The 144179-nt window shown below is 45.9% G+C and overlaps 2 protein-coding genes across 3 annotated transcripts; one reads left to right on the top strand and one right to left on the bottom strand.

Annotated features, from left to right (window-relative positions):
• Positions 1 to 877: 877 nt before the first annotated feature.
• On the bottom strand, positions 878 to 20318 carry Pfdn2 (prefoldin 2). 2 transcript variants are annotated; one of them, XM_055071461.1, is made up of 4 exons: positions 20129 to 20318; positions 16911 to 17018; positions 13592 to 13715; positions 878 to 1295 (listed from the first exon to the last, which is right to left on the bottom strand). In XM_055071461.1, exons 1-4 carry the CDS (start codon positions 20287 to 20289, stop codon positions 1104 to 1106), a joined length of 585 nt encoding a protein of 194 aa, XP_054927436.1. In that variant the 5' UTR covers positions 20290 to 20318; the 3' UTR covers positions 878 to 1103. The 2 variants fall into 2 exon arrangements, with proteins under 2 accessions (XP_054927436.1, XP_050035428.1); XM_050179471.3 differs by lacking the exon at positions 16911 to 17018 and having other exon boundaries at positions 20129 to 20316.
• Positions 20319 to 51004: 30686 nt separating this feature from the next.
• On the top strand, positions 51005 to 131925 carry LOC126531761 (uncharacterized). Its single transcript, XM_050179468.2, has 3 exons — positions 51005 to 51862; positions 89343 to 89722; positions 129921 to 131925. Exons 1-3 carry the CDS (start codon positions 51466 to 51468, stop codon positions 130104 to 130106), a joined length of 963 nt encoding a protein of 320 aa, XP_050035425.1. The 5' UTR covers positions 51005 to 51465; the 3' UTR covers positions 130107 to 131925.
• The last annotated feature ends 12254 nt before the right edge of the window (positions 131926 to 144179 follow it).

The raw sequence follows: 144179 nt of genomic DNA, 5'->3' as shown, positions 1-144179 counted from the left end.
CCATCATCAATACAAAATAAGAGGAATAATGCATTTCGTCACACTTTTAAGAATGCATATCTCAAAACTGAAGTCTTCAGATTTCGTTCCAAGTGGATATGCCTTGCAATCTCACCAGCTGCAATTCATGAATTGCAATATGTGGCATAAAGTGATTAGTTTAATAGTTAAATTTTGATTAGTTGATCATGCATTTCATTCATATAGTATGTCCACCTTCGAGTAATCCAGCTAAAAAAAAATTGTGCTACACGCAATTTCAAAAATTCTCCTAATCAAAAAACATTGCATAAGAAAACAAAAACCGAGTTGAAAATTATGGCAGATCTAAGCCACATGATGATAGGCAAGAATGGATAGCCGGTGCAGGTTATGACACAAGGCAAAATCTTTCCTCACATGTAAGTGATGAACATGTCCTGCAACCACCCTCAGACACAGAAGAAAACAGCGAAACAAAAACATGTGGAACTTCCTTTGTCAACATAAAGCAACTCGCATCTGGTGAGATCGAGTGATCATGAGTGTCAAAAGCCTCTGCATAATCGCGCAAGTGCATGCAACCTCTACAGTCATATGGATTAACTACCAACGTGTTGTAGCCCTGCTACATTAAATGTGTTCTGTTACTATGCTGATTTCTGCAAGACAATTAAGTCGCTCTTTCATCAGAACCCACACAATTCATGCCATCAAAAAAAAAAAGACACATTAACATATACCATAAGTCACGCTAGCTTTCATATCTTTAATGCAGCAACAGAAGAAAACATCTGTAATTGACTTAGTACAAAGATGTGCTTGTGTGCCTGGACTTACTATGAAAGCTTCGGCTATGAAAGATCTTTGTTGCACCAATTCAAGACAAACAACTGCATTCATATAAATATTTTATTTACCAGAAAAAGGAACATCAAGAAAAAAAAAGAAAGCTCAAATATCTTGGTGTGCAACATCTTATTGAGGCTTAAGGCTCATCCATAAAATTACACCCCACATTCCACTCATGTGAAGCAGCTGTGGTGGTAAAAGTTGAACCATCAAGCTGCAGTAAAATGACAACTAAAAAAGGTAAAAGAAAAACAAACAAACAGCTGACTCTGTCAGACTAACACTCCTGTTGCAGGTTGTGATGCTGGCTTCTCACCCCCACCACTGCTCCCTGCAGGAGGCTGGGACTTGGAGGCTGCATTGGAAGAGACCCTAATTTGGATGTTGTGCTTTTCACGGTACTCATTCACCTCTTGGCCTTTCTGTACAATCTTCTCATTTAACAGCTCCACTGATTTCGAAATCTGAAAAACAAGAGGACAGCTTTCAGGTGCATTCTCTATTCTACCTCACCAAAGAATACAGAAAGGACTAACCTAGTACAAAGGTGCACAAAATAATAGGGCTGCAGTATTGTCAGGTGGCAGCATTATAATACCATGTGTCTCTTTTTTCTTCTTTTTTTAGATTATACTGTTTCTAAAGATCACCTGTGACAGACAGCACAATTCGAACGGGTGAACTGGATTAATTGAAGAGGCAGACATTGCTTTTATAAGAAACTGAAATCATACTCAACTAATTAACAAAATTTCACTAGCTATGTTTTAAGTTATGCAAATATTGCAATTTACTAAGTGTAGCCTCTGATATTGCAAAGGCATATCTACTCTGAAAGAATTCTCAAGATGATACCAGTTTCGACACATATATTACCAAAGTGTGCAATAAAATATCAGTACATTGGCATTAGTTATTTTTGTACTTCAATGTATAAAACGGTGTTTTTGTTAACACAGTAGCTGGAACAACAGTGCATTGTTACCACAAGTTTGACAGCTCATATTCCAAGATCGCTGCCATCCTCAATAATGATTCCAAGTTGATTTGCCTCTAAAACTTACCAGCTGCAATTCCTAAATCGCAATAAGTGTCATAAATTAGTTAAAACAAACCTACTGAAATTTTGTTCTTAGTCAATCATTCATTTATATTTAATGTGCATGTAATGCCCGCCTCTATGATCAATCCAGTTTAAGGACAACATTTTGATATCTGCCACAGGATCTTTTTTTAAATGATGCATATGAAGAAAAAAAAAAATATTTGGTATAGTATGTACCTAAATATACACATTAGATAAAGTTGTTTTATTCCCAGATAGAAGACAACATTCTTGGGTTACTCAAGAGCTAAAAACCGTTGAACGTGGCTTGAACATGGCACGGTTATAGCTCTTGTGCCACACATGTGGGCATGAAAAATGAAATTGATTGGTTAATGCCTTAAAGGGCCCCTCACCAGGGCCCCTCCTTAAGGGGGAGGAGGGGATCAGAATTAACTTTCTTGTTTCTTGACAGAAAGGGCTGAAATTTGGCACACACACTGCACATTGCAATAAAGAGACAAATCTAAAATTTCATTAGGTTATCTTAATTAGTTTTTGCTTTATAAGAATTTATAAGTTCCTCGCTCGTGGAAAGCCTGGCACAGTAACGAAACATGATAGGGAGCTGGGAATACTTTGCATGTTTGCCCAGATGTCTAATCTACATCAAGACAGTGTTCGATTTTTTTTTAGTGCGCTAATAATTTTTCGCTCAACATAACATGCACATGACTGTGCTTCACTGCATGGAGCCATGTAGTAATTGAGAAATAATTAAATAATGGAAAGATAAAGAAACATTTCAAGACTGTCTTTAAGTACAGCACAGCTTGTGGATCACAGCAAAACAACTGGACCAAAATCGGTCCAGCCATTGTTGTGCTACGCTTTATACGAGTGAGTTGATTGACAAAAAAAATGCAATTGAGAAAACTGGCTGCAAAGTTTTAAAAGCAGTGCAAACTTATTAAAAAGAATCAGGGCTGTAATATTTTGAATCATTGCTGTCAGGCATCTTCTTACACCTTTGCCTCTTTGTTTGGTGGGCTTTGGATGCCTTCTTCAGGCGTTCTTCATCCTTTTCTTGCGCCGTCTGGAGTAGTGCATGACCACCATTTTCACTGCCAGACCGAGCCTGGTATCGCAGTGTACACCCACAGAACGCTGTTGGCATCTTGGGCACAGAGTTTTAGCGATCAAAGAGTTCATCGCAGAAACAGGCACAATAATGAATCCACAGTCACAAGGGACCGACATTTGTTCTTGGCATTGCTGCTTCTGCTCAGTCGCAGACACTGCGCTCAGACGTAGTTGTACGTTCGCAGTCCGAGATTTAGCTTGTCTATTTGTCGTAATCGAAGGTTATCGAAGGCCTTCTTCAGGTCCAGCCTGAGGATGGCTCTCGTCAAGCACCCCGGATTGTCTATAATTTGATGTTTTAGTTGCAGAAGGGCGTCTTGCGTGGAGAGATGTCGTCTGAATCCAATCATGGTGTGTGGAACTAATTCGTTGTCCTCTAGGTAATCCGTGAGTCTATTGAGAAACGTGTGGCTCCATCAACTTGCCCACGCAAGGCGTGAGGGAGATGGGGGACAGGTTCTCCAGCTGCAGTTTCTTGCCGGGTTTTGGTATTTTTATTTTATTTGTATATGCAATACTGAAGGCCCAAATGGGGGCCCGAGCAGGAGGGGCAAATACATAAATATTTACATATGCATGTATAATATATACATACACATATGAAAAAGAAACACAAAAGCAATGCAACGTATGTAAATATCAGAAAAAAAAATGAAAGCGACGACTAAGTAAGATTAAGAGAAGGTACACTGAAGGAAGACAACTTGACAAACATTACAACAGTATCACACGCATGTATGAGCACTTGCAACCAATATTGTGAGAGGGGGGAAAAAAGTACCAGAAGTTGAACGAGCGACCATCACAAAATACTGAAAATAATAGAATAAGGAAGATGTGGAAAGTATCAAACAAAATTCATGTGTAAAAAAAAAGAAGAAGAGAACAGTACCAAGGCTTGCCGACATGGCAATGCCCTTAACATTACAAACACATGCGTTCAATAGAATTGGTGTTTATCAATTGTGATAATGGCAGGCCGTTCCGATCTGTTACAGTACACGGGAAGAAGGACAACTTGAGGTTAGTTCAGGTGTTATAAGGTGTTAAAGAACCAGCGTGACAATGCCGTGTTCAACGTGCTGTAAGTGGTTTAACATAAGCCTGTGAGTGGAGGGACAAAAAGTTATTTTTAAGCAAGAAAAGAAATTTTAGTTGTATTTTCCTGCGTAGCTGTAGCGTTTGAATATTATGTTGATTCATTAGGCTAGCAGGAGAGTCACTCGGTCTATATTTAGAAAAAATAAACCTGACAGCTTTATGTTGGACCATTTCTAAAGCGCTAATGTTAATTTTCTTTAGGGATCCCACACAATGCATGCATATTCTAGTTTCGGTCGGATGAGTGAAGTGTAAGCCAGTAATCTAGTACCAGAGGGAGCGTGCTTTAGTTTGTGCCTGAGGAGACAAAGCTTCCTGAAAGACGAGTAATACCTGTGTCACACGGGCACATTTGGAAGGCCTTCCAGTCAACGGCCTTTGAAACGTCACAACTCTATCGACTCAAAAGAGTTGTCGCGCTGCTACACGGAACTTTTGAAAGGCCGTTGAGTGGTTCAAGCGTGTCTCGCAAAACTGTGTGGCGCTGCGGATCTTTATTTTCGTCCTCATGTCACGAAAAGTTAAACAACATTAAAACCATTTAAAAGCACTATAATTTCTTTTATGTTTGTTTATACATTAGAAAAATTGTTTATACATTGCCATACATATATCTTTTGTTTTCAAGTTGTTGAGTAGCGAAACTGCGGCAACGTTTGCGCCGCTCGATGCGGCTGCCATTTTGGTGTGTGTTCGCACATGTCAAGTAGCAAAAACACTTTATTGAATAATGAATAACACTCATATATAGTATATTTAGAGCATTTGGTTTGATTTGTTCTTTCTAACCGTGAGTACGAGCACACTGTGAACGACAGGGCATGTTCGCGCTGTTTCCGCTTCCGTTGCTCAAAGGCCATCGAGATTTCATAGAGTTGTAGGGTGCTCAGTTGACTCGATAGACTATTGACTCGGCGGCCTTCGAAACCGCCCGTGAAGCAGCTCGAACTTGACCTTTGAGTCAACTGACTATCGGTTGGAAGGCCTTCCAAACGCCCGTGTGACATGGGTATTACATACGTTAGAAATGTGGCTATTCCAGCTGAGGTCACTGGTTATTGTGATTCTGAGATATTTATATTGGCTGACTTTGGTTAGCGGTTCAGAGTCGAGGTTATAGAGAAACGACATATTATTTTCTCTGTTTTTTTGTTATGGACATATAAACAGTTTTTTCTCTGTTCAATTCCATACCCCATCGACTGCACCAGGAAAGAATGTTTTGAAGGGCAGAGTTAAGCATTAATTGATCTCTGTAGCAAGTAACCTCGTTAAACAACACACAATTGTCAGCAAATAGTCTATACTTGAACAGGATGAGAAATTTCGTTAGTGATGTCGTTTATGCATATTAGAAATAGTAAAGGTCCTAGCACGCTACCTTGAGGTACTCCAGAGGTTACTGAAAGTTAGTTAGAAGAGTAATTATTAATTGAAACAAATTGTTTGCAATTAGACAGATAAGTCGCCACCCAGTTAATAATATAGGCTGGAAGGTCTATCGACTGTAGTTTTCCTATAAGTTTATTAGGAGAAACAAGATCAAACGCTTTCTTAATGTCTAAAAATATTACGTCAATTTGGCTTGACTTGTCAAAAGCACTTGCAAAGTTGTGAATAATTGAGGTTAATTGTGTTACAGTAGAGAAAGCGCTCCGGAAACCATGCTGATGAGGAGACAGTATGTTGTTGTCACTTAGGAATTTGGTTATTTCATTAGTTATATGTTCGATTAACTTGCAACATGATGAAGTTAATGATATCGGATGATAACTAGTTACTAGGGCTTTGTCACCTTTTTTCGGTATGGGAACGACACGTGCAGTTAGCCAGTCTGTGGGAAGATTAGCCAAAGATAACGAGGAACGGAAGATAACAAGAAAAGGGGCTAACACTTCAGCATACCTGCGCAAAAAAGCGTTCGGTATGTTGTTTGGTCGTGGAGATGATTTAACTTTGAGGTTCAGCAACACTGACACTACACCCGGTTGCGAAACAATATCAGAGGTCGAGTTACATGACGTGCGGTTAAGGATTATACCATCATCAAAATTTGAAAAACACTCTGAAAATCATTGTTGCAGTGCTCCACGATACATTGTTTTTCGACTATGACATGGCCCTCGTGAACAATTTGATCAATTGACTTTGTTTTTGTGCTTAGAAAAGCCCAAAATTTTTGGGGTGCCGCTTGAATGAAATTCGGCAATGTATGGTGAAAATACCAGCGCTTAGCTTGCCGCACTTTTTGGTTTAGTTTATTTTGGATTTCGTGAATTGAAACATGTGAGGCACATCGTCATCTTAAGCGCTTAACTTTTGTTTTAAGGTGCAAGATCTCTCTTGTTATTTAGGGAGCAAAGATCAGTATATCTTTCCATTGCTGGGGTAGCTTGCCGTGCGCCCAACACCCGTTAATGTATTTTGTGAGTTTCTCGATCGATTCGTAATCGAGATTGCGTAGTGCCTTATTGAATATTCGATTGGGGCCAGAGGCCGACTTGGTGTTGAGTTTCACGAGGGCCGCCTGAATTTCGGCAACGGAGAATTTGGCGTCTAAGGTGGCGTTGCTTTCTCCCGAGTAATCCGGATTTATTTGCGGTGGCTTTTGGGATATGTAAAAGCGTTCCGCATCCCGTAGGAATTGTTGTTCCGTTCCCCCGTAAGCGTGTATGATTTTGTATATGCCTTGCATGTGTGTGGTCTTGGTGTTGGTGGGATCAATCAGGTACCGCAGTATCTGCCACATGCAATGCGTGGTGAGTTGACCGTCCATCTCCACGCATTTCTCTTCCCATTGTTGTTGTTGCAGGTTAAGCGCGTGCTTTTCTATTTCTTTGTTGAGCTGCGCTATCCGTTTACGTAGTCTCCTATTGTGTCTCTGTTGTTTCCATCGGTGCTGCTGGTGGGTTTTGGCTTCCCACATGTGCAGCAACCGGGAGTCTATTGTCTCGAGCCCAGCTGTCGACAGGATCGTTTGCTTCACGCGCTCAATATCCCACCGCAGTTGGTCGGTCCATTGGTCTATATCTTTGATGTCTTCCACCTGTTGCTTGTCACGATGTTTGCGTAGCTGATTCCAGTTGGTGATCTTCATTTGACGACCAGCATTGTGTTCCTGCGAGCCATCTTCTGTTTCTATGGAAATAACGTAGTGATCACTTCCCAAGTCTTGCATGGTGTTAGTCCAAGTGACTTTGCGTGTGTGGCACCTAAAAGTAAGGTCCGGCGTCGTGTCAGTGCTGTTGCCCTGCCTTGTTGGTGACCAGCTCGAGTGCGGTGTATTGCGCCGTTGCCCATAGATGCATGCCTTTGGGGTGATCGTGCTTGTAACCCGACACCATGTGCACTGCGTTGAAGTCTCCCCCAATGAACAGCTGTTGCTCCTAGGCGATGTCGATTGCCTGTTTGAAGAGGACGTCATGCGTGGCGGAATTAGTTCTACGAGGACATTTTCAATGTCTCTGATTTTGGTGTCGTGTTCAATAGTTGCGTGCGCTCGCTTGACCAGCGTAGTGACGTTTGGTTTCTCCGTCTTGCCTGTTAGACTGGTACCCTGCGAGTTTGGCAGGACTGTGTTTCTTGCAGTATCATAACGTCTGGCCGTTCGGGGGATCGTTTTCAGGTATTGTTGTAAGTGCGCTTGTTTGTTTTGGTAACTTCTGCAGTTCCACTGCCATATCGTGTTTTTTTTTTTTCAGTGGGTGTTGGGCCATGTTTATATTTTGTTACATGTGTTATGCCGCTTCCCTATGCTGCGGTACAATCGTGCTGTTCGCGGCTTCTAATCTGAACAGTCTGAGGTGAACGCTGTCCAAGCTGCGCTGGATGGTACGCGTGATGGATGCGATGATAGTTTCCTCGAGATTGCTGAAGCGAGCCTCGAGTGCATCTATTCGCGCATCGTGTATTGCTGCGCACGTGCACTTGGGTCGTATTGCCTCTGTAAGGGTGGAAGTAGAGTTACTGTATATGCTACCAAAGGTAGCAGAGTTGCGCGTCTGTTTTATCTCGCCGCTAGCGCCTCTATTGGCAGAACGTCATCACATGGTAGTCAAGCAACCGTACATTGCGGAGAAGCAGATGCTCGGGCCAATTTTTGTATTTCCCGACGCTGCCGCTGCAGCAAATTGGATTGACACAAGTTATCGCCAGTCAAATTCAAAGCGGTCAATCTTGGCGTTCGCTGTTCGCGTGCGGGCTAGCCGCGGAGCAACAACACAACGTGCGCAGCTCATCTCACAGTCGGTTCATTGCAGTGTCCTCGCAGTCCCATCGGAATGATATAATGACCGGGTGCTCTGCTCCCAACTGCATGAAACGCTCTGAAAGCGGAAAAGCTTTTTATTCGATCCCCTGCACCACACTGCTTTCATAGAACTGTCATAAAAAAGCCAGCTCACATTTTCATGATAATGCACTGCTTGGGTTGTTGTATCTGAACATAAAAGAGGTTATACTACTAAGTAAAAATAATTCATCTACTACTGCTGATGTGAAGCAAGAGGCAAGAGGAATGAATGTCGTCATTTAACATACGGTAAGGGCCTAACTGTGTTTTGCATTATTACCCATAATGTAGCTGTGTCAATCCTGTGAGAGAAAAACTTTCACTACACTCCCACAGAAGGTTACTTTTGAAATCCCTGCAGCGAGAAGGCACATAATGAAGTGGCACTTGCAGGTGTGGCCGATATCCAGTGCCTGCTAGTAGGTGGGTACGTTTCTACAGCAAATCTAATGGGGTACCAGTGTCAAAATACTAATGGTTGGTCATTGATTCACCAGTACTATTTTAGACTGCCTACACGTTGAGAGCTTAGGCACATAAGCAGGTATGCCTATTGCAAAACCCAGTGTCCAGTGCAGCGCCAGATTATGGGCCCAGAGCCGCGCGCTGGATGCTGGGGCGCTCGGCAGGCGCGGCGTACTGGTGCGAAAAACAGCTGTAACGCGTTAAATACGCGGTGGCTGGACACCGTGTGTATATATATATATATATATATATATATATATATATATATATATATATATTTTTTTTTTTTTGAGAACAGAAAGCAACAGAGAGTGTTTTGGTGCAATAAAAAAAAATTTTAAAAAGACAACTTGCGACCAGGATTCGACCCTCGGACCTACAGATCACAAGCCCGGTACTTTACCACTGCACCACGCCAGGAGGCGAACACGGGGCAGATAATTTGCGATGTCAAGGATGGAGAAGCAGTTTGTTTCACAGAGATACGTCTCGCTCAGTCATGGTAGATGCGCTATCGCCCAGCAACTAAAACTCCCGCCTGTACCACGAAGAAAATTTTGCTGTCCGTATTCAGTAGCATTCTCGGAAGTGCAACAACATCGATTTTCACTTGCGATTGGCATTTTAACTTCGAGAAAACTCCTAAATGAACCGCCGACCCAGGACGCTGTATGGGCTGTTACTGCCGAATTGAATAGCCGTTTCTTGTTCACGCGAAGGATATGACACGTTTTCTTAGTTCAGTGATGCCTTTCAGTCAACACGTCTGTCTAGTCATATATCTTCGTCAGAGAAGCGCAGGCTAGGGCTGGGAGCCTTCGGCGACAGCACACATATACCTGCGTTTATGACGCGTCACATCGGCGCTCATCGCTACTTGTGCTGGCACTGTAAACATGAAAAAATGGGTTATTTAAGAACACCGATGTGAAAGCTGAAATAGAGTGATTTATCCTTGTTAGACTTTTTGATTCATGAGCCTAGATGCGCCGAGAGCTTGCAGATGGACTTGGCGGATACGCTAGGACTAAGCTTCGGTGGGGACCGATCACGGCACCTTTTTCTTCACTATCTTATCCAGCCAGCTGTTTCGATGCGCTTTGTTTGTGATTAGGCGGAAAAGCAGTCCACAAGCGATGCAAAAGTGTCCACGGTCGAACGACGATACGATAGCGTACCTGCCAACCTGGCGAGAAAAAATCTGGAGACTTTTTATTCGCGCCAAAGGGGGGGGTCTGCAGCCGGGGGTCTGGGGTACGGCTCCGGGACCAGGAGCGGCCTCGGCTGCGGGTCCTGGATCTTGAGCGGGACTTCCTGGGTGGGCTTTGGCGGCCGCCTCCTCGGTGGCCCTGTGTTGTTCCCATTACCTTTTTGTCACGACAGGGGGTCTTGGATCTTGCGCAGCATTTGCGATCCGCCGTCATGTGTGTTCCCCTGCACAGCTTGCAATGGGGGGGGGGGGCACTGGTGTTCGGGGCCTGGGTTAAGGACGTCACAACCATGGCACACTTTGTCCTGAGGATTGGGGCACACGTCCATGCGGTGACGGAGTCCTCCACAGCAGTGACATGTCGATTTGCTTGCGATACAGGGCGCAGCGAAGGAGGGTGCCACCATACCTGACGTAGGAGGACACTCGCGGTCCTTCAAAGGCCCCTATGACCGTCTTGGTATTATGGAGTAGTTTGGCTGCCAGGGCGTGGGGGTTGCGTGCATGAACGATGTTGGTCTGAATGGACTTGGCGTCCTTCTCCAATGGGATTCCCCTGATGATTCCCTTCACCGTGTAGTCGGGGGCCGTCTCGTACGCACTGACCGACTGAGTCGTGGCGGCGATCACCGATGGTGATGGCTTCGAACTGTCTGCACTTAGCGGCATGAGTAGTGTGGGGTGCACTCACGACTATGATGTTTTGGCGGTTGTTGGAGCACACCGTGTCCTCCTCTGCTTCTTGCGCCGGTACGTTGGCCACCCGGTAAATGGCCGATGTGAGGCGCATGGTTCCAGTGGTGGCAACGTCGAGGCCTCCTCTTGGTCGTATCACGATTTTGAAATCACTTCGGGGGAGTAGTGGCATTTTGCTGTTCCTGATGACTTGCTGCATGACGTTACACTGTCTTTGACGCGAACGCTGTCGGTCGCCGTTCGCTCCCTCGCTGGTGTGGGAGTGGGCTCCGTTCTGGGTGTTGCTTTGCACGGCCTCGCGGTTGAAATGGGTCTTGTACCTGATGGTGCACCAACCAATGCCCTTGAGAAACTCTTCGGGGGACATATCCTCCCCATTAACTTGCATCATTGCTTGGGCGAAGCGAGCACCCGCGTGAGCGAAGGGGCTCGGTGTGTCCCCTTGGGTGGCTGGTGAGGCCCAGCATGCAAACTACTCCAGTGAGGGCTAGCGTGGAGCCGGTCAAAAGCCTCTGTAATTGGGAAGGAAGTCGTTTCCCACCTTCAATATGGTGCCAGCAGAATCTTGGTGACTTCCTGAATACGCTGGTGTTAAATTCATAGGGTGAATGACCGATAATCACAGCGAAATTCTTGGAAAACGGAGCCGACGTGAGATGCATCCGCTCCCTTCGGCGACTTCTTCCTCCGAACCTCACTGAAGAATAGAAAATTTGCAATCCACTAACCAAATTTTCAATGGACAGAATTAATTGGCACCTGAAAGCGTAATGTTAATTGCCACTGTGATGATAATGACAGTTGTCCTCTGAAACAGGCAACCTTTAGTGCTAATTTCCAAGTAGGCAAATGCTTGCAGCTTAAAGGTGTTATCAATATTTTGATATACGAGCGTAAATCAAAAAAGTGAGCAGAATTTAGTGCTTTCAGGGGAATAAAGGAAGGCTTGGTGTGTCTGATGTAATGCTACTTGTGGAGTTGGAGTGACGTGGAAGTAGGAGCATTCATCACTGCCTCACTCAGTTGAATGTTGTGGTGCGAGAAGGTCTCATATATGGGCACACCAGTCCACGATTTCACAATCAGGGGAATAGCGTGCCTTAGCGCACCTTCTGTGCTCGAAGCGAGTCAAACCAGCAGATATCCGCCATCATCTATTAGCACTTCCCCATTATTCGTACAGCCCTGATCTGGTGCCATTGGATTACAACATCTTAGGCCCCCTGATGGAGGCTCTTTATGTTCATTGATTCAGGTCAGATGATGAGGTCTAGCTTGCAGTGGAAATGTGGCTTCGCGAGCAAACAATTCCTTAGCAGATGTGATACAGCAGTTGATTGTGCAATAACAAAAGTGCAGGGGGCTTAAATTAAAAAGTGATATGCATGACTCTCGCTCCTTTGAGGAAATAAAGGTGATATGTGAAAATTGCCTTTACTGTTTGATTTACCTAAGTAATATGTGATCAACAGCTGGAGACGTCACCTTGGGTTTGCTGCTGTACTTCACCACTAGCCAATACAAAATCTGAAGCCAAGGAGAATGTTTGAATTGAGCTTGACACAGCTAGTACATTCTAACACAGCATCTACTGAGAGAAGTTTGCCGAGCACTGAAGTTGACAGCAGCGCTAATAAGCTCCTGTGTTAAGCATTGCGATGAACAGCAAACTCCAGTAGTAACAGCAGTAATATTTAATGTACACTGCACTTTGCAAGTTACGTCATACAGAGTATTCAATTTTTGGTTGAATTACAGTTGTGGGAAACGCATAAAATAATTAATTACTTTAAATTTCAGGCATTGACCACTTAATGTCACTTTCTGTGTCCATGTGGCATGGTTATTACACATGGAGTGAAGGAGTGTTACTTGGCATACATCCAACATGTAGCCAAATAAACAAAGAAATGTTCACACTTGTAGTGGGCAATCACACAGCTGAAGACACAAAAACTCAATGTTGAGAAGGTAGACTGAAGCGAAAGGCATCACCAGTTAGGCTTTTTACAGCAAATATGTTAGTGCAACCACAAGTGTTTGAAAACATCCATTTTCATAGTGCTTTGAAAAAGCTACCGTAGTTAAACACGTTTGGCTCACACACCCCCATTGCAGAGGAAAAATTTAGAAGACAAAAAAAATTTCACTAAGCATCACATGTGAACCTCACTTATTAAGTGCTTGAAACCATTATACAACAGAGTTTTGCTATGTGTCCAGGTGTTAATATTGAACTCTATGGTATGCAGAGTTAAATTTGGTGAATATGAGGAAGTGGGGGGATGCATATTAAGTATGTGTAATGAATGCAACATTTCTACAAGATTTATAGTAGGTTTCCCCAGCAAATTAAGCAATGCACTTTGTTATTGTTAGGTGCAGATAAGCGGTATGGTATGGGTTATGTGTAGTGTAGACAAAGTTCAAAGTGTATATGTTATTTACAGCTTTTCATAAATTGCTTAAGCAAGCACTCCAGAGTGCATAAATGTATTTTAAGAATGCTACAGAATTTAACTAGCTGTACTGAAAGGAATACAACAGGTACAGAGATAAAATTTTGCAAAAATGGGAGGTGGGGGATTATGGTTGATATGCAAGTAAATTTATAAGAGTGGAGAGAGACTAACAGGTGTGACAATTCAGGTTTGTACACATGGAATCTTGGTTGAACTTAGCAGTAATTTTTGTTTCCCAGTGCAACATTTGCAAGACAAAAGTCCCAGCACACATGGGAACCATAGGCGGCCCTTTATGTAGGCAAGAAAATCAGTATATTTGTTCAAGATCACTGATGAAAACTCACATTTTCCTTGTTTCGCTCCACAGCAGGAAGAATATCCTTGACCGTCCTTTCAACAAGCACACCTCCAACCATTCGGTAACAGCGTCGGTCGCCATCAACTTTCTGAAGTGCTTCAGCAACCAAGCTGCAAGACAAGTCAATGTTATTCAACTTCAATTTTGTTGCTATTTTGCAAGTTATAAATTAGGCCTATGAAAGGCTAGTGGACATAACTCACCACTAAGGCAATGAATTCATTGATGCCAACACACCTACCGCATCTAAGCCCTTGCGCAGCATTTGCTCCAATATGGTAAGTTGCAAGCTAAGGACTCAGAAGCTCCTCCTACAAAAGCGTGCTGCAGCAACTGTGTGGCGAAGAATCCCTACTGACTAGCATAATCCCAAAAGGAAGGCTCCACCATGACTCAGCAGTAAGCAATAACTCTAAGATGTTACAGTGGACACGGAGCGAAGATGAGCTGTAAACACACTTTCCGAGTATTACTAAGAAAAGTAACACTGTGGTGCTGTGGTACTCATGGCAATGCCAGAAAGTGGGGGCTTCACAGTGGCATGTTTTTTGGAGAGCAAAGATGCCTGAAACATACAACTGGTGACCAGCACTTCATCTGTCACAAAGGTTTATCCTATACCTTAATAACAGGGTTTAATGTCTCACAGCAACTCATAAGTTATTATAAATGCCATAGTGAAGGGCATTGCATTAATTCAGACCCGGTTCTTGGAACATTCACTCAAATGTGATATGCAAGTGTTTTTACATATCAACCCTATCCCAAAACTGCTGTCACAACTGAGATTCAAAGCCACAATCTTATGTTCACCAGCTGAACGCGATAGCTACTAAACAACTCTGTAGACTTATCTGTGCTATAACAATAGGGAAAAGCTGTTCTCTCTACTATTATGTAAGAACATCTTAAATTAAAAAAGAAAAACACATGCTAGGGCGTAGAATAACATATAACTTGACCAGTACAAGCGAGCTGCTAAATTTGGAGAAAAGGAGTAAATGTCCACGCTCACATTGTCAGCTTCAATCAAGATTCTATTTTCTTAATATACTTATTACACTATACATAAGTAAACATTAGCATAGACACATTATCGCAGAGACCAGGCTCCTAATGAAGATGCACTGTCAGAAAACACTTAACAGCCGATATGAGGGTAGCAAATACATGCCAAAACTGGAGTGACGCAAGCTTTATTAAATTAACTTGATATGTTTTACTGTAACGTACAGCATAAAATATTACTGGAGGTCTTGCAGTAGGTTCTTATCCTTGCACATATCAAAATTTAGTTTTGCTCGTTTCGTGTAACAATCGGTAGTACTTTACTGATGTATATCCAATTCTGGTTTCACGCTGTCGGCTAGTTGCTCATAGCACTTCCAGACAATGAATTCCAGATTTCCAGAACCGAGCGACTTAGCGACTAGAATGGGCGATCTGCTTGTGTGACAGGTCATTTCGTCGCTCAAAGCCGTAGCTTGTTGCTGCTACGCACAAAATTACTATCACTGGTTTGGGCTTAACTTGTGTATGTATGTTTGTATTCATTTGGAACGGTGCTCACTCACCACCTGTGCCAGTCTACATATGCCTGCTGCGGGTTGCAGCTATTAACGTTAGTTTATGTTGCTGAAGCACACTGGATTCTGAGCATATGCACTAACCGTCTTACTGTTAGTGTACACTGGTATATTTAATGTGACAACGTACAATATAGATTCCCACTAATGTGCACCTGCAAGTTAACATTGTAGCAGATCATTGGCCTATCACTAGAGTTCTGGTAATGCATGTGGAATTACTTTCAGAATAAGAATAATTCATTTACACCTTTTATTTGTTTCAGACAACTTTAGGAAAACCACAACTCATAAAAGTGCCCTTCGAACAGCTTGCATTTATCGGAGAAGCATTTTCTATTCCGTTTAAACCCCAACTGACCACACAGTTTGAAAAGCCCTTTTACTGATTTAATGGCAAAAACTTGGGCAACATTGCTGCTTTGTTGCTGATAATTTAATGAGTTCAGTAATTATATCAGTATTCATATGCAGAATGAACTAATGGCTTGAGTTTTGTGTTTCGAAGCATGAGATAACTGTCTTGCAGCACCAAAAGCCCCAGTACGGATTCAGTTTTGAATACTATCATGGGGACGCTTTGCAATACTGACAGTGCGTTGCATTTTCAGCACGAATAGTAGATGTGTGCTCCTGCGGCAGGGGCGTAGCCGGGGGGGGAGGAGCTTATGGAGCTTCAGCCCCCTCCACCCCCCCCCCCCCAAATTTTTTTGTGCTGTCATGCGCCGCCAACCAAAACAACCCCGGGCACAAGAAATCATTCTGGATTTTGTCTAGAATGTTCTTTTCATGCTCGAAAACACATTTCGGCGCGGACATAGCGAAATCGGGCTGGATTTCGCGGCAACGCCCATGCACCGGGAGTCACATAACGCACGGAGCCCTATCCGAGCCCGACGTTTCAAGGGCATTTTGATGGCAAGTGGGCTCGTCGCAACATTTTGCGGAGGCCGCGGAATCTACGGAGCGCATGGATGTCAATTCTGAAACTTTATGGGTATAAAGTTCTCATAAACTTTCGATGCGAAGGTGCATTGACATTTCCAAAGTCGTGCTTTAGATTTTCAATTGCGGAACCTTGTGGGTTTAAAGTTGTTATAAACATTTGACGCCAAAGGTGCATTGACTTTTCTAAAGTCATACATCCATACAACGAGACAAGCCAAATCAACACACTATCAGACAAGTTGACAAAGCACGCAGCGAGGTCCGATGAGACGAAGCGTTGTGGTGGTTCATTTTTGCTGCCATGGTCACAGAAAATATTAGAATTTTATTTTCACCAGCGCCAAAGCATCCATTTCAAGACACTAAAGCCAGCAAAAGGTAACTGCGCTCTTATTTATTTTTCAACTGTGACTTTTATTTGCGAGGACACATTGAGCCTCTTTTTCTTTTTCTTTTTTTTGTTCTCACTGCCCGTGGCTGCCAGAGCCAGCCAGAGCGCATGCGTTTTTCTCGTGCTGCTCAGACCACCATGCACGCGCACTTCGATGCGTGATTGTTTTTCTCTGGCAGAGTGGATTTTTGCCTGGCAGAGTTTTGGACGCCTTCCGGCTAGCAGACGAGAAAAAGAAACAATGGTCGCTTGCCGACATCACTGCGGGGACTCGAAGGATTGCAACGCGTTCACTTGAGCGCAACCTGTCCGGAAAATGTCTTGCTGGTGTAGCATACCGAGCAGTATGCATATGGTTCTCTGTGGACCAAGCGTCTCACTTTTTCCTCGATATTCCTTCAGTGGTCACATTAGGTGCCCAAAGTAGGCATTCGATTGTGGTGGCCAACATGCTTTCCTTTGCGTTTTTTCCTTTCCGTGCCCCCGCCCTACAAAAGAAAAAAAGACATTGTTGCGGCGCAGCAAATTGTCGCATAGTGAAAGTTCGATTTTGTTACTTCTTTTGCTGAAAGTAATGGACCACGGGACGCTTCAGTTCCTGGATACTCAGATTACATTATAGCGATAGCAATTACACGGACACTCCAGGCGCATTCCTGCCGTTCCCTCATGTTCCGTATAGAGTCCAAGGGCGATAACACCGTGACCGGGTGCCGCATGCTGTGTGTGCAAGTGAAAGCACGGGGGGGGGGGGGCATGGGTGAGTCGACGATGGTGGCTGTCTCGTGTGCTCGAGGGAGAAAAGCGGGGAGGAAGCGCGCCGCCTCCCGTCGCGCGCGATACATCAGGGGAAGTGGATAGAGGGAGGTCTGTGGTCTGTGAATCTGTGGTTGCGCAACATGTTTATTTGCCTTGTTTGACACATTATATACAGTGACTTTCTCTTAGATATGTGGATTTATTGGAGACTTATATTTAAATATCTTGTTGCAAGGTTTTGTGTATACGTGCAGTGAACTTTGTTTCCAGTAACACTTTCTTGCTCTTTTTAAGCTGTATCTTCTTCTTTGTATATTCCATTGTAGCTTCGCCATTCTGATGTTCGAGCGCGAGTCCAATGAAAGTGAGCCAACCTACCCCGCACAATAATGGTTCTGTTCATTATCAGCGAAGTATGCGTGTAGCACACAGGCAACTCTCATTTACAAAAGTGACACGCAGGTGTGAGGCTAAATGTTCTTTTACACTCTCATACACTGACTGGGTTGAACATGGTTGCGTGACATAATGGACATCCCCGAAGTTGAACAGCGTGGAGTCGTAAGGTTTCTGACAGTTGAAGTTGTTTGCCAAAAGGTGTTTCCCAAAGGCGTTTCCCGTATCGCTGCCGTGCACGTTGAACATCGCATTTCATTGGCCACTGAAGCGTTGGAGCAAACGGTTCAAAGAAGGACGTGAAAGTTGCAAACACGATCGAAGACCGGGCCAAAGCCACCATGCAATCATCCCCAACACAATTGCAAAGACCGATGAGCTGATTAGACAGGAACGAAGGATAAGCATCGATGAACTGTCAGAGCATGCGAACATCAGCGATGGTTCGGGTCACACCATAATTCATGAACATCTCGGTTATCGGCTCTTGTGTGCGCAGTGGATGCCCAAGATTTTGAACCACCGTCAGAAGACGGAGAGGATTGGCGCTGTCTTGACTCATCTAATCCGGTATCACAATGAGGGTGACTTCATGTCTGCAACTGCCACTGGGTACGAATCACAGTGCCACTATTACAAACCTGAAACATGACGGCAATGCTTACAGTGAAAACATTCGAATTCACCACCGCGGGAAAGGTGTTGTTGACTTTTCTTTTTCGATCGTCAGGGGCTACTACTGATAGAATTTGCTAAACCTGGAGAGGCTATCAATCGTTTCCGATATTGTGAAACGCCGGATCGGCTGCGTGTTGCAATCAAGAACAAAGAACTTGGAAAATTAACGAATGGGATCATCTTGCTCTACGACAGTGCCAGTGCCCACGTCACTGATGTGGCTAATACAAAACTAGCAAAGTTCAAGTGGTAAAAGCTGCAACATCCGCAATACAGCCAAGACCGGTCACCCTGCGACTTCAACATTTTCAAGTTTTTGAAGAAACAGCTCAAGGCAACCAGATTCGTGCCGGACGATGACATGAAGCAGTCAGTTAGTCTTCTTGAAACAGCAACCCAAGGAGTTTTATGAGACGGGAATCACGTGACTCGTTAATCAGTGGGGACAAATGTCTAAATGCTCATGGAGACTACATTTAAATAAGGCAGCCCGTTTGTCATATATTTGCATTGGTTCACTTTTATTTGACTCGCCCACGTATATATTGCAGAACCCCTGCTTTTTATATGTGCTCTCTGATGCAGCTATAATTTCGGAGCAATTACTCACAATACACGACCGATGAGAGCTGATACTGCGCAATACATTGTAACAAAGGACAGCACATTGAGATTTTTCCTTCGTCGTTGCATATATATGTACAAAAATATAAACTAGGTTCTCCAATGACAAAGATTCATGAAAATATTTGTCCTCAACTTGTTCATTTCACGGCCTTTACATTTTTTATATCAGCGGCATGCACTGATTTGCTGGCTTCAAAATTATATAGTTCTAAATTTCGATTTCTTTACTTATTAAATAGACAGAAAACATGGAAGCATTGATATCAGTCATTTCGGGCAGAATTTTTGAGACATGTGAGTATATTATTTGATGAAAAAATACGTTTTACTAGTCTTGACAGTGTGTAGCGATGAACAATTCGTTTACAGCATCTTTGGCAATGGCAATGCAGTTATTATTAGTGTACTTGATCCCTCAACAAATTCTATAAGGAGGAGGCCGAGCTGCAACGTGAGCCCCCCCCCCCCCCCAAACGAAATTTCTGGCTACGCCACTGTTCTGCGGATACAATTAGGTAGACGCCTAGCTGGAATGCAGGCTGTCATCGTGCCTTTCCATATGAACGCTTATGAACTTGCCACACTGCCCCTGTGGCTTGCTTTTCAATAAGGAAACGATCAACACATGTCACTTTCTTTTTAATTATTGCTTCATCATAGGAGTGCGTTGTGTCAGGTTCTGATGTTCTGCAATACATTCGACATTCAATCAACAAAGAAATCACAATAAGGCACTATTGAAGAAAGAAATCGGTAGGAGGTTGGATTATCCAAAAGAGAACCGTTCTATTAAAGCCATATGGAAACGAATACGATAAATAAGGCGAATAATTACCTTCCACTTTTCAGAGCGTGACGTACGAACAAAAAGAGTGGCCATGTGATTTTCAAGAACGGTTCAACCGATTGTGCCCACCCCGTCGCACCAAACACCCACGCGCATCAAGTTACATTTTCCTCGCAGAAACCGTACGTCCTCACAAGGGTTAAGCCAGAGTATAGCAAACACAGGTTACCAAGCATTGTTCGACTTGTGAAAGTTCAGAGTTGGCCAGAGACCGCTACAGTGCCGGTACGTCAAATCTAAAGGCAAACATAAGAAAAATGTGCGCAATGCGGCATGAGGAAAATCACTTACTTGTGCTCGTTAAGTTCCATTTCCAGTTCGATAAGTTTTCCTGTCAGGGCACGTTGCTCTTGCCTCAGTTGGTTAAAGCCGTCTACAACGCCCTGTTCTTGGGCTTGACGTTTAATTTCGTCTTTTTTCAACGATAACTTCTTTTCACCCTCGGCCGCCATGATTGTAATGGTAATGCTGACAGTGAGAGTGCGGTATAAGCCATCTATAGTATAAGCCGTAGTGGCCGTAGCAGCCGCAGTTTGTAATAAATAATATGCTATAATTTAGCGTGCTTTACTACAGCATGACATTGCTGATACGGTCGCGCAGCTGATGCCTTAGACAGCTGAAATACGGCTGCCTCCATGGGTGCCTCAAACTTGAGCCTCTCAGAGGCGTTGTGATGTGGATCTCGGAGGCTAGAAAATTATTTGAAAGACTACGGTGAGAGGGCACAACAAGCACAAGCGTGGTAGAATCACTGGCTTTGAAGCGTGGTAAGATACTTGAGTTGGTTTATTTTATGCCTGAATTTTTTCTGAACGGAGGCGAAAGAGAGAAGACAAACAAGCTTTAGTGGTGTGCTGGAGATGTTAGCATGGCTGTTCGCCGGCGAGGCAGAGACTATTCAGGCACCCTCATAACATTGGCGTGGCGCATGTGCGCGCATTCGTACGATAGCGCGCACAAGTGGAAGAAGTCATAGAGTTTCCTACAAGAAATTTTGTAGGAAACTCTATGGAAGAAGTATTTGCAGAAAGTACCAGGGGGCGCCGAGCGGCCGAGCGCGGCTGAGGGCGGCGTTGAGGTTAGGTGAAGAATAGATACATACTTCTGCAGCCCTACTAGAAGCACGGCCCATTGTCTGTGGGGAGAGGGAAGTGGAAGAAAGAGGATAGAAAACAAATTATAGTAGGACTTTACGTGCCAAAAACACGACCTAGCTGATTATAAAGCACGCCGTAGTGGGGAACTCCGGAATAATTTGGACCACTTGGGCTTCTTTAACACCTAAATCTAAGCACACGGGCGTTTTCGCATTTCGCCCGCATTGATATGCGGCCGCCGTGGCCGGGATTCGATGCCGCGACCTCGTGCTTAGCAGCCACGTTAGCAGCCCAACACCAGTAAGAGGATAAAAGAATGACGGAAGGGTTAGAGGGAGAAGGTGTCGCCCCATGGCAGGTCTGGCTATAGTGTTCCTGTATATGCTCCCGCGGGGAGTATATGCTCCCTGCGGGAGCATATACAGGAACACTAGTAACGATGAGATGTAAAAACGATATATGCGGCTCTGCAAGCCCCTTCCTGTCCAAATCATTCCTGACTGTGCAGGGCAAAGCATGCGCCAAGCATCGACCAGTCCCAGCCCATCGATGAGCTCTCGCAGTACAACATTTCCATGCATGTGGTTAAGCTTTGGAGTACCTCTACGGGAGACGCGATCAACCTGTTCTAACACACAGTTGAAATCGCCTACAAGAATTAGCCGAGATGGACCTACCAAGGAAGGTTCTAATGCAACGAAAAACTCTCTCTGATCTCTGGACTGGTTTGGAGCATAAAAAATAACAATTCGAATGCCACAATCGAGATCCACCGACAAGATATGGCCCTCAGCATCCCTGGCATGACGAAGAACCAGGCCGTCGAAATTCTGGATCAAGATGATGGCCGCACCTCCCCAAGCAACCCTAGCCGACTGCCAATGATTGGCCGATTGTTGGGAAATAGTCGGCAGCCGGCTTCACTGGCCACCCGACTTCCGAAAACAGTCGGCCCGACGTCTCCTTCCAGCTATATCGGCACGCGGCCGGCCGCCCGGGCTGGGCCTCCGTCAGAGCACGACTGAACGCCGAGCGCGCCAAACGCTCGTCGGTGCGACAAGCCGCCAATAATGCATCGGGCCGGCTTTAGTTGCCGACTGAACTTTGGCTCCACGCGTATTTCTTTTTTTTTTTCTGTTATACAGCATAAAATGTATTGCACTAAGTTCATAACTACAATAATAAGCATTTTGCATGCTGCCACAGCTGATGCACACTGCCGAAGCACCAGACTGCAACTCTGGACCTTTTTTTTTTATTCTCTTTTAATGAGTTTGCTCGTGTTGCTGCTTGGTTTCAACTCACGTTTCGCTAAAAGGCGGCATGTTTTGTTTCTCCGCATTGGTGAAACGCTTTGCATTGCTTTTAAACTGTGGTTCGTTCGCAGCTGGTTCGGTTCGACTGGGTGTCTTTTTCGCATGAACCGTGGCAAGCAGATATACTAATTAAACACTCTGTGAAAATTGCAAGAAGAAAGAATGCGACCTCATTGCGAAATTTGAGCGCGAACGAACAAGCAATGTAAACGCGCATGCCTACTTCCAACGACAAGCTGATATAGCCTCTGGCGACTCGGTCTAAGGGAAAAAAAGTAAAGGAAAATATTCCAGAGGCGGGGAAGAATGCGGGCAAGAAGGGAGGACCTAAAGCCCCTCCATCCACGCGCCACCGCCGCTTTCTGGGAAACGGGTATGGAGGGGCTTTAGGAGGACCGAGCCCAAGGCCGGGTAGCGTGGCCGGGTAACCGCAGTATGGAGCTAGGAGGGGAAAGAAAAATACAAAACCGAGAAGCCAGCGGTGTCTGTCGTCAGTAAATTTTGAATAAACGGTGCGATCTATCTGAGCCCAAAATGAGAAATTCAGAAACGCACCCAAGGCAGCACCACAAAAGCACTTGCATGCGGAAGAATTAACATGGATGCATACGCTATAGTTTTCAGGTATAGCGCTTTCACATATCGCTCTTGCGCAAGAGGAAGGGCCTTCTCGACAATGGCACCACTTCCCAAATGGCAGACTGCGCGCTGCATGCAGGCGGCCACATAACCTATAGAGCTCTCATCTAAAATAAAGCTTCGTCATTACAATATATGATTCATGCATGTACTGCCTCAGTATACGAAATCGCATCCGTCGGAAGTTTCATTGTGGATATCTTATATATGAACGCCCGGTAGATATCCCGCACTTCTTCTAGCTGGCACATATATGAAAAAAAAAAAAAAAAACAGTCGTTTGAAGTGATCGAACTTTCGGTTTCTGCGTTCGAATATACATGTTTTCTGGTTTTTATATGGGGCTATGATGCACTTACGTGACAAATCGAGACCACCGAACGTCCGAGATGACGTCTAATTGATAAAGACATATACCATAATGCATAAACGAGGTTTACGCCTAAATGAGTATTTGTAATTAATGACATAATGTAGCGAATGGGTACAATCACACACAGAGACACACGTAGCTAGAGTGCCTGAATGCTGGTGTAAGTTGACCATTTAAATAATGCAATAACATTACTATAAAAGGAGGTGTTCTTCACTTGCTGCTACCAGCGTCAGCCAGAGAAGAGGCGACACACGAGAGATACGCTCTTAATATTTGCACGAATATAGCGCGAGTTTCTTCCCCGAAATTTCGAGCCTTGGAACGCGCCTCGCATTATATTCGGGTTCGTGACATTAACATAACGTGTGCTATTTTTCTTTTACTTTATCTAACGCTGACATTTCACCGTGCGCAAGAGCGCGCGAGCTGGGAGTTCTCACTTTTCATTTCGCGCCGCCTTTATCCTCCCGGATTAAAACGCTCTTAGTGCCACATCAACATGGTTACGGCGTATTAATGGAAACCTTGTGCAAGACGATCGGCGGTGATGTGCAGGCGCGCCAAGCGAGCGGCCTTCGAAGTCACCCGGAGAATCGTCGCACAGTGCCTTCGCCGTATTCGATTCTATTACGGGTATTTATGAAGCGCTGCCTGCCGAATAACTTTGGTCGCATGGGGGGCAGAAACCGGCATCGCCGACGGTGACAATGAAGTCAGCAGTAACAACGAGTAATTGTGCAGGCACTCGTCCTTTCACGGCATTTTGCGACGGCAGTTCGCAGTAACGAGGAATAAATTGCGCCTTGCGAGCACCCGCTTTTATACGTCATTTCCTGTTTCCTTGCGGCATCACTTCGTGTAATATATATATAGTTTTTTTGTGAGACCGATAAGTCCCCTCTCACGTTATACTAGTGGTCGCGTCATTTTGTGAATATATATACGCTTAAGCGTTTCATTGTTTTTTAGTGACGTGCCACAAGGGACCATGCACACTGTCCGACAGCCGCTGAGCCAATCCGTATATTTAAGAAGCTGTGTTGATGACGTGTTGATGCAGCTTTGTCTTGCAGAGGCCGCCAAATTTAATGTATTGTCATCGGTAACAAGAAAAGCGAGCATAATAAGGTAACGTGGCGCGAAAGGTCTTCACGAGTGGTTCAGGCTGCAATTGAGCAACACTTTAAAATTGAGCCTTCGGGCCATGCGTTCACACGCGCCAGTGCGTTCCGACAGGCTGCGCAGTGCTTTGAAGAAGTGAGAGGCCGCAATTTTTTGTTGTTGTTGCTTTTCCGTAACAAATGTTGACGGACAAATATATATAATGACGGAATATATACCAGCTATACAAAAGCGATGACGGCGGTTCATCACACGGGGAAAAACAGCAACCATCACATACAGACGTTAGTGACAGTTCATCTGGCAGTTAGATCAGCTTCCGGCTAAAGGATAGTTCTGTTTTTTATTCTGGACTGATCGAGCTCTAGTAACTGGAGTGAATAATGAAATCAGAATCAAATTTATTTTCGCCATATATGCGGGTGCGCATGCAACGACCACTATTATGAGAGCAAGGGTACGTGGAGACCAGTGTGCAAGTCGCAAGAAGACATATCGCGTAAGTATTACATTTGCTTTACCAAAAAGCACAAGATTTCAATACTTCAAAAACGGATATGCTTGCAACACTATTGTATCGTTCATTATTGCTTTCTTCTTTTGTAGTTAAACTATCGAGAAAATAACTATTTAACGGGGAACAAAATTTAATCAAGTGGATATTGCATTAGACAGTTCTCGTTATAGTCATCTCAACTGCGGGAAGAGTCAAGCAAAATTGTTCGCGAACGGCGGGTTAATTGTAAACGGCCCAGTGAGAATTCGATGCCACGATCGATCGATTGATTCGTTGAAATTCACCCCCGCCGTCGGCGTCCGAGACGCACCGTCAGAGACGGTCTGCACAGGTGGCTCAATGGGTGACTTAGGTTCGAAGTACAAAGACGCTGCAGTAACGAACGAACAAAAACTTGTATTTACAAATAAAATTACAAAGTTCGGTTACAAGATTGCATAGTTTCAACAGTACGTCGGTTACAAATAGTTACACTGGTTTGGACCACATAGGGCGACCCTATTTCGGCAGAGCCGATGGTGCTTAGCACCGAAGCCAGGTCCAGAACTCCCGATCAGAGCGTTGCGGCCGCGTTTTCTAGACGCAGCGCTCCGCCAGAAATTGTTGCTGGCGAATTACCGCCGGGTTTCGTTCCAACTGGACAATCCGTTCACCAATCACTGCGTTCAGCAGAACTTGCGTGCGTGATTGGCCAGTCGAACAACCATCAATCAAAGAACATGCGCGACACGAACACGTGCGCGACACGACCAGATTCCCAGAAACCGAAGGCCATGCGGCGCCATAAACAAGCACTTGCTTGCTAGCCAAATTGTCACAGAGGAGCACGGGATAATTGTCCACACGCCAAGGTCGGCCCCGCGTCCGGGGCCGAAGAAGACGTTCCCTCGGCGCCTCGGAACCGAGACAAGACCGTCTCTTGGCATTGTGCGGTTCTTAAGAATCCATACGCCGGTCAGCGCGCGGTGCAAACCCATAAAAAGTAATGAGGCTGGCGCGCCCGCTTGGTGCCGCGCGATCCCCGTTGCCCGCGTCCAGACCGGCCGAACCACGCATATATTCCAACGTCACAAATCGGCTGCCCGACTCGCCATAACTCCAGAAAGACCTGGTGCGAAAAATTCTGTTAAAGTGGCTGATCTGGCCTAACCTATGGACATAAGTTTCTCGGAGTACGAGAATGCCAAGAACGCACCAGACCGACGGGGTGGCTGGTGGCGACACTCTCCCTAACAATGAGCCGGCTCTGCCTTAAATCCCTTTGGGCGTCCAATCGTCGGCAGGCACGAGGCAGGACCGGTGCTGACGTCAACCGCGTCGCTTTCCTCTTTCGTCGAAGCAGAAGTCCAAGCTACATAAACCGGTCTCCACGGCAGGGGTCCGCAGTTCTGTGGAATTCTGAAGGCTGTCCGTGGATTCATCGCGGTGCTCTGTGCCCCCGGACTCCTCAGTTCGACCCACGGAAAGGGCTCGGCAGTGTCCTGGAACTTTGCAGGTTGTCACCAAGGGCAGCCACTTCAGAAGAACTAGGGGAGGCGAGGGGACGCTCTCGTTGCCTCGATGAACGCACGCAGTGCGGCACAACAGCGCGAACACGGAACGAAACACGAGCAGCGAAACAGATCCCGCTTTGTATATGCGGACATGTTTATCGTCCTCGTTTTGGAGAAAGCAGGAATAACCACGCAGGCTTGTAAGATTGTAAGAATAAGTCACAGCAATCGTGCAGCACCATCTGAAAGGCTGCTAAAGTCAAACTCAAGCAGTGAGCAACCGACAAACCCAAGTATACTCGTATGTCAGCATGGGAGCTGATACGTGAGATTTGATAAGGAGATAAGGAAAGAGACAGAGCACCAAATGAACTCAGAAAGGACAAACCGTCATGACATTTATTTATTTCTATTTATTTGTGAATACTGCGAGCCTTAAAGAAATCATATCATGGTGACTACAGAAGACGACAAACGATACAGGCATGAATAAACAACAAAATTACAATATACCAATACCTACAACACGGATAATTGCAGTCAGTAATAGTTCTAGTAAAGAGAATTACTTATAACGATTAATCCGTGAAGTTAAAGGTGTTAGCATCTTATTTACTAGTGTCGTTTGCGACGGCGCAACCGAATACGCAAGAATACCCGAGGTGTTGACAGTGAAATGTCCATTCAATAAGTGGAAGAACTTTAGGCGAGAAATACGGTTTCTCGCCACAATAGATTGCAGGCCACTTCTTTCAGGGAATGACGTCTGACCGTAAGGGTTACAAATAAATCCCAAGGCAATTTTTTTTTTCACGTTTTACAGCCGTCCCCCCCCCCCCCCCCCCCCCTATATACACATGTCGTGTCCGTGGGCAAAAACTCAGCCAATCACAGCGAGAGGCGCGCGCCACATGCTCTACTGTGTTCCTTGCAGCACCATGACATGGCGCTCGCCTCCACGCATCCGTGCAACCTCTCTATTCTGGAAAGTACATGGAGGAAGTAAACTGAGGAGAGGCCCTACCCCCTCCGCGCGCTAGGAGAAAAGTGTGGAGGAAATGACGTAGTAGGTTCTCCATCGCAATGTCAAAAACAGGAGTCGTAGAGCACTATTCAGGAGGCACAGCGGCAGGTCGCCTTTTTAATATTGAGCGCAATCGCGACTTCTTCACTGCGCCTTGATAAAGATGCTCATGCATACTCGCATTGTCCTCTTCATCATGGGAGTACAGGCGCGGCATTTGCGTCCCTCCGAAGGAAGCATCGTCCCGATGCGCAATTTAAGCGTATGTTGGCGGTGTAAAACGGCGCGAAGCAATACACGAAAAAAAAAAAGAGTTAGTTGGACAGGTAGGGCTTCATCCGTACCAGATGCACCACTTCGGGTAAGTGCTTGCGGCAACTGGAGCTGTTGTCACTGTCAGGAACGACCTTGTAATTCACGTTGCTCAGGCGGCGGATCACTCTGTATGGCCCAAAGCACCGTCCTAGCAGTTTTTCGGAAAGTCCACGACGGCGTATGGGAATCCAGACCAATACTTTGTCGACGAGAGTGTAGAAAATGGACCTGTGTCGAAGATCGTATCGTTTTGCATCTCGGTTTTGGTGAAGGCAGATACGTACGCGCGCAAGCTGTATAACTTCTTCGGCCCGCTGAGTAAATTCTTCAACGTCGCTATGTCGTCAGATTCGTGCGGCAGCATGGCATCCAACGTTGTCGTGGCTTAGCTAACGCGGACTAAACTAAACGGTGTCATTCAAGTAGCTTTTTATCGAGTGGTATTGTAAGTCGTCTCAGAGACTCTCGTTGCCACCACTGTTCGGGAACGGGCCGTGGCTGAAATGGCGCTGCCAGTAATGAAGGGGGAGGACGTCGGACCATGTCGGCATAGGTCAGCGGACGTGTCTCTGGACATGGGGCTGGTGAGATATGGGGCTGGTGAGTCTTGCGCCGCAACTCCTGGCGCACGACTTCGGCTACAGAAACGACTGGCAACGCCGTAGGAGGAACGCCGAGGGCTCGCAGCTTCTCACACAGGATGTCTCGAATCATCTCCCGTAAAGAAGTCTGATCGGCAATCTGAGCTGCGGAGCTTATTTGTATGTTGTTGGGATAATGGTTAAAGTGGGGCCACGTTGCTGAAGTGCCCGCTCGATGACAGTCGCTTCCTTGATGAATTCATCGACCGTTGTTGGCGGGCTTCGTACAAGGCCGGTAATATTATGTTCAGAGTGGCCGAGCCAAACTCACTTGCTCCAAACTTACCTCAGCGTGTAGCTGCACAGTGTGTTTCAACCGTACGTCGCCTCCGCTCAGGTGAAGAAGCGTCTACACCTAGCTGATCAAGCCACGCTGAATTCGGCACTGTTAATTTTCTTTCGAAGTAGGTGTCTCCCTTGATGTCTTTCTTAGAATTACTTAGTCTTTACCTACCCTTCGACATTTATTAAAAGGAACAACATTTGGCTTTTACAAAAGAAAGGTGTGTGTATAGGCTCCTGTCTGGCTACAAATTTAAGCAATTTGCTTTTAGCCAACATTGATCGACATATGTCTCAGCGCCTAAAGGAACATAATAAGTGAACAACAAATTTTTATGTATGCAGATGATATTGTTGTGTTCATGGATGTTAAATTTCATTATTTTTAATATGAACGTGATGACATCGTATCGATCATACGTAATTGTATTTGTCCCCTCATACTGACAGTTGAAATGCCAGTAGATGGAGTCATTAGATTCCTAACCTTTGAAAGGCAGATATTGAATCTGTGAGAATGACAACAGGTTGAGGCGTACAAAACCGTAGTTTCTTTAGAGCTGCCTCAATTGCAACGCTTTCAGCCGTTGTGGAGGACACGACTGCAGTGAAGCGAACAGACCAATCATACTTCAAAGAGGGAATGTGAAAAGCAGCTGCACTAGATCCTTTGACCTTGTCCACAGAGCCATCAGTAAAGATTTGAAGATGACGTGCATATTCAGTCTCAAGATGTTCCAGTACCAGCGAATGCGTTGCCGCCAGAGGAGAACTCCGCTTAGCGCGTACGTGAGGAATTGTCAACGAACAATCGAGGCTCGCGAATGACCAAGGTGGTTTAAACCTCTTAGTTCGACCTCTAGCGTCAAGACCCAGGAAACCAAGAGTATTTAGTGCCAAGTACGCTCGGGACTCAGATCTCTTTCGAAGGCGCTGTAGAAGGGCTCGGCCGGCTGCCGTCTGTTTGAGGCGGCCAATTTGCATCAATAACCTTTGTGAAGCGACTAGGCTAAGAGGTCTCGATAGAGATTCATCAAGTACTGCATTGTTAGGAGCAGTCTGCAGAACGCCAAGAGCCCTTCTTAGGCCCTTTCTGTGCAGAACCTCAAGTCGTTCCAGCTGTGATATAGAGGGGGAAATTAAAGGGAGCTGATACATTATTCGACTCGTCACTAGTGCATCGTGTAACCTGATCATTGAAGAAGGGCGATTTCCCCATTGCTCACTTGCAACTCTACGGATCACATTGAGACGCGAAGATATCGATGTCACAACCGAGTCCACAGCTCGTCGCCACTGTAGGCGGTAGTCAATAATGACGCCCAAAAAGCGCTTGTGTTTCAATTGTCGAAGGCAAGATTGATCAAGGTCTATCTTCAGCTGCGCATTTCTAGAAGTTGAATTTGTGTTCACTGGTCACCTTACTGGTTGGTGTTATGAACCTAGGACAAATCAGGCACTTCTCACCTTCCATTCTGACCATTCAATGTTACTCAAAGGGACATTACTAAGATGTGGTTCAACAATGTGCTCAATAAGTCCTGCCAACATTTAATGGAGTTAAGATTCAAGCAACAAGCTTCACAGATCCTAAAAGTTGGCTATCCATCCGACTTTATGATTCCTGTAGCAGAAAAGTTACTCCGGCGAGTAAATGTGAGCCATGGTGTGTATAACACAGAAGCTTGCCCTACTTTTGTGAAGAGGAATGTAGAAATAATTCCCTACATCCTCCAGGTGATTCACAACTAAAAGAAACTTACAGAAACGTACAAGTTGTTTTTTCATCGCCAAGTAAACTGTGCAGGTTGTGTAAAAACAGAGCCTGGGAAAAACGTGAAGGGCGGATGCCATAGAAAAGCAGAGAAGTAAATTCGTTGAGTGCAAAATGTGTCGTATTCCGTTGCACTGTAACGGCTGTAACCGATGTTACGTAGGGCGAACAGGAACGTTGCATAAATGAACGGCTCTGCATAGCCGCATATAACGATGATGAGGATGATGATTGTGGCGGCAAGGCTAAGTAAACGCCACTTGGTGGCTTTCTTGCGCCACACTGCCAGAGACGTGGGCCAGGCGTGAGTGCGAGCCCCTTTTCGATAAAAGAGTTATCATAGAGGCCCAAATAAATGCGAAGGCACTCGCCTAATAATTGAAGCTGAGCATATTCACTACTGCGGCGACGCATGCGTCAGTAAAGCTTATTTAACGTTGACCGACAAAGAACTTAATTTATTGCGTATACCTTGATGGTTTCTCTTTTCTGAGTTAATTTAGTGCTCTGCTTCATTTTTGGGTTCTTGGTTATGAGGTGGTCTACGTGATCTCTGACGTCGTTTACCGAAGGTACTCAGTGCGGGTAACGGTGGGAATAAACACCATTGCTCTTAGTAGTGCCTGCGTGTCCAATGTGACTCCTTTAGTGCTCGTGTTTTCTTGATCTCAACTACCTATAGTCAAGGTGTACCAACAAGCTCACATCACCACCCTTATCGTTTTCAGCAATGTATCTAGAATACGTAGTGATTACACAATCAAAATCGGGAGTCGGATCTGTAAGAGGTTTTATTAGATTTTTGAAGGTGATGAGAGACTGATACTGCAACGCAATGTGGAATATCTCTAGACAAAGATTCAATAGTTCTGGTATCTTTAATATAACAATTGCGTGCCTTACGGCACGCAACAGTTGGGCGTGGCTGATTATAATATTTCAGTCGCTTCGACCTTAGCTTAAATAAAGCAGCGCTGATGTTATGCTTGCAAATATATTTTGTGTTCCACGAAAGAACTCAGGATGATGCAAGCGGCGCAAGCTGAAACTTGTTATGGCGGGAACTGCCTAGAGCCAACCTACTCCGCAAACCACAGGCATGCATGACGCGTCCAGTGTGTCGACAGCCACAGCGCGTTGCGGCGAGGCACGAAATACAATCCTCGCTGCCAACGCACAGGATACATAATAAAGCAAAGCATTGCGCTCACGTGTCCACTATATTCAGAAAGAAACTTTGGCCTCAGCTGTTGTTTTGTTGGATTTTCCAGTGGGCAGCCGACAGTGCCCGCTTTCATAAGTGAGGCGAGGGGGTAAATATGCCTATGCGCCAATGGAGTCTATATCAATTTTTCGCTTAAAAAAAGGTAAAAATTGTGTCGAGAAGAAACGTGGACACGCATATACAAGCTGCCATAGATTTTTCCGCTCAACGGGCACGTCAGCATCATAAAATAGGGACAAATGAATTGTAAATGATGACCAAAATAAGCAAGGATTAAGAAAACTGCAGTTTCGCCCTTAACGCGATGTGGTAGTGCGATAGCTGGTGCTATGTTAAATGCCGTAATAAGGTCCCTCGATAAAACAAGCGGACCTTAGGCCATAAATATTGTGCTCTTTCGTCTCGCGTTTGTTCAAGTAAACATTTCTAGCACGCGTGCGAGCCATCTGCTTCCGTGAAGATGATTGTTGTTTTTATGTCGATTAAGCGGGCTCTCGAGGAGAACGCGTTCCCGCGGTTGCTGTTTCCGCTCAACGGCGCATGCGCGGCGCGCACCGTCGCCCCGCGATACGTGAGACGCGATAGCATCTTCCGGCATGGCGAGCTTTCTCGCAGGCCAACACGATCAATGTCTTGCCAGATTTGATGTCTTCAAATTTATTTTCTCGACATTGTTTATGGAGATCCGTGCTTGACGTTTACTTTTCAGTTGCTTTTCTCACAGTGCGTTTTTCCAAAGACTGATTGTGCTTCGTTCCGCAAAAAATTATTTAAAAAAATTTAACATCGACGCTGTTCACGCCGCCGTTTATTGCTCAATATGGTACATCGGAATACCACGACATGATATACTTGCAAGAGTTCGTGAAATGCCGGTTTTTTCTTCTTCAACAAATTATTTTTTCAACTTATACACTGGAACTTACTGCCATATGAAGCCAGCAGGCAATCAAGTCGAGGAAGGCATAGGGGTAATTAGCTGTGATTGAAATTGAAATGTAGAAAATAATCAAGAAAAGGGGAAATGAAAGTGGACGAAAAGATAACTAGATGCCAGTAGCGATCGAGCCGACAACCTTCGCATTTAGCCTTTAGTAGTTAGAACATTACTTCGTAAAAAGGGTATTTTAGTTTATTAACTGCCACCTTTGATGTATGCCTGAAATTATCGAACACTGCTTTGTTAACTGTAAAGATATTATTTTATTTTCTGCTCTTTATAGAAGTTTCCAGAAAGAGCTCGATTGAAACATTCACAGTATTGGTTCGATATGCACCCTGTGATGACCTACCAATAGTCATGTTTTTATTCATAGGGCTACATTGCTTGTAAGACCGAAATGCATGAACAGCAGTTTACTCAAAGGTAGATTTCACTAAAATGATTATGCACCTAAAAAAATAAAAAAATTAATATTGGGACTTGAAGTTACAAAATCAAGCCCTGTTTACGAGACGCACCATTGTGGGGGACTTCAGATTAATTTTTAACACGCAGCACTTGAAGGACATTTACGGTCAAGATGGCTGTCAGCTGGGTTGGTAACCCCTCTTGATTAGGTGTTTAGCTTCTCCTGTCTGCAGTTCTCGGGGTGACCAAGCGTTGCTTTGTGTGACGTTAACCTTCTTTTCACCATGTTCTCAGCATGTGTCGTTCAAGTTCATTGTGCACAGATATACAGCTGCATCTACTGCGTGGGTTACCACCACGAAGCGAACAGACCATGTTGTACTGTTTATGCCTTGGTGTGGCATTTGCTAACTCTTATGCCTTCCTCATTGGAATGGCTGACAGCCCCACGTGCGACACATGCAGCTCTGACAAGACACTCGCACACATTATCTGTGTCTGCCTGCGCTATAATGCCGAGAGGCAAGTGATCTACACAATGCTAGATAGACTGCACAATCACTCACCATCAGAACAAAAAGCGCTAGGCCAATGCTTCCGAAGGAACTCCGCGCCGAAGGCTTTGCTCGCGCTACACGCAAGTTCCCGAGGTCTATATACGGGCCTTAATGATATAGTTTAAGAGCGCTGCCCGCTACCGCTATATAGCGTACGCGGTTACCTTGTTTGTGTTTCTCTTCCTCTCCCTTCTGCTCTCTTTCCTGTTATTGGTTATGACCATCTGTTGCTCGCAATATCGTACGTAGTTTCTGTACATACACCATTTTACTAATTGTTATAAATACTAAGAAAGAAAGAAAGAAAGAAAGAAAGAAAGGAAGAAAGAAAGAAAGAAAAGGTGGTGTGACTGTGAAGTAAAAGCTCCAACTGCTACTGTGGGACTGGGGTTCGAGTCCACTCCAGGCAATGCACATTTATTTCTTAATTTCTTCATAAACTCATAAAGCAATTTCGAATCACCGCGACGGACACTGGCAGACACCGGCGTCAGTGGCGAACCTCAAAATGGCGAACCTCAGTGGCTATGGTGTTGGGCTGCTGAGCACGAGGTCGCGGGATCGAATCCCGGCCACCGCGGCTGCATTTCAATGGGGGCGAAATGCGAAAACACCCGTGTACTTAGATTTAGGTGCACGTTAAAGATCCCCAGGTGGTCGAAATTTCCGGAGTCCTCCAATACGGCGTGCCTCATAATCAGAAAGTGGTTTTGGCACGTTAAACCCCATAATTTAATTTTAATCAAAATGAGGTGAATGAGCCCATAAAAGCTATAGCTGTAAAATATTATGTGGCTCCCCACGCACTGTGGGAATCGACGGCTTCCGTTACATTATCAATAATCAAAAGATGCAGGTAGAATTACAAGTACACGTGCATGTACTGAGAAGTACGAAATATACCTGTTGATATTTAACGCGTTTACACCCCCTCGCAAAGACAGGATCAATTATATATCCCGATGGAGATGCTGGTACATCTCCTTTATTTTCGCACTGGACTACACCAACACTCTTGGGACGCATAAACCAGGGGAACTATACAGGGTGTCTTATTTTTTAGCTGCACCAATTTTCTTAAAGATTGCCTATATGGCAGACAGCACAATTCTAACCCTTCATCTAAATTACTCGACGAGTCGGTCATTACTTCTACGAGAAATCAAAATATTCAATTGATTAATTATCCTAATTACGCTATCTAACTTTTAATTAATTAGTTTACGCCACATATATTAATCTACGAATTATAGCTGCTGATTTCGCACGGCATAACCACTTGGAACGAATTCTTTGGACAGCACCAGTTCCAAGATATTAATTTTCAAAGTATCCGACGAAATGCACTGGCGTTCCAGTTACTTTTTTGGGAAACCGCTGTTTTATGCATTGACGCACAAGAGTAACTGGAACACCGATGCATTTCAACGGACACTTTTAAGATTATTATCTCGGAACTGGTGATATCCAGAGAATTCGTTCCAAGTGGATACGCCGCGCGAACTCAGCGACTATAATTCGTAGATTAATATATGTGGCGTAAACTAATAAATCTTAAAAGATAATTATCGTAATTACGTTAATTATCCTACGGAACATTTTGATTTCTCTTAGTAGTAATGGCCGCCTCATCGAGTAATTTAGATTATAGTGCACTATATTTAGATCAAGGGTTAGAATTGTGCTGTTTACCATAGGCAATCTTTAAAAAATTTGAAGCAGCTAAAGGAAGACGCCCTGTATATGTACGCTAATGTTTCCTCTCGAAACTCCCCTACGACGATGCCACTGCTGTTCTTCGTGCTGTCCGGCCTCGCAGTTCAACTGCACGGGAGACACCCGCTGTATGTCAACTCTGCGAGGCACCGACGCCAAACCTGGATGGACGACATCGATAGCATTATCAGGATCGGCCCAACTATGACTTTGATTGCAGTGCTTCCATGACCAGCCCCCTTTACAAACCACATTAAAGCCCTTGCGAGCACACTTATCGTGGTTCGTGTCGGGATCGACCCGCCAAATCAGCACCTGATAATTCGATTACACAAGTCCCCACGATCGATCCAGTTTTGATTACACCACTTCCAGGATCTGCCCACTTGGAAACACACGACACGCCAAACTCTTGGAAGAGAAGACAAAGCAGACTTCGCTCTATAAATTACAGCGGATTATATTTAAGGGGAAAAGCTCTAAGTGCAATACAAACGTCGGTAGCTGCACGGTATATGACGGCGATGACGGTGGCGAGACGGCGACTGAACTGCGGCCCTCTAAGGTTGAGGAAATTCAGACCGCTCCACAGAAGCCGCTGTGGGGATCATGCACCGATGACGATAATGATTTTCTCGAAAGCGAAAAGCCACTGTGGAGGATAGAGCAATAATCGAGTGCTATTACGAAAGCAAAAACATTCAATGCACTTTGGAATCTACGTTGAGCGAAACTTTCTTGAATCTTTCCTGTTAAATGTCACGACAAAAGACAGATTACGTGGTCCATTTTATTTTATTTCCGTAATTGATCACGTTTTCTTCTTAAGTGCAAGCACAATCTCACATGGCTTCATGGCATTCAACGTGGATGCAGCGATGATTTGCCGGTTAATGCGTGATACTGCATAGTATATGTCTTGCAAAAAACAAAAAAAAAAAAACAAGGAAAAAGAAAATGCATAAAGAAGGAATAATAACTTGGGAAGGGCGGTTTTATTTTATGAGGCCTTCTTCGGGACTTCTGCTAAGGAATGTAGGGATCATAAATGTACAGTGGTGGTGCCTGCAACAGACGCCTGAACACTGGGGGACATGTACCCTCAACAGCCATAGAAAATGCCTTTGCTTACACAGAGAATAGCAAACTGTCTGCGTGTTATTCTTGCCTGCGTGCGTTATGCTTTCTTTTCGTTACTGCATGATTCTCCACGTGTTATTTTATTCGTTTGTTGATTTCTCCTTTTTTTTAACGGTTGCGCTATCATATTCAGAGTAATATTCGTTCATTTTGTGCCATGCGCACTCCACACAATATGAAATACGATGGCACGTCTCTCGACGCGGGACCGAGTCGCGGGCTTTTACAGCCGACGTCAATCCGAGCACGCAAGACGAGGGCCACCCCCTGCGTGTGCACGCATCCTGCGCTCTTTTCCTGGGTGTGAGAGCACATGGGCGCTGTGCGCGGATACTCTCAGTTTGCGTACACTTATACCGGAAATTGAAGCAATAGCGCGCAGCAACTTCATTGCCGAGTCACTCCTGACATCTGACCGCGTTTTGTTTGGCTGTGGCGTACGCGCCTAACTAAACCGCTCTTATTTGTCGATAGACGTAGCGTAACGGAATAGATGATATAAAATATTTTGCAATCATGCGTGGTGACAATGCCGGTAAATTTTGTTTCATGCACACTTTCTTTACGACAACTCTTCCAAGGCATGAAATGCGCATGTTGACGATTTTTGTTTATATCATCACAAAGCAATTTGCATCAAACAATCAGGGTATATTCATGTATATAGTTATTATAATGACGAAAAATAAGTAATATGATCCTGGGTAAGTATCGTGGGTAGACCATGTGAATAGAGAGTAATCTCTGGGCGAGTTACTGAAGCATACAAGAGCCTTGAAGAATTGCTTATATTTCATAAACGCGAAACGTCACAAAAAAGGGAAAACAAAACGATATTGCGGTTGTGTTTGTTGTAAACGGCTTCCTTCTTCGGTAGCCTAGTTTGGCAGCGGGTGGATGCATCAGCGAAGACTGCTTGCTCTCTGTTTGCCTGTCTTGCGTTCTGCCGCATTTCTCAGACCGCTGATTACACTTCGTTTTATCCGCAGAATTTTTTGCTGCTGCCACGATGACTTCTATTCTCCATACTTACAGATACGGAAAGCAAACCAACACCGCAAAACGCCAGTGATAGCAGACCGCGTGACGGCCAAAGTCTCTCACTGATATCTTTACCTTACCGAGCTGTACTGGGGAAATTGTACATGCTTGTCTCTACGGCGCCATGGAGCGCTATCGCCCATACATTACGGAGGCGAAATGCAGGCAAGCTTTCGTCGCACGGGGTTTTTACATAAGATATATCTCACCAGCATGGGATCGCACGCTTGGAATCTGCCATTCGCACGATGCGACTTCAGAGAGATAGCGCAGCTGGACATAGAGGGTCGATAAGAAAAATAATAGACTAGTTTTAAGCCGTCGATGTCCTCAGTCGTGTTCAAAAACGCCTGTTTCCCGTGCATAGGGGCTCATTGAAGATCCCCTGGCTGTGAAAATTAATCCGGAGTCCCCCACTGCAGCGTTCCTCATAATCAATCTTGCTTTCGGCACGTAAAACTCAGAATTCAATTAAATTCAATTAAATTCACTTCAATTCAATTCACTCTTGTTCAACTTAAAGTGCCTAAACATATTGATTACGTCATGTTCATCTGTTGGCACAGGGAATAAAGAATTTTGTATGGGAGAAGGTAGTTGGTTTAGAGCGTCGTCATCATATATACTTTCAACTAGCATAGTAAAATGCTTATTGAATTTGTTAGCTACTTCTTTGGCCTTTGTACACTTCATTGCCTATTAAAACTTCATCAGTGTTGTTATCCGGCTACCTTGCATATATTACAGCATAACGCTTGTTCCACAGTGGAGCCCTGTCAGAGGGAACCACCCAGGAATAAACCGCGCAACGGTTTCTGCAATAATAAAGTTCCTCCTCCTGCGAATTCCCTACAACGTCAAACGCGGTAACATGGCTGTGCCTTTGCCTCAGTGGAATGAAAAACTTAAATGCGTGATTTTTTCAGCTAGTAACCCGTCATTTATACTCACGTCCCATTTCACTGGCTACACGTTGGAGGTCAGATAGGAGTTAGTGCGGCTGTTGCGGTTAAAGCTGACGCCGTTGTCAAGGCACACAGAGAGATTTGACTGAGATTTGACCGGGCACTTGGGCCAGGACATCGGTGAGGGTGCAGGATAAGCCGCCAGCCCCACTGGGGTTCTTCAACGGGCCCCCAAGATATGGCTTTATTTATTTATTTATTTATTTATTTATTTCGGCACTGTTTGCTTCAGCAACAGTGTCCGGTAATCGACCCCGTGGCCCCCTAGATTACGCAATACCTTATTATAAGATGCGAGATACATGATCATGATCGTCGTTAATATGAAGTTTTCTTTTTATTGTGATGACAATTATATGGACACTCCAGGCGAATTTCTTTATTCGCCGGCGATCGCGTTTTATGTAGTTCGCTATCAAAACTTGCCGGCTACCGGATTTACAAGACTTTCTTGTGTATAGTACATTCATGTGTATCTAAGAAACCCTTAGCGGAGGCTTTTAGTTATATGTGTGAGAACAAATGAAAATGGTTATACGATTCTCCTAATGAGCATGCGCGATGCCGAGTATAAGATGCGAACTTTTGGCGACGGCATCGCGACGTCGGCGCTATACGCAAGAACAAAGCGTCTACTGCGATTTCAGTCCTGGCTATACGATGTTACCCAAAACGCGGTCAAATGCAATTCGAAGACGCTCAGTAATATCTAATAACCCAATTGCTACTTTTAGGCGTAGCCCGCCGCGTTAGCTCAGTGGCCATCGCGAGGTCGCGAGGTTACTGTTGTGATGCCGGCCGCGATGGCGGCATTCAAGCGGGCGAAATGCAAAAACGATCGTGTGCCGCGCATTTGGTGCACGTTAAAGAACTCAGTGGTGATAAAAGTTATTTCGGAGTTCCCCGCAATGCAGCGTGCCTTTCTATCGTATCATTGTTTTGGCACGTAAACACCTTGAACTTAATTTTTAGACGTAAAACTCACTCACTCACTCACTCACTCACTCACTCACTCACTCACTCACTCACTCACTCACTCACTGAATAAATAAATAAATAAATAAATAAATAAATAAATAAATAAATAAATAAATCAAATTGCTGCGATGCTGATTGTGTCGTCGAAAAGGGGCGTCCGACCTGATCATTCACACCAGGGGTCAGGTGACCCACCGCTTGAGACCGGAAGGAGCACGCTGCAGGCGGGGTCGACACAGTGCTCGATGTGGGTCATTCCGTCGGCGCGTGGGAAGCACGCTCGCCCTCGCGGCGCGACGTGTGCGTAGCCGCGTGTTGGACGACGCTGCAGCTAGCATGGCTTGCCAGGAATTCGTCACACCTGTGCACACACACACACGCGCGCGTGGGGCTCTCCTATACAGCAATCCGCTGGAAAAACCTTCGGCGCCAGAAACAAAAGCGAAGCGATTTTGGGACTCAACCTACATATGCGCTCCCGAATATGAGCATATAGACAAAAACACAACGCCGAGTTGTACTATAGCCTCGATTGCACTTGCTTAAAGCGGTCGAACCGTGAGCTGTGCCATGCGGCGGCGTCTGCCGAGTCATCTCGGCTCATAGCTTTCTGCCGAAGCGGAAAGCAAAACTCCATCCGCGTGGAAAACAATGCATCGACAGCACTCGCGCAAGTTGGAACTACAATTGCTGTGCACTTGACGCATGCTCTATGCAAGTCGGACATGGGTTGCATCAGACGTGTGACTATTATGTCATGGCGTTATTTTGCAGAACGATCGTGTCGCGAAGGCGATCGAGGAAGTTCATATTGCTGAACGACCTGCGCGTAAAGGTGGAGCGATCACTCTGCGATATTTCTCCTCAGCTATTAATAAAACGTTGCATGGAATCACAAAGGGGAACAAAAAATATCATGGACCATTCCACCCGGTAAAGGTGGACGATGACCAGCGAAGTTGTTTAGCATACGACAAAGAGGTGACACGCAATCTTGTAGAAACGCAGGAACTCTTTTACCGTGATTATTATATACACTCCCGTGCACGACGGGACCGCCGCCCCGAGGAGCCGGAGGAAACTAGACACGCGTGACGTTTCGACGGGACCGCTAACACGGGAGAGCGGAACAAAAGTAGATGCGCAAGCGCTTGGAACGCCGACAAAGAGAAGGGGGCGCGAACGCAGACATTTCCGACACGCGTCAATAGTATCTGTTCTTATCAGCTTAATATCTGATATGGATTGTATTTGGACCCAAGATATTAAACTGGAACCTGTCCCAGATGTGACAAAGATATATAGTTCAAGGGCCTGTTACAGGTCCCGGAGCTCACCACCCGGAGTCCACAGGGGTAAGTGTCATTGCGCTTGGACCCTTTCTGCACTATCACCAGGATCGGCTCACATTTTTGCTCGCGCAGAACAAGAATGCACGGAACCCTATAGCCATAAACGGCTTCGCGCTAAAAAGCCACACACACACACATTAGCTTTCCTGCTGAACAACTGTGCGCCAACTACATCGTGGTGAAATCTATCTGATCCTTCTCTTGGGCGCCAACGAATGCCCATCGGTCTCATCTCGTCCACCACCATCGAGACGGCAACGCCTGCAAAGCATAGTTGATGGTGGTCCTCACCCCGCCAGCTTTCGAAACGTCTTCAGCGCAACGCTAGACCTTACTACCTTCGGGCGATACTTATCTATTCTTATCTTCCTTCTTATTTAGGGAATGTTTTCCATCATCATCATAGACAAACAACCAAGAGGTGTCGGTATAGGCACCCTGCCATGAAGTTTGGCCTAGAGTTACTGCATGTATACAGTAACTCTAGTTTGGCTGCACATGTCGCGCCCCAGAAGCGCCTGCGAGTAGGCCCTCACCACCATTTCACCATTGCCCGTACTGTACTCAGGCCCGCCTGAAAGCCTCCTTTTCCAATTTTGCAATGGATTCACCGCGGCCTGCCGGCAGCTCCTCCCTTAGAAGTGTGAACAAAAAGAAGAGGCGCAGATACTGCTGCGTTAAGGATTGTCACAACCGCGAAGGGGATGTCGTCATCAAATTGTACTGCTTCCCTTCAAAACCGTGAGAAGCGACCCGGCGGCGGAAGTGGATTGTCGCGGTTCGTGTCGCTCTTGCGAATGTTTGTTACAATACATAAGAGGTAAATGCAAAAAAAAAAAAGAACCAGTAGCGGCATCCGCAATAATGCACAATAAAGCGACAACTGCATAACATCCTGTGAACTGATTCCCACTGTTGTAAATTGGTTTAGATAGTTGTTTAGCTCGTCTCGCTTCAAAACAAACGCGCAGTGGTTGTTACGTGTCAAACCTAGCTTTGTAAGCGCTCCCTGCTAGAGCTTTGTACGCACTGTGCGTTTTGTTGTGCGCTTATGAGCCAACGTGCAGCTTCTTCCTGTGCCAAGACCAAGACGCGCTTGCTGGAACCGAGCTCCATTCATGCCGATATTTTCTCGCGCTCAGGACAACAGAACTAAGGTCGGAGTGCACCGCAGCAGACGTCGAGTATTCGCAAATTAGCATATCTCTCGCGCACGCTAGCGCACATTTGTTCAGTCTTAACGTTGTTTAGTCTCAGCTGATTTCTCACTGTTTCAGCGGTGATGGCCTCTCACATACGAGCCCGAACGACAATACCAGAATATGGTCGAGGCACTTTGTCAACGGAGAAAAAAGCACTTATTTGCCAATTCGCCAAAACCTCTACAGTTGTGAGGGGCAAGGCACGCTCCAAGTAATGAAGCTACAAATGACAGTTTAAAAACGTCTACAGCCGTATTTGCTCACTTAAGTGGCATAAAATAAGGATTTTTAACTTACTTTGAGTTCGACATCGTAAGCATTCTTGCTTTGTTGTGACAAACACTTGGCGACCTGCGGTAGTTGCTTAGTGGCTATGGTGTTTGGTTGCTAAGCACGATGTTGCGTGATCAAATTCCTGCCACGGCGGCCGCATATCGATGGGGGCGAAATGCAAAAACACCCGTGTACCTAGATTTAGGTGCACGTTAAATAACCCCTAGCAGTGCAAATTATTTCGGAGCTCCCCCCCCCCCTCTACGACGAGCCTCAACATTCAATTCATCAATTCAATTCAATTCAATTTAATTCAGTTTATTTTGACATACATAGATGGTACAGGATGTCGATGAGGCGCGGCAAAAGGAGGCAACAATGCCTCCTGACGGGGCCTTTACCTCGGGATCACACATTATGACAGCAGGTCGGCATGACAAAATACTGCACTACATTGAGAAATCAAAGCAATCAGTGGAAATTCAGCAATACAATGCTCTGTCACATATGACAAATTATCCTATGATTTGACATTATATATTCATTACATAATTCTAACTCACGGAAACAATGATGTAGAGAATCATTCAAATTGCACTTGCTCAAGACAAAAGAAAGGTACAATTCTAAGCAAAAGAGGCAGGAGAAGAAAGCATCATTTTCATTCTTTTCTTAAATTGAGAAAGGGTTTTGCAATCATTTAAGCAGTTCATCATTAAGGATAAGTGTTACACAGTGTAACTATTTGGTTGTCTATGATCTGAGTACCACAATTTGTGCGTGACTTCGACCAAACCATAGTACAGTGCGCAAGTTATGGGTAAGGTTCCTGTTTAAGTACATAGCGCAGAAGGATGTAAAATCATGCTTAATGTTATGAAAAATAAGTACAGCCAATGAGAAACTGTAAAGTTGATAGTACGGCAGTACCTTAACTGCGTCGTACAGGGATTCTTTGGTAACAGGTGCGGAACGGAATACCGTCTTCAAAGCCCTGAGCTGAAGCGAGAAAAGGCGGTCTGAATCTGATTTGTTACATGTACCCCAAACTAGCTGACAGTACACAAAATAGGAGTGAACCACGGAAAAATAAATCTGCTTTCTCAAACGCAGAGGTAAAAGACATTTTACTCGTTGCAACAAACCGATAGACCTAGATGCTTTCAAACGAACCTGATTCACGTGATCTGTCCATGTTAAGTCATATTTGAAACAGACGCCCAGGAAGCGGCAAGAATTTGTTGGCAATAGATTGGTATTATAGACCTGTAGTTGGACGTGATGATTCAAGGACTTGTTTTTGGGGCGGAAAATATTATATTGTGTTTTCTTTATATTTAAGTCAAGTTCGTAGCAATTTAACCAGATCTGTAGCTGACTCAGCCACTGATTTGCATGTTGCTCAAGTGAGGCTAGATTTGGACCAGAAAAGAAGACATTAGTGTCATCCGCGTAAAGGATAATATCAGGTGTCAGGGGGATGTTAACGAGGTCATTGACATATAAAATAAATAACAAAGGCCCAAGAATAGATCCTTGCGGCACATCGTACTTAATTATTCCTATATCTGACAGAAATTGATTCATACTAGTGTGTTGTTTTCTTCCTTTGAGATAACTGTCTATCAGCTCATGTGCTATTCCTCTGATACCATACTTTCCCAGTTTTTCCATCAGAATTTCATGTTTAATAGAATCAAAGGTTTTTCGGAAGTCAAGAAAAATGCCCAGTGTATATAGTTTCTGTTCAAAGTTTTCCAAAATACGGTCCTTTATGAATAGCAGTGCTGTCTCCGTTGATTTTCCAGCCTGAAATCCATATTGTTGATTACATATTATATTATGGGCATTTAAAATTTTTTTAACCTCGTGTGTATTATGCGTTCGGGGATCTCATAAAAGAGCGGCAAAACAGAAATAGGTCTGTAATTATTCAGATCATCTTTTCCTCCTCCTTTGAATATTAAGGTTACGCGTGCAACATTCATTTTATCAGGGAATATATCGGTGTCTAATATGAGATTACAAATCTATACTAGAGGACCCACAAGTAATGGAAGTACGGCCTTGATGGGGCGTGCACTAATATCGTCATTTCCTGGCGAGCACCCATCCTTCATTGCCTTTACAACACTTACAACATCTTCCTCCGATGTAGGTATCAGAAACAGTGAATTGCTATTAGTGGAAGGAACATATGAAGTGATAGGCGCTAACGCTTGGGTCATGCGTGAGCAATTTGGCGAGCCTGCATTGAGAAAATGTTCGTTAAACTTGTTTGCAAGTGGTACACCTGAAAATCTTTTACCGTCGATGTAAACATCCAGCGGAATGCCTGCTTTGCCACCTTTTGTGATGGTGTTAGCTGTTTGCCACAATAATTTAGGACTGTTCATGACTGTGCAAAATTTGTTGTCGTAGTAAGCTGATTTTGCTTTCTTGAGATCTGAAGTTAAGTTGTTACGGAATTTTTAAACTCCGTGAAATGAACCGGATCTTTCGTTTTTATGAAACAAGCAAACAGCCATTTCTTTCTGTTTATACGTCTGTATAATACCGGAGTGATCCACTCGTTTCTTATCCTCCTGTGCTTTTTTATAGGCACGAGTAGAAAAGCACTGTTATATTGGTGAAGCACTTTCTCTAAAATGATGTTATATGCCTTACTCGGGTTGCTTTCACTATATATATCATCCCAGACTACGTCAGCCATCAGTGAATGGAACTGTGCAATGTTATTTTCATTGATTATTCGTCGGAGGAATTTAGTTCTATCCATTTTTCTCACCAAGAAAAAGAAGGCAAAAAAAAGGAAGGTGATCACTTAAGCTCGTCAAAATTACACCGGATGTTATTTTATTTAAGGTAAATTAGTAAAGCACAAGTATATGAGCGTTTTGGAGTGTTGACTGATTCGTGTCGGCTTATCTACAATATTTTCACACCCATATGATAACATCAACTCGAGCGGGTGCACTTGGCTAGCATTGTTTCTTAATAAATCAATATTCATGTCACCAAATATAATAACATGTTCTTTAGTGAACGTAGCATATTCAAGAAAGGACTCAACGAAAGTAAGAAAGGTGCTAACTAATCCGTGAGGGGGTCGGTACGTGAGAAGTACAATCGTATTATGATTGGTCACACCAACTGTCTCAAAATCATCACAAACTACAGTGAATTCCGGAAGAACCCCATAATCAATGTCTTGTTTTATATACAAAGATACGCCGCCGCCACGTCTTTCTTTCCTAAATACAGAGACGTTGTCGTAACCTGTTAACTGTGTAACATCGCTATTCGATATATGCCATGTTTCTGTAAATCCAATTATGTCAAAGTGATATTTTATGAGCTCGAGATCAGCCTCAATTTCATCAATCTTATTTCTGAGGCTTTGTGCATTTAAATGATACAAGGAAAAATATTTACGATAGCTATTTTCATTTATGAACGTGTTAAGGGAGTCGATAGTATAATACATCGTGAAGGTTAACAACAACAGCAGCAATAAAAAAGAAACCAACTTAAGCAATTAGCTCAAGGTCTTGTTCAGAGGCAATCCTTATTGCCCCTGCGCCAGGTTCTTTCCTTACAAAGATCTTTCCATCGGAACACCACGAAAATTGGTAGCCTTGTTCGTGCTCTTGATTTGGCAAGCCATAAAATCTTTCTGTTCAGTGCCGTCATGATTATCGAAAAAGGAAATGTCTTTAGCACACTTCTTCTCAACTTCACGCTTTGTAAGCCAATTTACTTTCACAGATTGGCGGGAAAACGTTATCAGAATGATCGGCACTTTGTTCATAGGTACTGGCAGGCGATGCAAACCGTCCACATCACGCTCATTCAGCAGGGGCAGTTCAAATCATGGTTCAAATCAAATCATGGTTCTGGGACCCAAGACCCCACAACTTAATTTCATTGAAGCACTTCGCTCTGATGTCCGTGCTGTTTACTTCTTGGACGCGATATACATGGTTGTAGTCGTAAATCTGACGTCCTTTCTCAAGCGTCGGTGGTCCAAAATGGGCCCTCGATGTCTTCGATTGCCTTAAAACCACAATTTAGAACGACTGACACGTTTAAAAAGAGCGCCGCAAAAACATGCCTCCGTAGCAGTGGCCGCCCCGGTGTTTCGCGGAACTGACACGGTGGCGCTGACGGTTGAGCCGATCGTGAACAGACAGTGTCGATTCGGAGCCATGAAATACCTCGAGGAGGAGGAGGAGGAGGAGGAGGAGGAGGAAGAACATTTATTTAAAAAAGGAAAGGACAAGCAGGTGTCTTTCTGCTTGTGCGGGAGGCGCCCTTAGTCCAGTGCTCCTGCGGCTCTTGCTGTCTCCCGGGCCCGCCGCACCAGTTGCTGCTGGTTACGAGGGTCCGAAGTAGTCAGCATGGCCTCCCATTGCTCGGGTGTGGGGTTGGGTATTTGCGTGGCTGCCTTGACGTTGGGGCACGCCCATGTGGTGTGATATAGGGAGGCGTAGTCGTTACAAAGGGGACATTTGTATGAGTATAGTGTAGGCTGTATTGCGTGTATGTAAATATGTAATACGTAAATATAAATATAATGGGTGTATGCATTGGTTTGTAATTGTCGCCATGTTACGGCGTCTTCACGTGAGAGGGTCTTGTGTGGAGGTGGGTATTGTCTCTTTTTTTTTTTTTGTCGTCTGTTCAATCTGTGGTGTTGTAGTATGGCGTTGTATTGTAGAGGTATGGGCTCCATAGATGAGGCTGTATCCCTCTCTTGTGGCGCCCGGGAGGCATGAGCTCAGGCTACAGCGTGCACACGCTGATTTCCACGGAGGGACTCGTGTCCTGAAGTCCATACTAATTCAACATCCGGGAATTGGGAGGCTTGTTTGAGGAGTCGGTGGGCGATCGAAGATATCATAAAAGAATATAAATACCTTGGTTTATGGATAAAATACATTAGATATATGGACACACAGGAAAAAATTGGAGGACGCTTAAGCTGCGCCTTCAAGAGTGGAACGCGATAGCGTTCCCGTCGACCCGCCAAGGGTTGTAAGACAGTGCGCTACGGCGCGCAACGCCGAGCAACGCAGCGTTCGATGGCTCTGCGTGTGGCCAAGCGCAGAAGAAATATAGCGGAAACGTACTTCGGTACTCGTTTAACTGCGACTTCTGTAATTTACATGCTCATAATTACCGATATACACCGCAGTATAGCTTTCTACGCCACGTTTCCAAGGCAACACCGCATTCACTAGAGGCGCTTTTCTCCCGCTTTGAACCATCGAACTCATGACTGAGTGGTAGCGTCTCCGTCTCACACTCCGGAGACCCTGGTTCGATTCCCACCCAGCCCATCTTGCAAGTTGTTTTTATTTATGAATTGCCTTCAGGGATTTTTCGCTCACGGCCAACGCTACCGACGCCGACGACACCGGCTTTTCTGCGACACGAGCTCCTCAACGCTGTCGCGGTAAAACAATAACAGCAAATGGGAAGACAAATACGGTCATATTAAAACACGGAGCGCTATAGGGATAGAATAGTAGGTACGAGGTGCTCCGGGCTTGTGGAAATGTGTAATGGTTCCAGCATTTACATTTGGAAATGCGGTTGTTTGCTTGAAATCAGGGGTACAGTCAGGACTCGATGGCAACCAAAGGTCAATTGGACGCCTCGCTTTGGGCACTCACGGGAAAACTACAAATGAAGATGTGCAGGGTGATATGGGCTGGACATGTTTTGAAGTGAGGGAAGCTCACAGTAAAATTGATTATAACGAACGACTGATTATAACGAAAAAGGGGGCGCCATGTGTATTTTGTGTACGGTGTGATGATTACGCGTTAACGGCACGGGTGATTGCTTGCGGTTGCCGTTGTAACTGGAAAGTGCTTAAGGTGCGAATATGTTCAGATTAATAGTGCTTTCGTTTATATCATTGCTTTGTTTCCATACACCTGTTTCTTTGGTTACATGCAATGCTTCTGTCTCCGTAATGACTGCTATAATTCTTTGAAAAATAATGACAGGCCTACCTTCTACTCTTATATACCGTGGTGCTCCTCGCGTCCGCAGTCGCTGCTTGAAGGTGACATCGATGCCCCGGCTTTGCGATCCAGAAGCTTAACACTCCTGAAGCCAGTCACTAATAGCTTAGGCTCGCTAACAAGCACGTGAATGAAAAAGGTGGCGGGGGGCACAAGTGAATGAAAAGAAACAATGGATGAAGGGAAAAAAAAACAGCATTGAATTTCACTGGACTAAATGCCGGCCATTAGACGAACCACGGACACGAATCGGTGCAAATCTCGCAGTCACAGCTTTCCAAACGAAAGAAGACAGATTACGCAGTGCGATGCAACGTTAAGCTTTACGACACTTTGCACAAGCACATCAGCGAACCCCCTCAAATTTAAGGCTGTTACCGACCCGGAACGACAGCAATATTTAGATGCGGAATATACACTTCACGCGACATTTACGTGAGTTTGTGTTTATCAGATGCGACCGAACGACAATGCAGGACGTTGGCAGAGAAATAATTCTCCGAATTGAACGGCTGCAGGATGACACATTCGCGAGAAACAAATCGAGAGACATCAAACAAAAAATTTGACTCGGTGTTCGCGTTTGCGGTACCATGAAATGAGCTCAGAGAGCGCTGCGGAGTCATCCGAATGACCTGAAAATGTACGCTGCATTACGCGTAGATACGGCGACGACGCGCAGCCGTCCTTCATCTGCATGCACTCCGCATTTCTCTCTCCACCCACAATAACCCAACTCACTATGCCTAAATACTAAGCACTGCAGCGCGATGTGTTTTTATTATTGTTAGCGTTCAAGGATTTCTTTTTTTTTGCTTTCATGATAACGACCTTCTAGCCTAAACAGGGACTCGGGTAAACAAAAGCGAAAACTTACAATGATATTATTGCTCAGTTTAGACGGTTATCCTATTGTTGGTTCTTCCGGTTGGCTCCTTTCATTGCAACCCGCTATCAGAGTCGGGGGTCAGAGTCGGTGCACGCTCAGTGATGCAAACGTTTTAGAAACTCGTGTTTTTCGGCCGGGCCAACGGCAAACAAACAAATAACATGCGAAATGAAACCACTCCCCGAAGCGACAACTTCTTTTCACCCCAAAGCGGCCACAAAAAAATTTAAAAGAACAGACAAAAATATGTCAGCGCAGGCAACTTTCCTGAAGCATGCGATAGCGCGCACGACTTTCAGCGCCATCTACTCCGTCGCGCTTTTTATTCTTTTTGGAGGAAAGTGCTTTAAAATATCCCCGCCGAAGAATTTATATAACGTGCGCACAACAAGAACGCGCATCGTTTGGAGGTGGCATTTAGGCGGGAATCGGAGCAGCCAACCAGAACGGCTCGCGGTCGCCGGTGGGTGGGTGGCTGCCGAGAGCGGCGTCGCTCGCGGTGGAAACTGGCCCGGGAGGTGGTAAATGAGCTCCGTGCACCGCACTGCTCTTTGTGCCAGGTTCCAATACTATCGGGCCGACGGTGCGGGCAGGGCACCGCCTCCTTTCAGCGGGTGCTCATTGATGACGAATTGATACTTAATCAATAATGCATTCGCAGCGCGCCAAGCGGTGCAGTTCACGCGACGCGCGGTGGACGTTGTTGATAAAACCTCGCGCATCCCTTCATCTCTAAGCTCCCACCCAAAAGCGCTGTATGCACCACGGGACCTCGATTTCCGTCCCTTTCTGAACATTCAAGAACGCTACATAAAAGAAAATTGTTAAAACGAAAAGGAAATGCGCAAACCTATTGTGTGAACCGTATTTTTCTATCGTTCGTTTGGACGTTAATGTTTGCCCCTACACGCAATATATAGGCGCCGGTGTGTGTACCGAAGCGGCGGAGAGACACTCCCGAGCTGTCCTCGGTGCCTTCAGCTACATTTGCGAGAGGAGTAAGGGGTAGTGTATGTTGTGAGGAGAAGGAGAAAGGGGCGTTCACAACACCCAAAGTTGTCTAAGTCCTATCGCATGTCCTGGCCGTCTCCTTGTTCGTCTTGGTAACAGGCTCCGTAATGTCATCGTCTAGGTCGCATAACGCGTGCTTAAGGCGCCACGGTATATGCGTCTACTATCTGGGAAACCTTGCATGCGCGCGCCCCACACGAATACCCACGGGCACCCCACCGTCATCATCTCGTGACACTTACGACTATTGATCTTGCACTTCAACGGAATCTCGACATTTTCGTCGCTTTTAAAAAAAATATATACCCCGCCTATTTTTATATTTCGACCGCATTTGGAACGATGAAAGCCTCTTTGAAAACGCGATAAATGTGGGCGGAGGGCTGTCTATAGTCCGCATACATTGATCGCTGAGGAGCTTATTTTCCTTTTTTATACGCAAGAAGTTTGTGTTTGTTTGTTGCGTCCTTGAAATGAAGACTTCGACTCCGGAAGAATAAAATGTCGCTGAGCGCCGCCTTTGACGACTTGGAAAACCCTCCTTTACACCATGGTTCCAAAGCTGAGGGAAACGGAAATATTTGTGCAAAAAGGAACTGATTTCTCTGGTGTAGTGGCATGGACTATTGAATAAAACGGTCTACCGAAAAGGAGATATGGACCACTGGTACTCATTTCGCCCTGCTGAATGGAAAAATGACTCTCTAGTCAACGCCCTCTTTAGAGGAGGGAGTGACGAGAAGTATTCGCGAACGGGATTGGTCGGTTCTCCGAGTTCCCTACGAGTAGCAGGCTTACATTCGATGTGAGGCCTACTCCCCGAGAGTGCCAGTTAAGAAAATATTAGTAAAGCGTTCCGCAGTAGCAGTACTTAAAGCGAGCGCGAATAGAATCGGAAGAACCAAATGTCTTCAATGTTCCTAGATATGATGTCAAGCAGTGTGTTAGCTTGAACATAGCAGACATCAGTCGAGGACTGTATGATGACTCCGCACGTCGAGCAGCGCTTTCAGTGGCGATCATGCGCGAGAAGTTACGCGAGCTTGAATAAGGATTGGTGCTGAGCAGGAACAAGAACATGCCCGTGCTTGACGCTCTTGTTCGGGTCGGTTTCGATCTGATTTTACCAAGAAGCTTTCGAGGCTCGACCGCAAGTGGATGCGCTCGAAGTACACTCGCTGCCCGCGCGTCTTTCGAGGCCCGTGGTACATCCCGTCAAACTGAACTAGTCGGACACTCATAGCCAGCTCTCGCGCGGCGCACATAATGGTCCACGTCCGATCCATCTCGAAGAATGACGAATAACACGGGAAACGTAGACATCATGTTCTCGAAGGAAGACCTCATGTACGCCTCTCCGCGGATGAACTTGATGGCTCCCAGCAAAACGTCCTTCCTCATACGCGACATTCTGGGAGCCGGCTCAAATTCCACGACGACGACGCACAACTCGCTTTTTGACTGCACGACGTCCACGGCAGCGGGCGGTACAGACGCGGCCAGTGCTGCGACTGCGGCGGGAATCGCAGCCCTGGTGGCTCTCCGCGGCGCGGCAGCTGGACCGAGCTGGACCTCTATCACTAGAACCGCTGAGCCACAGGTCGAACAACCGCCATCTTGCTGCGGAGGCTTCCTTCTGGGTTGTGTCACGGTTCCCTGCCTGAGCTGCGCAACGTCTTCGTGGAATGCAGGTGAGGAAATGACAAAGCGTCGGACGCGCTGAAATTATCTAGGGACCTTAACATCACCAGCCCCATAGCCCGGCAGCGACAGCCGCTGGGATGGGGGACCGAGGCCGTAAGAGATGGAATGCGCTGATTCCGACAGCGTTTAAATATACTGTCACATATAGCCAAAGACCCGATACTCCGGTGCTTGTTCCGGCACTAATTCGGCACGTAAATGATGGTATAAGTGCAAGGACTTGAAGGGAACCACTCCTTGATAGTCAGACAGCGTCAAAATGAGCAAAGTCGCATAGCCCAGCGTTCGAATAAGCGTCTCAAGCAAGGCAAGATGTGCGCGCGTGCACATGACTGGCCCCCAGCGGCACCGAGAAAGCCAAGCTTCTCAGCTCATCCGCGACGGTGAAGAATAAAGCCACGTTCGCGGAGAGCTAGTGAATACTCGTGGGACTGACAGTCCACAATACGTGTCAGATGGCAGTGGTTATACGAGTAACAGTCGGTATACCTGTTCGCTTCGAGGTTCTGTAACGTGTCCTTTGTTCATAGAGCGAGCGCGCACTATATGAGCGTTACAGACGTACATAGAGGAACCATCAGTTGTTCGTTTGCGTCAGATTTTCGCACGCACGCGAAACAGAGAAACACTCACATCAAGCAAGTGCCGAAACGCTTTTAATCAAATGCCTGGGTGGGTAACTTGGGCTACTAATTGTGCAAGCTCTTTCTGAGCGGCCATCGCAGCTTGCTAATGGATTCCACTCTAGGCAGCGCGGATCAGAGACATGACTGAGCATTGTGAAAATTTACTGCGACCACAGTCAAAAGTTTGAAAGTGAGTTTGCTACGTGTCCGTCCGTCCCGCCGTCGTCATCGACGTCACCGTGTAGTCACTCGTCCTCTGCTTCGCGCATGGCATCTGGCGAAGAAAAACAAAATAGTTATCACCACCAACGGGCATCGAACTCGTGCCTCTCCTCCAATGGGAAGTATGGAGCCGCCAGGCACTAACCGTGCTAACATACAGCTTTCGGTGTTTGCGGGGCCAGGTGGACTATAGTGAGTGGCGACGTAGGTGCGCGTATTTCGGAGGTCACAGTGGAGCAAGGCAACGTAGTACACACCGAAAAGTTGAAGATGGCAGTGTACGCTGTCAGAATCTGCTGCTGTCGCAGTGATTGAGTTCTGCGCCAGAGGAATTGCACTGAAGTCTGCTGATATTTTCCCTCGCTGTTTCGACCAAAATATCTCATGTGTGAAAATTAATGAAAATCAATAGTCAAACAGAGCATGTCCCACTTTGCTAGTGCACTTACTGACGTGCCAATTTACGCTTTTCTGCGCTCTGAATGTTTCAGTAAATGTTTTTATGCTTCTCTCTCCCACAACTCCGGGCTGTCCAGGGAGCCCACGATGTGGCGGTGAGGCTAGGCCTTCCCGTCCCCACGTGGAGCGGCCCACGGTGCTGCTATAAGTGCGGCGCTTCTCAGGACGTCATTAAAGTTCTTTGTCTGTCTGTCAGTTCTCTCAATCTCAGAAATACGGAGCCAATTGTGGCGGCGGGAGTCTATTTAATGCTTAGTGTTTAAGTCACATGTATGCTTCGAAAGCCTTTTTAGAATTGCGGCAAAACACGCTGACCACCGCGTGAATTTCTCCTATCCATGTGTCGTATTTGAAGGGCTTCCATACGACGGGGCGCACAATGCCTGACAAGCTTTACGTATCCTTTTCTGTTTCCTGTCTCGCGACGCCCCTGATATAGAAAGACTTGTAGATAATAACACGCATTTGAAAAACAACCAAGCGCTGTTTGCGATAGGGTCGTCGCTGCGATCCCGTTTTTTGAGTGTGAATGTTTCAATCCCCCCTTTCCTTATCTAGTTTACCTAATATTTCAAGACTGCAGAGAAAAATTCTTGTACTTGCGATGCCACTAGCTCGCTCTATACCCGAAGCTTCCACAGATTGCCGAGTTAAAGGTAACAGAGCCCGCCAAGCCGTGGACGAACGCGGCCTCTGTAGGCTAGGAGATTCCTGGGCACTGCGTAATCTCCCCTTTGTGTGTGTTAACATTGTTACGTCTTTTCATTTTGGTTTTGAGAGTTTCTTTTTATCCCTTACAAACGCGAATCGAAGAAAGAGCGCGCCTGACAAAGCAGTCGTGCATTGGTCTCCGGAGAAAACTTCTCACAAGCATCCGATCGCGACGACAGATTGCGCCAAGGCTTCAGCTTAGCCGTTCGCATTTATCTTTCACAATACTTTCGCAATTGACGAAATCGTAACTGTAAGTGTCTCGTAGAAATTAAATCATGAGAAGCCAACAACCAAAGACACCAAGGACAACATAGGGGAAATTGCTTGTACTTAGTAATTGAATAAGAGAAATGATAAATTAATGGAAATGAAAACGGATGAAAAAAGCAACTGGCCGCAGGTGAGATTTAAAAAAAAACTGGCTAGTTGTCTTTTCATCCACTTTCATTTCCATTAATTTATCATTTGTTTAATTCAAGGAATAAACAAGTAACTTCCCCTATGTTGTCGTTGGCGTCTTCCCTTTCTGCTCGTTCGTAGAAATGAAATAAATTGTCCTGCTGTGCACAATGAAAATTCTCTCCAAATAAATGCGCGTAGAAGTACGATAACGGAATCTACAACGACGTGCTTTATCAGCGACAGCGTATAAAAAAATTAAGAAAAGAAATATAGCAAAGCAAACCGACGATTTCGACATAATACCTGCTGCATCGAATTGTGAAACTTTATCGCCTTGCAGAGCTTCTTCTAGTCAAACTGATCCTATTATCACAGCAGCAGCAATAAAAAAAAAGAAAGAAAAAAAAGAAAACAAGATCAGCGACGTGTTCGAGTGAGCGCCAGAGCCTGAGGCATGAGCCTCGCGTCCAGCGAAGCGTGACGCCAGGCACGAACACGTGTGCGGAGCTTTCTTTCCTTTTTCCTCGGCGCGTGTCCTTGATTGGCAAGACTCGTTTTCCCGTCGCACGCCAAAATCCATTGCACCCCAGCAACACTCACGACAAACGACGCGGAAAACACAAATTGATAAGAGGAAGTTACTGTGTTTTTCGTTTAAAAAAAAAGCGAAAATACAAATAGAAACGAACCAGAAAACTCGCGTCCGGAAACCTGTGGCCGGGTGGTTTCAGGCGCGATATCTCTTGCGCTCAGGCAAATGTAATGGAGAGAGGGAGAGATAAAACCTCAAAAACAACAACAACAACAATGAAATAAACTGGCAGCTAAGAGAGCCCCGCACAATGACAGGAAAATGCAGGTGACGTAACAAGGCCGAAAGTAGGGTAGAAAGAAACAGCCGCACGAGGAACGGGCACAATGGGAGAAGTCCTCGGGACTATTCGACTCGCACCGCAAGTGCGACAGGTGCGGCGGGACGGGTTATTACGCACTAACTTTGCGTCTGACGACCTTCCGGGTGGACCACGCGAGGTCCTTCCATTTCGAGAGTCACGCAGACCTCCCATCACGAGTGGCTCTTTTTCATTTGAGTCTTCAAAACTTTGCGGCCCGCACGAGCTCGTGCCATACAAACGATGTCCTCAGCAAAGTGATGGCGCAATTTACGCGTCATTGCACACTTCGGCTACACGGCCTGCTTCTCTGCATGTTCAGGCATCATCATCATCATCATCATCAGCCTAGTTACGCCCACTGCAGGGCAAATGCCTCTCCCATACTTCTCCAACTACCCCGGTCATGTACTAATCGTGGCCATGTTTTCCCTGCAAACGTCTTAATGTCATCCGCCCACCTAGCTTTCTGCCGCCCCCTACTACGCTTTCCTTCCCTTGGAATCCAGTCCGTAACCCTTAATGACCATCGGTTATCTTCCCTCCTCATTACATGTCCGGCCCATGCCCATTTCTTTTTCTTGATTTCAACTAAGATGTCATTTACCCGCGTTTGTTCCCTCACCCAATCTGCTCTTTTCTTATCCCTTAACGTTACACCTATCATTCTTCTTTCCATGGCTCGTTGCGTCGTCCTCAATTTCAGCAGAACCCTTTTCGTAAGCCTCCAGGTTTCTGCCCCGTAGGTGAGTACTGGTAAGACACAGCTGTTATACACTTTCCTCTTGAGGGATAGTGGCAACCTGCTGTTCATGATTTGAGAATGCCTGCCAAACGCACCCCAGCCCATTCTTATTCTTCTGGTTATTTCAGTCTCATGATCCGGATCCGTGGTCACTACCTGCCCTAAGTAGATGTATTCCCTTACCACTTCCAGTGCCTCGCTACCTATCGTAAACTGCTGTTCTCTTCCGAGACTGTTAAACATTACTTTAGTTTTCTGTAGATTAATTTTCAGACCCACCCTTCTGCTTTGTCTCTCCAGGTCAGTGAGCATGCATTGCAATTGGTCTCCTGAGTTATTAAGCAAGGCAATATCATCAGCGAATCGCAAGTTGCTAAGGTATTCTCCATCAACTTTTATCCCCAATTCTTCCCACTCCAGGTCTCTGAATACCTCCTGTAGACACGCTATGAATAGCATTGGAGATATCGTATCTCCCTGTCTGACGCCTTTCTTTATTGGGATTTTGTTGCTTTCTTTGTGGAGGATTACGGTGGCTGTGGAACCGCTATAGATAGCTTCCAATATCTTTACATATGGCTCATCTACACCCTGATTCCGTAGTGCCTCCATGACTGCTGAGGTTTCGACTGAATCAAATGCTTTTTCGTAATCAATGAAGGCTATATATAAGGGTTGGTTATATTCCGCACATCTCTCTATCACCTGATTGATAGTGTGAATATGGTCTATTGTTGAGTAGCCTTTACGGAATCCTGCCTGGTCCTTTGGTTGACAGAAGTCTAAGGTATTCCTGATTCTATTCGCGATTACCTTAGTAAATACTTTGTAGGCAACGGACAGTAAGCTGATCGGTCTATAATTTTTCAAGTCTTTGGCGTCCCCTTTCTTATGGATTAGGATTATGTTAGCGTTCTTCCAAGATTCCGGTACGTTCGAGGTCATGAGGCATTGTGTATATAGGGCAGCCAACCTTTCTAGGACAGTGTTCCCACCATCCTTCAACAAATCTGCTGTTACCTGATCCTCCCCAGCTGCCTTCCCCCTTTGCATAGCTCCCAAGGCGTTCTTTACCTCTTCCGGTGTTACTTGTGGGATTTCAAGTTCCTCTAGACTATTCTCTCTCACCTTATCGTCGTGGGTGTTACTGGTACTGTATAAATCTCTATAAAACTCTTCAGCCACTTGAACTATCTCATCCATATTAGTAACGATATTGCCGGCTTTGTCTCTTAACGCACACATCTGATTCTTGCCTATTCCTAGTTTCTTCTTTACTGCTTTTAGGCTTCCTCCGTTCCTGAGAGCCTGTTCAATTCTATCCATATTATAGTTCCTTATGTCCGCTGTCTTACGCTTGTTGATTAACTTAGAAAGTTCTGCCAGTTCTATTCTAGCTGTAGGGTTAGAGGCTTTCATACATGGGCGTTTCTTGATCGGATCTTTCGTCTCCTGCAATAGCTTACTGGTTTCCTGTTTAACGGCGTTACCACCGACTTCTATTGCGCACTCCTTAATGATGCCCATAAGATTGTCGTTCATTGCTTCAACACTATGGTCCTCTTCCTGGGTTAAAGCCGAATACCTGTTCTGTAGCTTGATCCGGAATTCCTCTACTTTCCCTCTTACCGCTAACTCATTGATTGGTTTCTTATGTACCAGTTTCTTCCGTTCCCTCCTCAAGTCAAGGCTAATTCGAGTTCTTACCATCCTATGGTCACTGCAGCGCACCTTGCCGAGCACGTCTACATCTTGTATGATGCCAGGGTTCGCGCAGAGTATAAAGTCGATTTCATTTTTAGTCTCACCATTCGGGCTCCTCCACGTCCACTTTCGGCTAACCCGCTTGCGGAAAAAGGTATTCATTATCCGCATATTATTCTGTTCTGCAAACTCTACTAATAACTCTCCTCTGCTATTCCTAGAGCCTATGCCATATTCCCCCACTGACTTGTCTCCGGCCTGCTTCTTGCCTACCCTGGCATTGAAATCGCCCATCAGTATACTGTATTTTGTTTTGACTTTACCCATCGCCGATTCCACGTCTTCATAGAAGCTTTCGACTTTCTGGTCATCATGACTAGATGTAGGGGCGTAGACCTGTACAACCTTCATTTTGTACCTCTTATTAAGTTTCACAACAAGACATGCCACCCTCTCGTTAATGCTATAGAATTCCTGTATGTTACCAGCTATGTTCTTATTAATCAGGAATCCGACTCCTAGTTCTCGTCTCTCTGCTAAGCCCCGGTAGCACAAGACGTGCCCGCGTTTTAGCACTGTATATGCTTCTTTTGGCCTCCTAACTTCACTGAGCCCTATTATATCCCATTTACTGCCCTCTAGTTCCTCCAATAGCACTGCTAGACTCGCCTCACTAGATAACGTTCTAGCGTTAAACGTTGCCAGGTTCATATTCCAATGGCGGCCTGTCCGGAGCCAGGCATTCTTAGCACCCTCTGCAGCGTCGCAGGTCTGACCGCCGCCGTGGTCAGTTGCTTCGCAGCTACTGGGGACTGAGGGCCGGGGTTTGATTGTTGTGTTCATATAGGAGGTTGTGGCCAAGTACTGCACCAGGGTGGCCAATCCTGCTCTGGTGAGAGAGTGCGTTACCGGTTCTGGTCACCGGGATCAGGCCGCACTCCAGGTCTGTTTGTGCAATTTTCTCAACACACGGTTGTTGTTTTTTTTCTGGTATTTTCCGGTGGAGAATTGTGCGGCCCGGGATTTGAATCACGGTCCACTTGCACGGGAGGCGGATACTGTACCGTCCCCGCAGGAGTTAAATTTAAAAATAAATTGTGGGATTTTACGTGACAAAACCACTTTCTGATTATGAGGCACGCCGTAGTGGAGGTCTCCGGAAATTTCGACCACCTGGGGTTCTTTAACGTGCACCTAAATCTAAGTACACGGGTGTTTTCGCATTTCGCCCCCATCGAAATGCGGCCGCCGTGGCCGGGATCCGATCCCGTGACCTCGTGCTCAGCAGTCTAACACCACAGCCACTGAGTAACCACGGCGGGTCCCGCAGGAGTTGTACGCCTCATTTAATATACAGTGGTGCCCTATTTGATCAGTCAAGGTGGACCAATCTGAGCTCGGTTATACCGCACGGATGGCACTCGGCTAGAGAACCTGGTATTTATGACCTGCACATGTGAGGCCATACATATTTGAAGATATATATCTTTCTTTTTTTTTATTTTAGGAGGGTTCCCGTACAGCGATAAAATAAAGGAAAAGACATTAAAAGAAAGAAAAAAAAGAAAGAAAAAGGGGCGAAAAAAAGGAACATAACAGGTGATTTGAACTCGTGACCCTCCGATGTTGCCCGGAAAGATAGCTCAGTCGGTTGGTTCGTCAGGCCCCAGGCTACTTTCAAGCGCCACAGCTCCTGCTCCGAGCCTCACACTTACGTGGAAAGGGACTCATGTTGTCCGCGATAGTCGGTTTTTGGTTGGAAGGCATCCCTTGGAAAAATGGCTGCCCGAGGAGAAGAGCGAACTCGAGCGGCTTTAGAGAATAGGAAAACTGCCTTAAAATATTTAGACTTGAGGGAAACCTTCGTTAACAAACTATAACACGGCGATCAGCACTCGAATCAGCATTAATCCTTGTGAAACGCCAACCCTGTTTCGAAAAGCCCTTGGCGTAAGTAATATATAAATGAACATAATCCAGAAACGGTCAGCGTCATGCATACGATGATATTTATTATTATTTTAGTTATGAAATGTCATTGCGCAAGCAGGCGTTCAAGTTAATTTTGGCAAGTTATATACAAAAAACAATGAGCACGCGCCTCCTACCGCAGCTCATCCGTGGTATCATATTGTTTACAGTGTTGTCCAATGGAAGAGTCACAGTATACGCGCGGGGAATTCAAACCGCGTGCGTAATGTGCTTAGTTGACACCAAGCTATCACAAAGCTGAAGCAATCGAATCCACTTATACGTGAGGAGGCTTCATGAAGCACGATTCCGCTTGAAGCGGTTCATTCTCGCGCGCACGGCGGACTGTTCTAACATTCAATGTTGCGCCACAAGGGTCAGCGATTGTCGCCAAGAAAAATTAGCGCCTTTTCTTTCATGTGCTCTTGTACTCCACAATTATTATTTCGTCTGGAAGCTATGATACTACTGCATTCCAGCGGTTTCAACGCGATAGCGTTTAGGGCCCCGTGTCGCACAAAATCCGGCGTCGGCTCCGGCGCGGGCGGAGTTGTCCGTGCGCGGGAAGTGCCCTATATATTTACGTATATGTATGTGCGACTCTGCTATATGATACGCGATATGACTTGCTATATATGACATTGCCAGACCATTCTATCACTATAGTTGTTCATACCTTGCCCTACATTATTGACAAAACGGTGAGCAAAACAATAACACGGTAAAAGTGGGAGCCAACGGTTCGTCAAGTGGACTTGTCGTTTTCAAGGCCTTGAAAAAGACAAGTCCACTTGCCCAAATGTTGGCTCCCGCCAACATTTGTTGTAGTTTGCTTGTTGTAGTGTTGCTCATCGTCTTGAATTTCCATCTCCCGACTTCCCCGTGTTGTCCCTGGATTTTAGACAAACTTATTGAGAAGAATTTTGAAAATTACAGCCCACAAACGAATGTCACGTAACAAAACATCGACAGCGCATGCCGTTTACGTTAAATCTTCGCAGACTTAAATATTAAAAGTGCGAAGCAATAACAGAAACCTCAAAACGATGTAATTCTTTTTTTGTGCGCCTATGCACTACCTCCGGGATCGGTCCACGCAAGAGGCTGAGTTTCTACTCGGGCGGTGCAGCATTCGCGTTAGTGACCGGAAGGGGTACAGATGGTAAATGCCGCGTTTCTGTTTGAGCATTTGCGACAACAATTGAGCACGCAGAGAAAACGCGCACGCAATAATAGTCATAAATCAAATGGCCTGCGCTATGAGTGTCACGTGACGACCACGCATTGTAGAAGCCAGATGTTTAAGGTTTGATGGTCTTGCTTCAAGAGAATGGCACATGAATGCGGAGAAAAAACGTGGGACCGCGCTGTATCACGCTGCCCGTTCTGCCTTGCTGCTGCATTTCAAAGAGCGCAAATTTATATGTCCAGTGATTTACATCTACCTAGTGCGTGCGTGTACCTACGCATATGCCAGTGTATATGTGTATGGGCGCGGGAGTGTGCGGCGTGCGCACAAGCGTGCCTGGGCTTGGCGCCCGCAGTGCAGAAAAAATGTCTTAGCAATGAAGTGAGTGCACACTCAGCTAACGAAACGCGGAGCTGAGTAGCGCAGTGTTAAGTAGGCACGGTGTGCTGCAACTTTCTGTTTTGGCATAACATTCATAATAACAACACCATGATTTCGTGCCGGCACGTTAGGGTCGCTGTTTGGCCATCAAGCTATATACACAAAATGTGGAAATAATGCGTTCAGAACAGCTGGTAGCTCAAGGAGCTATCAAACGACATAATTGCGTTACACCTACACGTCGCACGCGCTGGACTTTAATAACACCCTTTTAGGCATCCCGAAGGTGAATATGCGAACGTATTCATGTGCACGTCGCTCTGGGCGGCTGCGCACAGACGAGGGTGACGCAAGAGCCGGGCCCATGCGTTGCGACGGTCGAGAATAGCCGACTACTGGGATTCCCAAATGTGCTGGAGGCCACCGCTATACGCCCGCACCTCAAGCGAGCCCGCACAAAACGACGCGTCCGCGGCCAGCTGGGATCACACTCTTGTTGGTTTCATTTTCTCATTATTATTGTTCTGCTTAATGTCCGTAGGAGGCAATCATAGGTCGCGAGGGTGTACGTGGGGGAGCAGAGAGGCGTCCACGTCCAGGGCTCTCCGCTGCATTTCACAACAAAGAAACAAGCGAAGAGTGGCTTCGCCACGTTCTCGTTGCGGTGTTCAGGGGTGCGCGCACAGAAAAAGGATAAGCGCGTCCTCGGCCTCCGTGTTTCCCGAAGCACTGACAGGACAGACACTCTCGTCGCCTTCCGCTTGACGAAAAGAGATGGGACGGGCCGACCTATACGCCGAGACCACGGGTGCTAGCGAGGTTATACATCATGCAGAAGGTGTGAGCGTCGGAGCGTTCGAACAACGCTCAAGACGTGTGACGAATGTTTCGTGCTGCTTTTATAGACGTGCGTTTATGTTCATTCGACACATTTAGCACGAACACTCCGCGGAAAAGAATAAATCCTATGAGCTTTACATTATAGGAGTTGCTCTAAGCTGGAGTGAATGCGTTAAAATGCAAACCTATAGGCATTGAGATCAAACGAAACAACGGAGAATTGGTTATAGCGTATATGTGGCTGCAGTGCTGTCGCGTATAGTGCTTGGCGTGAGTGAAATCTAAGCAGATTTGTACGTCTGGAGACGCCGCTTCTTTTCGTTGCTTCTTCAGAAATCTAAGTCCACAAGGGAAACACAAGGTATAGAATTGCACCTTGGCGTTTCGCCAATGGAATGAAACAGGTGGTGCACACAAGCCTATTTTGTGCTTTAGCTGCAAGCTGTGCCGGCAGCGGTCTAACGTTTTACATTTGAGATCCGTGCCTCAGGGTTTCCTATGACCAATGCTGACGCAACGCCACGAGTGCCAGTTCAACCGCAGCAAGCGGCGGCGCAGAAAGAACAGACGGCTGAGACCTGGCACCTGTGGTGGAGCAGGCATAGTAAGCCGCTGGAGAGCCGAAGTTAATTTGTTCTTGCGTACTTTACAACTTTTGTTCCAGAAAGAAAAAGAATGGTAATAAGAGCTCGAGAGCCTCCTTGCGATACAGGCAAAGCAGGGCCACACCATTCTCGGATTTTCACATACCGTACGCTATTACGCCCTCGCACGAGGAACGCGGTGCCTAGGCGAAATAACCGATCAAAATTTACACACCCTCTATGCTAAAGGGAAGGACACCGAAACTGACTTCAGTTTATATGCGCCAGTATTTTCAATCTTCGCTGCGTGCTGTTTCTACAGCCACGGTACAGATTTCCTCGTCAGTGGTGTATCTCGTCTCAGCTATACGCGCTGGTGTCACGCGCAGCAATTTGTTTTCTTCCTCTCTCCTCTTTCCTCGGAGCCCCCCCCCCCCCCCTCTCTCTCTCTTTCTCTCTCTCTCTCTCTCTCTCTCTCATCTTTCTGTTTTCCTGTTCCTTTCCCCAGCGCATAGGGAAGCAAACCACACGCTTTTCTGGTTAAAATATCTGCATTTTCTATTTCTTTTCTCCTGCTCCTTCTCAGCGATCGGAAGACGTCACACAGTTGCAAGCAAAATTTAGAGTGCATAGCATGTTATGACAGAAGAGTATTTAGTTCGCAGTCAATTGAACCAAGTTTTCAAGTTACAGGCAGAAAATCTTTAGGGAAAAGTTAAAATGAACAAATTCGGCAATTTCATTGCAGTGCCGTGCGGCAGTATGGCCTAGAGATTTACCAGCTCTCGAAGTCTTTCTTCCGAACCGGAATGAACAACCCTCACATGCAAAAACGTACCCAGAGGAACGTACGTAAGGTGACAAAGGCTATTGTAAAGCTGTCTAATGCTAGTTGCGTTTAACTTTAACATTATTTCTTCGAGTGGCGACTCGCCGCGACGGTGGCATATCCTCGGAACCATATACCCGTGATATAGGTTAGATAAGGTGGAACATAAAATCATGTGAAACAGGGTTCACGATCAAAGCCTGCAATAACTGTTAAACCCATAAGCAATATGAATGTCACCCGTTACCTCGTCTGGTTTTTCCCTAATTGTACAGCATTTTTCATGAAAAATTGTCAACTGGAAACAAGAGTCACAAAGAGTTGAGAAACTAAGCGAACTACTAAAGAGACAGCCGAGGCAACACCCAAACAGGAAGGAAAAAGCAAAAATTAACAAATTTACCTGTTGCTTGTGAAACTATTTTGGATCAATACCTTTTTATTTAAAAAGAAGTAGCGGAAACGCCGCCGGAAATGGCGAAGGATTCCGTGTGTTTTGAATGACGCTTCTACCGTTATCAGTCTAACCGCCAGACGGAGCCACTTCTCTGCTATGCTTATGTGTGTGTTTTTCTAACATTCTGTGGCGGGCTGAGTACGTCTAGAACGGCAGCGCCCTGCACTCTACGCGGTTGTACAGGATTGGCAGGACCCATGATCACTAGGAAAGATTCGGTGGTCGTGGTGCGGGAAATACAGAAGACGGTATGGCTGAAGAGACATAATCTTATCAAGGAGGTCCACACTTACCTCCTTTCTTCGCACTCCCATCCTTGGCCGTGCAATTGAGCTCCCGTGGCCAAGTGATTTCGAGAGTTGCGGGCCTGGGAATGCATTCGCTTGTACAGTGATGACTGCTATGAGCTGACTCTCCTCGTAATCTTGATGTCCGCCACCTATGCTGCAACATGTGCAGATCGAACGCACATGTTGGAAACTATATGAAGCGAAGCCACCCTCCCCACCCTGACGGTCCGCCAGAGCTGTACCTACAGGGTCGGTTTGGACAGCAAGACCTACCAGGGTGGTAAAGCTGATATGGTAGTGGGCAAGACACTTGTCTGGGCGCGTGAGAAGCGTTCAGTACCACGAGCCAAAATGTATTCGGCTGATCTAGACAATATAGACAATGCCGCTTGGTAGACTCCAGGATATATTGCAAGTAGTAGAGGGCCATGCTGGTACATGTTGGTCTGTAAGCGGCGCCAGGTGGTAGCCTGTTCGCGGTCGAGCTTGCCGTGTGGTGCCGGGCATTGCTAGCCTTCCTCCAGGTGGCATTCCAGGAGATCTCGATATGCGTTGGGTATTGCCTTTCTGTCTTAAGTTGCCAAGAACCCGGCCCAGCCGAAACCATGAGATGGTAGGCGAAGAAAGCTTCGCAATAAAACTCGCACCGCGCCCTGTGATGACCGGAACTCTGGACCCACAGAGCGCCCCTCAGTCAGAACTTTTACCTCTCAGACAACCTGCCGATGGTGCAGTAAAGAACAGCGCTCCTTGAGCATACTTTGCCTGGCCTCTTGAGAGCTCATTACGATGACGGTCTGACTCCATGCATGCTCTGCGACTTATCCAAAAATCAGTGCCGAGGTGAAATAATATAAACGCAGTGGGTGGGCAAAAAGCGAAAGGCAGGACAGGGAAACAGGGGATGGGAAGAGTGGTGCGTCTCCGGTTCTGCACCGGAGAGGGCCACCCACAGAAATGAAGACGATTTGGACCATCGCTAGCATCAGTGACCAGCTTTCCTCTTTTTCTTGAAAAGAGATTGCTCGTGCACATTTGCAAACGGTTACTCTCACTGCTACCGCAATAAACAGTGCAAAACGTAATGCATACACAAAATATTGCGCCAGCTATCACGTCCTTGCTTCGCATATCGACAAAACAAACAACTTTCTTGTTATGAAACAAATGTGCTTTCCAGCTTGTATATGCATCGTTTCTTGCTTTTTTAAGCATTGCTAATAAGTGACTCCGAAAACTGAGGTCAAGTTCACAACATTTATTTTCCTCCGTATGGTTGGAATGTTGCTGGCTGATTACTTCGCGGCCAATAAGTTCGCAAGAACGATGGGTCGGGGCATGTTGAGCGGCTCAAGCGGATGAACTTCTTTTTAAATATGAGCCCCGGTACTTGAACATCATGGCTACCTCAGACAAGAAAGCTGATTTCGACCTGGCAACTGAAGATATTTTAAAAACATGTCGTTTTCTCAGGAGTAGAATTCCCTACGCTGTTGCCATGGCCGATGTTCCGCAGTAGTATCACGACGTTCACACCCGCAGGGTTCTAGTGGCTAACGCAGACAAGTACAATGAACGCAATAATAAACAAAGTTTGGCATTTATTACATAGCGTTCATCTGTCTGAGCACAGTGTTTACTTTCCACTCTGTTAAGAAAGAAAGAAGGAAAAGAAAGAAAGAAAGAAAGAAAGAAAGAAAGAAAGAAAGAAAGAAAGAAAGAAAGAAAGAAAGAAAGAAAGAAAGAACGAACGAACGAACGAACGAACGAACGAACGAACGAACGAACGAACGAACGAACGAACGAACGAACGAACGAACGAACGAACGATAAAGATAGAGAATGAAAGGAAGAAAACACTTTAGAGAAAGTACAAAAAGTATACTGTGCGTCCTCAGAAGCAGTTGAATGTTAATAAGTATCACTGCTTAAAACCAGTGGGAAAAGAGAACAAGTTCCAGAGTTTCAATTAGCTGGCAATATAACTTACAATGTGTATGGAACTATGCGGCGTATAAAGTACTTCATCAAGTGGCAGAATGTAACAAATTTCAACAATGAAGACTATGCGTTGTCGAGGCATATATAGATATACACGACAAACGTCTGCCGATGTCTTAGTTCCTTAGTACACGTGCCACATCAAGCAGAACGAGGAAACAACCAAAGCCTGAAGCTTGATTTATCAACAACACATCCTTCTTGCTGAGGCGGATTAATAGGCGTCTTATAGCCGGCACATTTGCGCGACGAGCTAGGAAATTAATAACGGGCTGCTCTTGACTCGAAGGACTTGTCTCCGTCCCTCGTTTGTGCCGTCGAGTTGGACAGGGCAATTACTCCTCTTGCATTTTCCCAACAATACAGCTAAAAAAGCCGCAAAGCACTAGTTCCCTTCCCCGCTTACGTCTTTCAGGCACGTGCAACGTTATGGGCGCATGTCACGCAGCCCCTTAAGCTAATGAACGACCACAGAAAGCACAGCGAAAGAAGAAAACGTATGGCGCGTAATACAAGCCTCAGTGCAGCGCGGTGTCATGTGGCACAAGCGATGCGCCCCTATTGAGGCCTCTCGTTGCCTTTCGATTTTTCTTTCTTGTCCCAGTTGCGTAAGAATCCCTTTGCGTGGAAGTAACTGTACTCCAGCGCCTACGTCGCGTAGCGCAATGTCGTCATCAGCGCCGCTCTACAGCCGCACAGATTTAGTAGGAGTATTGTAAATAGAATTGTCAAGGGGCGGGGCCCCCGCAGCCTCCCCCCCCCCCCCCCCCCCCCTGTTCCGTTTGGTCCTTTAAGCTTACCGTGCCTCACCGATACAGGATGGCAACCGAGCGCCGCGTCTCAGAGTGAAGATAGTGGCAAGTGTATAGAAAGGCAGAACTTTCCTGCCGCAAGAGGCAGCCCGAACGAGTTGACTGAAGTAGTGACGAAACAACTCGCGTGTGCGAAGAAATCCGTTGTGTATTCATTTGTCACTGTGCCCGTGTCCGTGCTTGAATGTCAACTGACACAATGCATGATCGCTGCGCGGCCCTGACTGTCTTCATTCCTCCATGCATGTGGTAGTCGCACCACGGGTTGCGCAAGCAATCGCGAATCTGCTTTCTCCTTGCAACGACATTGATTGCGCGGAGTGCGCGTATTTGCGACTGTTCAAGTTTATTCAAGTATTATTATGTTACACGAAACGCACTGAGTATTACGTAAGACAGAAGGAGCTTCCAAAGTATAAACTATAAACTATCATTATACCTCCTGTTAGGGTATGTATCCTATATTTAGAATGAGTATCGTACGTTGACAACTGGCGTGCAAAGTGGCGAGATAAATTCATGCGAGCATATTGAAAGTAAAGACTGTATTAATGAGCAAAGAGCATTTTCTTTCACAGATTAGGCAACTGTACAGACATAAGTAACACTTGTAAAGGTGTTTATCAGTCACCAGCGTTTGGGTCGACCCTCAGACCAAGGCACAGACTCTCAGCACGAGTGGCATTCCCCGAGCAAAAGGGCTGGAGAGATTGACCCACTAGAAAGCACTGGAGAGGAGGCTCACTCTACTTCTTCGCTACAATACCCCCAGGAATATAAAGGGAATCTAACAGCTCCTCACTATGAGTGAATCATAGTATGGCTTGAGGCGCTCGACGTTGGCAATGTCTCGTCCACGACGGCGCATGCCCGAAGATGGTTCAACAGGTTCGATCAGGTAGTTGACGGGGGATGCGTGTTCCTCGATATGGTAGGGCCCTTTGTACTCGGGCAGTAGCTTTGAAGCGAGACTAGGTGCAGCGGAAGGAACTGAGAGCCACACAAGCGCTCTGGGAAGGAACCGCGAACTCTGGGATAGTGTCACCACTAGTGCTCTTCTGGCGCTCTTGGTCATAGGAGGTAAAAACCCGTGCGAGATCGTGGTACTCTTCAGCATGTCTTTCCGTGGCAGAAACGGGGTGACATTTACATGTATCCGTCCGATATGGTAGAATTGTGTCGATGGTGTGCGACGGATGCCGACCGTACATTAAGAAAAACTGCGAGAGGTGAACGTCATCCCGACAGGTCGGCTATAGCCGTTTGTGCCGGGCTCAGGTAAATACTTTCTATATAAAAGACTGTAATCATCGTTAGTCTCTTCCACTGTGTTTGTCGGGACATATTTTTTTCATCTTTTCTCCTCAACTTTTCTAGCCTTTCTCTTTCCCCCATTGTAGAGTAGCAAATGGGACAGCTACTCAGGGTAACTTCCTTTTCATCTCTTTTCTCTCTCTCTCTTTCTCTCTCTCTGAGTCACAAGGTTTCTTTTGCCTCAGAAGCCCAGAAAACGTCTCTTCCATAATACACGCCGGCCATTGGCCGTCACTGCGAAGACATCGCTATCCAGCCGGTCGCTATACTGAATGACGGGTGCTCGAGCACGGGCCAATGAGGAGACGCTCTTAAGTACAAGAATTTTTTTTTAAATATTGCCCTAGTGTTGGCGTGGCAACTGAGAATATCCCGTGAATGTGCCCTTGACCGCGTCACCACTTCCATTTACTGCATTGCTTACACTCGTCTGCGCAGATGTTGCCCGCACGCGTTACCAGCGCGGGGTATCCCAAAGGCAACTGCGAGGCAGTTCGTTTTTCTATATACGTAGTATGCAAGTGCAGACGTGAAAGAAACGCTGAATTTTCATGTAACAGGCGATGAGGAAGCCTCCGGCAAAGATGAAACCGAGAAGAGCAACAAAAGGAAAGTGCACTCGCCACGTATGCCCCACGAGTGGCCCTTTCGCGGGGATACCCTCCCTGTGCGGACGCTCCGCTCATCACAACGGTGAGCGAAGGAAGGCGCAATCGGCTTTGAGCGAGCCAGACGCGAAGGTTCATACCGAGCCCAAAGGTGATTCCCCGGGTTCCTTATAGTGTGATACAACCGCTTCGGTGGACCTGCTAGCGTTTTTCCTTACTTTTTTCTTTTACTCTCTTTCGTGTGTCTGAGTATTTGTAGCACTTGCTTCCGAGGATACGTGTCCTACAGGAATAATCACAGTTCATACGAGGCGTCAAGACCGTTTCCCGGACGATTAACATTGAACTCGCCATAAACCTTCCACGACACACTCTTTTTCCTTCCCTCCTTCTGTATCTCTACGTTTGTTATTTTTATTTATTCCATTTATTTCTCTGTCGACTTATTTACTTTTGTTTATCTTGTGCTCCTTATCACTTCTCTCTCTCTCTTTTTTTTTTGAGACAGCATCTATCTTATCGTATCTGTCATATACGTGTACTTTTCTACTTAGCTATCTGTACCAGCACAGCTACAAATATACACAGTGATGTTGACCGTAACTCTTCTGTTTGCCCAACTGAAATGCCCAAATACTTTCGGTATATTCAGTTCCCCGAATATATTCGGTATTTTGCAAAACTAACGTGCACACACCGCTTCTATTCCACAGTACGAACGTGCTTCGGTTGTGCGCGTCATCTTGGCTGTTACATTTGTCTTCTCGGTGACTATGTCCAGTTCAGTAGTTGAAACAATATTGAAGACACTTCACATGGTTTCTACCAAAGAAACAAATCCTCCGAGCGAAATTTTGTTCGGCAGACTTCTGAGAAGCATGCACAGGAAAACTACAAGCCTTTTTTTATTGACTTATTTCGATGTTCATTGAGAAATGCGGGCAATTTTGTCGCCGGCTACTTCACAGACTTGTCGATTCACAGACTTTTCTTTTTGCCGAAAGCATCTGCATATGCTTTCTGCTTCCCGCCTACCAGCATGCCCTTCGTGTCCTTCTCTCAAACTACAGCCGTCACAATTAACCATTCATTATCACCACCTGTACAGCTAACGTCAACTGTAGCCCAGGGATTGTTTTAAGGGTCACCTTTCTGTCTTGTTTATAATATTGATGAAATCGTAGCAAACTCAACACCGCTTTCATTCCGACGACTACTTTCTCTAATTAGACGATTATGACACAGGTGATGAGCGAGTACTAAACAATGCTTTCTTTCTTTTATTTTAGAGCAATGCTTGAAAGATGAAAATTCATTTCGGTAACACAGCATCGATAACTTCCACAAACAAAAATGACCCGTCACATTTCTTCTACGTGTATCGCAAGTAACGAGAATCGCCTGGAACAGGTTAGCGAATTCTAATACCACGGCGTTGTGTTCTGATCTTAAGTGGTGTGCAAGCATGATCACTTAATGTGCGTAGTGACCTTGAAAATCTAAGTTAATTATCCATTTGTTTGCACCGTGTGTTCTACGTAAGTTCATAGAGTTTATTACAATTCATTTCTTTTTGCAGCGAGGCTGTATGCGCCTAGGATCATGGGATTTTTTGCTGTTTATCGACAGAAAACTATCATCAACATTGGTTCATACCCTCGTAACAGCTAAGCATTCATACTTCCCTAAGCAAGCAACAAATGCAATGGCTCATACCCCTGTAAGGTAGAGGCTACAAACACTCAGCAAAGTGAAACGAACAGTACATACATCCTTTGGAATCACATATACAACATGCAGTACAGGGGCGCGATTGGAGATCGTTGTTCGAAACGCAGGTTCAGTTTGTGTTCAGTTTTGCCTCACACGATTGGCCTAGACTGTCCTAGGCCGCGATATAGGCGCGGCCTATAGGACAGTCGTGTGAGACGAAGCCTAACGTCGGCTTTTCAAACGCGTACAAGATTGCGGCCCTGCGTTTCGAACAACCATCTCCGATCGCGCCCCGTCATACGTTTCAGTAAAGAACAAGCTCAAAACAAGCATCCGAACCACAAATCGATGATAAAGCATTCGTGATAGCAATGCGAAACACGTAGTGTTCCCCGCATACGTTTCCCAGTAAAGATTACTGTGACCCGCCGTAGTTGCTTAGTGGCTATGGTGTTGGGCTCGCGGAATCGTATCCTTGCCACGGTGGCCGCATTTCGATGGGGGCGAAATGCGAAAACACCCGTGGTACTTAGGTTCAGGTGCACTTTAAAGAACCCCAGGTGGTCCGGAGCCCCCCACTACGGCGTACCTCATAATCACGTCGTGGTTTTGGCGCGCAAAACCCCGTAAGTTAATTAAGCTCAACGTTGCGAACACTGCCGCGGTGGTGCCAGCTTGTGACGTGGGGTGTGACGTCCCCACCCTTTCGTATACAAAATTACCAGCAACTGATTTCAATGTCGTTACAGCACCGCTGTGGGAGGCGGCTTGCTGTCAAAATTACCATTATTGCCATTGCTACTAGTACTCTACAATACTACTACTAAACATTATTCTAACGCCATAAAGCATTGGTACCCTCCGCTGCAGTTGCAGTGGTGGTTTTCAACAGGTTTGCTGGACATCCACTTTAGCAGGGCCAGGATGGCGAGGCTTTCTTTTTTTTTATCCTTTAGCGTCTCGCAACGCGACGTTGTTGCCTTGTGTCATTATATTCTGCGCGCAACGCTGTGGAAGCTAAGCGCGAAAGCGTGTGAGTTGGCTCAGGCCAATTTTCTCAGGGGTAGCCTGAAGTCCCAATCCACATCCCTTTTGTTTACTTTAGACAAGGACAAATCCTTTTTAGTGCGCAAAATGTGGAAGGAAGTTCGAAGGCGACAGGACAGGGCGCACTAGACAGACATTTTTCAAGACTGACAGTACGCTTGATCCTGTTGCATTCTTCTTTCCTTCCGCATTTTCGCTTCACTTTATTCACCTTAAAGAGCACCTTGGGGGGGGGGGGGGGGGGGCGGTACTACGTAAGGGGTGGGTTAATATATTCAACAAATAAATACAAGTCACAGCCTTATAATACAAGCGGTTGCGGCATTTGTGTGTGACAGTGGGCACGTAATGGCGACGACGTCGGCGGGGAGGGCGTTCCAGTCCACAACAGTGCAGGGAAAAAAGGAACCTAGAAAAGTCGTAGTTCGAGAAAGAGGCCGGGCAATCTGAAACGGATGTGCAGTGCGGTGAGTTATGCGGGTCGGATGAGTAATGTAAGGTGTTTGATTTAGAGTGCTATCGTGAAACTTGTGGAGCCAACAGAGGCTGGCGATGCGGCCGCGAGCTTCGAGGCTTTTCAGACCGGAGTTTGTCTTCAGGGATGAAACCCTGATGTTATACGAATATTAAGAACGGACGAAACAAATGGCGCGGTTTTGAACAGATTCTAGTGCGTTTTTTTGGGTATATTTGGTGCGGGTTCCAGATCGGACGGGCATACTCAAGTTTAGGTCTGATGAGGGTTTTGTATGCCAGCAGTTTCACGTGTTGAGGCGCATGACGAGGATGACGTTTTATGAATCCTACAGATCTGTTTGCAGATGAATGATTGCGCTAATGTCTGTTCGCCAAGAGAGGTCACTGCAGATGATGATACCAAGATAGTTGAATGAATGGACGCTTTCTATATGTGAGTTCGCAACTGCATAGGAAAAAATAAAGGGGTTGTGTTCACAATGAAATGAGACCAGTTTGCATTTGTTAGCGCTCACGTCATTAACCAGAGGCCACACCATTCATGTACGCGGTTAAGGTCGCTTTGAAGGGTAGCTTGATCCGAAGTACTAGTAATAGTACGATAAATTACACAGTTGTTGGCGAAGTTACGGATTTTACACGATACTTGGAGTGCTAGATCATTAATATATATGAGGAACAAAAGCGAGCCGGGAATAGATCCCTGCGGTACGCCCGATGTTACAGGCAGAGTGCTGGAGCTGTGATTGTTGATAGAAACGAACTGAAAAAGCGGTTAGTTAGGAATTCTTTATTCAATGCTAGAATATTAGGGTGCAAATTTAAAACGGCGAGTTTTAGTAATAGGAGTTGCTGTGGTACCTTGTCAAATGCTTTCGCGAAATCTAAAAACAATGCATCGGTCTGCCGGTTACGGTCAAGGTTAGAATGTAGGTCGAAGGTGAAGATTGCCACTTGTGCTTCGCAGGAGAGTCCTCAAGGAAACCCGTGCTGAGCCGGATGAAGGGACTTGTTGAAATCTAGAAAGGTGATGATATGCCAATAAATGACATGTTCTATTATAGTTTGCAAGGCACGCTGGTTAAGGAGATGGGACGATAGTTTACGGAGAATCTTTTATACCTGATTTGTGAGCCGGAATGACCCTCCCCACCTTCCAGTCGTCCGGTATGGTTCCTGTTGAAAGCAACTGAGAAAACAGTAATGAATTATATATGGAAGAAATATGTTTTGTGTCTTTTAATATTTTTTAGTTGATTTCGTCGACTCCAGTGGCTGATGAGAGTTTAATTCTGTCGATAAGGTTCATGATGCCTTGTGCAGTGAATTCGATTGATATCATTGCTGAAAGTGTTACGCTAGGCGGAGTGGGCAATAATGAGTCAGTTTCGTCTGTGAAAAGGGAAACAAACGCACGGCTAAATATGTTTGCACATTCACTATCAGTGGCCTCCTCGCCTGCGGTGTTCGTGAGAGCGATGGCGCATGTTTCCTGCAGGTTTAATACTTCCCCAAACCTCCTGGGGTTATTCGTTAGGATTTTTGGTAGACCAGCTTGAAAGAAAGCGTGTTTGGAGCAGCGAATTGCACCATAATACGAATCCTCGGCTCCATAGTAATTATCCCATACATCTACGCATGGGTTCTTTCTTGCTGCACTGTAAGTACGTTTTTTTCTTCTTCTTTCTAATCTTTTCAGATTGTCTGAGAACGACGGTTTTTGGCGGTTTGCACGAAAACTGACGCAGGGAATAAATTTGCTTGTTAGTTCGTTTATCTTGTTTTTGAAAACTGTCCAATTATCAATGACAGACCGGTGATGAAATGTAGATTGAAAAGACGGCAGAAAAGCTTCTAGTTCTTTGTTAATTCCTTCGCAGTTTCCTCTGTCGTACATGCGGATGGCTTTCTTGAACGTTTGGCGGGGAGTGCGATTAAACTTGAAGATGGCATGAATAACCTTATGATCGCTATTTCACACAGGCAAGTAATCGATGACAAACTTTCGGGGTTGTTGGTTAGAATTAAATCCAGAGTGTTTGATGATCCGTGCGTAACGCGAGTTGGTTCGAGCACAATTTGCCTCAGTTTAAAGTTTAAACACACGTCAACAAAGTCCCTTGCTTCAGAGTTACCAGCAGTTAGAGGGCCTGTGGTTTGCTAGCTTATACTTGGGTAGGTAAAATCTCCCTAGAAAAGAATTTGAGCATTGGGGTGTTTGCCAGTAATCTGGAGGAGTGCGTCGTTAAGTTTATGCGCGAATTTTGGGTTACTGTTAGGAGCCCTGTAGCAGACACCAAAAAGAACGGTTGCCAGTGGGGCGCTGCATTTTAACCATACTATTTCTAGGTATGAAATAATGATAACAAATGAACGTGAAATTTCTTGTTAATAACAATAAGAACACCTGCCCCACATGTGCCTTGACGATCATTACAGTAAACGGTAAAATTCGGTAAGTTATCCAAAACCTCATTATCTGATATATGTCGCTTGTTAGCCACGTTTCAGTTAAGGTTATGTTGCTGCCAGACGACGAGAAGAGATTAGACAAGTCTTCGCGCTTAGGAACGAAACTGCGTACATTGGAGATTATGGAAAAGGAAAGATTAACTTGACGGTTAGACCGCGGCTGCTTTCGCGTGTTCCGACGGCGAAACGATTCCTAGGCGATTTTTTTGACTGACTGTGTTTCTTGGTCAAAAATGTACTGTTTAGGCCCCATGTGCAGCGTTTTGTATCGGACGGAAAGAAGGCGCAGATTTGGTCCTGGCAAAAGCCACATGGTGCTTTCGTGCATTTCGAAGGGGTCGAGAAAAATCTTCGCTAATACTGAAACCTGTGTCTTTAAACCTGCGCGGGAGCTGTGATTGTTGATAGAAACGAACTGACAGCGGTTAGTTAAATATACTTTAATCCATGCTAGGATATTAGGGTGCAAATCAAAAAGGGATTTTTTCCTTGTTTAAATTAATATTTCACCAACCAGCCCAAGCAGCCTCTTATCTTTAAATAATTTTTATACTATGTCTTCCACACAACCCTTAGCTAAGCGTAGCACGCTTTGTTCGGTTCCAGGATATTGTAAGGGTTCCTTTATTTTGATTCTATTCATTTTGTATTATCCACCGCGAACCGACCCTGGTAATAGCGTATACACATAGCGCAGCACGAAAAATAAGATGATCAGAATAGCATCGTTACATTATACCAGCGCAGTTTGGTTACATTTATCACGCAAATGGTAAGATAATCGCAGGCGCCCAGCATACCCCCTCATTTGTAGCCCTGTCTCACACTCCGCAAGGCTTTCGTGCAATCGGAAACGGGAACCTCACCCAAGTTAATGTGAAGGCCAAATGTCGCGCTTGGTTTGAGTTCGTTGTGCGAGTGAAGCAGTGATACTAGACTACAAAGAAGCTCTTCCCTCAAGAGTCGGGACTTTACAGCCGCAAAGAAACAGAAAATGCGCGCCAAAAAAGAGCAGCTTCTTTCCCCCCGTCAAGCTTGCGTGTGCACGCTCGTTCTACAGCGGGTATTACGTTTTCACGTTTAAATCGCGCGTGTAATTGTACGTAGCTCACGCAAGAATCAGCGGATGGTTGGAGGGACCAGCAGCAACGCAGCCCGGCAGCGGTGGCGCCACTCAGGGTTTTCCTGAGAGGGGAATAAATCTCGGCACGCATGTGCAGAACAACGGCTGGGGAAGACGGCTACGCCGTTGCTCAACGACGAGTGGAAATCACAGAGAACAAAGCGAATATACGAGCCTAGCAGAAAAGAAGCGGGAATAGATGCATACACAGATGCGTTCAAGCAGGCGCTTCGCTCGGCTTATCGGTTTAGATCGATGTACAGGTCCCCGACCGAGCTTGTACTCATATTTGTAACATAGTTAGAAAAAAGAAATGCGTGCGCCGGCGCAACACCGTTTCCTCGGAAGAAGGTAAATGCCTGCGGCGGGTGACCGATGGCATACGTCAAGCATGAGCGATAGTTTGCGGCCGAGTAGATGCCGCTTACTGGTTGGGGTGCGGAAGTCCGCAGTCACCAATTGCTGGGTGAAAAAGAAACCAGAGAGACGCAGGCTCCTGGTGCCCACAAATTGCATTTTAGCCGAGCCCGTTCAGTCAACCTAATTCCGCCGATACCACTGCTCGGGCACCGTCAGCATGCTGGGCGTGTCGTCATCGTCCTTGTGCGACCGGACTATTGTGGCACGTAGTAATGCGCTACAAGTTAAGCTAGTTAAGCCATCGGCTCCTCCGCCTTTAGCAGCATTCAGTTTTAAAAGCAACAGTTCTATGCCACGTGTGCTGATAACGACGTCATCCATATCGGCCATCGGGGCTATGAGTTCTCGCGGGTTACTTGTGTGGTCATCATTGCTAGGCATCAAGACTGTCGCGCGACTGGCCGGTCGAGGCACTCTGCATGTATTAGCGGGCTTCTTTCACACTCGGAAAACACTTTTATGTTGCACGTATGGAGCTACAGAAAGCTGTATAGGGAGTTTTTCATATTACTGTACAATTTTCTCATTGACTATTTTCATCTGATTAGAATAATTAAGAAGTTGATCAATAAGTAAGGATTAATTATATAATTAGGCGGAATTAAAAAATAATAATCTGAGTATCTCCAAGCGATGGCAGACAACCTTACCTTGGTTGGGTCTGGCTACGTGACATTTGTATCTGTTTAATGTTTGGCTAAATTTACGTGGTACACCCGGCATACAATATACGAATATATCTACGTTGTAAAAGCGTGTAGATGTTAAGGATATACGCCGATGTGCATACTTACAAAGAGCGACACAAAGAGAGTTTAATGAAATCTGACGGCGTATATTGATACGAACACTTGGTCGAACACACCGGCCAACGGAGGAAGGTTATATTTAAATTATTCGGAACACTACCTGAGTTTCTGCGAGCTTACGCATCGCTGAAACATGCATGCACGTCCACTAATATCCGGCCCGGTGGACTCCCTCGGTGTCGCAACGCGGCAACAGCTATAGCGCGTCAGAAGCAGGTGCCTATAGAGTCATCATGACGTCAATGCCTTTAGAGAAGAGGCTGTCCACAGGAGGTAGATTGTGCGGTGTCACTCGTCTACCAGGAAGACACTAGGCCAGCACGTCCGCGCATCGTCGTCCGCTGACCGGTCCCTTTCCGACCGCGGCCTTCGCGTGACGTCCCGTGCGATTACCCTCGAAAAGCAAACACTACACACTGGCCCCTTCGTGTTAAACTCTTTCGAGCTCAGTCCGCGTGCTTTGGTAGTGGCCGGGAGGTGGTCCCGAGAATCACGGACCTCGCGTAAGCGCCTGCCTGGCACGGGGGATCCCCTTGACGCGATTGCGGTTGACGGTGCATGCAGCCAACCTCGCTATACCTCTACTCGTCAAGCGCTTTCATCATAGTTGTACCACCTGCTTCCCGAACGCTGCGCAAACTGTGTGTACTTGTCCACGGTCGCACGCTCCGTCTGAGATACCAATCACCTCCCAATAACCACGCGTCTTCGAGTTAAAACGGACGTCCCCTTCGCGTGCAGCCAAGCGGCGCTCGGCTCTTAGCTCCTCGAAGCCACTTTCTGGTCACTCCCCTGTCTTATTTCTTCTTAAAGCCCCGCAGCGTTCGACGCGCACACGTGTTACCTGTGCCGCCGAGGGGCGCTGCGGCGCCTTTCCTCTGGAGTGGCTTGGATCTGCAGGCGCCGAACAGGGGTGCGCTCTTCGGCCGGGAAAAGCCGGACTGCGGTATGCAACCGGGTTCAAGAATCGCGATGGCCCCAGGAAGATCGATGACCACCCTGAAAAGACCACTCGGGCGGGGTCAAGGCGGGAGGTCTCTCCGTGGTGGCCGCGAACAAGGGAGCCACCACTCTTGCGCTTCCATGCTATCGCGATGCCGACACATCGATCGAGGAAGAGCTCGCAGGAAGCCGTTGGTCTCTTCTCTAGCTTCGAGAAATAGTGGCATTTTCATTAACAACGTTCTTGCAATTCGTTTTATATCAACAGCGTCCTACTATATATATATATATATATATATTGACACGTGCACTTGTATTTGTTGGGCGACCACGTTTCGCCGTCTAGCGGGTCTTGTCGCACAGCGCGGGACGCGCTTGCGTGTGTGCGAGGTTTCTGGAGGGTTGTCGGTGCTTCTGTCCGCGGTCTGTTGTCGCCGAGCCTTGTGTTGTCTGATTTATTCGCCTGACGCGGGTGGTGTGGAGCTTTGTGGGGGGCGCGCGGGTCCCGGCGATTGGTCTGGAACATTCGACGATTCTGTGTCTGGAACATTCGATTCTGTGTCTGGAACATTCGACGATCAGCTTGGCCCGCTGATCAGATTTCCGACGATCGCCGACTGTGTTCGCCGCTTTCGTTGTGCTATAAGTGCAGCCTGTTTTGTGGGCACAAGTTCGCCCAATAAAAGTTAGTTTTCTCGTTCACAGTATTGCTACTGTGTTCTTCTACGTCACCACCACGTGACAATATATATATATATATATATATATATATATATATATATATATATATATATATATATTTATATATATATATATATATATATATATATAAATATATATATATATATATATATATATATATATACATATATATATATATAGTGTCCCACGTAACTTTAGCCAAACATTAAAATTATGCAAATGCCACGCAGCTGGACAGAATCACGATAATGCTGTTTGCCGTCGCTTGGAGATACATTATTTTTCGCATACTGCATAATTACATAGTTAGTCTTAATTAATTATTTAACTTCTCAAATGTTAGAGTTAGTTGAAAAGTGTCAATTAGAAGATTGTAGAGCAACATGAATAGCTCCCGGACAGGTTTCTGTAGCTCGATACCTACTATACATAGAAGTGTTTTTGCGAAAGTGAAAGAAGCCCTCGAATACACGCAAAGTGCCTCGAGTGGCCAGTCGCGCTTTAGTGTCTGCCATATGCGCTCCAACCCCTTTTTATTCTTCTGTAAGTTTCCTTCTCATAATCAGGCTCCCCCGTGAGTAACTGATCGAGGTAAACGTACTCCTACGGAGACTTTACAGGCTTACTGGTGACCTTCAACTCTTGTTCCCTTGCCAGGCTATTGATGATTGCCTTTGTCTACTGCATACTAATCTACAACCCTACTCTTAGACTTTCTCGGTTAAATTCCTCAATCATACGTTGGACTTCATCCCCAGTGTTTCTCATCAGGACGATGTCATCTGCCAACCAAATGTTGTTTAGACATTCGCGGTTGATCCTCACCCCTAAACCTTCTCAGCTTGAATACTTCTAAGCATGCAGCGAATAGCAATTGAGAGATTGTGTCTCATTGTCTGACCACTTTCTTGATAGGTATCCTCCTACTTTTCTTGTGGATGATTAAGGTGGCTGTGGAATTTCGGTAGATATTTTCCAAGATATTTACGTAAGCCTCCTGTACTCCTTTATTACACAATGGCTCTATGACTGCTGGTGTCTCTACTGAATCAAATGCCTTTTCGTAATCTATGAAAGTCATATACAGAGGCTGATTGTACTCTGCGGATTGCTCGATTACCTGATTGAAGACATGGATGTGATCCATTGTAGAGTATTCCTTCCTGAAGCCAGTCTGTACCCTTGGTTGACTAAAGTCCAGGGTTATCCTTACTCTATTGGTAATTATCTTGGCGAACATTTTATATTATACTGGGAGTAAGCTAATGGGCCTATAGTTTTTCAATTTTTAACGACTATGTTGTATAATGTTGGCATACCTCTAGTTCTCTGGGACCCTTGAAATCGACAGACAGTTCGTATAAATGGCCGCCAGTTTTTCAAGCATTATGTCTCCTCCATCTTTGATTAAGTCAACTGCGATTCCATATTCTCCTGCCGCTTTTCCCCGTATCATGACTTGCATGTCCTTCTAACTTGATAGCTAGTTAGAGAAAGAGCATTTGTGACCGGTTAATTACTACTTTGAATGCACGTATCGTGGCTGCTCTGGGTACTGTACAGGTCAGTATAGAATTCTTCCGCTGCTTTTATTATATCTTCAAGATTGCTGATGATATTACCCAGCTTATCTTTCAGTGCATGCATCTTGGTTAGTCCTATGCCAAGTTTCCTTCTGACTGATTTCATGCTGCGTCCATTTCTTACGGCTTCTTCAGTCGTTCTCACGTTATAATTTCTAATATCACTTATTTTCGCTTTGTTGATCAGTTTTGACAGTTCCGCGAATTCTAGCTTATCTCTTGGGTTGGACACTTTCATTCTTTGTCGTTTCTGTATTAGGTCCTTTGTTATTTGGGAAAGCTTGCCTACTGGTTGCCTTGGTGCCTTGGCTCTCACTTCAATTGCTGCATCTGAAGCCAGCCAAGTTACGGTTTCATTCATTACCTCTATGTCATCTTCATCTCTCTATTCTAAGGCTGCATATTTGTTGGCAAGTACCAGCCTGAATTGGTCTGCTTGTACCCTTACTGCGTCTAGGTTGGTCTGTCTCTTCTTGACCAATTTTACTCTTTCTCTATTCAAATTGAGGTGAATCCTAGACCTCGCTAACCTATGATCACTGCACTTTACCCTACCTAACACTTCTACATCCTGCACTATGCTGGGGTCAGCAGAAACTATGAAATCTATTTCATTTCTTGCTTCGCCATTAGGGCTTTTCCGGGTCCACTTTCTGTAGCTGTGCTTTCCGAAGAAGCTGTTCATTATTCGCAGCTTATTCCTTTCCGCGAAATTTACCCGCAGCTCTTCTCTAGTGTTCCTAGAACCGACGCTGTAGTTGCCAATTGATTGTTCACCAGACTGCTTTCCCCCACTTTTGCATTGAAGTCACCCATGACTACAGTATACTGAGTTTGCACTTTTCTAATTGAAAATCTTAATAAAACTGATCTATTTCATCATCATCATGACTGGAGGTTGGAGCGTAGGCTTGTGCTACCTTTATTCTATACCTCGTATTAAGTTTTATTACCCTACCCGCTCATTAATGCTGTATAATACGTCAATGTTGCCCGCTATGTCCTTATGGATTAGGAGTCCTACCCCACATTGCTTTTTATCTGGGAACCCTCTATAGTAGAGGATGTAACCATTTGTCAGCACTGTATAAGCCTCACGAGTTCTTCTAACCTCACTAAGGCCAATGATATTCCAAACAACGCCTAATAGCTCCTAAAAGAGTCCTGCTAAGCTAGCCGCACTCGACAGAGAGAGTTCGGGTGTTATATGTTGCGAGGGGCCGAAGTACGAAACTTTTGATATAGCGAAGCACTTGGAAAGGCTCGGGTATAACTACGGAATTGCACCGTGCATAGAGCGTTTTCAAAGTATTGGGTAGATTTCGGACAATGGAAGCAGAACGGTTGTATACTTCCGAAGGGTGCGAGAAACCCGTGTTGCACAGCTTCGCTGTCTTTGATGTATGAGTTGCTCGGATTGGCACGCGTACATCTGTGCATATTATTTTGTAGTGGACGGCCTGGCTGGAACGTGAACTAGAATGTGCGCTGGCCCGCCATATTATCCGAATTATCCGCATTACTCTTCTGCACAGTCATATAGACCACAGCATTAAAATAAATCCGACTTTGTCACAAAGAAAGCTTCGCTTTAAAAGCAGGAGTGATCCATGATGGGAAACACGCGCCGTATTTTCCCCAAAGCCGCTTTTTTCATTGTCATATAAAAGAAATTACAGAATTTTTGTAAGAAAGCAACACACGTAACCTGTACGTTAAGTACTGTCCTTTGTTCCAGCTATTGTGTCGAGACACCAAGTGCAAAACGAACGCCGGTGTTAACGGAAGTAAGAACTTACGGCGTTACGCTTTGCTAATTTCTTTAGTGCAGAAAGAAAAGCTGTCGGTGCCACTTAACGTCGCTAACATGTCCATTACACACTAATTAAAACAAGAAGCAAGAAAAAGTAGTACGTATGTTGACGTCAACCGCTCCAACTTCTATTGCACCCAGGGAAAGCGCAGACTAATGTGATAACAACTGCTCAAAGTGGCTTGATCGTGGTTTCAGATGATCGCCAAATTGGGGCAGTGCTCGAACTTTAGTACTCACAGTACAAGGCATGCAGCAAGCATCCTTTCTCTCTCTCTCTCTCTCTCTCTCTAATTTTTTCTGCATATTTTGGCGCGAGAGGGATGGCAAAGGATACGTGTAGAATGGGTTCCGAGAACGGCGTCTTATCGGAAAGGCAATGCTCATTAGGTACTGGTTACCTCGGTCAAACCAACCCGATCGTCCAATTAACACTGTGCCGCACGTCTTGGAATGGTGCCGTAGGATAATCGGTGGCCGAACTCACAAACAGTTTTGATACACGTTAGGAATAGCTCCTTGGCTGGCCTTGGTAAATTAGCCATTAGTCTGGGCGAGTCGAGATGGTTGAAAGGTGCATGTGTGCTGTCTTCGCGCGCACCTGATTTTTGAGGTCGCTTAATGCCAAGTTTCAGAGACGCGTGGACGGGAGAGGAAAAAGAAGCGGTCGCTTCTCTTTGCCCGCACTTGTCATCACCCCAGCGTTGTGACAACGTGCGTTCGCAGTCATTGAGTGAGGTTTCTTCGCGTTTGCCTATGCGTGCGTGACATCACGCTTGCAAATTATCAAGCAAATATTTACTGCAATTACACGACAGATTATACGGCCTGTGTCTCTGACTTTGATTATAGCTTCATGTCCCCTATAAATATTAGTGCTGAAGGTATTTCAAAACTAATACGCGATGTAAAGGTGTCTACATCGCGTGGCATTGACAATATTAATTCTAAAATTCTAAAAAAAAGCACGTCAGCTATGTCCAGTCAGATATTATACTACATTTTTCAGCAGTCTTTATCAACTAGTCTTCTTCCTGAAGACCGGAAGATAGCCAATGTTTATGCGCCATTCAAAGATAGAAACAGACACTCACCTGGTAACTACCGTCCCATTTCGCTAAAATGCATTTGCTGTAAGCTTCTCGAGCACATCATTGCCTCCCATATATCTAACCAACTTGAATCCAATAACTTTTTCTTTCAAAATCAACATGGCTTCCGTAAAGCGTTGTCTTGTGACACTCAACTATGAATAGTAGCAAATTTATTGACTGCGTCTTTCTTGACTATGCAAAAGCCTTTGACAGAGTTGCTCACTGTCGCCCTAATAGCTGTTTTTAGGATTGACTCATTAACATTTTCCTGGCTTTGCGATTTCTTATCTTATCGGCAGCAGTTCGTGTCTGTGAACTTTAGCTTCTCCACATCAGTTGTCCGGTCAGGTGCTTAGGCGGAGAGTTTTAATTTTTCCGGAGGGGAGGGAGGAGGGGGCGCTGGGGCCCGACCAGCTCTTTCCGAACCCCATATATATATATATATATATATATATATATATATATATAGTCATATCATAAGAAGCCACCAGACACTTAACACCAAGAACAACATAGGGGAAATTACTTGTGCTTAATAAATGAAATAAGGAAACGATAAACTTATGGAAATTAAAGTGGATGAAAAAACAACTTCCCGCAGGTGGGAACCGAACACACAACCTTACGCGAAATGCGAAGGTTGTGGGTTCGGTTCCCACCTGCGGCAGGTGTGGCCTCATTTCGGTTACTGAGTGAACTATACAGTGTTTCTCAACTATCGTGTGCCAAGAGTTAAATAAAAGAGCAGTTGCGTTACTCGAAGAAAACCTAGTGCATATTGTTTCCAATACAGTGGAGTAGTCGCCAGTAATTATTTCGTTACTGAGATTTAATTTAGTAATTGCAATCAATTATCTAACTCGAGAAGTACTGTCCTAATTTTCAAAGTGTCAATTAAGCATTTGTAGGCATCCCCAAATGACATCTAACTGCGGTGTTTTCAGCGACGTACTAATTGCGTACAATCTTTTGCGACTGGCAAGGAAACCTCAGGAAATATGAAAAATATGACGCAAGTGTGCTACCTTGATACTTTGATAATTAGGATAGCACGTCTCGAGTTGGATAATTAATTACAATTACCAAATTAAATCTCAGTAACGAAAAAATTACTGGCAGCTACTCCACTGCACTGGAAACAATATGCACTAGATTTTCTTCGAGTAATGTATTGCTCTTCTTTAAACCTTGGTGCATGATAGTTAACTGGTACACCCTGTATATATTTATAACCTTTGCTTGCAAGTGACCATGTTTCCATTTCTAATAGGCGTTGCAAATTATTAGAAGTGTGTTTTAATGAGTCGTTAGCTTTGCTTACTGGAAAGAGAAGCGATACTGAGACACATATATCAATCACGTGCATTTCACACGCGATTGGTAAAAGACTCTGTCGAAAGGGTCACTGAAGTCTATAGATTTTTTTCATTGTCAAAAAAGCATGCAAATCTATTTGAAGCGAGGTGAGCATACAGCAACATATTCATTCTCTAGGCATGGGCTATCCACACCTTTAGAAGTAACAGTTAATCGGGTATCCCCATCTCTTTCAAAAATATCAACTTTGTCCTGAGTGTATATTTAAATATATTGTGTATGTGCACGGTGTTTGCAGTGGAAATCTTAAACAATGTTGAAGTGAGAAAATACGGATGAGGCAGCCGCCGCTAGTGCTTCTAATGCGCTTGTCCTCCTATTGTCATAATTTGCAAAAGTAAGGCGAAAGTATGAATTAGAAGTCGTGCACGTCCGCGCCAACAATGATGCAGAAGCTATTAGCCCCAATAAAATTTCAAGTGAAAAGATCGAGGAAATCCAAAAGAAACCTCAAATGATTAGAGTGACAAAGCTCTGGTAATGGCACTTTAGGTGTGTGTGTGTGGGGGGGGGGGGGGGGGGGGGGGGGCTTCGGCATCTACGGGCGGCGGCTCTGCCCCCCTCCCTCCACCAACCCCGGTAAACCTTGGAGGGGGCTCAAGCCCCGGCGCCTCCCCCCCGTAGTCGGCGCCTATGGTCAGGTGTACCCCAGCGTAGTGTATTAGGCCCTCTTCTCTTCCTAATTTTTATCAATGATTTTCCCAGTAACATTTCCTCCTGCATATGCGGATGATTGCGTAATCTACACAACGATTAGCTGTCATGATGGCCATCTAACTTTACAAAATGACCTTCACCTAGTTAATCAGTGGTGCAACCGTTGGCAAATGTCCTTAACACATCTAATTGCTGCGTACTTTCCTTCACTCGTATTAAATCAGCTCTTAAGTTTCCTTACAAAATCTGTTCGGCTGAAGTTCCTCGTGGCTCTGCTTACAATGGAATGGCGTTCTATTAATCTTGCCTGGAGCTCTCACATCGAGAGGATATGCGCTAAAGCTAACAGAACTTTAAGGTTTTTACGTCGTCATCTACATCGTTCCCCAGCTATGATCCATCAACAGGCCTAGCAAAGTTTTGTACGCCCTCTACTAGAATATGCTTCATCCATCTGGTCTCCTGATCAACAATACCTAATAGACAAATTCAATCCATCCAAAATCGTGCTGCCCGCTTTATAACTTCCAATTACAGTCGTCACTCCAGTATTACCCAATTTAAACGCGATGTTCCCCTTCCTGACTTCGATTCCTGCCGCTCTGTTGCCCTTCTATGCCTTCTTTTTTAATAAATACTACTATAACTCGTAGTCCAACCGTTTGTCGCTTGAAATTCCTTCTCGCACATCTACTCGACTTCATAATCATCTCAGTTTCAGGCGCATTTTTGGACGCACACAGTCATTCAATAAATCTGCATTGCCGGGCGCCATCGCACTGTGGCATAGCCTGCCAAATCATATTGTTTCATTAAAAGATCCTACCAAATTTCGTGAACAATTCTTTTCGATCAAGTACAAGCCGTCCAGTAGGCCCACGATTACGGCGGTAAGGTTAAACCTTACTGTCCCGACGTGGGAGCCACCTGCGTCAGCCTAAGGGTTGATCTTCAGGACATTAATAAGGTTCATCATACCATACCATCGCTATGTTTACGACTATGTCTGACTATGTTTTAAGACTCTGTATTGTATTCGCCTTTGTATCGTTTTACGACTTTGTATTGTATCGTGTTCCCTAGATTTTGTTTTTATCTTTTTCTATGTTTACCAGTGTTCCTTTTTTCCTAGCTTCCAATGTACAAATTTATGTTTCTCCTATTATGCAGTTCCTTTTCTTGCCTTTATTATTGTCATTTCTCTATAACCCCCCCCCCCCCCCCCCCTAACCAATGCTCCTGCGAGCCTGTAGGGTAAATTAAATAAATAAATAAATAAATAAATAAATAAATAAATAAAACTAGGAATCCTATTTTCTACAGCTCTGTAATACCTTGCTGCATCGCTATCAATGCTTCTCCTTTAGGGCGAAATAGCGACCTTTTTGAGATATTTGTTGATTTATTTTCCCACGCGATAGTGGATGCCGTGCATAATGTCTCCGGGTTGCAATCGAAAATTTTTTAAATTTAAATTAACGCGAGGACTAGATTTTGTCCCCGTGCAATGGTAAATGAGTAGCTGTGATGCGATGAAATAGTTTACAAAGGCAACCTCTGTTGTGACCTGCACAGCGGTTCTTTTCACAGCCGCCGATCGAGAACACAGCGCAGAATCTGACGTGATCTAGTTGTCGACGCCACATGCGTTGGAGGATAAAGAGGTTCGGTGAGCCTTCGACACAAGCTTCAGCAGTATTACGCTTTCTGCGGGCGATCAAAGTGAGACAACTCTTGAAGATGATCCCCAAGGCCTGAATTCATAAAAAAGTACTTACACTAGAGCTGTTCGCCAGAGCATATGCCGGGCATATTATCAGTGAAGGCCGCCGGCAAATGTCAAAGAGCACTTACGAACGAAAAGCTTTGAGTCCGACCCCTAACGCCGTGTTCTTCAACGAGTCATTTCGTTTTCCCTTTTCAGACCGCAGCTCTTAGGCCTCCGTTCGTGCGTGGAGGGTCGTCCTCGGCGTCGGCGTAACCGGCAGAACAAAAGAGCCTACCGAAGGATGAAAAAAGAGTGAGCACGGAGAGCGGCGGAAGATGAAAGACAGCGATAGCGAAGAGAGCGCGAGGAGGAAGGGGAGGAGGGTACAGTGGAAGCATGAGGAGAAAAGCAGAGGAGGAGGGTTCAGCGGAAGCATGAGGTGGAATGCGGAGTAGGCGAGTATGACGAAATGGTGAGGAAGAAAGCGGAGTGCCGCACGAGACGTTCTCCACCACCGAATAATAAAAGAAGAGCAAACGCGGAGCGCAGCGGAGGGATTGAGAGAGTACGAGTGTGAAGAGGAAGAGGCGCTATTTCAGCCCTTTAGGGAGCACGACTCAGCGGCTAGCGGAGGATGAAAGACAGCGATAGCGACGAGAGCGCGAGGAGAAAAGCGGAGGAGGAGGGCACAGTGGAAGCATGACGAGGAAAGCGGAGGAAAGTATGGCGAAAGGGTGAGGAGGAAACCAGAGTGCCGTACGAAACGGGCTCCGCGGCGGCGACCAGCTACGAGATGGTGCCATGGTAGCGTGCGCGGTTACTTGGTCGCCGATGACGTCATTACCAAGGCATGCGGCTAGCGCGTCCATTGATACCATATATGGAAACAAAGCGCTGCTGTGGGCTTCTGATCGACCCACTATGCATAATGCATACGCTTCTTCGCATGCGCCGCCGCCGCTAGAGAATGCGCGCCGCGTCCTCGTGATCACGTTTTCTTTCGGAACAATGAGCGACGTAACCGGTGAAAGTGCTTCGTCTGGGGCTGCTGCTAAACGAGCTACCCGAGCAGAGGCTCGCATATTGTGGGAACTGCGCCACCGCTGCGCAACAGTCCACGCCAGCTGACCCCAGTCCTGGCCTGCCGCGCCTAAGAGCGTGCAGCCGAGCCTCGAACCACCTTTCGCGCCCACAAGCGACTTTCCTCCTCTTCTTCGACTGCTGGCTCTAATGCCGCAGCTTCCATACTGCCGCTACCTCTGCGAAGGCGATGATGGCACTGGCCCACGGCGGCTTACAGCGACGGCACCGCACCCCAGGCGGCAGGAAAACCTTGCAGACTGCTACACCCAACGAGGATCGGCGGAGCAAGCAACGTCTAAGTCACCAAGGTCTTCCAGGAACCCGAAGGCCCTAAACCTGGCTGGCTTCCCGGACATACGCTATACGCTTCGCGAAGATACGGCAGACAAGGTGGTGGAACCTCCGAGTTGTCGAGGTCTTGCAGGAATCAGAAGGCCCTAAACCATTCCCGTATGCACACCTGCTCCGGTCTTCCTCCGACCTCGTTCTGACGAGTGCACGCAGCAGGTCACCAGAAGTAGCAGCCCCCGCTCGCTGCCATTCCACCGCACAAGACGACACCGCATCGCACCACCCAGTTAACACGAGGGGAAGATCGTAGATGATGATGATGATCGTCGGTCGAATGGTGCCGCTTACTACCGTTGGCAACTGACCTCAAGCGCCCATGAGCTCAAACGCCCAATAATTTTTAAAGGGAGCTCACTGAGCAATTTGACGTCGATTCGAGTATTTTCTGATATGATATTATTCTTTGCCCTTGGCCACTTTTGGTATTATCAATCGATCACGTCGCCGACTACAACGCCGGATTTTCGCTTAATGGAGCATATATTTTATTCGCGTTGAAAATGTACACTATACGTTGGTTAACGCAGCACAGTTTTAAAAAGTACAGGGAAAACAATTGAACGCGCGATATGCAATATATTGGTAAGTGACAATAAGCAAAATAGTACATATATCAAAAGGCATAGCTACACAGCATAAGATATTATTAGGCATGAAACTATACAAAAGATATAATATTTCATGTTTGAATGTATTCAAATATGATGATTGTTTATGTGACTGTGGTAAGTTATTGGATTTTTATTGCTGAAAACGAAGATGTTATTTTTGAACTAAGTGTTCCCAGTGCTCCCTTTGTACTTTAAATAAAGCCTGCTTTATATTGGGCAGTGTACACAGCGAAACTTTCTGATGTTGTGAATACCCGGACGTGGAAATTGTTGGATATTAACGGGGTGAGACAACTACACAGTATTCGCTACACGATATTCGATTCGCTCCTGATACTATTCGGTTCCGTTGGCTTCTGTAACTATTCCACCTGTAGTATTCGATTCGGATTGCAAAACTACTGTTAGCATCCCCCCTACAACGGAGCTGTGCCTTTCTTGCAGCCGGCTACCCAGACGTGAGCGCCGCGTACCTGTCGGGCGGAGGCGCCTCGTGGCCTTCGTCCGCGTTCCCGCTCAGTCCGGCGGCGTCTTCGGTGGACGCCCTGGCTGGCCCTGCTTTCGCCGCGCAGCAGCAGCACTCGGCGCCCGCCCTGAGCCCCTCGGCGGCGAGCGACGCCCTGCAGGCAGGCCGCGAGCTGCGCAAGGCGCGGCGCAACCGGACCGTGTTCACCGAGGGCCAGCTGATGGGCCTCGAGCGGCGCTTCGACTCGCAGAAGTACCTGTCCACCCCGGACCGCGCCGACTTGGCGCGGGTGCTGGGACTCACGCAACTGCAGGTCAAGACCTGGTACCAGAACAGGCGCATGAAGTGGAAGAAACAGGTGCGCGCACCGGTCGTTTATATCGCTGCGGCCGAAGCGCGGCCCGTCACCCTTCGTCGGTTGTAACCTTTAGGCGTGACGGGTAGGCTGAACCCGTGCTGCGAAACACTCGCATGAGCGCCGCTCTGAAGCAGTGTTGTGCCCTTAATGAAATCATCGAATAGATGAAAACGGGTGAATAAATACTTCAGATGTTTCACTTCCATATATTTGGCTGAATATTATGTGATTAATGGCGGAGAAGATGACGGTCCACGTCTACCATTTCTAAATTTTGCGTTCAAAACTGCAGCACCGTTACGCCAGAGCACCATCGCAGATTTAGAAGCATTTTCCCATGTGTACGTCGCTTTCGGTGTTGAAAAAGGCTTCAGAACTTGCTAGGTCGAGTCCTCGAATCGTTGACGATGCAATGCAATCTTTCGTTTTTCGATAAGTAATTGAATAGTCCAGACGCTGTGAAAATTCATGACGTCAGCGGTAGCAAGTGTGGAAACTTAAAGGTGTCGTCACCGCTCTTCTTTCGTTATGGCGCGTTTCTCGGTTTTAAAGCCTCCTCTCAAGTATGGTGAGCTTTCTGTTATCCGCTGTGCGTATTTACCCATCATACCTAAAGTATTCTTCGTATGTGCCACTTATTGCTCAGGAAGACAACTTCTGCGTTCCACTTGAAGTCGAATAGCACAATTGGAATTGGCCGCAAATTCAAACTTGCACTTATGATTAAGTCCAGAATTGCAGCACAAAATTCATGCCCATGGACACGCATCTATATGGCTGGTTACGCACTAGCAACTCTTGCTTGTGCATGGCGATAGCGGGTGAATGTCGCTCAGATCAATGAGGCAGTGTGAGAGAACATGGGGCAGGACATACACGAACACGTACCCACAGTGCGTGCGTGTGCGTGCGTGCACTCGTGGAAGTTGCTCGTGGAAGCGTACACCCTGTATTAACGCGATAGCGTTGAGGGCCCCGTGTCGCCATGTCGGCTTCGGCATCCGGAGCCGGCGTCCCTCTGAGCGAAACTTCCCGTATATATTTAGGTATCTGTATATGACCTTGCTATATGACATGCGGTATACGCGGGCTATACATCCACACCATTCTATCACTGAAGTCGCTCATACCTTGTCTTACATCCTTGACAAAGTTATTTCTCGGAATTTTGAGAATGACAGCCCACAAACAAATGTCATAAAAGAAGTGCGAAACAATAGCAGAAACCAGAAAATTACGTAATTTTTTTGACGCGTCTATGCACTAACCTGCGGAATCGGACCACACAAAAGGGCGCGTTTTTACCAGAAAGCTCGCTTTCGTGCACAGCGTTCGCCGCCAGCGTTTCCCGGTAAAGGTTACATAAACTGCAGTTGCCGGCAAGCGTGAGAAGCAGTCATGGATCTCCGAATGCGTTAAAAGCGAAGCTTAAGCATCCTCCAATTTATTTAGCATAACATTAGAGCACTCTTAGAGCTCTATTTTTATGCGAAGCATATTACGAGAGCTCAAACCAGCTCCTCAGGCGCGGTGGTGTCGTCTTCAATGACCTTTGACCCCATGCCATACCACGTGACACCGTGACGTCACGACAGAGGAGAAACGGTGCTCCAACTCGCGCCGTCGCTCGCGGCGTCGCGGCGGTATATAAGCAGCTGCGCTTGTTTCTAGGTGGCTTTGGCTCAACTCTTGCAAGATGGGCTGGGTGGGAATCGAACCAGGGTCTCCGGAGTGTGAGACGGAGACGCTACCACTGAGCCACGAGTACGATGCTTCAAAGCGGTACAAAAGCGCCTCTAGTGAATGCGGTGTTGCCTTAGAAACGAGCTGTTTCTAAGGCTCAGGCGTGCGTCGCTTGCTCAGGCGCACATTTCGTTGCCGCGCCGAACGCTGTGTTGCTCGACGCTCAGCGCGTCCAATGCGCGGCGCGTAGTCGCTGCGCCGTAGCCCATTGTCTTACACCCCTTGGCGGGTCGACGGGAACGCTGTCGCGTTCCACTCTTGAAGGCGAAGCAGAGTAACGCATGAGTTGTTTCTTCGTCTAGCCGAACCAAATATAGCCAAGCAACAGCAGTTCACCAGGCTAAAAAGTGGTTCAACAACTAAAATAAAGGCTAGTATGCTTCGCATCCTGGGCTTAACCTTAGCTAAGCCACAGCCATTTTTTTTTATTGCCATCACTAAACAAGATGCTGACACTTAAGAGACGGGGCAGGGTTATTCCTTGGCTCACGAGAAAAACTAAAAATAGAAGCCATTGTGGTGAAGGGAACGTTTAGGTTGTTGTCATGAGATCTAGAAAATACAGTGTTCCGAAAAGAAAGGTAAAAGACAAAACACAACGGTGAGGAAGAAGAAGTTTGGTCCTTTCGGATCGCGTCCTTTCGGAGACAGCGTTTCTTCGGCTTCGAACGTTCCACGTTCGCTGCGGCTTCCGTCACTTGGCCAGGTTTTGGGTGATATTAGGCTTTACTAGTCTTATTTGTTGAGCTCTCACTGATTCTAACGCCAGCTTCATCCTAGGCTGATGGCCATAAACTTCCCCGGCAGGGGTTTTTCCCCATGGGCGGCCTCCATTCCAACGGATGAATTACCTTTAGATTTGTTCATCCGCAGTGGTGTGAGCAGCATCCCGGTGGCTCTGGTTCCTTCGAATGGAGGCTTTATACGTCTGACCAAACCCCAGGCGATCCATAAATCTCTGCATGCTGCTACCTCTTCATACCAGACCATCACGGAAGTGAGGCAGTTCGGCCGCGGAGGTATCGTGTGTCGATCGCCAGACCAGTCCTGTGTCGCGGATTTGCTTAAGTGCTCATCATTCGCGTCATTACCGGTGAGTGCCTACATCCCTGCTCACCTCGCCTGCACTAAGGGAATAGTCAGAGGTATCAATGCTGATCTTTCTCCCGCTGAAACACTAGAGAGATTGGCTGGGACTGGAGTAATTGCTGTTTACCGATGCAATCGAGTGGTAGAAAATAAGCGGGTCCCAACAGAATCGGTGATCGCAACTTTTGCTGGAACTTCCTGCCCATCAAAGCTAAAGGTGTGGCCCCTTGTGTTTAGAGTTGAACCCCTGGCGTAGCGTCCGATTCAATGCAGTAATTGCTGGCGATACGGCCATAGTATGGCAGGGTGCAAATCAAGACAACGTTGTTGCGCATGTGGGGAAGAACATGCTCAAAGTGATTGTAGTGCCCAAGAAGAGCGGTGCTGTCTCTGTGATGGAAAGCATCCAGCCAATTATTTAAATTGTTCTGTTAGGGCTCAAGAATTACAGGTGATTGAAATAATTGATCGACGACGCTGCTCTAGGATGGAGGCCATTAACATTGTGAAAGCAAGGACATCTGGCATGCGGGGATACTAGGCAGACAAAATCTTACCGCGTACCTATCACTTACTGCAGCTATAGAGCCGCTGTGGAAGAGGCAGTTACAAAAGCTATGGAAAGGTTGGAAATGAGCCTTGGTGAATGTATCTCACAGGCCGTTTCTAGTCATTTATCTCATTTGATGCAAACTACCTGCCCAGCTCCTGTAACAACGCAAACAGTTGATCCTGAGCACCAAACTAACCATAAAAGATCAGATGCCAATCCTTGCAATAATGATATTGAACTTTCAACTCCTTCTTCGACGGGCCCTACAACTTGTAATCTGATTAATACAGATTTGGAGATGACAGAGGTGGAACAAAATGTTCAAGCATATAAAAGAACCATGTCTTCTATTAAAAAAGACTCCTCCCCCGGTCCTCATTCAAAAGCTAAGAAAAGTCAGTCCAGTGTGGTGCTAAAGGAAAACATTTTACAGAAGGCAGTTTCGACTGCGGCACTTTCCAAAAAATAGGATCACTAAAAGTGCTTCAGTGGAACTGCCGCTCCTTATATTCTGCTCCAGTAGATTTAACTTGTCTAACTTCTCAACTTAATCCTGATTTAATTTTGCTGCAAGAAACGTGGCTAAATCCTGAGAAATCTTTTCAAATGAAATTCTACAGATCATTTCGATTAGACCGTCCTACAAAAGGTGGCGGATTAATTACATTTATCTCATCAAAAATTTGCCATAAGGCTAAAATACCATTTCAACTTTCTACTCCAGAGTGTGAAATCCTAGCGATAGAGCTGGTTCTCCCGGGATGTTGTCCCTTTACCGTAGTTAATGTATATTTTCCATCTGGCGTACAGGACACTAGGCCACTGGATAGCGTTATTAACTCTTGTGGACATGACATTGTAATCACAGGTGATTTCAACTCTCACCATATCTCATGGGGTTTAAAAACAGATTTTTGCGGCACCCGATTGTGGAACTGGTCGTTCGACAATCGACTAACGTGTGTAAACTCCGGATCTATTACGTTTGTGAGAGGCCGATCTTACTCTTCACTAGATCTTACATTCTGTGGCCCAAGTCTCTCCGTAACTTCTTGGTCGACTATTGATTGCTCGACAAGCAGTGATCACCTTCCAATAGTATTTGACGTTGCACGTCCTGTAACGTTTATGAGTGATTAGGTTTGAACTTTCATAAATTACAACATTTTTTAAAAATGCTTGGGAAATGTTCTTTCCCCTCTGTCTGATGCGCCTACAGAACAAAAAACCACGATTATCTGTTCCGCTTTGGAAAGTTCTCAAAAAAAGGCTCAATTTGAGATTAGATCGAATAAAAGAAATTCTTAGAGTCCTTGGTGGAATGAAGCATGCACTCGAGACTACAGAAAGAGAAAAGCTGCTTGGAAAAAATTATTGCATAACCAGAGTCCCAAGAATTGGAGTGACTATAAAATTTTTCGAGCTGTCTTTAAACATACAGTTTCTAAAGCCAAAGATGAATTCGACTGGAAGCATTTTGATTTCTTGTGTAACAATAAAAATAAGCGTGCATTGTTCCGTTTTCTCTGCGGTAGAAAAGTTCTTCCGCGTCAAATTAATATTGACTCAAAATCTTAAATAGCGATGAAATGAAACAATCGCTATAAGAAATCGCGAAGGGATTAGAAATTTGATTTTCTTCTGTCTTGCCAAGTTGATCTCGCTTACTAGGGCATGAGATGATTTTACAGAAATCTCCATGTTAGAATTGGCTGAAATCGTGGAACGACTTCCAGATTCAGCTCCCGGTGTGGATGGGGTAACATCTACTATGATCAGAATTTTATTTAAGGAAGCTTCAGATGACCTTTTAGCTATGGTAAATTACTCAATTCGGTTCTCATGGATTCCGTCTGCGTGGAAAATTGCTAAAGTCATCCCTATTCTTAAATATCATGGGGACGGATATACAATAGATAACATTAGGCCGATTGCGCTAACTTCAAATTTGGTTAAATTAATTGAAAGAATTCTATATGCCCGTATGATTAAATTTATACAAAATAAGAACTTGCTTAGCCCCTGCCAAATTGGATTCCGACCATCATATTCAATTTGGCATGCTCACGTGGACTTAGAAAGTAGAATAAAATTAGCACGGCGACAGAGGCAAATAAGTGCTCTTGTGACATTAGGCATTTTCAAAGCCTACGACAGTGTAGAGCACTTAATTTTATTAAATATATTGCGAAATCTAGAGATTCCAAATAATTTTTCAAACTGGATTGGTGAATTTTTAAATGGAAGAACATTTTACTGCTGCCTAAGAGGCATTTCCTCGAGTATATGTAATCAATCAAGAGGTGTTCCTCAAGGAGCTGTCACTTCACCATTACTATTTAATATTCTGATGTGTTCCATTCCTCTTCATCAAGATGTACAAACATACGTATACGCGGATGACATTGCTTTCTTCGCATCAGACAGTGATATTCACTCTCTATATTATCGACTACAGAACTACCTCAACACCATAGAAACCTGGTTAAACGAAATTCGCCTTTCACTTAACGTTAGAAAATGCTCGATATTGGTTTTCCCCCTTAGCAATCCCGTTAACATATCGATATCATATCGCCTCGAGACTATACCTCAAGTGGAGTCGGTGAAATATTTAGGTGTAGTATATGACGGCTCCCTCAGCTGGCTCGGCCATATTGACCATATAGTTAAAAAAGGAGTGCGAGCAGTTGGTATGCTACGTAAGCTGTGAAACGGTCGGTCCGAAATGCGGAAAGATCCACTTTTAATGATATACAAAATGTATGTGCGGCCCATTTTAGAATTTGGATGTGTTTTATTTTGTGGGGCTCCAGCTTACAAATTAAGTCCCCTTGTTCTACTTGAGCGGGAAGCCCTACGACTGTGTTGCGGATTACCGAAATGTGTTGCCAATAACATACTACACCAAGAAGTCAGGTTGCCCTCAATATTGTGTAGATTTCGTTTACTGACGGTGCAAACAGTCTTAAAATTGTATGAATCCCCTATTACAAGAATGCAATACATATTCATTTCCCAGCCTGCGCTATTCTTCGGAGTACACTGGCATCGTTTTCATACACCACAGGTGGTCTTCGCACAAACATGGATCAATCCCTTAAATGTACGTCTCTGGGAGGTACCGACTATTTGTGATGTGCGAGAGAACCTACAAATTATATATGATGACATCTACCCAAATTATGCAAAACTTCTCTCTTATAATATATTAAACGACTTACAACAGGACCATTTATTGAGTTTATCTATAAGTACGGTCATAGCGACAGACGCCTCACAGTGTGAAGAAAAATCTGGAATTGGCATTTTCTCTCCCACTCTAGACTGGTCATTTGCAATCAGGATTCCAGACTTCTTTTCCGTGTTTTTGGCTGAATTTCTAGCTGTAGTTCTAGCCTTACGCAAACTAAATTCGTCAATATCGGCGGTAGTAATAATAACAGATTCTTTATCCTTATGTTCCTCGCTCACAGCAAATGGTGTCACTAACCTTTTACGTACATTTCATTTTCTAGTGCCTACCCACATAAATTTAATTAGATTGCTTTGGGTGCCTGGACATAAAGGATTAGTCATGAACGAAAAGGCTGACAGTCTTGCGAGAGCAGCCCTCAGTGGCCCTGTATTACCATTACTTCTTCCAATAGTTTACCTAACGACTACTAGATTCAGGAGATATACAATTATTCATAACTTTTTGAACCCAGATGTAGCAAATTTTTCAGAATATCGACACCTCCTATTCCCTTGGCCCAAAAATTCCTTTCACACCAGAAAAACTGAAGTCATCTTTACCCGATTACGTTGTCGAATGCCAAAATTAAACTTCTATCGTCACAGGGCTGGTCTGGTGCCCTCCCCTCTGTGCCCAGTCTGTGGAGAAGATGAAACAATAGATCATTTTTTCATATTCTGCTACCGTTTTACTTCTTTGAGAAAAAATATTCTAGAATCAAGATTTACACAGCTTGGTTTAAGATTTTCAATTATAAATATTCTTTCTCTAGGAGCCTCCTCTCTTGAAAAGTGCCACAGGGATATTTGCTCAACCGTGGAGGAATTTATAATTGCTACAAAGAGATTGTCTTGAATTCTTAAATATTTTATTTTTGTTCATTTCTTCCAGTTAGCTTTACCAATTTTAGTATTTCATAAAGATTGCCTAATTTCATTCAAATCTTGGCCAATCCCCCACAGTGGGTGTGCGCCATCGCATAAGGAATACCATACCATATCATACCATACCATACCATACCATACCATACCATACCATACCATACCACAGTCGCACTGCTGTCTCGCTCCCTAATGTTTTTGCATTTTTTCGACGTTTTGTCAAATAGATTTGTCAAAGACGTCGGACGACTCACCAAGATACCTTCCCTACCGGAGGCCGGGGGGGCCTTCGCCTCCCGTCGCTTCTATAGGAGCCTGCAGAAGAGCCCGATCTGGTAGCGGCGAGAGCTCCGTCATGACTACGCCCGACCTGACACCGGACCAGAGGCCACCGACTGACCCTGAGAGCAACCGTGACTGTAAGCGATGTAAGGCTACAGAAACAAACGACGAGTCTACGCTTATTGATGACTGTGACATAGCTGACATCACAGATCTGGACGATGAAGGCTTCAGGCTTGTGCGTCACCGCAAGAAGAGGACCGTCGGAATCCCAGTGATTATTACCCCTGCCACAGAAGGAGCCGACTTGAAAAAAGTAAATCCCGCTGTTCTATCTACGGAAATTGAAAAAATTCTTGGCGCATCTCCAGTTAGGAGCCGATTTACTGCTCAAGGAGCCCTGCTTCTAGATGTACAGACAGAAGAGCATGTGAATTCCCTTCTCAGCTGCAAATCAATCTCAGGGACTGCAATATCAGCACGAGTGCCCAATTTGTACCTACAAAACATGTGCATTATTAGAGGAGTACCGAAGTGGTACACTGACGAGGAACTGTTGGTATACCTAAAGCCACAAGATGTTTACCATGCAAGGAGAGTCACGCGACGCGTTCAAATTTCCGAATACGATTGGGAGTCCAGGCGAACCAGCTCCGTGGTTCTTACGTTCGCTCCAAATACAGACCGTCCAGAGAAGATCAACTTGGGCTTCACAAGACACGAGACCATTGACTACGTTGAGACACCGCCTCGGTGCTTCAAATGTCAGCGCTATGGACATGTGGCCAAGTACTGCCGTGGTGAGCAGCGGTGTAAGAGATTTGGAGGACCGCATGATTTCAGAACGTGCGCGCGCAGCGAGAACTTTCTATGTGCAAACTGTAGTGGTGGTCATCCAGCTAGTTATAGCAAGTGTCCTACGCGGGCAGCGGCGGCAATAAAGCGAAATAAAACGTTTATCTTGGGGCCAACAGAAAAGGATGAAAAAAAATATGACGAAGAAAAAGACGGAGAGTCGCAGAGAGTCAGACGAAATCAAATGGAGCTCAAAGAGTGAAACTGATTTTCCAAGCCTGAAGCCTTCTCCAGGAATCCAGGACACAGTGGTGCCAACGCACAGCGGACCGGCTAAAGCAGTCGAATCAATGAACACAGGCCCCGTAGACGAGAAGACTGCTGAACAACCGGAACAGCGAAGTTATGTGTCTGCACTGCAGCGACCCCAGTCGCGTTGCGATGAAAAAACACCACAGGAGGACTGTCAGCAGGTGCTACGTGCTCTCTTCAAGGCCTTGCGATCACACATAGAGAAGATGCCGGCGAGCTCGATGAAGGACATGCTCGAAGTTGTCCTGGCTCTCGAGTCAGTGATTCTAAGCTCTGCCTCTTCTTAAAGGGACACTAAAGGTTAATATTAAGTCAACGTGGATTGTTGAAATACCATCCCAGAAACCTCGAAACGCTTGTTTCGTGCGAAGAAGAGACTTATTTTAAGAGAAAATGCGTTATGAAGCGTCCGCGTACCTCAAGCGCAGTTCAAATCACCCGCCCTCCGATCGAGGAATATTGACGTCATGGTCTCATAGTGACGTTGCGCCATCGGTGAGTAAAACGGCTCCCGCAGACGGCGCTACGGATTTTCTGCACAAAACGCAAACGCGTGGCCAGAAACAGAGCCAAGACAGAGCCGACAGCAGCGCGAAAGCGGAAGTATGGTGGCTAGCGGAAGGGAAAGCGCACGACGATAAGCTAGTTCTTTATTTTATGACGCCAACTTCGACGCTCGTTGCAATGGATGACCCTGACAACGATACATTAGCTCGCGATGCTGGGCTCGAGTTCAGCGATTTAAGCACTGATGAACGTGACGTGCTGTTGAGGGCTCGCGCTGCCGGCGTCGTTGCGTACTACTACGACGACGGCCTGCTTTGGAAGGCACTTCACGCGACTTCAGTAAGTCGGCGTTGAACTCGTAATCCTCTGGACGAAAGTGCAGCGAGCACATTACGTGATTTTTCGGCTCTTTGCCAGCGCGCTGTGGCAGAGGTACGGCACTTAACCACTTCGAACGGAGAGGTTCACTCCTTGGCACACAGTGCATGATAAGTAACGTTGGATTCGCCGCTGCAACTGCCCTTGGGCAAGTTCCACGGACCGTTCGCGCATCCCACGACAACACATGGACGTGGCATTCTCGCTGCTTGTTCCAAATGCAAGTTTCGCGAGCCAGCAGGACCACCGCAGCACGACGCGATAAAGAAACAATTGAAACTCCAAAGCACGCGCGGCGCTAAGTCGAGCGCGCAGAGTCGAGCGAAAACGAAACCTTTCGTTCACCCATACTACTCAAGGGTAACGTCAAAATGTTATTTTTTTCTTAGAATCGAATAGAAGTAGACAAGTAGCATTTTCGTCCGTCTTATAATCTAATGAAGGGATCTTTTTAATACGAGTAGTTGAGTACTAGTGACATAAATTATGATGAGGAGTGCTTTCGTCATCGGGCTAGTACCGGAATGTCGCTGGGGGGTCTCAAATCGTGTCGTGCATTTACCTCAATTTCTCGGTTACTAAAGCTCTGTTCGCGATTATATTGACGCCTTAGACGTTCTAGAGCATTGCTTTATCACTTTAACTTGACTTTCTTGTAACCTTTAGTGTCCCTTTAAAGCACCTAGCAATACGGATGCGGTCAGGACACAATGTTCACCATCTCGCCCACAGGTGCCACTTATTATGCAATGGAACTGTGCGGGTCTTGCGTGCCATTTACCTGAACTGTCGCTTTTCTTACGCAACATGCCTGTGCCAATATTGGCCCTGTCCGAGGCTGGTCTTGCAAGTTCGAGATCAATTGCTGGTTATGTCGCACATGGAAACCAAAGTATTCCGACATTTCCAAACGGAAGCGCCATGCTATATGTCAGACGTGAAATACCACATTGCGTTCTACCAGTTCAAGACCTTTGCGGCAGCGCTTTGAAAGTCACTGCTGTACAAGTGCGGCTGGGAAACCGAAGCCTCAGCGTGGCCTCTGCATATGTGGCCTCTCACCTGAAGGTCTCGATGGGAGAAATTATAAGAGACCTCTGCAGCCGCTGCCCCCGAGGATTATATGTGGGGACTTTAACGTGCACCATACTCTCTGGGGCGACAAGGCGATTGATGCACGTGGAAAGCAAATTGTTAGTGCTTTAAACACCGAGGGACTCTGCGTGGCCAATGACAAACAGCCAACGTTTTTTCGACCACCGGCCTCTTACAGTGTAATTGACTTGACGTTACACGCAGCGGACATCCTCGCATCGTCAACGACGAGTAAAGTATAGAATGGGCAGTGATCATTTTCCTTTCTTCGTTAACATTTTTGGATATAGAACCAACGGCCGAAGATCCTGTCCTGTGACGCACTGGGATACGTACAGGGACGGCCTAAGCGAATCATCTGGAGACCTGTTCGCGGACATGCTACGTAGCAAGAGATTGGCTACCGCTGAGCTGAAGCTACCCGACCACTTCCCCGCTCCGGATCTAAAGTTCAAAAATCTATGCGCTGCCCGTAGAAGAGCGGAACGGAGGCTGATGAGGACGAAGGGCGACCCACCAATGAAGGCTATATATAACAGGATTAACGCAGTGATTCGACGTTACACAAGGAAACTAAGAAATCAATGGGCATCATATTGTGCAAGACTATCGGTCTTCACGCCAGTTCCAAGGATATGGTGGGTCGTTAATAACCTTGGTGGAAACTTTCGACCAAACAAGCCCTTTGAAGCCCTAGCATTGAAGTTAGGCAAGACGCTCGCTTGTCTTGCGAATGCCTTTGCTGAAGTATACTCTTCCGGCAGGTCAGCCGGCACAACCAACCCGCCTCCGCCGCTATCGTCGTCTCTAATGGATGCTCCTTTCACAGTCAGAGAGTTGGAACTAGCTATGAGCAGTCTCCGACGTCGCTGTGCGGTGGGACCTGACCTTATCAGTAATTAGATGCTGACTAACCTACCGGTTGAAAGACGACGTGATTTTCTGGCATTCTTTAACCAAGTGTGGGCCAGTAGGGATATCCCACATCTATGGAAGGTGATTTATGTGATTCTCGGTCTTGTTCGGCTCTTTACTGATGTGTACTTTTAACGCCACTTCTCCAGTGAATTCTTTTGGTGCATTTTGATGGCCGGATTATCGAAGAGCACGGCACGGAGGATGAGCCCTCTCCATTTTGCTGCCGTCTCATTGTGTTTTATTGCAAAAAATCATCGACCAAAAATACCTGCAATTTTTTTTTTCTTCGCTTTGATCTGATCGCTGGCATCATAGAACGTGCGGACGCGACGGATACTACATTTGAGAGCATGGCGATGATCAAGACTGCTGCACGCCTCACGTGCATGCTCGACGAGGAGTGGCTGGGTTTTCCCCAAAGCCTGCGATACGGCGGCCCGACGGAAGCCGGACGCATTTCCAGGGATGTCGATTGGAATGCCTAGAGGAAGTGACCTGAAAGGCAGCAACAGGGCATATCTTTGGATGCGAATCCATGCCAGCAAGGCTCAGTAAATCTAAGCCAGTGAAAACAGTTACTGTTTTATTGTCATTAAATTTCTGAATTGCAATGTGCAGCGCTGGTCCTGTGCTCTTCCTTCGTGTGTTTTTTGGCCTGTTTAAAATGAATGACCCGTACCAATGGCTCGCACCCAGATCCTTCAAATGTATGAACTGGGCTAGCTCGATGCCAACCGGCGATTTTTCACGAACGTAGACGAGCGTCCTTATTTCGGTGCACAAATGCTTGCTTCAGCTAAGTAGATAGTCGAAAATGAGATAGAGTCACTGCGGCGTGTTGGCGGCTCGCACAGTATGCGCTGCCGTGTGTCCACGCGATTATGGTGTCAACATGTAAACACGTAAGGTCGAATTTACAAAAAAATTTCGCTCGTAACAACTGTTTCTTATCGACCAGCTGTCTATGCTAATAACATGAATCACGACTGGTTCGCAGCCATTCTTAGAAACAGTTTCAGCGTAATAAATTTTTCTGTGTGTGAATACGGGCCCTGAGCCTCCTGCTGTGCTTTACACGGGGTGACCCCTGTGATGTAAATTTTATTTCATACCCTGGCGTAGTTTCTATGTTACTAAATTTAAAAACTAAATCATCATGTGGTCCCGACAACCTTCCTAACGTGTTTCTGAAGAGATAAGCTGAATCTGTTGCAAAGTTTCTAGTTATTCTATTTCGTATTTCATTACTTCATGTACAATTACCGAGCGACTGGAAGATAGCCAGGATTGTGCCAATACACAAGAAAGGTGGCCGCACATTATTACAAAATTACCGTCCAATATCACTTACATCATCATGTTGTAAACTAATGGAACATATTATTGCCAACCAGATTATTTAATTTTTAGATTCGCACGCAGTCCTCTCTAATTTCCAGCACGGGTTTAGGAAAGGATACTCAACAATTACACAACTAGTGACAGTAACACATTCACTCACTTGTCTTGATAAGAACGGTCAGATCGATGCAATATTTCTTGACTTCAGTAAAGCTTTCGATAGAGTTCCCCATGACAAACTAATATTAAAACTCAGACGCATTGGCCTCCCGGAAATTTTAATCATATGGATATCAAACTATTTAACCAGTCGCTACCAATTTGTAGCAGTTAATGAGCAACAATCAGGTTGCCTTTTGGTCGGCTCTGGCGTGCCCCAAGGAAGTGTGCTGGGGTCATTATTGTTTTTATTACATATTAATTACATTACTACTGAACTTGATCCGAATGTCCAAATCAGGTTGTTTGCGGATGATTGTGTGCTTTTTCAAGAAATAACTTTAATTAACGACCAAATCTATTTAACTCCTCTCTTGCTAAGATTTTTGAATGGTGTGAAACGTGGGACATGAAACTTGACACTGATAAAACAGTCTTTCTTCGCTTCTCTCGCAAAAAAGCTCCGCTTTCTTTTAATTAGAGGCTAGGTTCGTCACCGTTGCTGTAAGAGACTAAATATAAGTATTTGGGTGTGACACTTATTAATACTTTATCATGGAATTTACATATAGATAACATCTGCCCTTCCGCATTCCGTAAGCTCTACTTTTTAAGAGATAAGCTTAGAGATTCTCCCCTTAGCGTAAGATTACTTGCTTACAATTCACTAATTAGACCGAAACTTGAATATGCATGCGGTGTCTGGGACCCGTTTAATAAACACAATATCACCAGCCTAGAAAAGGCACAGAAAAGAGCTGTAAGGTTTATTTACTCTAAATTTTCCCCGTATAACTCACCCTCTGAATTAATGCAGATTAACGGTATCCAATGTCTTGAACAACGAAGAAAAAATTTACGTTTGCAATTTCTTTTCTTGCTTTAGAATCAAGATCTAGCTATTAACCCTTCTCCATATCTGTCGCTTTCAACTTCGAGGCATACCCGCCATCCTCATCCTAATTCCTTGACGCCGTATTTTGCGCGAACAGATTTATTCAAGTTTTCATTTTTCTTCGCACTGTAACCGACTGGAATTGTTCTTTATTGCCTTTCGCCACACTTTGATGTTTTTTAATTTTGTTATTATTGTTTTGTTGCCATTTAACCCACCCTGTTTGGACCTGTACAAGGCTTGCAGTATTGAATAACAAACAACAAGTTTACGGAATTTTTAGAAATTGCCTGTGTCAGATAGCATAATTATTGTTCTTAAATTGGATTATCCGAAAAAGTGGGCATTACTAGCACGAGAAGTTGAAACACATATTCAACTAATTAACAAAAACACTAATTTCTTCATAATTAATTACATTGCAGCACATATTGCAATTTAGAAATTGTAGCCGGTGAGTTTGCAAGAAGTATCCACTTGAATTTCCAGGATGACGCCAGTTTCTAAGTGTTCTTTCCTAAGATGTGGGACGAAATACATGGGCGTGCCAGTTACTTTCGCGCTTCAATGCATAAAATAGCGGTTTGTTTAAAAAATCTAAATGGAACAGTGCATATTTACGACGAGCTTTATGGCGCATATCTCGAAGCTGGTGTCATTCTTGAAATTAATCCAATGTGGATACGCTTTGTAAACACACCGCCTACAATTCGTAAATTGCAATATGTGCCGTAAGGTAACTAAGTTCATTGGTGACTTTTTGTTAATTCGTTTAATATGTTCTTTTTATATTTCTCATGCAAGTAATGTCACCTCTCTCAATTTATCCAGCTCAAGTATTAGAATTATATTATCTGCAACGGCCGATTTTTAAAAATTCCATAAAACGTAAACGTAATGGACCCGCAGAATCATGAACAAAATCACATCGACGGTCCGAAAGCAGCGCATGCCATCCTTCTGGTCGTCCGCTGCTTGATCGTACTTAATTTTCAGTCAACTGTACATAAGCACGAAATTATATTGTTTTTCTTCGCTGCCGCTGTCGGATATGTGCTTATTTTTGTATGCTACAACATTAGCATAATAAATAAAACTTTGAAGGCGGTATCAATATAACCGTTATACAACGGAATGTACAACAGAAGATGCTCATTCAAGCTAAAGTATTTTCTTATGCATGTAGAGACATACGAGGGTAAAAGAACGAAACACAAATACGGTGCTTAGTTAAAACTAAGCAGCGTCCCGCTATGAACATATATGACAAACAAAACAAACAAACAAACAAAAAAACTCAACAACAGCAAGAACTCTCACTAAGCTGACTCGAATGGTAAATAATTTGGCTGCCATCACACGTGCACGTCCTTGCTCAGCAACAAATAAAAATGTCAAAACAAAGCATGGTGTTCAATACTACGTTTTTATAATATCTTCGAGCGCACTGCATTTGAAATGCATGGGTATTGTAACTGCAATATTGATTAAACTAAATGGATTCTTCTTGTCAGGAGAATACTCTAGGAGCGGGTGTTTATGATTTTTATGACATGAAATATGTATGTGGGTATACTATTCTATGCGATTACATACGCTATAAATGCATTACCACTAACGTAATGCGATTTTAACAATACGAATTTTGCAGTACCAAGCATAAAAATTAATATTTTAAGCACGCAGGACACACAGAAACGCTTGACCTCACAGAAACGCCTGGGCAACCTCTCGGCAGTTGGCGAAAGCATAGAAGCAATGTTCAATGCCTGGAGAAGTGTGCGAAATCAATTTGAAGGATTATCTTAAAAATTACCTTTTTTATGGTAATCCGAAGATTTGAAAGTTTCCCTCTAAATAAGCTAACAAAAATTAATATTGCAGCTCACAAAAAGAAAGAAAGACACGGACAGGCGGATAAGAAAAATCACGTTGGTGTGTGCCCCCTGTACGAGAGTGACACTTGAAAAGTACTAATTCGCTGCAAAAAATACTTGTTACGTGGCGGAGGCGCCTACACATTAAAGTGGAGCGGAAACAAGTAGTTATAACGAAGCGAATACTAGCATTTGCTGTATATACGGTGAGGGCCTTAATGCGAAAGTCTACTGCCCAATTGCAGACAGCACCCTTCGCGCGCTTGCTATACCTACGCCTGCAAGGTCAATAAAATCCGCTTCACATGTTGCCTTCCGTTCCAAAGTGCGCACCGGATGACCAAATATAGCAAGAAGCATAAAGACGAAGAAGAAAAGGGGGGGGGGGGAGGACAACACCTGTTGCACAGGACCAAGACAGGAAAACATGTTTGGAGCTCACGTCACAACTATGATGGAAAAAAATCAAACTGCACGGAATGGAGTGGACAAAAAGGCACACCACTTTTATGCTTCTACGAACAGCCTCGCTTGAATTTAACTTGTTTTGATATCGGGGTCTATAATGGGAACTCTCAACTATGCAAACGTTTAGATCATGTCCCTGAGTCAACGTGCTAGATTGCCTTGCAAACACAAAGGTGTGAGAGAGTATTCGAAGCTTTTTCTCGCATAACAACACGTTCTGTGTTTAGTTCGCCAGATTGGCAGGACGCGTACTGGAGGAGGAGGAGGAGGAAAAAACTTTATTCTTGTCCTGTACACGGTGTTGCCACCTGCCTGGCTAGTCCCATGTTGGGACCGGGAGGTCAAGCCTCCTAGCCCTATCATGGGCCTACTGGACAGCCAGGACTTGAGGGATATGATCTGGAGATCTGATCATTCCTAAAAACCGATTCCGGGAAATGCCAGGGCCGAGCGACCCACACTCCCAGAGCAGATGTTCAAGCGTGCATATCTTCTTTTTGCATGCTTTGCATATAATATTCATGTCTGCAATGTCATATCATTCCTTTATTTGTGCAGGTGAATAATAAGACTCTGTAATTGCCTAAGTGTAACTAATGTAATCTTTTTAGTTATAGGATAAATGCGCCTGACTCGGTGCTCGGGACATGCCTTCAGTATTGGGGACACGTTACTAACCCCAATCAACACCATCGTTTGGCGACTGGGCTAGTTACATCATAAATATCACAAAAACGAGAATAAAGTTGATCTGGGTGAGAGACAGAAATAGACTTGAAAATGAAAATGCAGGGACTAGAAATACCTCAGTCCTACGTTACACAAAATTCGAAGGAAGAGGACGTAGAAGGATAAACACACGATGCACATGCAGATACGTCAACACAAGTCTATCGATACTAGCTTGATGCTAAAGCCAGTTGACCTTCAGAAGCGCATAAGCGCCTTTGTCTCCCTCTGCTGTGATGCTTATAGCGGAATACGCATTCAAAACCGAGGAAGGACGACGAAGTGCATTCTTGGTAGAACTCTTCTTTCTGTGTTCTCTGGTTTCTGACGAAATCTTCGGAATTTCCTGGTGCCTCGGCTCCCGGTCTTTTGGCCATGGATGCGGAGCCTTCCAGAGGCCCTCCTGCCCAGAGGTCATCAAGGCCGTCCTTCACGAGGAAGAGAGGACGCGTGCTCAGTGACACCGAGGACACTGAGCTGTACTCCGTGTCGGATGATAGCTTCACTGTCCGCAGAAAGAGGGCCACAAGGAGGACTATCAACGCGAATACTCCAACGCAAGCGAGCAGGGCGACTCTGAAGTCAAGGCCTGAACGCTGGCTTCACGCCTTCGTGTTCGTACCCGAGGAACCCTCAAGCAACCTCCGACTGCTGAACAGGCAAGAACTATCTGTTTTCTTGGGAAGGGTCGTGTCAAGTGAAATTAAGGACATTCGGATAAATACACGAAAAAATGTCCTCGCAATCGATGTTTCCAACGGGAGTGCGCTCGAAAAACTGAAGCAAATCTTGAAGCTAGGGCGCATCAAAGTGCGTTCCTATATCCCGATGGATGATGCATCCAAAGCAGGTGTAATTTATGGCATTGATGTCGTCATTCCCAACGCGGACTTGCCTATCCTCGTCAAACCAGCAAGTGGGGGTGTTGTCATCACGCGTGTGAGCCACCTTGGAACTTCGCGTTGCGTCAAACTAATTTTCAAGGGAGACTGCCTACCATCTCACGTCAAAGTCGGTCACTTCCGACACCCTGTTCGGCCCTTCGTACAAAAGCCTATTCAATGTCATCAGTGCTTTAGGCTTGGACATGTCGAGGAGGTCTGTCCAAACTCGTTACTGTGTCCACGGTGTGCTGAACCTCACGCGGAGGACACGTGCCGGGCTACTGTCCTAAAGTGCGGCAACTGTAATGGTTGCCATGCTGCCTCGTCTAGGGACTGCCCTCCCATCTTGAAAGAGGTCGCTGTTCTCAAGAAAATGGTTCCGGACAATTAGACACACAGGAAGGCAGCTGAAACGTTCCGGCATCGACGTCGGCGTCACGGAACCTCCTCAAAAAAGGCAGAGACACGAAAGGAGAGGGGCCCTTCTATTGTAGCACCTACATTCTCCAATCAGGCCAAAAAGTGGCTGAACAGCACCAGAAATTCAGCTGAAAGGAATCTTTCTCGGGAAAAATGGCCTGCGCTTCCGAGCCAGCAACTTCCCACAGAACCACAGATCGTCAAGCCCGCTCGGGAGCCTACTCCTGCCGCTGATGACACGCCCAAAGCAATTCATCAAGTCATTTCAATGCTGCTTCCCCTCATAGATGCCATTCGAGTGACTCTGTCGAACCTTGTAACCACGTCTGCTCGAAGTGCACTGAAAGTACTGGACGCCTTAAGCCCAGTGCTTGAGTCTCTCGAATAGAGACATGGCCAACCATCGCCCATCCTTTCGAGAAGAAGTCAAGGCAGCGTCAATCATCCAATGGAACGCAAGAGGACTAAAGACACGCCTTTCAGACTTTCGTCAGTATATATATATACTAATTTGTTACCAATCATTGTCATATGTGAGCCTAACCTGTCAAAACCAGTCAGATTATCGGGATACTAAGCTGTTATAGCCGCAACAACTGAGGCATGCAGCAAAGTCGTCGTTTTTATTCGTCGAAAACTGAACTATGTTCGCCAGCCGATTCCGCCTCATGATAACAATCAATATGTTTGCCTAACAACTGAAAAGGGCAAACTCGTGTTTACACTTGTAGGCGTTTATATATCGCCTTCAAGTAATTTTGATCCCAAAAGATTAACGAACATCTTGTCGGTGTGCCCTGCTCCATGTCATCATTGGAGATTTTATTGCGCACCATATGGCATGGGGAAGCACAAGGACAAATACAAGAGGGCAAAGACTTGCAAACTTCGCCTGCAACCACGGCCTTTCACTCCTGAATGACGGCAGCCCAACGTTTATACGGGGCGTGAATTATGGCAGCTGTCTTGACCTAGCTTTCGTCTCCAGCTTTTTCACAAGATGCGTTAAATAGTTTTCGGATATCAAGACAAGCGGGAGTGATCATATTCCCACGTACCTTGTCATCAAAGGGATGTCCAGGTCCTTCCCACGGAACACCATTCGATTAACTGGACTAATTTTACTTCCACCATGGAAGATGCTTGTCAAGAGGGCTTGTCCTCTGGATTAGAGGAAACAATCAAGTCTGCAATGCGAGACGCCACGAGCACGGTCACAGTTTCACCGAAGCCCGCGGAATTGGATATAGAGTTGGAGCGACTTCGTGCACTCCGTCGTCGTGCGGAGTGGCGTTACCGGCGTACAAGATCCATTGAAGACCTTAGGACAACCAGAGGACTACAAAAGAAAATTCAACGTCGCATGGATAGATTGGCATCTCGACGTTGGACAACGTTTTGCCAGTCACTAGACCCTCGAAAGCCACTTTCCCACATCTGGAGAACCATACGTGGTCTAGGTTCCCTCCCTGAACAACGCTTCCCTTTCAAAGCGCTGGCGCTCTTCCAGGGGTGACCAGAGGCTTATGTTGCAGAAGACTTTGGTGCAAGGATCGCTGGCCAAGCAACCGGTCCAGGCTTTCCAGCCCCCAGTCACATCCCTGTTCCACGTGACTGCCGCATGGATCTTCCTTGCATAATGGAGGAACTAGAAGCGGCTCTTGCTCTATGCAGGCGTTCTTCATCCCCGGGACCAGATGGAATATCCTACCCCGCCTTGAACAACCAGAGTGATGGCGCACGGAAAGAACTGTTACATCTATACAACGTATCTTGGAAAGATGGCATGGTACCCGAAGAATGGAAGACAAGTCGCTTGGTCCCTCTCCTGAAGCAAGACAAGTCTCCACTTGAACTCACCTAATACCACCCAATAGCTCTGGCCAGCTGTGTGGGAAAGATAACGGAAAAGATGATCCTTGCCCACTTGGAGGTGGTATATGGAAGAATACAACATATTGCATGGCTGGTTTTCGTCGAGATCGCTCATGAGTAGACAGTGTTATTAATCTCGCCACGTATGTCCAGCCTCAAAAGTCAGGCAAAAGATTATCTGCAGCTTTGTTCTTGGGTGTCAAGGGGGCATACGATAACGTAACTCACGAGGCTATCCTCGATACTCTTGAGATGGTTGGCCTAGGTGGTCGAGTTTTCCAATGGATTTCTCATTACCTTTTTATGAGATCTTTCTTCGTGTGTACCGGCGATGGTAAAAACACACGACACTACACCTACCGAGGTGTTCCTCAAGGCGGTGTACTAAGCCCTACCTTATTTAACCTCGCACTCATTGGTCTCGTTAACCATCTGCCAGCAGCGATCAAGATATCAATGTACGCAGATGACATATGCATATGGACTTCAGGTGTGACACGTCCTCAGATACGTGCAAGACTTCAAAAAGCTGCTACTCTAACAGCTATATACCTCCGCAACCAAGGTCTTGAAATCTCGTCAGACAAATGTGCACTGATGGTATTCAGTCGCAAACCAATGACACCCTACGCCATCTCAATAAATGGCCAGATAATTTTTTATGAGAAGACTCACAGATTTCTCGGCATAATCAATGATAATAATCTGTCATGGAGCCCGCACGTGACCTACTTGAAACAGCGTCTGACAGCAATCTCCAAGCTCTTCAAGTTTCTGGGCGGAAAGACTTGGGGAATGTCAGTGCATGCAATGCTGGAATTGTACAAGGCTTTTTTTTCTGGGCTTCTTGAGATACAGTTTGGCCGCACTGACCAACACTTGCCAGACAAATCTTCGTGCTAGAAAATTAATCCATACCTTGACTGAGAAAGGACACCAGGTGACGTTTCAGTGGCTTCCAAGTCACTGCGGTGTCATAGGGAACGAACACGCCGATAACGCTGCTCGGTCGGCTCTTCAAGGCGACGAAGAGGAGCCGATACCATTATCAAGGACAGATGCCGCTAGAAAACTTCGAATGCTCAGCCGTGATATCATGTTCTCCTTGTGGAACGCAGGAAGTTTTCACAACAACCAGCTGCACAACCTAGACTCTTCTGTACGTCTTTGCATTCCAGCTAGGCCCTGCCGCCGCGAAGCTACCCTGCTTTGTCGAATATGGCTTGGGGTGGCGTTCACCAAGTCTTTCGCTTTCCGAATCGGATGGGCCGACGACGCCTCGTGTGATGACTGTGGTAACGAGGAGACTCTTCTCCGTGACTGTCCTCGCTACAATTTACAGAGACGATTGCTCGCAACCGCGATAGCGCGCTTTGACCAAAGACCTCTAACAGAGGAACTTATTTTAACATGCCGTCATCACAAGCCATCGCAGCAGAGGGCGACGAGGGCACTGTTGCAGTTCTTAAGGGCAACAGAATTGGACAAGCGGCTGTAGCCTGAACAGATGTTTATAGTGCTGCAAGTGTTACTGTGCTGTGCAGTGACAGTATGCGGTGACAGTGACCGATTGTGATTGTGTGTCTATGCTGCTTTCTTTCTTTATCTCTACTTTATTATCCCTTTACCTCCGCCTCCCCTCTGTCCCCAGCGTAGAGTAGCAAACCGGATCTTCCCCTCTGGTTAACCTCCCTGCCTTTCCCCTTTCCTCTCTCTCTTATCTGTACAAGCGCCTGATATCATGAGCGATAAAATGTACGCGCGGTGTAAGCAGTAGTGATTTATCTGAAGATTTATTTTCTCATCAGCCGCATACATTGGGCAAAGGCAGTCATTTTCACTCCCCTTCCCTCTTCCTCAGTGCAGAGTTGCAGACTAGAGCGCACTAGCTAAGGTCGACATCTCGTATCTTTCCTGTCGATAAATTCTATATCTTCTTCTTCATCTTCTTCTTGCCATGCTGTAGAAAAATACCTCACCAAACTCATTGCGTCACGCGCTTAGACACAGAAACAACCATATTTCTTTTACAGCGAAAGCTGTGCGTGACTAATCATACGTAGTTTCTTCGGCGTCCGGCAACAGAAACGGACTTAGCGATTTCTAACAAACCCATGCGGGTGCAGTGCGGAGCAGACGTCAAAATGCGGAACAGATTAGAACGCTCGCCGTGGACAATAGCGTGACATCAAGGTTATCGCAGTATAAAAGCAGGAGAGGTATCGGCGCTAAAAACAGCCGCGTTATCGATGGGGCGGACACGTATAGTTCGTACACCCGATGAACAACATGCGTACTAGGAGCGCCGTTGGGGAAAACAACGATAATGTAAAAGGCGCCGGCGCGAAACGACTACCGATGGAGAACGTTCCCGCGATGCTGAACGATAACGACAATTGCGAGCCCGGGTACCGAACAAGCGACGACGCCAGACTCGCAGCGAAAGCTCACGACAGCCAAAGCTCTCAAAAGAAAAGAAAAGTGCTTTCGCTGCCATTCCATCTTCAGAGCGGAATAGTTCTCGTAAGTGTACAAATACGAAACCAATGGTGCGATACGCTCAACTACATCATGTCCCTTATTGTATAGTGTTAGATAACACCACATAATCAATTTTACATACAATAAGTCGCCATGGGCTCTTAATTTGTTGAAGGATAGAAATGAAACCGACAAATGATGGTTTTAGAGGTTTCAGAATTCGCATATCTTTGCGACTAGGCTAACTCTGGCACGTAGGAAAAGCCTAAAACCATCACATCACTGTTGCGAACATCTTAATTTGCGAAACGCTACGTAGTTTACGACACCTGATCCAGGTGGTGTTCGCATATTCAAAACGTTGAGGTAGTAAAAATAAAGACACGAGAAAATAGTTTTAAAGAGAAGGAAGCTGATCAGGCAAGCTCGCTTTAGTTCGACGACCATGAAAGCGGTGCTTCGTATTCAATAATCTCCACAAGGCGGCTTTCCTTGTTTTCGGACCCTCGCGAGCCTTCCTAGAATTGAATACGTGCGTCTCATTTCTGTATTTTTCTTGTTTTTACCAACTGCATTGCGAAGGTGCTGCGAGACCAACGCAACTCGGAAGTCCTCGGCTCTTTATATAAACAGCAGCTTGTATGTGAAACGTCAGTATCGGCGCCGTTCTTAACCTAGATAACATCGACAGTTGGAGCTGCAGTCCAAGCGCGCAGAGAACAGCTACCAAGCCAGAATTACAAAGCGCTTCTATGGTACTACGGAGTGCTGTTCTGGATGCTGTTGAATGTTGTCTCCTCTGATTGGCCCGAACTGGGGCCATCGACTTCCTGAAAGCAGAAACCAGACCGCAGTTCGATAGCGATGACGGAGATAGAGCTCTAGACAAGCAGGCGAATTGACTGTTATTGAATCTGAGATGAATGAACCGTTGCATTACGCACCAATATCACATCGTGGAAGAGTTATAGTCCAGGTGGTTTCCTAAACGTGTTTGGGCAGGGTTATCACTGTCTTGAATATTGACCATTCTATGAGGGAAAAGAGCATCTCCTCTCGAGACTGCTGTGCGTGAACACAAGGGGCACTGCTATGCTGTTTCTGCAGCGCTTTTGAGCTGGGGGCACGCTGGGACGCGACAGTCCAGAGGGCCCCATGGCAATAACCGTGGAGCTTCCGTTGGAAAGAAGTAATCGAGTACGCGCACCTCCAAAGCGTTTTCGCGGAGAGAGAGAGAGAGAGAGAGAGAGGCTCCGTATTCGAAGGCAGAGATTTTAGCCGGTTTGCATAGGACCACTGACATGCTACTCTGCATATGGAAAGGGAATGGAATTGGAAGATTTCAGAGTGGAAAAAAAGAAAATATAAAATGAGCGAGTAAACATGATGATATTTACAAGTTTATTATTTAAATCTTTAAGCCTGTTTATATCATAAACCTTCTTTAAAGCTTTCCGAGAGGCCAATTTCTGAAAGGTACCGGAACAATAACTCCAAAGCCTGTGGCTGTTTTGTAAGGCCGAGCAAATGACTTATATAAGGTGCCAAGTTACGTTAGCGGAGCGTAACAAGTCATGTACATTTGGCGTTCAAAATAATATCCCTCATGGCGATACGCCAGCATTAAAAAAGTTATATGTGTTCCACTATCTCTGAGCTGCCAAACTTACTATAGTAGGAATCGGAGGTACACTCTATGCGACACAGATAGCTGTTCGTGAATGCAACGTTCAGTGGAAGCCGATGGTATAATGCTTCTGATTGATGAGGAAGCAGCCGTGGAATTCTTGATCTTACTCCCGGGTCAACGGATTGTAGGAAGTTATTTTGGTGTAGCGGTAGACTCCAGAGTCTATCCCTTTCTTCATGGGCACTTTTTCCATGTTCGAAGTGTCGACTTTTATAAAAAATGTTCTTCTATAATTTCAGTACTGATGTTCATTTCGGGCAGCTTCATCCACCTTTTCGTTTCTAGAAATACCGGGCCAGGTATCACGGAGAATGTGTCAGTTCGCTCTTTACTTATTTTGTTTGTAGCAGAAGTCAGGCTGCTGAACCTGCTTCTGATGATGTTGCTGTTCATTACGTGCAAAAATGTGGCACACTTCCCACTATAGAGCCTGCTTCATCTAAATCTTTTACCTAAAGCTAAGATCTACGAATCAGCCGAGCGTATAGTGAGGAAAAATGAATGAAACTAGGCAGTGACAGACTGATAAAAACAAAAATGCTGTCGTAGTTTACTAGCAATGTATAACGCAGTTTTATGTATCCACAATATCTCCATCGTTTCATAGTCTGGATGATTGGTACAAGCTCAGGCTATATATATACTTAGCTGTAGCCCACTAAGCTCACATAACACTAAACGTCTGTAATGGAATCTTGTTAAACCACCGGCAAACTTCAATAGAGAGAGAAAGAGGCTTTAATGAGACGCTGGAGATGTTAGCCTGGTGTTTCGTCTGACATGCTACTCCAGATGCTGGGTGATGATTATGATATATAGAGTGATAAACACTTAGAAGCGCATGCAGTCACACACGCACACGTATATACACTGTAGAGATATTTACAAATTCTCGGCGCATGGCAAAGCACAACCTGTGCGTTACACGCCACTAAAGCGGTGCTGACGTTCTTGCAGGACACGAGAAAACTTCGATAGCTTGCGCTTAAATTTAATTGCGGTTAGTTTGAATATTATAGCTTTGAGTTCGCTAGAGGGAACTCTCTGTCATAAATATGAATCATGACTCCGTCGCTATGAAACACATATTTTAGCATCGAGAATGTTTTTTTTTTTTTTTTGCTATGTTTTAGTAGAACGGTTTTACGCGGTGCCGGGAATTTTGCCCATCGAAACGCGCAACCGTGTTTACTTCATAGCCGTGAGCACACAAGATATGTCCAGAAATGCACAGAGATCCGCCCACACATAGCTGCGGCTTAACATTACGCGCAAACTGACAAAAGTGAGAAGAGAGATTGGGCGAATAGCTGGTTTTCCTACAGCATCTGGCGTGTGCGCCCCCCTTTCCCCATTTCATTCTCTTTTCCGCATGCGGCCGCTAAGCCGAGGTCCCACTTGAAAACACGGTTTTCATTTGCCTCGGCTTCTGCTTCCTTCTCCGGTCCTCCTCCGCCCTCACCACATGACCGAGCGCCGAGACGACCTGTCGGGGCTGTGCTTTCCAAAAAAACACCCTCTTCTGCAGCGCCGGGTCGTCGCACAACGCGAAGCGTGACCGCTATCGCTCAAACAGCTAGCCTTTCCGAGAAACCAGTGCCTGTTCGAGAAAAACAGGCTGTTATTCGCTTGTGGGATCATATTGCGTGGTACTGCCACGGTGCAGACGGCAAACCGGAGGCAGTTCGATAACATGCCGGTGAAAGAATTTGACTTAACACAGATCTACTAAAAGAATGAAAAACGAAGAGCAAGAACCAGAAATGCGGCCTTCTGGACTGCAGAGTCGCGCTTGAGCCAAGTTTACAAACTTAATACCGCGGTGCTCGCTGCCCGGTCTGATAGGTGCAGGGCTCTTACTACTCTGTGCACGTTCGAAAAAAGTAAGGATGAATGAATTATTTATTTAGATGTATTTGGAAATACATGCGGGACACTACTTTGTCGCAGGCTTTTCCACAAGTTATCCAGCAATAACACGCACGCAGGCACGCACACAGAAAAAGGAACTCCAAGGGAGACAAGAAACAAAAAAAAAAAAAAAGAGGGGGCAGGGGGTTCTGCGTAAGCCTACACACCACCGTACTGAGAGCTAACGCCGCAAATCAAGAAACTGCCAAAATTATAAAATAATGAAAGAGCAAACTGCGAAGATCTGCGGCTAAAACGATGACAATTTATGCCGCGTTGATTTTATTGTTCGCTAGCTGTTTCTTTTCTTATTGTCAAGCGTCGGGGCAGAGTATAGCCTGTTCCTATAAGTGGCGGCAACATCCCCTTATACACATTTACCCCCGTATTAAGAAATGCATCTTAATTTGAAGCCCATGCTTGACTTGATTCAAACGACGCCTGTCGTCAACGCACCAAAAGAAACGCAATGAGCGTCTTCGGCGCGTTCGCAAGAGGCGTCATTTATATCAAGTCAAGCATGAGCTTCAAGTTAAGTTGCATTTCTGAATACGGAGGTTATTGTTCGTTAAATGTGTTAGCACCTTGTTGTCACGAACACCCAGTACTGCCATGCAGTCATAAAGCGAATTGAAGAGCAAGAAATTGAGAAATATATCGACAGACACTCTGGCACCAGCCTTCACATTTGGCCCTGAAAGAAAATAACTTCTAGGCAAGTTATATTGTTACAATAAACGCTATTTGGAGCAGAAATTTCTCTCTCAGAGTACCGCATGGTAGCATACAGGCGAGAAAAGGGCAGAGGTATCTCTTTCCTTGAGCACGTGGTCCCCGCGTACAAAGCGGGCCTCGAGGCTCACCTAATAGAGATCATACCCAACAGAACAACCAATTCTAACATTTTCATTCTTAACGTGTACAGCGCACCATCGGATAGGAAAAGAGATTTCAAAACATTACTAGGCACCGCATCTAGAGCGGCGAGAAACACGCCTGTCGTTGTTGCGAGTGGCTTTAACGGCCCCAATGCGGAATGGGGGTACGGTTACAAAAGTGCACAAGGGACGAACTTGGCCTTCAACGCTGCAGAGCTCGGCTTCATACTTGTCACAGACCAAAGGTTTCCCACCAGATCCGGTAATTCGGTCAGTCGAGATACGACCCCCGATCTCACCTTCCTCCGAGGTATCGAAGACACGTGGGGCAGGAGGGGCTAGGCAATGACTATCGTATACTCGAAATTCTATTGCCTGTCAAACCCAGATGGCCTGCTAGATATGAGTATGTGGACTGAGACCTTTTTAGAAAAATCAGAAATGAAACAGTCCTGCCAGACGAGACGTATGCAGATCTGCTAGCGAATCTCAACATGACAGTTAAAGGAGCAACCAAAGAAATCATTACAGATCTGGAGGTTCCTAAGATGGACTCGAGACTCGCTCACCTTCTGGAGGCAAAACACGCCCTCCACACCAGGTAGAGGACCCAGAAGCTTAATCGTAGACTCAGAGCGAAAATTCATTCATTTTCATTGCGCTTCATAACAAGGAGATTGAGTCCTATTCGGCCCAGCTCGCCCGGCAGCAATGGGATGAGACGTGTACCGAAACGGACGGACATATGCGAAGCGGTAGCAAATGGAGCTTATTGAAAAGTCTCCTCAACGTTAAACAGCCTAATGGCACCCTTAGCCTTGCGACGCATAGGCTCATAAAGAAGCAAATCCCAATCGATCTCACCAAAAGGGAATTAGCCAACAACTTTGCACATACTTATCTCCCCCTCACCAAAGACGGGGATCGCCTGACAGAGCTTGTAAACTACATGGGACTCTCGGCACCTGTTCTAGGCGAACCATTCACCGTGTCAGAGATCAGACATGTTCTCTTCAATCTAAATGGAAGATCAGCCCCGGGAACCGACGGGGTCACGAACAAACTCCTCAGGAACCTAGACGATATGGCAATCGAGACAGTCAGGGTCGAAATCAATGAGGTATAGAAAACTGGACAGGTCCCGGTAGACTGGCGTACCGCAAAAGTGGCACTCGTAACCAAACCAGGAAAACCCCCACATATAAATAAACTGCGGCCTATTTCCCTTACACCGTACATCGCCAAGGTTGCGGAGCACGCGATACGTAACAGGATCACTGAACATATTGAAAACAAGGAGTTCTTAAATACAACCTAATTGGCTTTAGACAGGCGTTGTCCACACATGACGCTATGCTTTTGCTTAAGAGAGTAATCTTTGATAACCCAACTCGCGACGTGAGAGGGATCTTCGCACTGGACCACTCCAAGGCGTTCGACAGGATCGCGCATAAACACATCCTGACGGAGATTTCCTCTCTTAACCTCGGTCAGCGTTTTCATGGCTACACCAACTCTTTCCTCGCGGATCGCAAGGCACACCTCCGACTACGCACGGTCTCGGGAGGGCCCTACGAGCTAGGCACCTGCGGCACCCAGCAGGGATTGGTCCTCTCCCCATTCTTCAATATAGCCATGCACAAGCTCTCCACTCGCCTCGCTGCAATCTCGAACGTAGGTCACGCCATTTATGTGGACATTGAGATCTGGGCGCCGGGCGGCTCGCTAGCCATGCTCTAACTCTCGTTACAAAGCGCGTTGGAGGCTATACGGATACTTTCTTTCAAACACGGGCCTTGAACTCTCCCTTGCTAAATCAGAGTTAATGTTATACCGACAGTCCAGACAAGGGGTCAGAAACCTTGCGCCTCTCGAAACTCTGCCGATAGAAATTTGAGCTAAGAATAGACATACCATACCGAGGATGGACTCGGTCAAGATTCTAGGTCTCCTCATTGACGCCAAGGACTGTAACTCGACGGCCCTCTACAGGCTCACTGGACAGACTAGTAATGTCCTAAGACTTGTAGCCAGCGTCTCAAATCGAAGAGGCGGTCTCAAAGAGGACAATCTGCTCAGAGCTTATCAGGCATTATTCCTGAGCCATCTTATCTACATCGCACCGTACCATAACTGGGGTCAGGCGGAAAAGGTCAAACTCGACTTCGTTATCAGAACCGGCCTCAAGCGCGTGCTCGACATTCCACAGTCCACGAGCACCGAGAAGCTGCTAGAGCTAGGGCTCCACAACACCATTGATGAGCTAATAGAAGCTCACACAGCGACTCAAATAATGAGACTATCATCCACCAAGCCAGGGATAAAGATTTTAGAAGAAGCGGGTATCTAACCCTGACATGAACCGGCGACCAAAGTTAGCTTGACCCGGGAAACAAGAACTCGCATCATGGTTGACCTCGTCCCGTGAAACATCCACCCAGTGCATAACGAGGGTAGAAGATTCGCGAGAGAAGATTCGCTGGGGCAACCTGGTTAATGCAGCCTCGGTCTATACGAAGTTTGCCCAAGTGGCGGAGGAAGCGGCAATTGCTCTGGCTTTTCACAGCTCAAAAGTTTCCCCTATCGTCTTCTCGGACTCACGCACGGCGGTTAGATCCTTCTCGTCCGCCCTCGTGTCTGAACAGGCGAACAGTATTATGAACAAAGCACTTCAAAGAACGCGGGAGAGCAGCGAAGGAGGATACTACATCTCGTGGTTCCCAGCCCGTCTAGATGGCTCAGTTAACCCGCTCGGATGTAATCCCAACAACCAGGCATACCGGAGAGCGCGCGATTTCGCGTACCGCGCTCTCGCGGGTAGCCAGGCTTGGAACTAGGTTAACATCCACAAATATCCATTATGTGCTTTGCACAAAATTGTTTCGCATTATCGACTGGGCAGAAGGACATTTCCACCCTCCCACCCCAAATTGAACAACCCTCAGGCTAGCACACCCAGACTTCTGCAAACCCGTTCGTATCCCACTCCTCGGTCCCTGACCACTCACAGTCATGCCCCAAATGTGGTCATGACTCATGCTCTCTTGAACATACGCTCTGGCTATGCCTAGCGGCGTCGAAGCGTGGATGGAGGGGCTTTAGCTGTGCCCAGCCCTTAACGCCTCTCCACCCATTACGAAAGAACAATGGGAGGAATCCCTCAAGAGCAGCAATCTCCACATTGAACTACAGGCTGTCCATAGCGCCTACGACATTGTGGCGGGACTTCGTCTCCCGGTCCCATCGTGGGCGGAGCTACCGACTTGATCTTGGGGCTCCTCAAGATCAAGTCGGTAGCTCCGCCCACGATGGGACCAAAACCACGATCTGATTATGAGGCGCGCCGTAGTGGTGGACTCCAGATTAATTTAGACCAACTGGGTTTCGTTGACGTTCACCCAATGCATGGTACACGGGCGTTATTTCATTTCGCCCCCACCGAAATGAGGCAGTCACGGCTGGTTTTTGATCCTGCGCCCTCGTGCTCAGCAACGCAACACCAAATCCACTACGCCACCATGGCGAGCGTTATATGACCTTCATATGCTCTATAAAACCAGAGCTATAGACACCGTATTAGCCCATAATTTTAAATCATACGCGCAGAGGACTTCATACATAAAAAAAAAAATCATTCGTTTAAGATTCAGTATTCAATGAGCACAGTGCCAGGAAATATGCTCCTCAAAAGGCGTGAAGTGGTTGAGGTAAATGAAATTCATTCGCCACAAACTCTGAGGTGCCTGACCAAGTTTTCCCCCCAGAATAAGCGCCGTCAAGAGCTCCAGAGGTGGAACCGCGCGATTCACCGACGAAGCAGCCTTGTACGACCCCAGACCAATTCCAGGGAGAGGTGTTGAAAGTGCTAGAGTTATAGTGGAACTTGTTACAGTGCAAATTACCGATATTACCGATTCCAGTGTTTCAATGCGGAGAGAAAGGGACGAGTCTGAGAGAGGAGGATTTCCTCGCGCATGCGAGCACATCGATGAGTGGTTGTGCGCTCTGTGTTCTGTACGGTGGCGTTCAGGCAAAGCACTTGCCTCCGGCAGTGACTGCAAGGAAACAGCATGACGACTACCGCCCTACTGCATGTACAGCCATTGCACTGATAGGCGCGCTTCCCTGGCTACACCTGCGCGAGGCGGTACAACACTTGAAGAGACAACGCCTTTGCGCCTGCCTTAGCTGCGCCTTGAGATGGTGTCTCCTTCCTTTCCTTTCACTCTCTTTCGTTTTCTACGCGTGCGTATACTGATATATTGGGATATCTGTGCGAGCCTAGCAACTCTTCTAGACTTTCCTCGAGCACTAGCTTCAATAGCGCAGTTTCAATATGCACCATATCTTTATATACTTAACTGCAGTAATATGAAAAAGAGCCCCACCAAGTTGGTTAGCTCAAACTCTGATTATCGATTATTGCCCGCGAGCTACATCAGTCCCTTTCGGTAATCCAGCCCCAGCGGCGGATCAGCTTATAGCGATAAAGTATTATTTCGAAACTCTATTTCCTTACATTTCTCGGTAATATAGGTAGCTTATGAGAAGAGAAAATGATGGTAATAACTGCTAATTATTGAATTGAAATGACAAAAATTCAAAAGAACGAAAATGCAGAGACCGAGGAACCAGTATACTGATGCAAGGTACGACAGTGAAACGAGGCGCTCCCCCCTCATGTAACAACTGCCCCTAGCCGCACGTATGCGTATACATCTGGTCCGGAAATCCAGCATCATTATGACCTGTACCACGCGTAGGCTTCTATAATGCGCCACCATCGTAAGAACCATATTGTTTATCCGGCTTATGCTTATATGTTGATCATTTTGCTGCGTAACCTTCTTTTTTTTTCTGATTGGGAATAATTTAAGCACCTCCTCCTCATTTGCAATAAGTATTGTAAAGATCAGTCTTGAGCTACTCATGTCTAATTAAGTCCTTTTGTGTGTCACCAAATGCATTCGTTGACGAAGTTTTCACGTAGCTCACTCAATTTGCGGACGCCGTGATGGGCTTGCCTCTATTTAGGCAGTGATAAGATATTCCACGAGCCGAAGAAGGATGCTAGGGAATGCAGCATTAACAGGAATAGCGACAGTGCAATCCCAAATTATGACCAAGCTTGGCCTGCAGGTCAATCAAATGTTAGACAATCATTCTTGCAGGATTAAAATTAATTTCCGTGGTTTTGCGAGCCAAAGCCACCCTCTGATCACGAGGCACGCCGTAGTGGAGAGCTCTGGATTAATTTGGCCACCTGGTATCCTTTAACGTACATCGGAATGTAAGTGCGCGAGCTTTTTTGTACGTATTTTGCCCCCCATCCAAATGCGGCCGCCATGGCCGGGGTCGAACCGCGCGACCTTGATCTCAGCAGCGCGACTTCCGTAAGCACTGCACGGGCTACCGCAGTGGGTGCTCCCAGGATTTTCAATAAAATTGCATAATTGCTTGACCCTGAGAACAAGCATTTTTTTTTTTTTTTCTAGAACTCGCGCGCGCTTTTGCAACTGGGTATTTATCGTAGCCGTATTGTCGGCACTGCTCACAGCAGCGTCCGGCTCCGCACGTATCTGTCTATTCGCTGTTACTTTTCTATTCTGTAGTCTGCGCTCCTTTCGTGAGTACAGGGCATCTGTGGGTAGCCGATTTCGCCATCAAACGCAATAGCTGGTGGTCCAATCAGGACGTCTTCTTTATTCTAGATACTTACCGAATGATCAACTCGATAGAGCAACACGCTATGCCGATCTTAAGAGTGGTGGCCTGGAGCCGCTTGATTGCGCCAATGCCACTCGCCGATCGCGCGAGAGGGAAGTTTTCTCTTTAAGTAGAGAGTAACCACTGAACGGCTGATAAGTGGTGGTTAAGTCCGCCTGTCACGAAAAATATAAAACGAGTCTTGTGGGCGCAGCTCAATAAAATAATCCTTGTTACAAGCAAACCACCGACAAACTGAGCGCCACCATTAATAATACGTGTCGGCGTTGCCCAAGTGCGTGCCTTACCCACGCAGTCAAAAGGCGGTTGCGCCACCGCATACGCTTCCCGCTGCGCCATCCTGCATTCTGCAGCCGTATGTCAAGTTCTGACTGGGTGACAGCATATTCAACACTCATCATTGCGTAATTCAGTTCTAGCAGGCCCCCCATTATCGATGTCCTCTCGCAGAAATTCCCCGGTAACGTAGTACGAAGCTGCCCAACCGTCATCCGCTGTTGTCCTCTACATTGCGAGTACCAGTTTGGTTCTTTTTTTATTCGCATGGATTGCCATGCCGCATAAGCTTTAAGACGAAATTAAATGTAAGCATGTTTCATTGCTGGCGACATTTAGGTTGCGGTGTCCGCATAAGCAGACCACTTTAGGAGCGCTGACGTGGCGGTTGGAGTTAGCAACTATCGGAGTTAGTAACTCTCGTTGAACTTCGTAACTTCTTCAGAAGCGTCTAGAGAATACCGACATCGTGCAAAGCGACTGCAAAGCTATGGTACAAGAACAACCTGGCTTTAGCATAGATAACGAAGCCTGGTTATCAATAAATTCAGAGCTCACTTATCATCGCAATAGAGCTTATATGCTGTCTCAAACGAATTAATGGCTCTGGCTGGGCGCTCTAGAACGACTATTCGAAGATATTGTAAGCAACGAGTACGCACACCAGTGCTTAAAGTCATGGGCGTCCGGGAAGCCCGATCCCCCCGCCCCCCCTCTCGGCAGGTCAACTGTAGCAAAGCGGCACCCATTGGGCCAGCGCTGGAAGTGGTGTTATTACCAGTAGTGCCTTTGCGTGGGGCAATTCTAACTTTCCAATTTTCCTGTTAATGATTTAATCCCAATTATGATGTGGCATTAGCAAAAACAGGAAAGCATATATTGTCGTACTGCTGCATGCATTTCTCCAAGGCACTGCACATGATGGCCACCACCCTTCTTCGACTAAGATTCTTTGCACAGCATACTGTTTCATGAGTCATCTGAACGTTAAGATACATGCTCGTGAATTAGTGAAAGTTCCCCTTGATTTCTCTAGGTTACCAGTCAATTTTCATTCGTTTGAATGTGCAGTGCTGTGTTATACCTAAGAAGCGTGCATTTTGTCCACCTTTATAGGTAAGTAGGCGTGAAACCATAATATATATTATTGAAGTGCCTGAGGTTGTCCATGAAGCAAGGCATCGAATCATCTGTATTGCAGCTAGACTTCCTTGCTTTGAGTTCGCATATATTTAACCCTTTTAACTACTGAGTTTGAAAAGGAATTAACCATTTCCAAAATGTCAATTTTTTTCTAAGAGCTTGACTGAATCGGCACAATGAATAAATACCCAAATACACTCAGTGTAATATATTTATTTGCTGAACACCCATAAAATATTGTTGACTTCCAGAGAAAGCTCACTACATTCTGCCTGAAGTTGGCTTTTTCAGCGCCAATAAAGTATTTTTCCTACATACTTCTATTCCTCACTGAAATAAATATATGCGTTTGTATATCAGTTAAGCGGTGCATCACAGGATCCGACAGTGAAACAGGTCAAACAATAGAAACATATAGAAAAAATACTTCGTTGGCGCTGAAAAAGCCGCCTTCAAGCAGTGTAGTTAACTTTCTGTAGAAAACACACACACACACAGACACACAGACACACACACACACACACATATATATATATATATATATATATATATATATATATATATATATATATATATATATATATATATATATATATATATATATGTGTGTGTGTGTGTGTGTGTGTGTGTGTGTGTGTGTGTGTGTGTGTGTGTGTGTGTGTGCGTGCGTGTGTGTGCGTGTGTGTGTACTTCGCGGCACTCTAGTCGCCGCCCTATGAGGGCGCCCCCTCCACTGCAGGGAGACTTTAAGCCTTGAGGCACACGATGACTATAATAATGCAATCGTAGCACCCTGATAAGTCTTAACGACAATCCCATGTGCACCTTCGAAATAGTTCATTTCTGTATGTGCTCGGTAGGAATCTGTCTGCATTTGTCTGCCCGTGTGCGCTTGTTTATGCTTGTATATTTTGTGAATGCGTACCTGCGTTCATGCGTGCGGCGAAATATTCTGTAAGCAGAGACATATTTGCGTGTGCACCAGGAAACGTTATATGTCACCAGTTTATGGCACATGACCGAGCCTGTTTCGCGAAGGCCTCTCAGCGATGCAGCTTACATGTTTTGCCCAGGCTACAGCGCTCAGTCCCTCCGTGGTCACTCCCCTCAAGCGTACTGGTATAAAAAAACGCACGGCTTCGCCCGCGTACTGCATTCCTGGAGGAAAAGCTAGCATAAGGGTTTCTCTGCACTTCATTTTTTAAATACTACATTGTTTTCGTCTAGGGTAATCATTTTCACTGTGTCCGGTTGTGGACGCGTAACTGATCAATCAGAGCTTCTGTGGCACGCTAGCCGCTAATGCGAGCGTTAAGCGTTGTGCTTTGATTATGCAGGATGAAATTAAGAAGTGGTTAAGTATTACAACAGTAATTTGTTGGGCTAGCTGGGTTAGTTGGTTTGACATTATATCCAGCAAAGGGGAGCGCAGATGTGTTGCGGAAGAAACTGGACCAAGACAGGAAAGATGCTCACTTGCAACAGCGTTTATCTTGAGAAACAGGCCACCAGGTACATTATTGCTTATGCAGTAACGCTCCTAAGTTCTTTCGGAATAGTTTCTTTCGAGCCATATGCACTTGCCGAAGTAGCTGTAGCGCACACTAGTTTGTCATTTTCTATGTAGTGATGTCTGCTCGTGTGTCCGGCGATCTTTTTAAATTTTAGTTTTTGTTCAGAATATTAGATGTCAACGCATGCGCAATAACGCCTTGGTCTCTCACAATAAACTCAGCTGCAAGCGAGCGTCTTTCCTGCCTTGATCTCCGTTCTCATCACAAATCTTGCTGCACTCCCCCTTTGCAAGATATAAGTTAAGTAGTTTCCAGGTATACTCATTCCACAACGGGTGAAAGCCTGCCAAAGGAGGGTAGTACGAGGGAAAAAAGGAAGGACAAGAAAATTGAATGTGTGCACATAGACCATTAAATACGCGAAAACCACAACCGGTCACACGAAACTGCGAAATAGTTTAATTACCATGACCAGTCTCACAGGAAGGCCTTTCTTTCGATAAGGTGTTATAACGACAATAGGTCGCTTTACTAACTGAACTACCCTTGCCCCTCTTGCGTGGGCAGGTTTTATCAATTCGTCTTGTCAGGCTTCCCTGTTTTTTTTTTGCATTCGGTGATGCACAACAACTTTTCATAAACGTTATAAACGATTGCAACGTGCAAAGAAAGCAATGTAGAAAATTCTTAGAACAGTAGCATGCATGTTAAGGTGCCTCTACCAGAGAGGTGCATATTTATAAGTTCTACACATAATTAATTTCAAATTATTCAAATGAGTCCAACACATTTCAAATGTGTTGGGCTGCTGAGCACGAGGTCACGGGATCGAATCCCGGCCACGGCGGCTGCACTTCGATGGGGGCGAAATGCAAAAAACACCCGTGTACTTAGATTTAGGTGCACGGTAAAGGACCCCAGGTGGTCGAAATTTCCGGAGTCCTCCACTACGGCGTGCCTCATAATCAGAAAGTGGTTTTGGCACGTAAAACCCCATAATTAAAAAAAAGGGTATTGCGTTTCCTCGCAATGGAATATCAGTTCACCGTTCACGAGCATTACGAAATGTTCCACGGACGGTCATTTGATCACGTGTGTTCGCCCCTACGCAGCGAGTAAGACGGCATCACTCCAAGTATTGTGATGCTCCGAGGCACTGTGTGAGTCACACAAAGAGAATAACAGCACAAATAAGAAAACTACAGCCGGCAGAATTACCGCTAGCGTAATCGCGCATAGGAAAACATTTAGCAACAGGAAGGGATATTCCCAACACGGACAGTTCAGCTCGCGGTGAAAAAGAACAGCGCGTGTCTTATCCAATCCGCATGAGTCACCTATCTCCAAGTTCGTGCACGTATGCCGACTTAGCCACGTAATGCCATTATGCACCGCGCGACGACCACGCCACGCAAGGGTCGTAGGCACGCGTACAACATCGCAGTCGGTCGAAGGGGCCAAGTTTCCGCGTTTCCCGCGGGTTTGTTTACAAACGAGGACTCACCCTCGAGCGACTACAGAGCCTCGACCGTGCATGGCACGACCGTTCTATTAGCCAAGCTCGCACTATAGAAGCCGTGGGTTTTTCATCTGAGGCCACATGTAAGGCCAGGCATGCGTACGCGTGCTCCGGCCGCATGGTCAACACTCGGAGCTCAGGAGTCAACGCCAACGTCGCGTAATTGACTCCGCCCCGCCACAGCGCACAAAGCCGGGTCTCGATAGGCGACAGCACCGTTCTGTTTTCTGGATGAGCGACCTTTAGGCCGCCTCTGCGCTCGAGGAAGGAAGTGACCCTGATGGCAGCTAAGGACGTGCGAAAGGACGGGCGCGGGTCAGCTTGAGAAATCTTGCATAGCAATCGTGGCGCGAAAGTATGCGTAGAACTGTGACGACATATCCTCCCGCGCTGTACGTCACCCAAGGTCACAGGGCGTGCGCGGCTGCAAATTTCAGAGAGTGAGCGAGTCTCTCCGCACCTTAGGCTCAGCGCCGCGGCCGTGTTTGCCGCAGATCCACTGTCAAAACTACATAACTCTACCTCGCCTCTCCGAAGGCCGGAGAAAAAGAGTACCGGGTGCAGCTCCTCTTTTCCTACGAAAAACCCCGAATTCAATTAGTGTATGCAGCCCCATCTGTCAGGAAAGCCAGGCGGCCGAGCATTTATACGAGAGATTCCTCGCGTACGCCCGCACAGCGATGTATGCAGAGGCAATGCAGTGGTCTGATGATATAATGACGTAACTTGAGCTGCGTATGCAGACTGAAGAAGCGGCAGATGCACTTTTTTCCGCAAGCAAGAAACTGTTCATAAAGTATTCTTCAAGCACCTTTTCATGCTCCGTCATTACCGACGTTCTGGTAGGTTCAGATGCGATTCCTGGTACAGAACGTGCAGCGCATGGACAGTGCTCACGCTGCCACGTTTAACCGCACTGTGCCATTTAACAGTGACTGATATTACAGGACCCTTCAGCAGCATTTGTAGCAGTTTGCCATCATGTTTGGCCATCGTTTTCATGATGACAGAAAAAATTAAAGAAACTTTTAAATATGAAGACGACAAAAAAAAAAGAAATAACACAAAAACAGTAAAATAAAATTTAAAGAAAAGTTCGGATCGCGCTCAAGGATATAGCTCACAGAAAGCTCATGCAGGCGAATTGTACGTCACAACAAATACAAATTATGCAGCAAGCAATGGCAGCTGCAAAAACCGAGGTTAAATAAAAATTATATTGAAGCGCAGGTCACTGTCAGTTCACTTTCAGTTCGAAAAAAAAATTATGGGGTTTTACGAGCCAAAACCACTTTCTGATTATGAGGCACGCCGTAGTGGAGGACTCCGGAAATTTCGACCACCTGGGGTTCTTTAACGTGCACCTAGATCTAAGTACACGGGTGTTTTCGCATTTCGTCCCCATCGAAATGCTGCTGCCGTGACTGGGACACTTTCAGTTCGAGTAAGCAACATTGCAGCAGAGGAGCGTGCACGTAAACATAATGCACGCAGAACATACGCAGCGTGCATCGCTCTGTAATAATTCGCAGCAATTGTCAGAGTAGATCATATTGAAATACTGACCTCACAAGACGTCGCAGTATCTAATAGGGTTACGGATGAACTGTTACAATTAGAAGGACAACAAACCTGCACAAGCGATTTTAGCACTCGCTAGATTTGATTGTTATCTTGAGCTTTCAATTAACAGCTAGGTCACGATATTGTAGCGATTCCTTTTCCGATCCTCTTCTTTCTTGCACTTTTCGCGTTTCATCAGTGGTCAGAGCGACGCTCCACCTGCGTTATCGATGAAATCAGTCGGTACCCAATGGTGACTGACAAGGGTATAGAATCGAGCGGAAGGCATGGCTAGGCAATCATGGCCTTGTGATCATGTGCATAGGAAACCCGACGTACTGCGGCGTAAAGTATAAAACCAGTGACAAAAGAAGGCGAAAGAACGCTGTTCCTTGGCGTTCTTTTCAGTCTCCTTCTTTTTTTAACGGGTTTTATACTTTGCGCCACAGTACCTCAGATTTCCTATGCGCTAACTCGCCCAACATGGTACTGTGCATGGTCTGTCTCTCTCCAAGAAGCAAACCACAATTTTTTACAGCGAAGCTGTTTATGGCTAGTAGGCGTCCATGAATTTTTGTTCTGCGTCAACAAAAACTATAATCAGCAATGGCTCATAACCCCTAAGCAAGCAAAGAATGCAGTGGTTCATCCCTCTTGTAATGCAAAGGATATATATATATATATATATATATATATATATATATATATATATATATATATATGCCTAATGTGTTCGCGCACACCTCGTCGTGATGACCACCGATGGAGACAATAGATGTGTTCGTACCTTTGTTCAAAATTCTGTCACATCTTTGTCGTGCGCTAAACAGCTTCGCTGGTCATCCACCATCACAGAGTGAAATGGCTCATGATTTTTGTCTTCTTGTTAAGCCTCCCTAGCTGCCTTTCTTCCTCTTCTCGTCTCTCTCTAAGCAATTCTTGAGCACTTAAGGAATTGTTTGAGGGCGCTAACGGCACGCTGTTGCCGCTCTGTTGTCGACCACGCCCCGATACTTGCGGAGTGAGGCGCCGCAATGTGAGCTCTTCCTGCGCGCAGGTGATGCAGGGCGGGTGCGCGGTGCCGCCGACGAAGCCCAAAGGCCGCCCCAAGAAGAACTCCATCCCGTCCCTCGCCCAGTGCCAGCAGGCGCAGCGGCAGCTCGCCATGGCCGCCGCCTCTGCACGGCAGCCAGCCACGGACAGCATGGCTTCCTTCGAGTCACGGAACGGCTATAGTAGATGAAACAACCACGACATGTAGAGCAGTGCTTATTCTCAATCACATATACGTGACGGAGGCCATTCTTTCCTAATGTGCAGAAACATTCACAGTAATATAAGCATCAAATTCGGAGTTGAATGACGATGAACGTGTTATGTTAGGTACTTTCAGGATTACGTTCTAGGTGGCATATATTGCTCTTCTAGTCAACGATCAGTGAGAAAAGTGACACTGCGTACCGTAGACGATGGTTCTCACTTCGGGTTTGACTGAATGCAGTCTCAGTGTCACTTTATATTCAAACATCCTTACTGTATCATATTTCATGTGGCGCATTATGAAGCTCGTCTCCTCGCAGGCAAAGGTCTGATCCACACAGCCGTCAAACGGACCATCCCGTCATCCTCATGGCACCAGCGTCCGTAATGAGCCAGCGTTTCCTCGCCGGTTCCTGGTGAAAAGATGGGACGTCGGCGACGTTAAGAGCACCGGTCAACGTCGTCTGCGTGTCATTTTCGGGGAGAAACCAATGATGACACGTTTTCTCATGATGAACGTCGGTGCCATGACGGTGACGGACGGGACGTTTGACGGCAGTGTGGATCAGACCAAAATCATGCCTAAATCATCGCAATTGCATAAACAGGCGCCTTTGACTATCGATATAGACAAGGCTCATCAATGGCGTCAAAGAGCAAATAACCCTAGCCTTTTTTTAATTCTGTCCAAAAGTGCGGGAGTCCGTCGACCACAGCTTGGTGCAGAGGAAGCTTGGGGAATATCACGTGAGACGCGGACTGACAGTCGTGTAACAATGAGGTTTGGAGTGGAAATTTCGACCGATAACCTTCCACGGTAACACTTCTGATCTTAACCAGCTGGTTAACTTTGTGTAAGCAAACTAGAAGAGAAAAAAGAAAAAGGCCGAATTTTGCTACCTCGCCGAATCGCAATCGAATTTACAATTAATCCAATTTCCCGTCAGCAATTGGCAACAGAAGTGATGCCGAAAGTGTTCAACTTTCTACAATGCTCGTACAGACTACTAGAATTTATGAGACATGGGAGCTGAAAAACAATTATTTTGTCGCAAGCTCGGAGTAAATTTCGGCCTACTGAGGTTCGCGGGTGAGCAGGGATCGCTGATGCGAGTGCAGACATTAAGCCTCAGTAGGCCTTCTGCATCCTATTCTAAGGGCAGCTTTCTGACCACACAGTTTGCAAACGCGATGACGGAACAGGCGATTTATCGAACACGCATGCGACTCGCAGGATGACAACGCGCACACCTTATGTACACGCGGTTTCGCACTTCTTACATTGGTTCGGAAAATGTGTTGTGTAATGAAACAAACCTATATTGTACTTACGAAAGGGACTTTCAAGACAGTGTGTTCAGTAGGATACAGAAAACTTAATGCCTGGGCACCTCTGGTGGTCGGCAACCTTCTTCCGTGGAAGCGCACTCGTGTTAGAATTGGTGTGATGTACGAGAAACGTAGCTACACTGCGTGTCGTCCTCTACAGCAATATGGTCTGCCATGTTGTGCAACAATTAACAGAAACAGCGATGTGGAAGTTATAATCTACCGGCATAAACTAAAACGATAACAATTCAGAATAAACTGCGTCGTCTCCAGCGCGACACTGGCATGATTCAAGCTCGACTGCTATGTACTGGTGCATTGAATGTTTAGAAACCCAATGCACCAATGCTGCATCACACTGTCGAGTGACAACACGTGCGAGGTGATGCCACGCACATTTTCGTGTTTAATTATTTATGAAAATGAATAAATTGATGTGTTTATTTATAAATAAATTTATGTGCTTACGTTTACTTTTCTTTTTATTTCCTCCTCTACTTCACACGACTAAATAGTAACGTGAAGCGTACTGCAAGAGAATAAACGAGTTAGAGGGCAAAATAGACAAGACGTCTTCATATGGGAGAAGAAATGTATGGTGGTGACGGAGGAGAGTTGTGGGGTCAAGGCATCAGATGACGTAGACAATAGAGTGAATTGGCCGGCTACATGGCACAAACGATTCCGACAGCGTCATTGCAGCCAATGCGATTTCGGTGCTGAAGAGAAAGAGAAAGAGAGAAAGCAAGGAGAGGAAAGCTAGGGAGGTCAACCAGAAGAGCATCCGGTTTGCTATACTACACTGGGGGTGGGGAAAGGGGAATAGAAAAAGGGAAAAGGGAGAGAGTGAGCACTGAGTGCGTGTCGGTGGGACACTATGCACAGGGACACTATAAAAGGTCTCTTAAACCGGTGCACCTCAAGTATTGCACTAATGTACGATTCGCTTTTCGTGCCAGTGACGGGTGTGGCCACGGTCCGAGTATCTTTGACTCGGTGAACAGTCTGAAGTCCAGTCGGCGCAAAGTTTCCCGCAGAGAGAGGCGTTGTACATCGTAGCGGGGGCAGGTACACAATAGGTGCTCGATGGTCTCCTCGCACCCACAGGAATCGCACATCGGGCTCTCGGCCATTCCCAAACGATAGGAGTATGAGTTTGTGAACGCTACTCCAAGTCACAAGCGGTACAGCAAGGTTGCTTCGCCGCGGGAAAGGCTAGATGGCAGTTGTAGCCGTAGCGTGGGGTCCAGTTTATATAATCGGCAGTTGAAGGCACCTGAACTCCAGAGATCTTGCGACTTTTTGCGTGCATGTAGGCGAAGTTCCCTGGCAGCGTCCGACCTCGCCAAAGGTATTGAACGCGTTTGAGTATCTTCGTGGGCAGACCGGGCAGCCTTGTCCGCTAGGTTGTTGCCGACGATGCCACAGTGAGCAGGAATCCATTGAGATAATGGTGTGCCCTCTTTCCAGAGCATGGTGGTGCACTTCCCTGATGTCAGATATCATCTGCTCGTATGTTCTGTGACGTAATGCAGACTTGATGCTGTGAAGGGCTGCCTTAGAGTCACAAAATACGACCCATTTCTCTGTTGGCTCTTCGGTGACGTGCATCATAGCGGCATGGAGAGCTGCAAGTTCTGCCGATGTCGATGTAGTCGTGTGCGACAATTTGAATTTAACTGTAACCTTCTTGGCTGGAACGACGAATGCTGACGGTGCTGACATGCTAAAGAAACTGAGGCCGTTTCCCTCTCTCCATTACGGCGTCTCTCACAGGCTCCGTGTTAGCTTGAGACTTCGCACGTCGTCAATAAATCAACTTCGATGCGGCGGTGCAACGAATTGGGCTGCCCGTTGTTAGTTCGTTGTGCTGCCCGTTGATAAGTTCGTAGTGTTTCTGGGATTTGCTTGGGGAGGCACGTCAATGGGCTATGTTAGAGTTTTCGGTCCTTGAGGAATTATAAAGTTCCAGACCCGTGAGGTTGGCAGAGTGTCAGGGCATATTAAAACAAATTGAGTGCGAACCATCCGAGGATTATTGTCAAGGTCAAGCGATAGCTCCCGGTAGACGTGGAAATATGCGCAGCACGGGACACTTATATTGGTTAGCCCGGTTGGTTAATGCAACGAGACGCATGGATGCTGTGGCATTCCATGCCCTCCATGACCGGGAAACGTTACAAAGCACGTTAAAACTGTTGCAATGACAGCACACGTGCGCTAGTGTCGGCCCATCAAGATCACCACCTTTGATTACACAGTCCCTGGGATCGGCCCAATTTAGCGGTCAGACAGCCGTCCGCGAAAAGTCAGGGGAAGGGACGGACAAAGCTTCGGTTTAAAGAATATTTTGACACGGAATATGGTTTTGCAGCAGCTTGAATAACTGATACAACTCCGTTCAAACCAGTTGCCATTAGAAAGGAAGGTTAAGTCGTAACTGCACACCAGATAATTCTATCAAATGTTTCTTTTTTATATTTAGCAGACTTTAATAAGTTTGACCGTTCTAGTAAGCTGATTGTCTATCTACGGTGTTGTTATATGGACAGGTGGACATAACTTCAATGCCAGTGATAATAATCGCATAAAAATACAGAAAGCAGAAGGTTGATTAGTGACACTTGAATGAAGCTAATCAACTACCTAATCATAGTACTGAAGTCATATATGCCCTAGGACTTTGAGTCCTGCAGCTCCTGCAGCCCTGTCATTAGGTCATTTCGTTTTGTGCCAAAATCGGCGTTTACAGACCAACAGCAGTATTATTGGTAGGGACTTGTTACTTCTTACTACAATCAAAACAAGGCGACACAAATGTCATCATCGCCTAAGGCCTTAGCGATCACACGTTGAACAAGTTACTTCGAGCTGTTGTGATGACGTTTCAATTTTGGCCGACTGTATATAATCAAGGAAGGAGGAGGAAAGAGAAAAGTAGAAGGCAGGGAGGTTAACCAGCATAACGTCCGGTTAATCAAGGAAAGTGATTTTAAATTGAAAGCACCTAAACATAAATTGAGAGAAGTGGTGCAGTGGCAGTTAATATTCTTGATGTAGCTGTTAAAAATGATTATTGTATTCCATCTGATTGCGCGTTTTTTTTTCAGCGTTCGTGTTCTCTGACTCCCTCGTTTTTAGGTCAGCGATCACGTTTCATCATTCCTTATAAGTCATTAGTTCCAGACAGCATAAAATCAAGCTCCACTGAAAACGTACGGTCCCTTGATATTTCCTGCTTTCAATTCTTAGGCGTCCACTGATAAGGCGCTGTACGGTTGTAGCCGTTGCGGCTAATCTCACAGCTCACATACAACTGACATGTCACAACTAACGCCATGTTTGCTGGCCAACGGCAACACTGGTTAACAAACCAGTATTTGCCATTGAGAACTATTACTGATGATGCAATAAACAACTCACAAAGCAAGATTTATGTCTAGATAGACGCCAATGAAGCCTAATTATGACAGTGCTTGCGACAGAAACCGCATTTGCCAAAACAGCGTCGCATGACTACTGATGTCGTCAGCGGCCTGACTCAGAGGGGGCAACCCTGTAGCGCTGGTAGCTGCATCTTGTGTACGACTACCTCACGTAAAAGACACACACTTGCGCACGCACGCGGGTCGTGGAAGAAGGCACAACAGAAAAACGAGTCGGCCTCTGGTCGTTTGCCTTTCGCATTAATGGAACCTTCTCCGATCCTTCATGTTAGCTGAGTGCTATCGCACCAAGCTAAGACAATGTACACGCTAGAGAAAAGCGTCATTATTTTCTGGAAACGCGTCGACAATCTCGTAATCGCGCGCGTCACGCGTCCAAGCGTAAGTCGGAGAACGCCGGCGTGAAAGTCCGAACAGACAATGGGATGAGCTTATAACACCAACGAATGCAACAGTTACAAACCAGATATATGTTTCAGGGTCAAAGACGATGTCAACAACACAAAACATATCAAGGCCACTTTCGCAGAAGTGCACCAACTGCACAAGCATGTACAGCTGGTGCGCTTGCACTTCAGCTAACAGTATCGAAATGTCACAATGTTTGACATTTCACTGAAAACGCACTTGTTAATTGCCGGTTACGCTGAGGCGACTTGCTTTTCTTATTTGTTTCATTCGTTCACTATTCACTTAGTATGGTGTGAGTCGAAAATTCGTCACAACCCACAGCTATTTCGCACATCGACAAAGCAGTCTGACAAAGTGCGGCAAGGCTTTTGCACTCAATTTCTCTCTGTTTACAGATGACTGGAACATTTGCTTAAATGCGCATGCTCATTTTACATCCGTCTCGACACAGTGGCTTTATCTTAGCGTTCAGACAGAACTAGACTACGTAGACCTAGCAATTGCATATATCAAGTATGCCAACACAGCATCACAGCAGGGATGTTCAGCCTTGTTGTTACAATGAACAATGGGAGTTATAGGCACGGCTCACTTTTTGTTTCCGCATGCTTGTCAGTTGGTAAGGAAATTGGATTTCACGTCCGCTTCGGTAAGGAGAAAAACATTTTATCAAGGTTTTCGGGGTGATTCGAGTCCATAAACGTTACTACTGTGCATGAGAACAGTCTCCACAAAAGGCTCGGCATATAGCTGTCTTTTCCAGCCACAGCTGTACACTTTTCAGCTCCATTCGCGGAGTCGCAGCAGTGTGGTAAGCTGATCTCAAGCCGTTTTGAACCAATAGAATTTGCCGCTTTGCTAACTGGCGTCCCAACCAATTTACCACAAGGATTTTATTTTAACACTACGCACGATATCATCATCATCATCATCATCAGCCTAGTTACGCCCACTGCAGGGCAAAGGCCTCTCCCATACTCCTCCGACTACCCCGGTCATGTACAAATTGTGGCCATGTTGTCCCTGCAAACGTCTTAATGTCATCCGCCCACCTAACTTTCTGCCGCCCCCTACTACGCTTCCCTTCCCTTGGAATCCACTCCGTAACCCTTAATGACCATCGGTTATCTTCCCTCCTCATTACATGTCCGGCCCATGCCCATTTCTTTTTCTTGATTTCAACTAAGATGTCATTTACCCGCGTTTGTTCCATCACCCAATCTGCTCTTTTCTTATCCCTTAACGTTATACACCTATCATTCTTCTTTCCATAGCTCGTTGCGTCGTCCTCAATTTCAGCAGAACCCTTTTCGTAAGCCTCCAGGTTTCTGCCCCATACGTGAGTACTGGTAACACACAGCTGTTATACACTTTCCTCTTGAGGGATAGTGGCAACCTGCTCTTCATGATTTGAGAATGCCTGCCAAACGCACCCCAGCCCATTCTTATTCTTCTGGTTATTTCCGTCTCACGATCCGGATCCGTGGTCACTACCTGCCCTAAGTAGATGTATTCCCTTACCACTTCCAGTGCCTCGCTACCTACCGTAAACTGCTGTTCTCTTCCGAGACTGTTAAACATTACTTTAGTTTTCTGTAGATTAATTTTCAGACCCACCCTTTTGCTTTGCCTCTCCAGGTCAGTGAGCATGCATTGCAATTGGTCTCCTGATTTACTAAGCAAGGCAATATATCATCAGCGAATCGCAAGTTGCTAAGGTATTCTCCATCAACTTTTATCCCCAATTCTTCCCACTCCAGGTCTCTGAATACCTCATGTAAACATGCTGTGAATAGCATTGGAGAGATCCTATCTCCCTGTCTGACGCCTTTCTTTATTGAGATTTTGTTGCTTTCTTTGTGGAGGACTACGGTGGCTGTGGAACCGCTAAAGATATCTTCCAGTATCTTTACATATGGCTCATCTACACCCTGATTCCGTAGTGCCTTCATGACTGCTGTGGTTTCGACTGAATCAAATGCTTTTTCGTAATGAATGAAGGCTATATATAAGGGTTGGTTATATTCCGCACATTTCTCTATCACCTGATTGATAGTGTGAATATGGTCTATTGTTGAGTAGCCTTTACGGAATCCTGCCTGGTCCTTTGGTTGATAGAAGTCTAAAGTATTCGTGATTCTATTTGCGATTACCTTAGTAAATACTTTGTAGGCAACGGACAGTAAGCTGATCGGTCTATAGTTTTTCAAGTCTTTGGCGTCCCCTTTCTTATGGATTAGGGTTATGTTAGCGTTCTTCCAAGATTCCGGTACGTTCGAGGTCATGAGGCATTGTGTATATAGGGCGGCCAATCTTTCTAGGACAGTGTTCCCACCATCTTTCAACAAATCTGCTGTTACCTGATCCTCCCCAGCTGCCTTCCCCCTTTGCATAGCTCCCAAGGCGTTCTTTACCTCTTGCGGCGTTACTTGTGGGATTTCAAATTCCTCTAGACTATTCCCTCTTCCATTATCGTCGTGGGTGCCACTGGTACTGTATAAATCTCTATAGAACTCCTCCACCACTCGAACTATCTCATCCATATTAGTAATGATATTGCCGGCTTTGTCTCTTAACGCATACATCTGATTCTTGCCTGTTCCTAGTTTCTTCTTCACTGCTTTTAGGCTTCCTCCGTTCCTGAGAGCCTGTTCAATTCTATCCATATTATAGTTCCTTATGTCAGCTGTCTTACGTTTGTTGATTAACTTAGAAATTTCTGCCAGTTCTATTTTAGCTGTAGGGTTAGAGGCTTTCATACATTGGCGTTTCTTGATTAGATCTTTCGTCTCCTGCGATAGCTTACTGGTTTCCCGTTTAACGGCGTTACCACCGACTTCTATTGCGCACTCCTTAATGATGCCCATAAGATTGTCGTTCATTGCTTCAACGCTATGGTCCTCTTCCTGGGTCAAAGCCGAATACCTGTTCTGTAGCTTGATCCGGAATTCCTCTAGTTTCCCTCTTACCGCTAACTCATTGATTGGCTTCTTATGTACCAGTTTCTTCCGTTCCCTCCTCAAGTCAAGGCTAATTCGAGTTCTTACCATCCTATGGTCACTGCAGCGCACCTTGCCGGGCACGTCTACATCTTGTATGGTGCCAGGGTTCGCGCAGAGTATGAAGTCGATTTCATTTCTAGTCTCACCATTTGGGCTCCTCCACGTCCACTTTCGGCTAACCCGCTTGCGGAAAAAGGTATTCATTATCCGCATATTATTCTGTTCTGCAAACTCTACTAATAACTCTCCTCTGCTATTCCTAGAGCCTATGCCATATTCCCCCACTGACTTGTCTCCAGCCTGCTTCTTGCCTACCTTGGCATTGAAGTCGCCCATCAGTATAGTGTATTTTGTTTTGACTTTACCCATCGCCGATTCCACGTCTTCATAAAAGCTTTCGACTTCCGTCATCATGACTGGATGTAGGGGCGTAGACTTGTACTACCTTCAATTTGTACCTCTTATTAAGTTTCACAACAAGACCTGCCACCCTCTCGTTAATGCTATAGAATTCCTGTATGTTACCAGCTATTTCCTTATTAATCAGGAATCCGACACCTAGTTCTCGTCTTTCCGCTAAGCCCCGGTAGCACAGTACGTGCCCGCTTTTTAGCACGATATATGCAGTCACAAAGACGCAGGCATTGCTTTACAATAAAGGTAACCTCGAATATATGTCCAGAACATGCTTAGAGAAAACCAGTGAAGCGCGAGTGCTAACATCGACATTGGCTCTGAAAGTATATGGTTGTTGCTGCGTGCCCTGCGGTGCACGAGCTCGAAATGCCAGGAGCACGAAGTGAACCAAGTGACAAGAACAAATGACTAGAGCAAGATGGTTACATAGGCACACAGCTCTGAAAGAGAGGAAAAACAAGAGGTGAAAGGCAGAGAGTTTAACCAGATTAAGTGTCCGGTTGGCTACTCTGCACATGGGGATGGGGTGAGGGCAGAAAACATAAGAAAACAAAAGAGCATTAAAAAAAGCATCAGTTCGCACACACTATAGTGTTTAGATGAGTCCGGTTTCTTTTAAAAAGCACACTAGCGCTTTGAAAGCAGTTCGGGCCGACGTCGGCTGGGACCAGGGTCCAAGAATTCTGTCTTCCGTAAGGGGACGATTGTTAAGCTTGTCGAGCATGGCGCTGAGGGCTCTCCTTTGTGCATTGAAACAACAACAATAATGCAGAAGGTGCGCTATTCCTCTTTGCACCCGCAAACTTCACATTCTGGACTTGTGGCTATTCCGATGAGGTTAGAGTACGCATTAGTGAAGACTACTCCAAGCCATAGGCGTCAAATGACAGTTACCTCTCGTCGTGGTAAGCCATATGGAAGGCAGAGCTTCATGTGAGGATCCAGGGAACAAAGGCGCAGTTCTTTAAAGCCTGCCCAATTCCATTGGGCCAACGTACAAGCTCGCGAGCAAGCGCACGGAGCTTTCCCGCTGCGTCTGTCCTTGACATCGGGATAGCCACGCAATCTCCACTGTCATTCTGGATGGGAGAAAGCAGCGCAATAAGATGACCCTAAAGTGCATGACGTGGAAGCTACTATTAATTTTCACTTCTGTACTGCGCCCCTCCGCACGATTTCGAATTTACAAGACAGCCCCGACTCGGCCCGGACCTTTTACTCAGTACAGGCACGAACCACTAACCCTACTTTGTTATGCACACGGACCAGAATATCGTTATGGCTGATGGGCCGGCTGCACAAAGGCTGATTTCAGGCTGACAGTGGTAAGCAGGTACTTCGTGCGACACGGCGAATGGTTACTGCTGCTGACAGTGCATGCATTGCTGCAAATCTCACTTTGTCACTGCCTCGCTGTTCGCGCATGGCATTTTTCGTTTGTCGTCTTAAAGCATTGATACGAAAAGTATCGCAAATATTCATGACAAGAGATCTACATTTAGCATGTAGGGTGACGTGTCCGCCGCATACTTCTTCACACCAGCTGGCTACGATGAGCTGCTGATGATAACGTGTCACCTTCTTATATGAATATGTGCTACTCAATGATGCGTGAGATATCGCTAAACGCATCAGCACATAACCTCTATTAAATTTACTTGTGATATCCCAATAAACTGCTGGCCAAATAATCTTCTTCAATTCCCCGGACTAGCTAGAAATAGCTAGGGCACACAATCGAGTAAGTACGGTACTACAGGTTCAGTTGACAAGCACAGAGGAAAGGCTTCGCGGCGTCTCCGCGCTCTCCGAGTTTAGGAAGAGCACCGCCGCCCCTGTGGAAAGTTTCGGCAAGTATTCCACCGCCTTCGCACCGATTCGCACGTGAGGTCGAATTTAAAAAGGTCTGCGGCAGCTGGTCTTGTGCTTTCCTAACGTTGTCGCAAGAAGCGGCGCGGCACTCCAGGCACACAAACGGAAAGTGGGAACGGCAAGGTCCAAAGAATACGTCGTAAATTCTAGGTGGTAATGTATGGCCAGTCTAGCGTCACACCCGTTATAACTCCTATGATGCAGCGATGAAATGAAGGAGAAAAAAAAAGGAAATGTAAACACAATACCTCGTCACTAAGGTCAAGCACTCTCCACCATTTTTCTTCAACTCGCCTATCAAGTGCTATATACGATTAGCAACATTCCCGGCCCGATGTCCCGCGGTGCTGTTTACGATCGTGGGCGCCTTATTATTTCTTTCCCTCTGCGGAGGCACTTTCCCACTGAAAACAGCACGCTGTTTGAAAACAAGCCGTGAGTCAGACGTGTGGCGGTGCGGAATGTGGTACTCGACGTTTCCACGCGGGCTTATTTTACGAATGTACCTTTCCGGAGGGATCCGATCCGTGTTTACGCTCACCTGAAGTTTGCGCCTTTACACGGTTTACGTGCACGCATTTACTGGCCGTACAAAATATCGCTTGCCCTTGCACACAGGAAAATATTTCTAATGGACAACGCAACTTCTTTAAGTTAGAAATTAAAGTAAATTGTGGAGTTTAACGTCTGGAAACTTCGTAACGTTTTACTACGGACGCCGTATAGGAAAGGACTCTGGAATAATTGTGAGCGCCTAGGGTTCTTCAACATACACTTAAATCTAAGCGCACGAGCGTTTTGCCATTTCGCCCCCATCGATATGCGGCCGCCTGGTCTGGTAAGCGAACCCGTTACCTCGTTCTCGGCAGCAGCAGGACGCCATAGCCGCTGAGTCGCCTATGCAGGCGGGCCTCTATTGATTACGAAACAGCCACCCTGAGTTTACTGATAGCAGCGCAATTCTTTGGAAGAGCAGACAAGGTGAAACGAAGAACAACCAAAACATTTTTTTCAAAATGACTGTTTCATCCGCCCAACCGAAGTCATTGAAAAACAGAAAAACAAAAGCAAAAAAGAGAAAGACATGTCCACACACATTTCCGGCCACTCGATGGCGCAAGCGGCGTGTTTTTTTTTTTCTTCTTATTTTCCCCCTGCCTACATGCTTCTCGGCTCGATAGAAACTGTCCTGTACGTACTGTCGAAATGTTTGGCGAAGCGCCGCGTCCGCCCGTGATGCATCGCCGACGCCTTTCCAGGTCTTCCATTTAGTTGTTTCGTTTCTTCTGCGGGTATAGAAACGCATCTGCCGCTTTTCACCCGAATCCAGGAAGGAGACGCGTCGATCTGCCGCCCGTCCCGTCTCATGCGCCTGCGCAATACGCCTCCCTCTTTCTCTCATATTGGTCGTTCTCTGCACCCCTCGGCCATGTGCCTGAATTTCGCGCGACCGCCGTATCTGGGTAGCCAATGTTGTCGTCCAGGTATCACACGTATGCTGTTGCGTTGCTGCGATGTGATGGCGGTAACTTCTTTAATCAGAGTAGAGAAAACAAGAGAAAATAAAGGTATAGACACGATATTTGATGAAGATTATAAGTATTCACTTAGTTTAGATATTATTCACTATATAATTCAGAACACATATCAGATTTCACCTCTTATTCTAGTAATCCAATTCAGTCCGCTCTTCGGTTAATTCGCCAGAGTTTGTAAGCTTCATTGCTTTGGAGAAAAAAAAAAACATTAATTTAATACGAATTTTGCCATTTATATATACTAACTTAGTGTCTCATTTATCTTTCTCTTTCCCTTTATTTCTGTTTCTTTCGAAATGCGCCTACATATGGAAATTTCTTTTTAGAACGGAAAGAAGCCCTTCATAGCAAAATGCATAGCGCTTCTGCATATTATATATATTTGGAACCAGTAGTGGCGTCCTACCCGGCGATTACGTTAACAATTTAATCGCTCTGTTTCGCAGAAATAATCACAGAGGGCTCTTCAAATGTTTCTGCGGCTTTAATCCAGCAGCGTTTTTCCAAGTGAAAGTACAGCACTGCTACATAAACTGAACCCGAGATTACGAAGCGGAACCTCAAAAAATTGTTTACGTTGAGTGGTAAACCACCAGCAGGTTTAAAAAAACTGATGAATATAGGCCAGAACTCGATAGCCTCGCACTAACCGAACGCATACTCTCGCACCCGGGTTGCCCGGTCGGCCAGCGCCATTTTGTACTTGGCTGCCAAAGTGTATTCGTCGGCGTCGGCGACCAGTAGACATGGCAAGCGCCAGCTCTAGGACTCCAAAGTGCGGAAATGTGCCCGTTCACGCGGATCTGAAGTACACGAAGGCATCTGGGCGGCATTGCGTCGTGTTTGGATGCCAAAACAACCAGCGCAAAAGGAGCAGGTTACTTAGCGCTGTTTGCAAAGAGCACAACACGCGTAGGGAATCGTGCCGGTGCGGTGTTTTCAGCTTGCACCGATTGCCATCCGCAACGAAGAACGCCAAGCTGCGCCACCGGTGGATAGCTGCAGTGAATAGGAAGAACTAGCAACCCAGTAAAAATGCACGAGTGAGTATCGCAGGTGATGCTCGGCAATTGCATACTTTCAAAACATTTTAACTCAAAGGGGACCATTAAATAATTCCTTTGAAAAGTCACGGGGAGCATAAAAAGAAAAGATCGGCACGAGCGAAGATACTGTTCCAGGAGAGCAGGCCCTGTCTCTACAACGGCCCCTACTGCTCCCCCGGGAAGATCAGTGAGGCTATTTTGAAGCTAGAGCGCCGGAAGGCGCGAGAATGGTATAATCCGGCATGACTGATACAGCACGAGCGCCGCAGGCGCGAGAAAATGTGTCTGATGTACCGCGCCTATGCAAGGAGAATAGGTGACGCCAACGAGAAATTTACCGCATGCTTCTGAGCACTTATGGGAGAAACACCGCTCTCCGCGAAACTCGTCGCAAAGCATACACCCGGGCAAAATTTTGCCGCTTGACGCATGTTGAAAAGTAGAATTTTAATAAAGCTTTATCGCGCAACCTTTAATAATATATGGCACCAACACAGTGCTGCATATTCCTTCAGAGGTTACGTGCCAGAAATACGGAGACATTACAGCTCACACGTGTTCTAGCATATAGCACGCGGTTTGTGCAAACGTAATAGCGTACTTACCCGATGTATTCGCTTCCGCAGTCTGCACGGCACTCAGTGTGGCCATTGAGGACTTGCATGAGGTCTTGAAGTTTGATTGAATCGAGACAGCGAAAATGACAGGTTAGAAAAAACCCGAAACATGCCTTCCGCCCAACTAAAAAGCCCAAGTTTCGCTTTTGCGCCGGGTCGCATCTCCCGGTGTGGCAGCCCAGGCCTGCTACTTCGCGGCGCGCTTTGAATTCACGGTGTTCTTGTGTATATTCAGACTCATATATATATATATATATATATATAACAAGAACTTGAATAACCCGCAGCGGTTGCTTACTTGCTATGGTGTTGGGCTGCTAAGCACGATGTCGCGGGATCGAATCCCGGCCGCGTATTTCCAATTGCTATCTATAGTAC

Source organism: Dermacentor andersoni, chromosome 5, assembly GCF_023375885.2.
Source record: "Dermacentor andersoni chromosome 5, qqDerAnde1_hic_scaffold, whole genome shotgun sequence".
NCBI classification, from domain to species: Eukaryota; Metazoa; Arthropoda; class Arachnida; order Ixodida; family Ixodidae; genus Dermacentor; species Dermacentor andersoni.
This window is presented reverse-complemented; position numbering and strand designations above follow the sequence as displayed.

Bases quoted from the DNA above. Each gene is read 5' to 3' on its own strand.
- Pfdn2 (XM_055071461.1), bottom strand. From the start codon at position 20,289: ATGGCGGCCGAGGGTGAAAAGAAGTTATCGTTGAAAAAAGACGAAATT. The intron at 17,019-20,128 runs GTAAGTGATTTT...TTTCTTTTGTAG, and splicing joins ATGGAACTTAACGAGCACAA to GGCGGGGGCACGGAAAGGAA. The intron at 13,716-16,910 runs GTGAGACGCTTG...CTTGTCTTGCAG, and splicing joins GAAGGAATATCGAGGAAAAA to CTTGGTTGCTGAAGCACTTC.
- LOC126531761 (XM_050179468.2), top strand. From the start codon at position 51,466: ATGACGAATAACACGGGAAACGTAGACATCATGTTCTCGAAGGAAGAC. The intron at 51,863-89,342 runs GTGAGGAAATGA...CCTTTCTTGCAG, and splicing joins AACGTCTTCGTGGAATGCAG to CCGGCTACCCAGACGTGAGC. The intron at 89,723-129,920 runs GTGCGCGCACCG...TCCTGCGCGCAG, and splicing joins GCATGAAGTGGAAGAAACAG to GTGATGCAGGGCGGGTGCGC.